Below are 144,179 nucleotides of genomic sequence, written 5' to 3'. Positions count from 1 at the left end.
AAATTCCAGAACTCAAAGAAACGGAGGAACTAATTCACAAGGAGTAGTCACAATAAAGAATACTAGTCAAAATAAGAATAGCTCAAAAAGGAAGGAAATAATATGTAACAACGATCCGCAATGTACAGTTCGACAACGAGGGAGCTAACACAAGGGGAATAATTCCAAATAAGGACAAGTCAACCAAAATATAGGATATCTAACTTATTTTAAGGTTGGAAATTAAGAAAGAGATACAATAAATTCAATTAGGAATAAGCAGCAAAAAGATAATCATAGCCTCAATTAAGGATGAACAATTACAGAAGAGATAATTATAACTTCAAATAAAGATAAGCAGTTAGGGAAAAGATAACATGACAATAGAAGAGATAACAATTTTAGTTAAGGCACAGATGAATCAAATAAACAACAAGAGTGGATCATGAAGCGATTAACTCTAACTAAAGCAGGTAGAGTTGAAACCAGTAATTAAGAAATGTATTCATAACAAAACAACTGCATATTCAGAAAATACAAGAACCTAAAAACCCTAAAAGGCCAACTTTCCACAAATAAGTCCGAGCGCATACTCGTCACCTGGCGTACATGGACTACAATTAGCATAGAGACTCAAATCCTAAGGGGTAGTTCCCTCACACGAAGTTAGGCAAGATAATTACCTCGAACCAAGCTCAATCAATCGGTAACAATGCCTTTTCCTCGATTATCCGACTCCGAATGCCCCAAATCTAGCCAAACAATATTACATATCATGAATAAAATTACGAGAAACTAATTTAAATAATAAATCTACGACTTTAGCAAAGAATCGAAAATCTGGCCCAAAACGTCGACCCGGGCCCACGTCTCGGAATCGGGCAAAAATTACAAAATCTAAAAGCCCATTCACTCACGAGTCCAACAATACCAAACTTATCAAAATCCGACCTCAAATGACCACTCAAAACCCAAAATCAAACTCTTCAAATGCCTAGCCTCAAACTCCCAAATTCCACCTTAAATACACACTACTAGGTGGAAATATAATTGGGGAAGCAAGATTATTGATCAAAAATAAGCACAAGGAACTTACCTCACGAAATCTCTCAAACATGCTCTCAAGAAATCGCCAACCCGAGCTCAAAATGAAGAAAATGGCCAAAAATCCCAAAGCCTCGCTTAAAAGGGTTCTGCCCAGGCATTACCGCATCTGTGGACCACCGGTCGCACCTGCGATGCCGCACCTGCAGAATTACCCTCGCAGGTGCAAAAATGACTTATGGAGGCTGGGTCCTCATCTGCGAGCAAGGGGCCGCACCTGCGCGCCCGCTTCTGCGATCCTCACGCTCCAGGCCTCGTCCGCTTCTGCAGTCCATCTTCTGCAGATGCGGCTCCGCTTTTGCGGGCCAATCTCACACCTGCACCCACAGACCAAGCTTGACCAAACCGCACCTGCGCTCCTCCTTCTGCATGTGTGAGTCTGCACTTGCGGCCACCCCACTGCAGGTGCGATTACACCAGAAGCTTGAAAGCTTCAGCAACTACACAAGTCCAAATCTCAATCCGTTAAGTATCCGAAACACACCCGAGGCCCCCGGGACCTCAACCAAACATACCACTAGTCGTAAATCACCATACGGACTTAGTTGAACCCTCAAATCACATCAAACAATGCTAAAAATATGAATCACCCTCCAATTAAAATTTAATGAACTTGAAACATTAAATTTCTACAACCCATGTCGAAACCTATCAAATCAACTCGGAATGATGTCAAATTTTGCAGGCAAGTCGCAAATAGCATAACGGAGTTGTTCCAACTCTCAGAATAACATTCTGACCCCGATATCAAAAAGTCCACTTCCGGTCAAAATCTCTGAAAATTTAACTTTCGCAATTTTAAGCCTAAATCATCTACAGACCTTAAATTCACCGTCCGGATACGTTCTTAAGTCCAAAATTACCCAACGGAGCTAACGGAACTGAGAAAACTCCATTTCGGGGTCGTTTTCACACAGTTCTGACTACGGTCAAAATCCTAAGGCTTAAGCTTCCGTTTTAGGGACTAAGTGTCACAAATCACTTTGAATCATCCGGTAACTGAATTCAACCACGCACACAAGTCAATACATATAATACGAAGTTGCTCAGGGCCTTAAGCCACTGAACGGGACTTAAATTCTCAAAATGACCAGCCGGGCCATTACAAGCGTACGGCCCGATCCTATAATACTACCACTGAGGCATTCAGCCCGATCCTATAATCGTGTACACTGTCAAGGGTCGACCGGTACGAACCATAGATGCATCTCATAATACTGCCGAGGCAAACGACCCAATCCCATAATGATACTGCTAAGGCGATCTGCCTGATCCCATAGGAATAGTGAAGACTTGATGGGTCATTGGCCCCACTCACGAATGTACGTATGAGTTGTGAAATTCAAGAAAACTTCTGAACAAATACATACAACACGGGAGAAATCCGTAAAAGGATGTGAAATCTCTACTGTTAATCAAATAGCTCTCCATATATCACGAATCGTAAGTCCGATACTTTATGCAAGTCTAGTCTAAGGCAAAAGGTATATTAAAGCAACTAAACAGGCAAGAATAACTCAATTATTATAATTAAAACATGGCGTGAGTCTAAGTCTACCCGAATCTAATCATGAATTCTGGCATACATACGAACACTCGTCACCTCATACGTGCGTAGCCCCCACAACATGTAGCACATAGCAAATGTAACACCTACTAGGTAAATTTTCCCCTCACAAGGTAAGATAGGAGACTTACCTCGCTACAAAGCTCCATAAACAGCTCCAACGCCACTCTAACACATTCAAACTAATGCCCATCGATCCGAAACTAGTCAAATAACATGCAAACCAAAAACAATATACCCCAACACTCATAATTAATCAATTTATAATAATTTCCAACTCTGCTCGAAAAGTTAACAAAGTCAACCCCCGGGCCCACATGCCTGGATTCCAAAAATTATCAAAAATAAATATTACCCATAATTTATGTAGTGTATATCCAGAAAATCATCCAATTTTGTCTATAAAGTGACCCTCAAATCAAGGATTTATCATTTCTTAACTTTGGGGCTCAAAATCCTAATTTGTACAATTTAAACATGGATAAAAATAATAACTAATGGCAATAATCATGGGAAAACATCAAAGTAAATGTTATATATCAACCCCCTTGTTGAGACGAGAAAAATGCCGAGAAAATCACCCTAAACGGAGCTCTAAAACTAAAGATATGCTCAAAATACTAAAATGCTCGGACTGCCATTTAAAACACTGCCCAGGTGATTTTTGTTCTTCACCTTCACGGGACACCGTCGCATTCATGAACAGTAAATTTTTGCGTTGATCGGTCAACCTAGAATTCCTTCTTCGTGTTAGCGGGACCACTCTCGCATTCGCGAAGAACAAAAGTTCTCACCAAAAACTAGCAATCTTTCCCGATACGGAAATGTGCATAACTCTCTCATACAACCTCAAAATTCTATAATTCTTGTTGCTATGGTTCTGTAATTATGATACGGATCTAATGGTCCGATCTAATCACAAATCAAAGGTCATTTTCTCAAATATGGTACCATTTATGCCCAATGAAATGACTCTGAAACATCTAATAAGAGATCTACACAACCCAAACCCATCTGAAACACACCTGAGGCCCCCGGGACCCCGTCCAATCACACCAACCAGTCCCAAAACATAACACGAACTGACTCGAAGCCTAAAATCACACCAAAAAATATCAAAACTATGAATCGCACATCAATTCAAGCCTAATGAACTAATGAACTTTTAAACTTCTAAAACTCATACCGAACCATGCCAAATCAGCCGGAATGGCCTCAAATTTTGTATGCAAGTCCCAAATGATACAAAGGACCTATACCAACTATCGAAACCACAATCCGGACCCGATATAAGCCAAGCCAACTCTCGATCAAACCTATCAATCTTTCAAACCTTCAATCTTCCAACTTTCGCCAAAAAGTATCAAATCAACCTACGGACCTCCAAATCCAATCCGAACATATGCCTAAGTCCAACATAACCATCCGGACCTAATGGAACCATCAAAACTCTGGTCCGAGGTCGTTTACTCAAAAGTCAAACTTTGGTCAACTCTTTCAACTTAAAGCTTCTGAATTGAGAATTATTCGTCCAAATCAACTCTGAACTTCTAAAAAATTGAAACCAACCATGCGTGCAAGTCATAATACATGAAGTGAAGCTACTGAAGGTCTTAAAACTCTAAACGACATGCTAGCACTCAAAACGACATGTCGGGTCGTTACAATATCACTTCTCAAGAGTTACATACTTAGTCCTAGTTCTGAATACGTAACCAATCATGCCGAATAATTAGTGCTCTGTTAGCACATGGATACAACAAAATGAAATAACCAAGTGAATCCTTCCGTTGTATATTATCTCCAAAGAAAAATATCGAACCTGAGTCCTTCCACAATATCCATATATCACTAAGGTGAAATGCAATATGCAACCAGAAATTCCTTGCTCAAATCATCCTCAAAGTCATCCTCCTAAGATCATGTCTAATCCCCAAGCATCCCTTAGTCCAGAATCTATCACAAATTATGACTAGGTGACCCAATCTCCACTGGTAGACTCGCCCACTTGGCTTCAAGCCACAATTACATAATCTAAGAACCAATAATGACTGCCCCTTCTTATCTGCCATGATCTCGAACTTAATGAACTTTTGAACTTTCAACTTCCAAAACTCGTTCTGAACCATATCAAATCAACTCGGAATGACCTCAAATTTTGCATATAAGTCCTAAATGACATAATGAAGCTATTCCAATTCCGAGAACTACAATCTGAACCTAATAACATCAAGGTTAACTCCCGGTCAAACTTATGAACATTCCAAACCTTCAAATTGCCAACTTTCGCCAAATAGTGTTGAAACCTTCTAGAAACATCCAAATGCAAATCCGGGCATATACACAAGTCCAACATTCCGAACCTAATAAAACCATCAAAAACTCCAATCCGAATTCAAATACTCAAAAGTTAAAGTCAACTCTTCCAACTTAAAGCTTTCTAGTTGAGAATCTGTAACGACCTGGCGGGTCATTACGAATATTTTAACCCCGATCCCCTAAATTTTTATTTCCTCAATGCTATATCGTGGTGTTGTAACTTGCCGGGGTGTTTGGATTTTGGATTCGGAGTGAAATGGGACACTTAGTTCCTAAGTTAAAGACTTAAGTTTAAAAGGTTAACCGGATATTGACTTATGTGTAAACGATGCCGGAATAGAATTTTGATGATTTCAATAGCTATCTATGTATGATGATTTTGGACTTAGGAGCGTGTCCGAAAAATTATTTGGAAGCCCGTAGTTAAATTAGGCTTGAAATGGCTAAAATAGAAATTTAAGTTGGAAGTTTGACCGGGGAGTTGACTTTTTGATATCGGGGTCGGAATCTGATTCTGGAAATTTGAATAGGTTTGTTATATCATTTATTACTTGTCTGCAAAATTTGACGTCAATCGGACTTGATTTGATAGGTTTTGGCATCGAATGTTGAAGTTGAAAATTCTTAAGTTTCATTAAGCTTGAATTGGGGTATGATTCGTGGTTTTAGAGTTGTTTGATGTGATTTGAAGTTTTGACTAAGTTCGTATGATGTTTTAGGACTTGTTGGTGTATTTGGTTGAGGTCCCGAGGGCCTCGGGTGAGTTTCGAATGGTTAACGGGTCAAATTTAGACTTAGAACAATTGAAACTTGCTGCGGCCTACTGATGCAGTCGCACCTGCGGAAATTAGCTCGCAGGTGTGAACCCGCAGAAGTGAGCTTGGCGAGCGCAGAAGCGAATAGGGGCTGGTGAGGCAGAGTGCGCAGGTGCGAGCATTTTTCCACACCTGCGAGGTCGCAGGTGCGAAGGGAAGAGCGCAGAAGCGAAAATGGCAAGGAGGCCGGGCAGCGCAGGTGCAAAATTTTGGGCCGCACCTACGAGACCGCAGATGCGGCTAATTCAGTCGCAGGTGCGAAAGGCCCTGGACAGAACATATAATTCGGGGGTTGTCCATTTTTACCGATTTTTGAATTTTAAGAGCTCGGGTGAGGTGATTTTCAGGAGACTTTTCAAGGGAAACATTGGGGTAAGGGTTCTTAACTCAATTTTGGTTAAAGTACCCGAATCTATGGTAGTTTTTAACATTTAATTGGTGGATTAAGTTGGAAAAACTGTGAAGCTCCCTAAGTTTAGATTGAAGATTTGAGGGTCGAGTTGATGTCAGAATTTAGTAATTTTGGTATGGTTGAACTCGTGGTTGAATGAGCGTTCATATTTTATAACTTTTGTCGGGTTCCGAGATGTGGGCCCCACGGGCAATTTTTGAGTTAAATTTTAGATTTTGTTGGTAAATTTGTATTTTCATATGGAATAAATTCTAATAATTTGTATTGATTGAATTGAATTAATTTTGACTAGATAAGAGGCTTTCGGAGGCTAACTCACGAGGCAAAGGCATAGCGGAGTAAAGAATTACCTGGTTCGAGGTAAGTGACTTTTCTAACCTTGTTCGGGGGAAATTCCCCTTAGGATTGGTATTGATATGATAATTGTGATGTGTTGAAAGTCGTGTACGCGAGGTGACGAGTGTGTACACGGGCTAAATGTGGAAAAGTCTGGTTTCATATTGTGTAGATCTCTGTTACATATTGATCAAATTATTTTATCCGGTTATATTCATCATCATTGGTCTATTTTTACATTTTAAATTTGCCTTATTTTTCTTTTCTTGCTAATTTCTTTACCTGTTTAGTTGAAGCTTTATTTCTTTTATTCTGTGTTCATTGTTTGAAAGTTGAATTTCTTACTTGAATTATTATTAATATGAAGTATTTGACATTTAAAATTTGGTATTGAGGCAAAGTGTTAAAATTGCGAAATATTATTTTTGTTAAGTTATTTACTCCCGAATATTTTTTGAGATTTTGTATTCATTGTGATTGAGACATGAGCTCTTTATTATGGAAACATAATGTTGTTGTTGATTTATTTTGGCAAGTTGAATTATTTGGGCACTTGAGGTGTAAATTGGGATATATTGTGATATTGATACGCATGCGGTGGTATAAGGTCTAGGTGTTGAAACGCATGCGGTGAGATAAGGGTGGCTTGATACGCGTGGCTAGTAGTGTGATAAGGGTGGCTAAAACACGGGATGCTATTTCGAAAAAAATATTTTCTTTAAAATCAAATGAGAAGGCTCCCGCGGTGATATAAGGAAATGAGATATTGTGAATTTATTTATGATTTGGGACTACGAGGCAGTACCTTGGGAGTGCCCTTGTTGATATTTCTTTATGGCTGTATTTGCCTTTGGTTATTTTGTGTTTTCCTTAAAGTTGTAAATTTTTGTTTTCCTTCCGCGAGGTATTATTTTTCCTTATTCTGTGTAGTTAAATTGTGACATACTACTGACTTGATTCATTCCCATTGTCATTTTATTATTATTATTATATCGTTAAACTTTCTACCCTGTCTTTTATTATTTCCAGTAGGGCCTGACCTGACCTCGTCACTACTCTACCGAGATTAGGCTTGGCACTTACTGGGTACCGCTGTGGTGTACTCATACTACGCTTTTACACATCTTTTGTGCATATCCAGGTACCTACTATTAGACCAGGCATCGGTGAACTAGCCGTACGTGGAGACTTCAAGGTACATCTGCCAGCGTCCGCAGACCTCGGAGTCCCCTTCTATCATTATTATGTTGCTTTCCTTATTTTCTTTAGAACCTAATGTATAGAGTTTTAGAATAAATTCTTAGAAGATTGTGACTTATTTCTACCGGATTTTGGGAGTTGAAATTATTTGAATTGCAGTTTCATTTATTTCAGATTTCTATTATGTTATTCTGCATTGATAGGCTTACCTAGTCCTAGAGACTAGGTGTCATCATGATATTCTACGGAAGGAAATTGAGGTCGTGACAAGTTGGTATCAGAGCTCTAGGTTCATAGGTATTATGAGTCACAAGCAGGTTTAGTAGAGTCTTGCGGATCGGTACGGAGACGTCTGTACTTATCTTCGGGAGGCTATGGAACTGTTAGGAAATGTTTACTTCTTTGATTCCTTATCATGCACATTTGTTGACTTCGAAATTCTCTCAGAGATGGTGAGGACACGCACAAATGGATTCGTTGATCAGACACTCGCGCCCCCTGTTGGAGCCGCAAGAGGCCGGGGTAGAGGCCGAGGAAGACCACATGGTGCAGCTAAAGCACCTGTACGAGCTGTTGCAGAGGAGCCACCAGTAGCTCCAGTTGGAGAGCAGGCACCTGAGATGCATACTACTACTCCTGCACTTCAAGAGGCTCTTGCCTAGTTTTTGAGCATGTTTGGCACTCTAGCTCAGGCAGGGTTGATTCCACTTGCTCCTGCCACATCTCAGGCCGGGGGAGGAGCACATACTCCCGTCGCTCATACCCCAGATCCACGGGCCCAATTTGACCATGCCCCAGAGGTTATACCAGTGCAGCCAGTTGTCCTAGTTCGACCCGAGGTAAGGACAGCACTTTCGGAGGGAGAGCAGCTCAGGCTCGAGAGGTACAAGAAGTACCACCCTCCTACCTTCAGTGGCTTGGTGTCAGAGGATGCCCAGGGTTTTCTTGAGGAGTGCCACCGTATCCTCCATACTATGGGCATTGCGGAGACTAGTGGGGTTTCTTTCATAGCATTCCATCTTAGAGGAGTGGCCTACCAGTGGTGGGGAGCATACGAGCTGGATAGTCTGGCTAAGGCAGCTTCACTCACTTGGACTCAATTTTCAGATATGTTCTTAAGGGAGTATGTTCCTCAGAGTCTCAAAGATACATGGCGCACAGAGTTTGAGCAGTTGCGCCAGGGTTCTATGACCGTGTCAGAGTATGCGGCCCAATTCAGTGATTTGGCTAGGCATGCACCAGCCTTGGTTGCTACTATTTGAGAGCGGGTTTATCGATTTATTGAGGGGCCCCACCCTAGTATCAGATTTAGTATGGCCCGAGAGCTGGAGATGGACATCGCATACCAACAGGTGGTGTCAATTTCTAGGAGATTAGAGGGTATGCGAACTCGGGAGAGAGAAGAGAGGCTATGTGAGCTATCCTATTCATTCAGCACTTCCAGTTTCCAGCGGTATTTCGACTACTCCCAGACCACAAGTTCCATATTATGCACCGCCAGTGTCTACTGTACCTCCTGTACGGGGTGCTTTCATCGGTCAGTCCGGTCTATCAGGCCCAAGCTAGTCCCAGCAGCCATGTCCTCCGAGGGCTTGTTTTGAGTGTGGTGACACTCGTCATATCATGAGGGATTGCCCCAGACTTAGAAGGGATGCACCTCCACAGATTTCTCAGGCCCCACCCATTCCACAGGGCCCTCAGGCTTCTCAGGCCATTATTATTGCACCAATTGCCACTCCGCCTGCACAGCCAGCTAGAGGTGGAGGTCGGACAGGTAGAGGTCACCCTAGAGGGGGAGGCCAGACCAAATATTATGCCCTTCCTGCTAGGACGGAGGTAGTTGCATCTGATTCTGTTATCACATGTATTATTTCGGTTTATCATAAGGATGCATCAGTCATATTTGATCCAGGCTCCACTTATTCTTATGTGTCATCTTATTTTGCCCCGTATTTGGGCGTATCCCGTGATTCTTTGAGTTCTTCTATTTATGTATTTACACCCGTGGGTGAACCTATTATTGTTGATCACATGTACCGGTCGTGCTTGATTGTTATCAGTGGTTTTGAGACCAGAGCTGAATTATTATTGCTCAGTATGGTGAATTTTGATATTATTTTGGGCATGGACTGGTTGTCTCCCTATCACGCTATCCTTGATTGTTACTCCAAGACAGTGACATTGGCTATACCAGGTCTACCGCGGCTAGAGTGGAGACGTACCTTAGATCATGTTCCTAGCAGGGTTGTCTCATTTCTTAAGGCTAAACGAATGGTTGAGAAGGGGTGTGATGCGTATCTAGCCTATGTGAGAGATGTTAGTGTTGATACTCCTACTGTAGAGTCAGTTCCGGTAGTAAGGGATTTTCTAGATGTATTTCCAGTGGATCTTCGGGTATGCCGCCTGATAGAAATATTGACTTTGGCATTTAGTTGTTACCGGGCACTCAACCCATTTCTATTCCACCATATCGTATGGCCCCAACAGAATTGAAGGAATTAAAAGAGCAGTTACAAGAACTGGTTGATAAGGGTTTTGTTCAGCCCAGTGTATCGCCCTGGGATGCTCCTTTCTTATTTTTGAAGAAGAAGGATGATTCTATGCGGATGTGTATTGATTACCGCCAATTGAACAAGGTTACAGTGAAGAACAAGTATCCATTGCCACGTATTGATGACATATTTGATCAGCTTTAGGGTGCCAGGGTGTACTCTAACATCGACTTGCGTTCAGGCTATCAACAGTTGAAAATTCGGGAGCCAGATATCCCGAAGACTGCTTTCAGGACTCAGTATGGTCATTATGAATTCCTTGTAATGTCATTTGGGCTGACCAACGCCCCAGCAATATTTATGCATTTGATGAACAGTGTATTTCAGCCCTATCTTGACTCATTCATCTTTGTGTTTATTGACGACATTTTGGTGTACTCCCGGAGCTGGGAAGATCATGAGCAGCACCTGAGGACTGTGCTTCAGACTTTGAGAGAAAAGAAGTTGTATGCAAAATTTTCAAAGTGTGAATTCTGGCTTGATTCAGTAGGATTTTTGGGTCATGTAGTAACGAACAAGGGGATCCAGGTAGATCCGAAGAAAATTAAAGCAGTGCAGAGTTGGAGCAGACCGTCATCAGCTACTAAGATCCGGAGTTTTCTTGGCTTGATGGGGTATTATCACCGATTTGTAGAGGGTTTCTCTTCTATTGTTGCACATATGACCAAATTGACCCAGAAGGGTACTCCGTTCAGGTGGACCGAGGAATGTGAGGAGAGATTTCAAAAGCTCAAGACAGCTTTGACTACAACCCCAGTATTGGTGTTGCCTACAGGTTCAGGGTCTTATACTGTGTATTGTGATGCGTCACATATTGATCTCGGCGCAGTGTTGATGCAGGACAGTAGGGTGATCACCTATGCATCCAAACAGCTAAAGGTACATGAGAAGAATTATCCGGTCCACGACCTCGCGTTAGCAGCTATTGTTCATGCCTTGAATATCTGGTGGCACTATTTGTATGGTATCCCTTATAAGGTCTACACCGATCACCAAAATCTACAGCATCTGTTTAAATAGAAGGATCTTAACTTGCGGCAGCGGAGGTGGTTGGAGGTTCTTAAGGATTATGATATCACCATTCTCTATTATCCCGCAAAGGCCAATATAGTGGCTGATGCCTTGAGTCGTAAGGCAGAGAGTTTGTGCAGCTTAGCATATCTACCAGTGGTAGAGAGGCCTTTTGCCTTGGATGTTCACGCCTTGCCAACCAGTTTGTCAGATTGAATATTTTCGAGCCGAGCCGAGTTTTGGCTTGTGTTTTCTCAGTCTTCTCTTTATGATCGTATCAGAGAGCATCAGTATGATGACCCCCATCTACTTATCCTTAAGGACATAGTTCATCACGGTGATGCCAAGGAAGTCACTATTAGAGATGACAGTGTATTACGAATGCAGGGCCAGCTATGTGTGCCCAATGTAGATGATTTGCGTGAGTTGATTCTCAAAGAGGCTCACAGTTCACGGTACTCCATTCATCCAGGTGCCGCAAAGATGTATCAGGACTTGATACAACACTATTGGTGGAGGTGGATGAAGAAAGACATAGTGAAATATGTAGATCGGTGCCTAACTTGTCAGTAGGTGAAGTATGAGCATCAGCGACCGGGTAGATTACTTCAGAAGTTAGAGATTCCAGAATGGAAATGGGAGCGGATCACTATGAATTTTGTTATTGGACTTCCACGAACTCATAGGAAGTTCGATGCAGTTTGGGTGATTATGGATAAATTGACCAAGTCAGCTTATTTCATTCCGGTGGTTACTACTTACTCTTCGGAGCAGCTGGCCCATGTTTATATTCGCAAGATTGTCAGGCTTCGGGGCGTACCGGTATCTATCATCTCTTACCGGTGTACGTAGTTTACATCACAGTTTTGGAGAGTCGTATAGCGAGAGTTGGGTACTCATGTGGAGTTGAGTACAGCATTTCACCCTCAGACGGACGGACAGTCCGAGCGCACTATTCAGATATTGGAGAATATGCTTCGTGCGTGTGTGATGGATTTTGGGGGTGCTTGGGACCAGTTCTTGCCACTTGCAGAGTTTTCTTATAATAACAGTTATCAGTCGAGCATTCAGATGGCACCATATGAAGCTTTGTATGGTAGACGATGCCGGTCTCCGGTGGGTTGGTCCAAGCCGGGCGGGCTAGGCTATTGGGTACAGACCTGGTTCAGAACCCTTTGGAAAAGGTTAAATTGATTCATGATCTACTTCGTACAGCCCAATCTAGACAAAAGAGTTATGCGGGTCGGAAGGTTCATGATGTTGCATTCATGGTTGGTGAGCGGGTCTTGCTCCGGGTTTCGCCCATGAAGGGCGTTATGAGATTCGAGAAGAAGGGCAAGTTGAGCCCTAGGTATATTGGGCCTTTTGAGATTCTTGAGAGGGTTGGAAAGGTGGCTTACAGACTTGCACTACCACCTAGTCTCACTGCAGTTCATCCAGTGTTCTATATTTCCATGCTCCGAAAGTATCACAGCGATCCATCTCATGTGTTAAACTTCAGCTCAGTCCAGTTGGACAAGAATCTATCTTATGTTGACGAATCAGTGGCCATTTGGAACAGACAGGTTAGAAAGTTGAGATCGAAGAGCATTACTTCAGTAAAAGTACAGTGGAGGGGTCATCCGGTCGAGGAGGCGACTTGGGAGACCGAGCATGATATGTGCATATGTTATCCTCATCTTTTCACCACCTCAGGTATGTCTCTATATCCATTCGAGCACGAACGTTTGTTTAAGAGGTAGAGAATGTAACGACCCGACCGGTCATTATGAATACTTTAACCCCGATCCCCTAAATATTTGTTTCATCAATGCTATATTGTGGTATTGTAACTTGCCGGGGTGTTTGGTTTTTGGATTCGGAGTGAAATGGGACACTTAGTTCCTAAGTTAAAGACTTAAGTTGAAAAGGTTGATCGGATATTGACTATGTGGAAACGATACCGGAATAGAATTTTGATGATTTCAATAGCTCCTTATGGTATTTTGGACTTAGGATCGTGTCCGAAAAATTCTTTGAAAGTCCGTAGTTAAATTAGGCTTGAAATGGCTAAAATAGAAATTTAAGTTTAGAAGTTTGACAGAGGAGTTGACTTTTTGATTTCGGGGTCGGCATCAGATTCTGCAAATTTGAATAGGTCTGTTATGTCATTTATGACTTGTGTGCAAAATTTAAGCTCAATCGGACTTGATTTGATAGGTTTCGGCATCGAATGTAAAAGTTGAAAATTCTTAAGTTTCATTAAGCTTGAATTGGGGTATGATTCATGGTTTTAGCGTTGTTTGATGTGATTTGAAGTTTTGAAAAAGTTTGTATGATGTTTTAGGACTAAGATCGTATAACTTTTGTCGGGTTCCGAGACGTGGGCCTCACGGTCGATTTTTGAGTTAAATTTTGGCTTTTGTTAGTAAATTTGTATTTTCATATGGAATAAATTCCAATAATTTGTATTGATTGAATTGAATTAATTGTGACTAGATACGAGGCTTTCGGAGGCTAACTCGCGAGGCAAAGGCATAGCGGAGTAAAGAATTATCTGGTTCGAGGTAAGTGACTTTTCTAACCTTGTGTGGGGGAAATTCCCCTTAGGATTGGTATTGATATGATAATTATGATGTGTTGAAAGTCATGTACGTGAGGTGACGAGTGTGTACACGGGATAAATGTGAAAAAGTCTAGTTTTATATTGTGTAGATCTCTGTTACATATTGATCAAATTATTTTATCCGGTTATATTCATCATCATTAGTCTATTTTTACATTTTAAATTTGCCTTATTTTTCTTTTCCTGCTAATTTCTTTACCTGTTTAGTTGAAGCTTTATTTCTTTTATTCTGTGTTCATTGTTTGAAAGTTGAATTTCTTACTTGAATTATTATTAATATGAAGTATTTGACATTTAAAATTTGGTATTGAGGCAAAGTGTTAAAATTGCGAAATATTATTTTTATTGAGTTATTTACTCCCAAATATTTTGTGAGATTTTGTATTCATTGTGATTGAGCCATGAGCTCCTTATTGTGGAAACATAATGTTGTTGTTGATTTATTTTAGCAAGTTAAATTATTTGGGCAGTTGAGGTGCAAATTGTGATATATTGTGATATTGATACGCATGCGGAGGTATAAGGTCTGTGTGTTGAAACGCATGCGATGAGATAAGGGTGGCTTGATACGCGTGGCTAGTAGGAGAACTACTATAAGTCATGCGATTTGATAAGGATGGCTAAAACGCGAGATGCTATTTAGGGAAAAATATATTCTTTAAAATCAAATGAGAAGGCTCCCGCAGTGATATAAGGAAATGAGATATTGTGAATTTACTTATGATTTGGGACTACGAGGCGGTACCTCGGGAGTGCCCTTGTTCATATTTCTTTATGGCTGCATTTGCTTTTGGTTATTTTGTGTTTTCCTTAAAGTTGTAAATTTCTGTTTTCCTTCCGCGAGGTATTATTTGCCCTTATTCTGTGTAGTTAAATTGTGATATACTACTTACTTGATTCATTCCCATTGTCATTTTATTATTATTATATCGCTAAACTTTTCACCCTGTCTTTTATTATTTCCAGTAGGGCCTGACCTGACCTCGTCACTACTCTATCGAGGTTAGGCTTGGCACTTACTGGGTACCGTTGTAGTGTACTCATACTACGCTTTTGCACATCTTTTGTGCATATCCATGTACTTCCTATCGGACCAGGCAATTAGTGAACTAGCCGTACACGGAGACTTCAAGGTACATCTGCCAGCGTCTGTAGACCTCGGAGTCCCCTTTTACCCTTATTATGTTGCTTTCCTTCTTCTCTTTAGACCCTGATGTATAGAGACATTTAGAATAAATTCTTAGAACTTGTGACTTATTTCTATCGGGTTTTGGGAGTTGAAATTATTTGAATTGCAGTTTCATTTATTTCAGATTTCTATTATGTTATTCTGCATTGATAGGCTTACCTAGTCCTAGAGACTAGGTGCCATCACGATATTCTATGGAGGGAAATTGGGGCCGTGACAGAATCATTCTTCCAAATCAATCATGAATCACCTAAAAACCAAAACCGATGATTCACAAAATTCATAATATATCATATGAAGCTACTCAAGACTTCAAACAGCTGAACGGAATGCAAATGCTCAAAATGACCGGCTAGGTCGTTACATTCTCCCACACTTAAGCATACGTTCATTCTTGAATATGCCAAGAGTGGTTCTAAAGCCGTCAAATCACTGTGTAACCTTACCATGCACATATCTGGGGGTGATCCCACATCACCCATTCTATATAAGTCTGTCAACTTAACATAACCAAAGATTCTTCCTTTAACCTTAGCCATAAACCTTGGAACCCAATTTCCAACATCCGGAATTCCTTACAAGACCCGAATCTTACATCTACATATTGTATAAGTGTGAACAAGCTCTATCGAGCCATAACCATAACCCAAGATGTAATCACATGATATACTACATAACTCGTATACTCGTAGCAATAATTCCCGATCACAATAGTTGCTCAAAAACAAACCCAGTACCGGTAACAAGTCTCATATCAATTAAAACCCTATTCTAAATGTTCATAAAACTGCCAATGATGAAAGAAACACACAAAGACTCATAACCACCTAAAAAATCAACAAGTCGTGGAGCTCTCTCGCCAAACAAGAACCATAGCCCAAATTCTAATCTGACTAGTGACATCATCACATCTCCAAACATACCTTACTCAATCCCGATAGTTCTCATTCCAAGTTCAATAACCTCATCCCACTCAATACAACTTGCTCGACCAACATGCTACACCAATAACACCTAGAGCCACATACCATGCAATTCATGCACCAATAAGCAACAGCTCAAATGCACCCAAACATGGAAAATGATTCAAATGAGAGAACCGCCCCACAAGCTCAATAAGTACCACCACAAATGCAATTATATGAACCCATCACACATAGTAGAACCAAGACACATAAATATATCACAAAGGATCATATCCCATCATAACCCTGCTGCAATGCATGACCTATCCAAACACCGATCCATATGAAATACCTCAAGCCACAATGCTCAAAATCAACAACCACGCGCAATTCGCCATCAAGTACACAAAGTGCATGACCATAACCATGGAGAAGCGAATAACACAATATACCACAGCCCGGAAATACCATAACCAAGGCACAATCAACCATTCAACACCCAATAACCATCTCACTCGAATTTGGCCACAAGGCCCAAACATAAATGCATCTAGTATGCAAATAACCAACAGATCACAGCCCATTGTAGCATGGAAGAGTAACACATAAAACATATCGGAACACGAACATGCTCAAATCCAACTGAATGACACACCCCTCAATAATAACAGTGCTGAGTCAACAAATCTGATCCGGTGTAGAAAACACATCCTCATTGGGTCTACCAATGGGCCCCCAAATCAACTCTGGTTATCCAAAATTAGATAAATAACCCCCCAAAAGTCCACAATAACCTAACCATAACACATACTATTAGCCGTCTAACTTTGGCTATACCTTTACAGTCCGCAACCAAGGAACAATCTCCCTCTGGGAACTCCCCGTCTCCAAATCCCTAGATTACCAGAATCACCATATCTTATCCCAACTCGACCACTCAAGTGACTGACACATCCTTCATATACAATCATTCCATGAGAAATACTTCCATAATTCTTTCATGCCATAAAGCAAAATCTGAACACTAGAAGTCGATCAACCAGGCGAGTACCGCAATACCAATGAAGCATCTGTAAGTTAAAACACAGTGCACATTCTAAAATGCGTGCCCTTCTCAGGTAATACCAAGTAGTACTAGCATTAATCTAAACATTTGCAACCGCCCATTTTGTCCAAGAATTTGTTACCTTCCCTTCAAAGCTGAACTGCGGCCTTGTACATGCAAATCTCAATCTCACACGATGCACCGCATCTATCATGCCATCATATGAAAACACGAGAACCACATTATCAACCGTGAGTCACAAGCAGATTACATATTAAATTAGCTAGAAACCTTCCACCTGATCGTATTCAGGAGAAAATCACAACGCACAACAAACTCCACATGCCTGTAGAAACTATCCATCCCAAGCTGAGGTAGAAATCATCAAGAACTCTATGACGCCCATTTGCACATAACCAAGCCATCAGAACTGAATCCCTCTAACTCAACCAAGTCACGCAGGTCGCCAAACCCAAGGTTATTGCCACAAAACACCTATAGAGACTCACCACATCATAAGAACCCAAAGAACCGATTGTACCCATTACCATGTTGATCCGATCTACCACCAAGTTGTCCTATTTCTCCGAGTTCCTTCCGAACTGCCTTCAAGTTAACACTTCTCCTTGCCCACACACTATGACCCTTAACCCAACGCTCAACATGATAAATCCTAGCATAAAATCACACTGCCCTAAGGCCCATAAGCCGTTATACTCCCTCTTAAGTACCCCAAAAATACCACAACCGAGACACTTACTCTGAAGAGACCTTCTGTGAATTTAAAGTTATTCCTTTTATCTTTCTAATACTGAAATGTAGAATCCATAATGATATAGAAATACCATGAGTCTCCACACCATCCAATTCAAATCTCAGATTCCAGCCATATACAAATCCGGAAAATTCTCAATTGCCACATATAAATCTTAAATTCATTACTACATTCTTGAGAGTCATCCACTCTAATCAAATATCAATTGCACCTCCCAAACGGTCCAAACGACATGTGCCCCATTAGCACAAAAATACCCAAATAAGTAACCTTGCCTTAATGTAACCAAGTAAATTCCTACTACATGTGCACTACATCCGTCACGAATAACAACTCAAATCATTTCATGATTTCCATATACCCATGAAGTGTAATATAACCCATATCCAGAAATTTCCTTACTCAAGTCATCCTCGATCTCAACCTCTGCAAGTCATAACTGATTCACAATTATGCCTTAAACGGAAACCAGTACAACATATAACCATGCAATCAAATCGCCGATAGCAGACTCCCTCACTTGGCTCAAAGCTATAGAAAAAAACATTCGATAACTCACAGTACCCATACTCTATTACTGCCATAATCCCGCACTAAAATTCAACTAAATCCTTCTTAATCTCATGCAACATAAAGCATAAAATACCTCAAATCATTCGCTAAGCTAGCATTCATCCTCGTGAAAGTCAGGTCAACTTTCTCAACTGATCCAAACTCAAATCACAACACATATAACCCAATGGTAGAAAGAAACTCTCCACACAACATCATAAGTATCAAACATCCGTAGATTATCCCATAGGTGATAACCTACCTGCTTAGCCTCAAATTGGCATCTCTCTATACCCTTTCACAGCCACAACTACTACGCAATAACTTAATCTTCCCGAGTCTAAACTCATTAACAAGACATGAGAATCTACTTCATTCCACAAATAAACAACATGAAAGACCCCTCGACACATATATCTCAAGACTATTCAGCACATCAAGAGAGACCTAATAGTCTGTTTCACATCCCAAGCAACTCTTCTCATTACATCAAAACCATCTGAACACATCTTGCAGTCACATGATACACATCATATAGCTATCCAACCACTCACCGAGCCGCTAGTCCCACTCCTAGGAACACCACCGGACATAGAAATCCCAAAACACATACTCACACAACTTAAATCACCATGCTCAAGGTGCGGTCAAAACCCGGCCTCAAGTCCTCCAGACTAGCCCATCACCAAACACAAAAAAAACACATCTCGTACCTCATCCATGGAATCACAAGTCGTCGATGAACAGCTGATACCGAGCGCTCACATAACATACGAGTGAGTGGAAGAAATTCAAAGAGATACGCTTCGAGATGAATCAATGTTGCACGATGAGGAAAGAAAGATGGAAAGTTTATTATAGATACCCTGTAGCCTCTTGAAGATAGGTATGGACGTCATCATACCGATCCGCAAGACTCTACTAGACATTTGCTCGTGACTCGTAGAACCTATGAACCTAGAGCTTTGATACCAACTTGACACGACCCAAAACCCAGCTAGTCATGATGGCACCTAACCCAACCCTCTAAGTAAGCTAAATGATAGACAACACAACTCAAATAGGATAACAAGAATCAATAAATAAAATAATTGATCTTTCTATACAAAATCCCAAGGATTGATGGTATAAGTCATGAGCTTCTTTGTGATGACCCAAAAGGTCATCTTATATTTTAGAGCTTGAATCTGCACTTTTAAGCCTTAAAAATCTCATTTTTACCCTCCTCGATTTATGTGCGCAGTCCGGGTAGGTTTTCAGAAAGCTTTTATGTTGAAAATTGATGAAAATAAGAATTTATAACTTAAGAGTTAATTTTATTTGACTTCAGTCAACCTTTTTGGTAAACGGACCCGGATCCATATTTTGACTATCCTGGTGGGTCCATATCAAATTATGGGACCTAGTCATATGCCCGGAATCGAATTCGGAGGTCCCTAGCTTGAGTTATGAATTTTTGATAAAAATTAAAAAACTAAAAATTATTTATTTTTAAGAATTGATTGATGTTTGGCATTGTTAGTACCGGGTTTGTATTTTGGTTCCGGAGCTTGGTACATATTTATTATGATATTTAAGACTTGTCTGTGAAATTTGGTGAGAAACGGAGTTGATTTGACGTGATTCGGACGTCCAGTTGAGAAGATAGGAGTTTAAAGTGTTCTTGAGAATTTCATTTGATTTGGTGCTAACTTCATAGTTCTAAGTGTTATTTTGGTGATTTGATCGTGCGAGCAAGTTTGTATGATGTTTTTATACTTGTGTATTTTGTTTGGAGCCCCGAGGGCTCGGGTGAGTTTTGGGTAGTCCACGAGATGTTTTGGACTTTGAAAATCTGGTATTTTGCTGCAGCAGGTGTTCTGGCAGGTCCGTCTTCTTCGCGAACGCAAAGAGTAAACTGGGCAGCTGAAGTTTTCTTCTTCGCAAACGCGAAGGCTTAGTCATGAATGCGAAGCGATGGGGGCGTTACCCTTCGCGAACGCGACCAGCTCCTCATGAACGCGTAGTGTTAGTCACACCTGGGGAAGAGTCGATCGTTCCTTCATCGCGAATGCGAGAAATGTCTCGAACGAGAAGGCCAGGGGGTAGCCTACGCGAATGCAAACACAGTCTCGCAAATGCGAAGGCTTGGCAGCCTATACTCTTCACGAACGCGACAGTGCTCTCACAGACGTGATGAACACTGTCGCCCAGATATGAGAGTTAATGCACGAAGGGTGATGTTGTGTCATTTCTATTAATTTTATGGTGAGATTGAGAGTAAAAGCACGAAGGGTGATGCCGTGCATTTTTCCTTTATTGTATTCACTATTCCTGTTGATTCATGGTATATTGACTGCTTCGGTGATCATTCTGTTGTAGTTCTTTATCTTGTATCCCCCTCAGTATGTTCCCCTCCCGACATTTCCTATTTAGTTCCTCATTTCTGTTATTTGTATATACACTATTAAATTGTATAGGTTGATTTGTAGGTGCCTTGCCTTAACCTCGTCACTACTTCGTCGAGGTCAGGCTCGACACTTACCAATACATGGGGTCGATTGTACTGATATTGCACTCTGCACGTTTTGCATAGATTTTGATACCGGCTTAGGTTGATCGAGATTTTGCTATTGGTCCGCTATCCGGAGACTCAAGGTAGATCTGTCGGCATTCACAGACCTTGAAGTCCTCATCTATCTTTTCTGTTCTACTGTTTCTTTCATTCAAATAGTTGTATTTCTTTCAGACTATTAATTGTAGTAAATTCTAGCATGCTCGTAAATTGTGACTCCAGATCCGGTTGGTAGTAATTGATACAGTTTTATAATATTCCGCGCTTATTATATTTCATCTTAGTTAATTATTGTTATTTATTAAATGGAAATAAGGAATTGGTTTAATGATTCTCTAAAGTTGGCTTGCCTAGCAAGTGAAATGTTAGGAGCCATCACGGTCCCGTTGGTGGGAATTCCAGGTTGTGACAGTTGGTATCAGAGCACTAGGTTGCCTAGGTCTCACGATTCACGAGCAAGTTTAGTAGAGTCTGCAGGATCGGTACAGAGACGTCTGTGCTTATCTTCCAGAGGCTATGAAGTTTAGGAACAAGTTTCACTTCTATTCTTCTCTGTCGTGTGATTTTGCTTTCTCAACGCTGATTGAACTCTTTTACTCTTATTCTCTCGCAGATGGCAAGAACACGTACCGCTTCCTCAGCTGAGCAGCAGCCAGAGCCTCCAGTGGCAGCTCTTACGCGGGGCAGAGGTCGAGGCCGAGGCCGTGCCAAAGGCCGAGGTAGGGGCAGAGCTCAGCCTAGAGCCCGAGCAACAGCCCCAGCAGTGGAGCCTCAGATAGAGCTTGACGAGGAGGTTCCAGCCCAGACTGTTCCTGCCGGACCAGCTCAGGTTCCGGAGGGGTTCATTGCTACCCCAATACTTTAGGACGCGTTGGTCCGTTTGGTGGGCCTTATGGAGAGTGTGGCCCAGACTGGCGCATTTCCCATGGCACTATGTCATGGCCTAAACCGATGGACTGCGACAGTCACCCGGTACCTTACTCAACCGAGTACCAACATAACGTATCTTTCTTATTACATCATCATATACACGTGACATACGGACCTAATAGGCCAACATGGTCATTTATAAACTCAAAACATAGGCCGACAAGGTCGTACAATCTTTCACGTACATGACATATGTCTACAAGCCTCTAAGAGTACATAATTGTCATAAAGGTCGGGGCAGAGCCCCGCCATACCAAACCATACACATCTAAATCATACTGATCAAACAAGCAACTCCGAAGCAAATGGAGTGCAGCAATATCTTCTGCTGAGCTGATCGCCTACTTGGAGGACTCTCGACCTGTCTATCGAGACCTGTGGGCATGAAACGCAGCGTCCCCAGGCAAAAGGGACGTCTGTACAAACAATGTGCCGAGTATGTAAGGAATAAAAATCAGTAAATAATAGACATGAGAGAAACATGGAGTAAAAGACTCGACATGTACGTCTGTATAGCTCTGTGAATCATTTCATTTTTATAATGTCATGCATATGCATATAAATGTCATACCATGCATAGGTATATGTGTTCGTAACATCATCAAGCCACTGAGGGAATCCCATCATATCATTTCGGCCATTGTGGGCAAATCATCAACGTATACCAGCTGATCAGGTGGTGGTGCGTATATAACGCCATAACTTTTTTTCGTATCACATATACATATAATATACATATATACGCGTATATAACGCCATCTGATCATGGGTCAATGTATATGTATAAATGCATGAAATGCATAAGAAATACGTTAATAATATTTTCTCGGAATGTCATAAAAATAATATGCCTTAAGAAATATGTTAATAAGATTTTTTCGGAAGGTCATAAAAGTAATATGCCTGTCGGATAAATTTTATCAAATACGTATTTTTTTAGACCCATGAACAGAAGATATAATAATAATTCACATGGGGAATCAAGAATATAGACACCCCTAATATTTTTATGAATAGAGTCATTTATGGAAATTGTGCATTTACTTGTTTCGTTTGTATCGTATTGATCATGCCAAAAAGAAATAAGGGATAGCCTTAACATACCTGAGCCAATTTTCTTGACAATCCCTCTAACATACTTCAATTGTGCCAAAACAGGTAACGGCAGAATCGAAATAGGGAACGACCAAATTTAATCACAACGTTAGCGCAACCCAGATGCCTACCAAGAGCTCCATCGTTTGTAATTTGATACTGTAGTAGGGAGATGTTATGATTTCCCTTCAATAATTTCTAACGTGAGTCTCTAATGGAAAGAACAGTACTTGAATCTTTGGAAAGTCTAAGAGACGAAATGAATCAAAATGGTCTCAAACCTTTAAGTGTGTTTGAATGGGTGTGGGCCCACTAAGTGGTGACTAAGTCACTTTAATCCTCCATAATATGACATATGTGCAAGACTTTGAAAAGTCATTTTAATTATAAGAGGGGGTGCTGCCACGTTTTTTGGCCTTTTAGGCCTTATCCCAAGGTCTTAATTACCTGACTAATGTCCTATTTAACTAATTAATCTCCCATTAACCAATAATCAATCAATTATCCGATTATCCATATAATTAAGAATTATATCAAATTACTTAAAATACTACTCACTTTTAACACACTTCATACACCGTACTATCATGGTCATGTGGTACCTTGTATGGTACTAGTCCATAAATACCAGGTATTTTAGCTCGGGTCGTATTTTATCCCAAAATGCCATCTTTGACGAAACTCATTTTCTTTGATTTGCTTACCCTCGCACCTTCACGAATTTACTCATTAATTGTCTGAAATATCATAATGCTTATAATCTCGACTTACGTCGATTAACTTATGACGAAACTTTAACGTACGAAAATGCGGGATGTAACACACCAGCAGTCTCTCAGGCTGGAGGTGGAGCCCAGACTCCCACCACTCCCGCTCTGGAGTAGATAGCTCCCCAGTATCAGGCTCCAGCAGCTCAGCCAGTCGGATTAGTTCAGTCGGTTATTGCGGCACAGGTCGGAGATGGGCCAGCTATGTCTTCTGAGGTTTTATGGAGATTGGACAGGTTTACCAAGCTCTTTCCTGTTCACTTCAGTGGTGCTCCTTTAGAGGACCCCCAGGAATATCTTGACAGCTGTCATGAGGTCCTACGAAATATGGGTATAGTGGAGACCAATGGGGTCGATTTTGCTGCATTTCAGATGACTGGTTCTGCCAAGAAATGGTGGAGAGATTACTTGTTGACTAGACCAGCTGGGTCACCTGCTCTTACTTGGGACCAGTTCTCTCAGCTCTTCATAGAGAAGTTTCTGCCTATCACATTGAGAGAGGAGCGTCACCGTCAGTTTGAGCGTCTCCAGCAAGGCAGTATGACTGTTACTCAGTATGAGACCCGTTTTGTGGATTTGGCCCGTCATGCTATTCTTCTGCTTCCCACCGAGAGAGAAAGGGTGAGGAGGTTTAGTGATGGACTTGCTCAGCCTATCAGATTGCAGATGGATAAGGAGACTGGGAGTGAGATTTCTTTTCAGGCGGCTGCTAATGTCCCCAGACGAGTCGAAATGGTTCTTACTCAGGGAGGTCAGGGGTCTGACAAGAGACCTCGTCATTCCGGTGAGTTCAACGGTGCCTCATCTAGAGGCAGGAGTACTTTTGGTAGAGGCCATCCTCCCAGGCCGTTTCATTCAGCGCTCCAGGCATCCAACGGTGCCTCAGGTGGTCATGGCCCTCAGATGCATTATTCCGACCAGCTAGCCTACAGTGCACTACCAGCTCCTATTAGTGTACCTCCACTCCAAAGTTATTAGGGTGGTTATTCAGGTCGATAGGGTCAGTAGTCACAGCAGCCAAGGTTATGTTATACTTGTGGTGATCCGAGGCACATTGCTAGATTTTGCCCTCGGGCAACAAGTAGCTCACAGCATCAGAGTTCTCATGCCATGGTTCCGGCACCAGTTGCTGCACCACCTGCTCAGCCAGCCAGAGGTAGGGGTCAGCAGCCAGAGGTAGAGGCCAGAGTGTTAGAGGTGGAGGTCAGGCCGTTAGAGGTGGAGACCAGCCAGTTAGAGGTTGTCCTAAGGACGTAGTTCAGGGTGATGGGGCCCAGCCACAGTGTTATGCTTTCCTAGCCAGGCCTGAGGCTGAGTCATCTGACGTTGTTATCACAGGTACTATTTCAGTTTGCAGTAGAGATGCTTCAGTCTTATTTGATCCGGGATCTACTTACTTCTATGTGTCATCCTATTTTGCTTCCTTTTTGGTTATGCCTCGTGATTCTTTGAGTGCTCCTGTGTATGTGTCCACACCAGTAGGAGATGATATTGTTGTAGATCGTGTTTATCGTTCCTGTGTGGTCACCATTGGGAGTCTTGAGGCTCGTGTAGATCTTCTACTTCTCGACATAGTTGATTTTGATGTCATACTGGGTATGGATTGGCTGCCACCTTATCATGCTATATTAGATTGTCACGCCAAGACAGTGACCTTAGCCTTGCAGAGGTTGCCTCAATTAGAGTGGAGAGGGAATCTTGGCCATTCTGCCAGCAGGGTTATCTCTTATGTGAAGGCTCGGCATATGGTCGAGAAGGGGTGTTTAGCTTATTTGGCTTATGTCCGCGATTCTAGTGTGGAGGTTCCTTCCATGGATTCAGTACCGGTTGTTCGTGAGTTTCCAGAGGTGTTTCCTGCAGACATGTCGGGGATACCACCCGACAGGGATATTGATTTCTGCATTGATTTGGCTCCGGGCACTCAGCCCATTTCCATTCCGCCATACCGCATGGCCCCGCCAGAGTTGAAAGAATTGAAGGTGCAGTTGCAAGATTTGCTTGATAAGGGCTTCATTAGACCTAGTGTCTCGCCCTGGGGTGCACCTGTGTTGTTTGTGAATAAAAAATATAGATCGATGAGGATGTGTATAGATTATCGGCAGTTAAACAAAGTCACTATCAAAAACAAGTATCCATTGCCGAGGATTGATGATTTATTTGATCAGCTTCAGGGTGCCTAGGTATTTTCGAAGATTGATTTGAGATCTGGCTACCATCAGTTGAGGACTAGGGCATCGGATGTCCCTAAGACAGTTTTTCGGACTCGGTACGGGCATTTTGAGTTTCTAGTGATATCATTTGGGCTGACAAATGCCCCAGCAGCATTCATGGATTTGATGAACCGAGTGTTCAAACCCTACTTGGATTCCCTTGTGGTTGTGTTTATTGATGATATCTTGATCTACTCCCACAGTCGAGAGGAGCATGAGCAGCACCTTCGGATCGTTCTTCAGACTCTGAGAGACAGCCAGTTATATGCGAAGTTCTCAAAATGTGAGTTTTGGTTGAGTTCAGTTGCTTTCTTGGGTCATGTTGTGTCAGCAGAGGGTATTCAGGTGGATCTTAAGAAGATTGAGGTATTTCAGAACTGGCCTAGGCCCACCTCACCTACATAGATCCGTAGTTTCCTGGTTTGACGGGCTATTACCATCGATTTGTGGAGGGGTTTTCATCCATAGTAACCCCGTTGACCATATTGACCCAGAAGGGTGTCCCGTTCAGGTGGTCAGACGAGTGTGAAGCGAGCTTTTAGAAGCTCAAGACAGCTTTGACTACGGCACCATTTTTGGTGTTACCCACAGGTTCAGGACCTTATACAGTATATTGTGATGCATCCCGTATTGGTTTGGGTGCGGTATTGATGCAGGGTGGCAAGGTTATTGCATATGCTTTACGGCAGTTGAAGGTTCACGAGAATAATTACCCTGTTCATGATCTAGAGTTGGCAGCCATTGTTCACGCTCTGAAGATTTGGAGGCACTATCTTTACGGCATGCCATGTGAGGTATTCACTAATCATCGGAGCTTGCAGTATTTGTTCAAGCAGAAGGAACTCAATTTGAGGCAGAGGAGGTGGCTGGAGCTATTGAAAAACTATGATATCACCATATTGTATCATCCCGGGAAGGCCAATGTGGTGGCCGATGCCTTGAGTAGAAAGTCAGCCAGTATGGGCAGCCTTGCTTATATTCTAGTTAGTGAGAGACCGCTTGCATTGAATGTTCAGGCCTTGGCCAACCAGTTCGTGAGGTTGGATGTTTCTGAGCCCAGTCGTGTTCTAGCTTGTACAGTTGCTCGGTCTTCTTTGTTTGAGCGCATCAGAGATCGACAGGATGACGATCCTCATTTACTTGTCCTTAGAGACACAGTGCGGCACGGTGGTTCCAAGCAGGTTACTGTTGGAGATGACGGAGTTTTGAAGATGCGGGGTCATATTTGTGTGCCTAATGTGGATGGACTTCGTGAGTTGATCCTTGAGGATTCCCACAGTTCCCGGTATTTTATTCATTCGGGCACCGCCAATATGTATCAGGACTTGAGGCAGCATTATTGGTGGAGGCAAATAAAGAAAGACATAGTTGCATAGGTAGCTCGGTGCCTAAATTGCCAGCAGGTAAAGTGTGAACATCAGAGACCTGGTGGTTTACTTCATAGGTTAGAGATTCCTAAGTGGAAGTGGGAGCGTATCACTATGGATTTTGTTGTTGGACTCCCACGAACTCAGAGGAAGTTCGATGCAGTTTGGGTCATCGTGGACAGGCTGACTAAGTCAGCGCATTTCATTCTTGTGGAAGTTACCTATTCCTCAGAGTGGTTGGCAGAGATTTACATCTGGGAGATCGTCCATCTTCACGGTGTGCCCGTGTCTATTATATCTGACCGAGGTACTCACCTTGCACTTCTGGAGGGTAGTACAGCATGAGTTGGGTACGCGGGTTGAATTGAGCACAGCATTCCATCCTCAGACGGACGGGCTGTCTGAGCGCACTATTCAGATCTTGAAGGATATGCTCTGTGCTTGTGTTATAGACTTTGGAGGTTCTTGGGATCAGTTCTTGTCCCTTGCAGAGTTCGCCTACAACAACAGTTACCAGTCGAGCATTCAGATGGCTCCCTATGAGGCATTATATAGTAGGCGGTGCCGGTCGCCAGTTAGGTGGTTCGAGCCGAGAGAGGCTCGGTTGTTGGGCACAGACTTAGTACAGGATGCCTTGGATAAGGTCAAGATTATTCAGGATTGACTTCGCACAGCTCAGTCCATGCAGAAGAGTTATGCCGACCGTAGAGTTCGTGATGTTGCATTCATGGTCGGAGAGAGAGTATTACTTCGGGTATCACCCATGAAGGGGGTAATGAGGTTCGGAAAGAAGGGCAAGTTGAGCCCTAGGTATATCGGACCTTTTGAGATTTTGGAGAGAGTAAGAGAGGTGGCTTACAGGCTTGCGTTGCCACCAAGTTTAGCAGCTATTCATCTGGTATTCCATGTGTCCATGCTTCGAAAGTATCACGGTGATCCGTCCCATGTGTTAGATTTCAGCTCTGTCCAGTTGGACTAGGATTTGACTTACGAAGAGGAGCCGGTGGCAATTCTAACCCGGCAAGTTTGTCAATTAAGATCAAAGAGTTACCCTTCAGTTCGAGTGCAGTGGAGAGGTCAGCCTATTGAGGCAGCTACTTGGGAGTACGAGTCCGATATGCGGAGAAGATATCCCCACCTTTTCGCCAGCCCAGGTACTTTTCTATGTCCGCTCGAGGACGAATGGTCGTTTAAGAGGTGCAGAATGTGATGACCCAAAAGGTCATCTTACGTTTTAGAACTCAAATTTGCGCTCTTAAGACTTAAAAATCTCATTTTTACCCTTCTTAATTTACGTGCGCAGTCCGGCAGGTTTCCGAAAAGCTTTTATGTTGAAAATTGATGAAAATAAGAATTTATGCCTTAAAAAGTTGATTTTATTTGACTTCGGCAAACATTTTTGGTAAACGGGCCTGGATCCATGTTTTGACGGTCCCGGTGAATCCGTATCGAATTATAGGACCTGGGCGTATGCCCGGAATCGAATTAGGAGGTCCCTAGCTTGAGTTATGAATTTTTTATGAAAATTAAAAGTCTGGAAATTATTTATTTTTAAGAATTGATTGATGTTTGGCATTGTTAGTACCGGGTCCATATTTTGGTTCCTAAGCCCGGTGCATGTTCATTATGATATTTAAGAATTATTTGTGAAATTTGGTGAGAAACGGAGTTGATTTGGCGTGATTCGGACGTCCAGTTGAGAAGGTAGGAATTTTAAAGTGTTATCTAGAATTTCATTTGATTTGGTGCTAAATTCGTAGTTCTAAGTGTTATTTTGGCAATTTGATCACGCGAGCAAGTTCGTATGATGTTTTTAGACTTGTGTGCATGTTTGGTTTAGAGCCCCGAGGGCTCGGGTGAGTTTCGGGTAGGCCACGGGATGTTTTGGACTTTGAAAATCTGGTATTTTGCTGCAGCAGGTGTTCTGGCAGGTCCTTCTTCGTGTTCGCGAAGGTACTCTCGCGAACGCGAAGAGTAAACTGGGCAGCTGAAGTTTTCTTCTTCATGAACACGAAGGCTTAGTCGCGAATGCGAAGCGACGGGGGCGTTACCCTTCGCGAACGCGACCAGCTCCTCACGAACGTGTAGTGTTAGGCACACCTGCGGAAGAGTCGATTATTCCTTCATCGCGAACGCGAGCAATGTCTCGCGAACGCGAAGGCCAGGGGGTAGCCTACGCGAACACGGTCTCGCGAACGCGAAGGCTTGGCAGCCTATACTCTTCACGAATGCGGCAGTGCTCTCGCGAACGCGATGAACACTGTCGCCCAGCCCATAACAGAATCCAAAGGCGGGATTTAGCCAAAAAATTCATTTTTCTCAAAATCCAAACGGTGTAAGGCAATTTTTCAAGAGCCATTTCTTCTCCAAAGTGTTGGTAAGTGATTCTAAATCATTTTTTTCAATTACCCATTACATTTCTTGAATTATCAACCTAAAATCTAGAGTTTTCATAGTAGAATTAGGGGTTAGGGTAGAAAACTAGGGATTTCGGAAATTTGGGAATATAGACCTCAATTTAAGGTCGGATTTCAAAACTAATTACATATTCGGGCTCGCGGGTGAATGGGTAAATGGATTTTGGTCCGAATCTCGGGTTTTGACCAAGCGGGCCCAGGGTTGATTTTTTGACTTTTTGGAGGAAAATTTGGGAAATTTAATTTATGCAATATAATTGATTTCATTAGCAATATTTGATATTATTTAGTCATTTTTGAATAGATACGAGTGGTTTGGAAGTGAATTCCAAAGGAAAAGCTGTGATTGAGAATTAAGTGGCCTTCGGAGCGAGGTAAGTGTTGTGTCTAACCTTGACTTGAGGGAATTAGGAACCTTAGATTATTTTCTAAGTGAAATTCATGTGAGCGGCGTATATGTGAGGTGACGAGTACTTATGTGCCGCCAATTTACCTGTATTCCATGTTTCTTCCATTTTCTTATATTGTCTCTTTCCTATGCCTAATTGCTACATGTTTATACTAGTGTTGTTAAATTGATCGTCATTATCATGGTTACAGATTTTCTAATGGTAATCGAGTATTCATTTAAGAGTTGAGATTTATATTGTGGAACCAAATGTTGAAGTAAGGTTTGTACTTGTTATTCTATCTCCCTGTTGTTATTTATGCATTCCATTATAGTAAGGGAGAGTGTTAATGCACGAAGGGTGATGTCGTGCCATATTGTGAGTGTTAATGCACGAAGAGTGATGCCGTGTCATATTGTGAGTGTTAATGCACGAAGGGTGATGTCGTGCCATATTGTGAGTGTAAAAGCACGAAGGGTGATGTCGTGCCATGATATGAGAGTTAATGCACGAAGGGTGATGTTGTGTCGTTTCTATTAATTTTATGGTGAGATTGAGAGTAAAAGCATGAAGGGTGATGTCGTGCATTTTTCCTTTATTGTATTCACTATTCCTGTTGATTCATGGTATATTGACTACTCTAGTGATCATTCTGTTGTAGTTCTTTATCTTGTATCCCCCTCAGTATGTTCCCCTCCCGACATTTCCTGTTTAGTTCTTCATTTCTATTATTTGTATATACACTGTTAAATTGTACAGGTTGATTTGTAGGTGCCTTGCCTTAGCCTCGTCACTACTTCATCGAGGTTAGGTTCGACACTTACCAGTATATGGGGTCGGTTGTACTGATACTGCACTCTGCACTTTCTGTGCAGATTTTGATACCGGTTCAGGTTGATCAAGATTTTGCTATTGGTCTGCTGTCCGGAGACTCAAGGTAGATCTGTCGGCGTTCATAAACCTTGAAGTCCCCGTCTATCTTTTTTGTTCTACTGTTTCTTTCATTCAGACAGTTGTATTTCTTTCAGACTATTACTTGTAGTAAATTCTAGAATGCTCGTGAATTGTGACTCCAGATCCGGGTGATAGTAATTAATACAGTTTTATAGTATTTTGCACTTATTATATTTTATCTTAGTTAATTATTGTTATTTACTGAATGAAAATAAGGAATTGGTTTAATGATTTTCTAATGTTAGCTTGCCTAGCAAGTGAAATATTAGGCGCCATCACGGTCCCGTTGGTGGGAATTCCGGGTCGTGACATTCTAAGACTTAGAATTTATAAAGCTGGTATGAAATAAATACATCATCTATTCGAAATATACATAAACAGATTTATAAATCTAAAGCTACCAAGAATAAGAGGCAGTTATAACCGGAACACAGGTACATCATCAATGCTAGCTCCCGCCATACACAGCAACATCAGCTCCAAAATATGCACGCGCGGTGCAGAAGTGTAGTATGAGTATAACCGACCTCGTGTACTTAATAAGTAACAAACCTAACCTTAGGTTGAAAGTAGTGACGAGATCGGATGAAGGTCGGTGTCCCACACCAAAAGCCAATATTAACTCATAATAATATTATGGAGGCAGTAAAAGTGATAGCTCAAAAGATATTATGCTCAGCTCGTTCACAGTTACGAAAAAATAGACATGCTTTCTAGGTATAACAGTCAAGTCCAAATATTACAACTAAAAATCAACTAAACATGAGTTTATCAATAGAACTATATTTCCAATTCACAACACCAGAGAAGAATTTCCGTTCACCAATTAGCATGAGGAAAATACGTCTCTATGCCTACATGTCAAAATACATGCCAAGTCATAAATTACCATATACCGTCTAGCATGAAGAATATACATCTCTATGCCTACAAGTCAAATCATGAATGTCACAGTACCGTCTAGCATGAGGAAAAAAGCATCTCTATTCCTACATGCCAAGAATGCATGTCAAATGATTGATTTCACTGTGATATTTCCAGGTACTCTTACCCTCAACATACTCAAGTTGTCTGTTTCAAATGCCCACTTCATCACATAAACACACACACACAAAAAAAATCACTCATTATTGTATGGGTGCCTCGCTCATAAGCCCCTCACCAAAGCACGTGTATATATATATATATCATTGTGCCTCTGCTCACTGCTGGTATGCCAGACTCCAGAGGGGCGGATCCTACTCAAGCGCTAATCAAACGCCTATAAGGCCGATTGCGGCGTGCAGCCCAATCCAAAAAAATAAATAAGATAATAAGGCATGATGCGGCGTGCAGCCCGATCTACAATAACACTCATAATATGGCACTCCTTCCCACTTCAGTCATCAATCTCTAAAGAATCAAGGGCTCACAATCTCGTACCACTCAGCCCAAACAATGATAACGTGTTATGCAACAATGAATGATGAACAGAGACTGAGATATGATATGCAAATGAAGAATCATGATTGAGTATATAATTACAATTAGAGCAGAAAACTCAAAACAACATAAATAGCCTCATTAGGTCTCAACCGAATAAGCACATAACCTAAATATGATTTCTAACATGAATCACATCTCAATCTCTAACATGTAGGAATTACATGGATAGAACAAGATATAATAGCAAAACAAGTCTGGTCATAGTCTAATAGTCAACTTGAATCATGATTATCCCAGTGCACGCCCACACGATCGTCAGCTTGCATGTGCATCACCCCAATACATCTCTTATAACATAGTTCCCAGGGTTAAATACCCTCAAATCCAAGTTTTGATATGTTAATTACCTCGAACAAGACAAATCCAATATCGAGTTAACCAAAAAATACTCTAGAAATGCCATCCCATGCGTATCAACCTATGAACTGTTCAAAACTAGCCAAAAGCAACTCAAAATGCCTAAGGAAACAATCTCAAATGATAAAGATCGAATCTTTATACATTTACTCAAAGTCAACCAAAAAGTCAAATTTGGACCCGCACCTTGAAACCCAACAAAACTCACAAAATCCGACAACTCATTCAATTACGAGTCCAACCATACTAATTTCACTCAAATCCGATTTTGAATCGATGATCAAAACTCAAAAATTCACTTTAGGAAAGTTTAGACAAAAACCCTTAATTTATCTTTAAAATTCATAATCCAAATCCCAAAATCGAAGATAGATTCATGAAATATAATCAAAACCGAGTAGAAAATAATTACCCCAATCCATGTGGTGAAAATCGCCTTCAAAATCTGCTAAATTCGAGCTACATAGCTCAAAATATGATAAAATGACCAAGACCTTCGAAATAGAGTATTCTATACACTGCTTCAGAGGTACCCTTCACGATCGTGGTCACCAACCTCACGATTGCGATTCCAAAATTTTCCAGCACAGATGTTACCCTTCGCAATCACGGCCATTTCCCCATGATCGCGATGAACAAATTTCCATTAACCCTGGGCAAACTCTTCTCAGAAAGCCTGTAATGTATTAGCCATAACGTTTATTACATAACTCCAAATGATAAATTGTTTGACTTTCTAAAAACTAGAAAAAATGGGCTACAAATTTCGTTTTTGGATTGTCTCCAAATTCGTTATAGATTTTAAGATTATAAGCTTCCAAAGTCAGCTCAATAACAGCAGAATTTCTTCTTCGCGAGCGCGAAGCTTCCTCTGCGAATGCAATTCACATGTCCATTTTTTTTTAACTCTCTGTGATCGTGACCGATGATCCACGATCACGATGTACACCCCTGTAGCCAAAAACCAATAGTTAAAAATGGCCTAAAATGGTCTGATATCAATCTGAAACACACCCGAGCCCCACGGGACGCCGTCCAAACATACCAACAAGTCCCATAATATAACACGGACTTACTCGAGGCCTCAAATCACGCATAACAATATCAAAACCATGAATCGCACCTCAAATCGAACTTAATGAACTTCTAAACTTCCAACTTTCAAAACTCGTGCCGAACCATATCAAATCAACTCGGAATGACCTCAAATTTTGCACATAACTCCCAAATGACATAACGAAGCTATTCCAATTCCCGGAACCACAATCGAAACCCGATATTATCAAGGTCAACTCCCGGTCAAACTTATGAACATTCCAAACCTTCAAATTGCCAACTTTCGCCAAATATTGCTGAAACCTTCTAGAAATATCCAAATGCAAATTCGTGCATATGCTCAAGTACAAAATCACATTCTAGACCTAACGGAACCATCAAAACTCCGATCTGAGATCAAATATTCAAAAATCGAACTTGGTCAACTCTTCCAACTTAAAGCTTTCTAGTTAAGAATCATTCTTCCGAATCAATCCCGAATCACTTGAAAACCAAAACCGATGATTCACACAAGTCATAATATATCTTATGAAACTACTCAAGACTTCAAACAGCTGAACGGAATGCAATTGCTCAAAACGGCCTCTAAACATTATCATAAGGATTATGCGACTAATATGCGGTCCACGAAACGGTTATGCCGTCGCACAGTGGACCGTGAAAAGACCCTCAAAATTAAGTTTCTCCTAATCAAATCCGCAATGCTTCTACGATTAGAAAAATTGATCTACGGTCGCATAATGGATCGCAAAATTGCCATTTTTCTGCAAAATCTTTCCACCAACTCCTTGATGCATTGCAAGTCTGACAATTTGTACCACGGGTAGCTTACGAGCTGAGAATATTATCTACAATCTTCCAAAATACATTATCCTACCTTAGCACCATAAACCTCAAATTTTTGGAGAAATTTTACGGCGCCTCACAATATCTGACCCCAAAGTCGTAACACATTGTCCCCACTAAGGACCACCTCCTTAGCACTACCTCGCAATACCGTGTTTGAGGAGGGGCAAACTGAAACCATAATACCAACAATCCTTAATGTGCTCAAACAAGGATGCATGCGCAATAACACAAGCAAGGGTTCCACTCAACTCAGAATACCCAATCTCATGAATCTATCGATAAGGACCTAAACATTCATAGACAAAATGCCTCGCTTCCAATGGTACAAATGGAAAACTCTGAATCGTAAAACAAGTAATCCTTCTCATGGGTTGCTACTACCGCAAGCTTAAGCAATCACCCTACAATTCTGCTCCCATACCACATCAAGGCCAACGCGTGAATCATCACAATACTCAGTATAAGGCCCCGAACTCGTAGGCGACACGCAAAGCGACAATGGTAGTTTAACATCATCACATAGGGACAAACATAACACACCACAATGGTATCATCATCACAACTCGCCAGTACCCAACTGACATCGAGTACTCTACTTCGCATATAGATGAATGGGGACAAACAGAAGACATAGGCTTCAAGCCAAGATAAAATCGCACGACAAGGAATCAAGGAAGGAAAAGTTTCCTAAAGCCATGTAGCCTCTCGAAGATTGGTACAGACATTTCTATACCGATCTACAACACTCTACTAGGCTTGCTCATGACTCGTGATACCTAAGAAACCTAGTGCTCTGATATCAACTTGTCATGACCCAAATTCCCACCGAAGCTGCGATGGTGCCTAACACCGCTTGCTAGGAATAAATATGCAAAAATAAACTTCAATAATGATAAGAAATAGTCTCAAAAGCAGAATAAAAAAATAATCGAAGTTAAAATGTTAATACAAATGAATCCACCCAAAGATCTGGTGTCACCGAGTGCATTAGCTCTATAGAATACTAAATACAAGGTCTAAACAAAATACAATACTGTGTGGAAGGCTGAATAGTAAGAACATAAAATAAAATAGGGCACTTCAAGGCATGCGAATGACACATCAATTTTACCTCGAGAGCTCCAAGCAAATTCGAAAATAGCTCATGGCAAACACCGCTATCAGCAACACGTAGATCTGCACACGAAGTGCAGAGTGTAATATGAGTAAAACCAACCACATGTACTCAATAAGTAGCAAGCCTAACCTCAGGCTGAAAGTAAGTGACGAGCTGGACAAGGTTTGATGCTCATTTTCCACAACCAACAATAACATTAGAATAATAGCATATAAAGAAAAGCAGCTCAAATAATAACAGATTTAGCTTAACACAACATGAGGAAAGCTAGACATGCTTTTTAGATATAACAGTCAAAGGATCAACTTTTACAGAATTCACTTAGACATGTATTTTACAAGATAAAACTATCATATCAAGATCTAAACGTCAAGTAGATACATCAAATACCAATTAGCATGAGGATTAATAAAACTCTATGCCTTCATGTCAGATATACATGTCAAATCAAGAAAGAATCATAGTTTTAATATCAAGAATGCGTAATCTAAGCACATTAAAGTGTCTGGCACACAGTGCCCCTCAATCCTAGTCTCAGCACTCTCACGGTTTCAATCAAGATGCACATGGATCCTCTCATACACACACATACATACACACTCTCAGCATTGTATGGGTGCCTGACATATAGACCCTCATTTAGCACATACAAAGTGCATGCACTCACAGGGCCCAAAGACCATGGGTTATCACCTGACTCTGAAGGGGTAGATCCTAGCCCAAGCATTGATCGGATCAAAAGTCAACAATCATCATAACATAGCTTAAATGGCTTGGTGCACGTGTCACCTCACTATCAATACTACTCAGCCCTATATAGGGCCTGGCGTACCCGTTACCTCAATATTAGTATCAATACGGTTGTATGGCCCCCAACTCAGTCATTAATTCGCCCAGATCTCAATATGCCAACATCTCACAACATCAGAATCAATATACCGCACGGATTATACCACATACCAAAATCTACTCAAAACCATGTCAGACAAGTAAAGACTCTAACAACATGTAAGAAGTGTACAAAGATGGTGATATTACATGCGACTATAATATCATGACTGAAAAGTGTGACTACGGCTAAGGCAAGCAGTTCAACATAGAAAAAATGGCCCTATCATGTCTCAATAGATAATCACATAACCTAGACATAATTTCTAGCATGAATAATAGCCAATGTAGTCATACAAGTGGAAACAATACGATATCAAATAAGCATGATAGCAAAATCAGGCATTTAATTGCCTAATAACTACATATATCATGAATAACTATGGTGCACGCATATACGCTCATCACCTCGCATATACATCACCCCCAACACATAACAAATATCATAGTCGACGGGGACATTACCCTCAAACCAAGCTTAGTCAAGATACTTGCCTCATTCGGCTAGTCTTCAACCTCGAATCGCATCAAAAACCTCGATCTAGCCTTCCAATCACACAAATCCAAGCCAGATAACATCCAAGGAAGTCAACAATGCCATAAGAAGCGATCCCAATCCATAAAGCTTCGATCTTTGGAGAAGTTCCCAAAAGTCAACCCTGGCCCACATGCCCAAAATCTGAAACCAATATCAAAATCCGATGACTCATAACCTGCAGAGTCCAAATGTGTAATTAGGTTCCCAAACCGAGTCCAAATCGGTACTCAAATTCCTATAATACACTCTCTTAAAGTGTAGGCAACCCCTCCCCCCCCCCTCTTCCTTAGATTTACCAATAAAATGCCAAAATTGAAGATAAAATCATGAATAATAATTCGAGTTAAGAACACTTACCCAAATCAAGTGGGTGAAAATCCCCTCAAAAATCTCTCCAATCTGAGCTCCTAGTCTCAAAATATGAAATAATGATCCAAACCTTTGAAGATATAACCCTGTCAGTCGTCCTCGCATTTGCGCTCATTAAGCCGCAGGTGCGACGTCACTTTTGCAACCTCAACCTCGCTTCTGCAAACTCAGTCCATATGCCAAACATTGCTTCTTCGATAAAACCTCCGCAGGTGTGACCCATCTCACACATTTGCGGTCCTCCCCCTGTGCTGATGACAACCTCGCATCTGCGGTCTAGCCTTCGCAAATGTGGCACCGCATACGTGACAAAAATGCCGCATTTGCGACATTCTCCAAGCATGGCCAACATGCGCTTCTGTGTACAAGGCACCACAGATGCGACTCTCCGCATCTACCCAACCACTCTCGAATGTGTGAATGCACCAAAACCAGTTATGCCCTCATCTCCCAAAATAGTCGAAAATCAACCCGAAATGCACCTGAGTCCCTCGTGATCCCGTCCAATAATACCAACGAGACCAACTACAATACTAACTTATCTAAAGTCTCGAAATGCCACAAATAACATCAAAATCATAAATCAAAGATCAAGTTCGTTCTCTTAATTTCAAGAACTTCCAACTTGCAACCAAACGTCGTATTCATGCCTAACCTATCCAGATTCCAATCAAACTATGCACACATATCCCAAATAAAAAAATGAACCTATTTCAACTTTCAGAACCACAATCCGAACTCGATACTAGCAAAGTCAACTCTCGGTCAAACTTGTAAACTCTCCAATTTTTCAAATTGCCAACTTTTGCCAAGTAGAGTCAAAACCTTTTAGGAACATCCAAATTCAAATACAAACATACGCTCAAGTCCAAAATCATCAAATGAACCTATTGAAACCATCAAATTCTGATTCAGAGTTTGTTTACTTAAAAGTCAACTCTTCCAACTTAAAGCTTTCGAATTAAAAATATTCTTCCAAATCAACTCTGAACCTCTCAAAAGTCAATATCAACTATACGCACAAGTCATTACAAAAATGAGATGTTATAGCTCAAAACGAATAGTCGGGTCATTACAAAAATGGCTCAAAGTCGTCAAAAGTTCTATTCAGATGTTCGACGTTGTGAGTTGACCTTTAAGGAGAGTGACTATATTTTCTTGAAGGTTTCACTAATAAAAGGTGTGTGACGTGTATTGAAAAGAAATAAAAATTAAATCCAAGGTTCATTGGCCTTACAAAAGTTTTAAGAAAATAGGAGAGGTAGCATTGGTTAAAGTGTTATGGAGGAGTCAAGATATTGAGGAAGCAACATAGGAATAGGAGGTGGACATGAAGAAAATATATATCTATTTATTTCAAGAGAATAAAGCTTAGGCTTGAATTTTTTACTAATGTATTTTGTATTTCATATTGTGACTTTCCTGAATCACTTGTGATTTGGTAAGGTATATTAAGATTTGTTGGTATATCGAGATGCATTGTGTTGAATGCGAGTTGTGTGGGGTATCCTTTGTGCATATATATATATATATATATATATATATATATATATATATATATATATATATACAAAGGAGACTCTATCAATAATTTTAAAATTTTGAAGAGTTATCCAAAAATTATGACTAATATGAGGTCATTTGGTGTCGAGGTCTAGGAGGGTTATGGTTGGATCTTTGAACTTGATTATGGCTTCAGCTTGATATTCATGGAAAAATATTTCTAAGTGGGGGGATATATCCTAATTCAAGCTTAAGAGAATAATTAGTGATATCTCGAAGTACGTGCAGATCCACAAAAGGGTAATAGCATTATTGTGATACTTGGACGTGAAGGTCATGAGAGTTGAAGATCCCCAAGTTGAATGGATAAAGGAATAACTTGGAATGATAGCTAAAAGAGGGAGGAAGGGATTCCAGCACACTTTGTATAGCCTCCTAGCCTCAGCCTTGTGTTATCAAAAACTGAATGTATGTGAAGGGAAGGCTTAAGCTGTGTAGGCTAAGCAAGACTACATAGTCAAGTTGCGTAGGCTACACAAGTTGAGCAACTCTTGACTCATGTTGGATGATGTTGGGCATACTTCTACATGTTTTAAAATTACTTTACCCATATTTTAACCGCTTTTTGGTGCTATTTAATTTAGTGTTAAAAATGTCCAACATATGTTAATTATTATTTTTTGACTAAATAAGTTGTGTGTGATGATTTAGAATGTTTGGAGTGCAACAGTATAAAGAAAATATGCCCCAGCTATAGGAGAAGAGGGTGGATGCGTCGCATGCAACCTTGGAAAATAGGCTATTTGGAGCACCCTTAGCAGTGAAGTCTTAAGAAGGCATCCACCTTAGCATCCACACTTGGGCGCAGTAAGGTTGAGGGAACAGAGTGTGATGCTGAGAAATTCAAGTTGAGGCGGACGCGAAGCATCCAGCTTAGCATCAATCCCTGAAGCTGATTCGGAAAAGGTAAAGGAAAACTTTGGCCCACGACTTTTTACGCAATATATAAGCCAAAAACGCCTCTTTTAGGTCATCTAACATACTTGGAAGCGAAAAAACGCCATCACGGAGTACGGGAACCGTGGAATTCGTCTTGAGTTCTTCTTTTTCCCTTCTTTTATTGATTTTTATGTATTCTTGGGAATTAGGTGAGATTGCTACCATGACTATGTGTGGCTAAACTCGTTTATTCTAGGGTTATGGTTTTACATGAATGTTGATATTCGAATATTGATTTGTCGAATTAATTTGTCATATTGGGTTGTTTATTCATATCCTGAGTTTAATTATTTTACTGCCTAGCTAGCAGTGAAATACTATATATGAATCTTGAGTTGAATTTGAAAGAGGTAATTCTTGATTGCAATAGGATTGAATAGAGCGCGATCTCGAACCTAGTCATTGGGAATTGATTTGCGAATACGGATAGAAATATACCTATTTGTCGTGCTTAGCCAATTGTGCAAGAGATTATTAATGCGTTCTTTTTATCTCTAATCTCATAGGAATATAGGGTTTATAATAAACTGAATAGGCGAGTAGAAGTTGTCAAATTTCTATGAGTATTATTGTCCTTGCAGGTTAATAACCCAGATAAATTAATAAGTTGAGTCTATTGAAGAATTTGATAGGATTGTTAACCTGCTATAACCCTGGAATATTATTTCTCATTGAATTAAAATCCTTGTGATAAGTGTTCTAGTTAATTAGTTTTTCTATTAATTGCAATTATCATTAGTAGAATTAATCCAACAAAAATCACCATGAAATTGTTCTTGACTCGATAAATTAGAATTTGCTTGATTTAGTTGATAATTGATCACAAGTCCTCGTGGGAATGATACTCTACTCACTCTTTATTATTTGATTGACCGCATACACTTGCGTGTACGATTTAGGGCAACATATTTTTGGCGTCGTTGTCGGGGACTTCGAAATTAATTGTTTCACCAGACCAAGCTTTTACTACCTATCAAGTCAAGTTTTAATTTTTATTTTTGTATTTTCTAGTTTTAGTATAATTTTGTATTTTTCTACTTGTGTTAGATGGCATCTTTTAATAAAATTTGGTTGAATATTGGTTATTCTTATTTTGGTGATCCCTGTCCATATTGTGGAGGACCACACTTGTGGCAAAATTATAAAAATAATTCCGAGAGTGAGTTGGAGGTACCATATCAATCTTTTGAGTGCAATATTTGTAATGTGTGTGGTGGTCAAGCTGGACATTGGGACGGTTATCCTAATTCTTATTATCCTTCTCCGAGCTCTTACTATGATTTTTCTAATAATATTTGCGAGTTTGATAGGAGCAATGAAGTGGGGAATGTGGAGCATGTTTCCCGTATTATGGACATGGTGAGGCAAGTAGCTGAGCAACAAGATGAAAATCAAAAGGCTACAAAAAGAATTAGTGCAACAATAATGATAATGAAGGCCAAGGTGGAGGAATTAGCTGAAAAGAGCGAGTTCCCACAAGAAGATAACTTTGAAGAAGCAGATATAGTGAGCCAATCTTGGCTAGAGGAGCAAGCTCAACTGATGAAATTTCATGAGTTTCTCCGTAATGGTATTTCAAACATGGCAAAATAGCTGATAGAAGGAAGAACTGAGCTTAGGCAAGAGATAGACCAATTAGGCTCAGATATCCATGACCTGCAGGCTCAATTGAATTAAAAGGTTGAGGCGTTTGATGCCCAACAACCAATTGTTATGGATACTGGCCATCTTGTGGAGCAGAAAGAGGAGTTCCAACCATTCCACCAAATTATTATTGATGATGCCAAGGTTGAGGGAGTGTGCAAAAATGAGGATGTCAAAAGTGAAGCAATTTTAGAGTTGGAGCGTATTGGACCTCATTCTAACCAAATTTCAACATTGTGTTGGGATGATGACATGGGAATCGATCCTTTAGATCCTATGGAGGAGTCAAGGAATGAAGAACAAAGTGCATAAACTTTAAAATTTTCTAGGCCAAGAAGACAAAACGACATTCCTCACTTAAAGGCCAAGAAGTACAAAATGCGGCATTATTTGCTTGGTTCTTTTATATTCATAGCACCATCCCGGAACCATAATCGCAAGATTGACTCAAATTTGGGGATACACTTCATATCTTCGAGGTGGAAGAAACAGTAGTGAAGTTGGTATAAACGGGCCACCAGTATAAATAAGGCGCTTGTTGGGAGGCAACCCAACTCTACTATTTTTTTTTATTGTGTTATTTTTGTAGTGTTATTTTTGTATTTTATAGGAGTAACAGCATGGAATCAAGCCAGTAGGCTTGTGCAAAAGCGAACAGGTAGTTGGAACTAAGTGTGGGGTACCCACACAAAGGATCATATCTAGGAGAAGTCTGAGTATCCCGTGAGCTGCTAATGCTTCGGTCTTTGGCCTACCATGGAGTCTCTTTTATCCTCTTGTTATTTATAGTATGCATTGAGGACATTGCATAATTTTAAGTGTGGGATTAGGAGATTATCTAGGTAATATTTTGTGAAATCTTTAGCTTATTTATAGTACTCTTCCGTTGTTTAATTTGTAAAACAAAATCAGAAATATTTTGGACTTTTGCCGACGATAGATTTTGTGGGAAGCTTTCTTGAGGGATTAAAGTCCAATAAAAAAAAAATCTTTTTGATTTTAGTTAGTCTTAGCAGACAATAATCGCTCTTGGGTTTTCTTTGGCACTGGTTCTTTTTCAAAGAGATGAATTATTGAACCGGGTACTTTTAATTTTTAGAGTAGTATAGGATATAGAGACTCACACTGAATTCGGCATACTTAATGACTTGTGTCACGACCCAAAATCAATTAAAGGTCGTGATGGCGTCGGACACCGCTGTCAAGCAAGCCAAAAATAAATAATTAATTTGGTTCTCATTTTAATATTTTTGAAATCATATTTCCTTCAATTAAATAGTAAAAGATAAAATTTACAGAGTAAATAATAATATTTTTAACAATTTCAATACAGGACAATCCAAATCACCCCAAAACCCGGTGTCACAAGTGCATGAGCCTCAACTAGAAATGTAAAACAAAATACAACATCTGTATGGAATACAAATTCGGATAGGAGATATATAAATACTCTGAAGGAGACTTTGCTGGCTGCGGACTCATAAAGTGAAATGCAACTCACCTAAGTCCCCGCAATAACCGCGCCTCTGCGCCCACAAGGCCACTAGACATATATGCACCTGCACAAAAATATACATCAAGTGTAGTATGAGTACGTAAATTAATGCGTACCCAGTAAGTATCCCGCCTAACCTCAAAGAAGTAGTGACGGGGGGTCAACTTCGACACTTACTATGGGCTATAAATAAAATATCAATGATATAATTAGGATTGGATTATGTAGAATGGCTGTAAGCTCAATATCATGAAATAAGTAAACAATTCTTTTGTTCATAAGAAATTTCCAAATTTATTTTCGTCATTTAACATTTTTTTGTATCTCGGGCCAATGAAAGCAATATCAATTATTATCAATTCCAAAAATATATCATGCGCAAATCATGCCGAGGTTGTACAGCCCGATCCAATATAATATTTAAACTGTGCACTGCCGAGGGTCGAACGGCACGAACCATAGATGCATCTACCTGCTACCGAGGCGTTCGGCCCGCTCCACAAAATAGAAAACACATTAAACAACCAATTCAAGATTTATTAAGGGGCAAATATTCCAAAATTTCAAATTCTCATTTAACTATCAAGTAAATGAAGTTTAACCTTTTTTACAATTCCTTTATCGAGTTTCTAAATGTCTTGAATAATTAAATTAACAAGTAGGACGCAAACATCACAAGTACAACATGATATGGGTCCTAGACTACTCAAACATAAGCATAATAGTAGCTATGCATGGACTCTCGTCACCTCGTATGTACGTAGCCCCACAAACAGTAACACATAATGATTTGATTCACCTATGGGGTTAATTCCATCTTACAAGGTTAGAAAGGAGACTTACCTCGCTCTGAAGTCCCATAATCGGCTCCAAAGCCTTTCCAACAACTCAAGCCGATGCCCATCGCTCCAAAACTAGTCAGTAAATGTGCAAATCCATAAATGTATACTCAAATACTCATTATAATTCAATTTACAAAAAAATTCCAACTCCGCTCGAAAAGTCGATAAAAATCACCCTCGGGCCCACGTGCCCGGATTCCAAATATTTTTGAAGACAAACACTACCCATAGCAGTACGAACTCAAATATATAATTTATTCTCAATTTCATTCCCAAATTCATGATCAAAATCCAAGAATACCAATTTTTAGGTTTTTCTTCAAAATCCCAAATTTCTACAAATTTTCATGCTTGCATCCATGTATAAATCTTGTATTTAAGTCACAATACGCGGGAATCACTTACCTTGACATAGATGATGAAAATCCCTCCTTGAAGCTCTCCAAAATCGCCCCAACTAAGTGAAAAGTGAGAGAAGAAGAGCCAAATCCCGCTCTTTAAAACGATTCTGCCCAGCGACTTTTCGCACCTGCGACAAAATCCTCGCAAGTGCGCATTTCCCTTACCTGGCCAAGCTCCGCATCTGCGGACAAAAGGGACCGCTTCTGTGAGCCCATCCACTCCTGTGACTACTGCTCTCGCACCTGCGGTCACGCAGGTGCGCCAAAACTTCCGCACCTGCAGTGGCTGAGCTGCCTCGCACTTTCGCTTCTGCGGCTCGTAGCTCACACCTGCAGATGGCCAAACGCAGGTGCAATTATGACAACAACTAGGAGCTTCAGTTGTTGCTCCCAATTTCCAACTTGGTTTGAGCCTCGTTCGATTGCCACTCGAGGCCTCCGGGGACCCGTTCGAACATACCAACAAGTTTGGAATCATAAAACGGACTCGCTCGAACCCTCAAATCACGCCAAACAACATCGAAATCATGAATCGTACCCCAATTCAAGCTTAATGAAGTTTAGAACTTCAAACTTCTACATTCGATGTCAAAACCTTTCAAATCAGCTCCGATTGACCTCAAATTTCGCACACAAGTCACATTCGATATTACGGACCTACTCCAACTTCCGGAATCGGAATCCGACCCTGATATCACAAAGTCCACTCCCGGTCAAACTTTTCAAAAAAAACCTTCAAATTTCTAACTTTCGCCAAATGACCTACGGGCCTCCAAATCCACTTTTAGACGCGCTCCCAATACTAGAATCACCATAAAGAGCTATTCCCAGACTCAGAATCCCAAACGGACATCGACAACATTGAAATGCACTTCAACCCAAATTTATAAAATTCTTCCAAATGCCAACCCTCCAGAATAGGCGCTGAAACGGTTCCGGGTCATCCAAAAATCGATCCGGACATACGCCCAAGTCCAAAATTATCATACGAACCTATTGGAACCTTCAAATACCAATTCCGAGGTCGTTTACTCAAAACCACACTTTAGTAAATTCTTCCAACTTAAAGCTTCCGAAATGAGAATTTTCTTTCTAAATCAACTCCGGATTTCCCGAAATTCAATTCCGACCACACGTACAAGTCATAATACCTGAAGTGAAGCTACTCAAGGCCTCAAAATGCCGAACGACGTGCTAGGACTCAAAACGACCGGTCAGATCGTTACAACTTATTTGATACCAGCAAAGTTAGACCTAGGCATGTGGATTACCAGCAGAGTTAGACCTAGGCATGTGGATTATAACTTTTCTTATGAGTTTTCTAAAACTACTTGTACCGTGAAAAATAAAATAGCTTGTTTTGTAACGCTTAGGCTCATTTTTTGACTCTTGTGCTAAATGTTGTGCCTTGTGCATTAAAATTGTGGCTTAACTCTGTACTTGCTTTGATTGAGAGTTGGAATATATCCATCTTAATTGAATCATGTGCCATTGTGTGGTAACATTTTTGTATAGTTTCATGTAGTACATTTGTGTCTAGAACTTGCCCTGCATGTGAGTTGAAACGAAATCCTAGATTTTTCTTCGTTTGATATGATTTTAGGCATTCTTTGATCCTTTTTGAACTTTAATACTACCACAAATAAAATTATCCCTAGTTAGCCATGTTGAGCCTGTAAACCTTTTGTTTGGTACCCACATTACAAGCCCATACCTTTTTTTTTATTCTTAATCGATATTATGTTGATCATTTTACCTCTTAAAGCACTTAACTTGTAAAATAAGCGCTAGAAGAAGTAGGGAGGAAACTTGGGTGGATTTCAAGTGAAAGCAATGAAAGGAACAAAGGTGCACTTGTTTTGTAAGAAATACACCACTAGTAGAAATCGTAAAAAAAATAAAAAAGAAAGAAAAATCTGAGAGAAGAGAAAACAAATTAGCAAAAGCAATAATACATCTTGTCCTTGCTAGTGAGTGTGAGTCAAAGTAGTGCTTAATGAAAAATGGAATGTTTTGGGGGTGATGTTTGGAGTTGGGTTGAAGAAAGTTGCGCTTAAAGTGATTACTTGACGTGTTAAAGTGCTTAGGAGGGTTAACCACTATTTTCTATAAATATCCTACCCGTTCCTTAGCCCATGTTACAACCATGATAAAGTCCTAATTAATTTTAGACTGAGCAGGCCTACATTAGCAGAGACTTACATAACGGGCAAGCCTATGGTACCTTTTGTGCACATGTGAACTTCTTTGAGAGAGTGAGCGATTTCTTCCACTGTTTGAAGTCCTTAAATTACGTTCGAATTTTATTTGAGTGTGTCAACTATCTCTCTTTGATTTGTGATGAGGGCACATGTTTCATGATGGATAGGTGACTTTATTAAACTCTTTAGTCAGAGTAAGTAAGTTGGCCTGAAAGTAGTTATGCCAGGGAGTCAGTTTCTGAGGTTGAGATGTCCCGAATTTCCTATTTAATTGTTTTGAACTATTCAATATTGTGCTTGGCATATTTTAAACATGGGGAAGTAAGTTAAAGAATGCATATGCAAAGGTCTAATTGTGGTATCAACCAAAGTCAAGGTATGCTTGTGCTTAAGTAAAAAATTATAGCTTGATAGTGATAAGCTTAATTTTGTTCGGCCTATTACAAGTTGATTTTACTTTGCTCGAGGACGAACAAAGGTTTAAGTGTGGGGTGGTGATGTTGGGTATATTTCTATATGTTTTAATATTACTTTACCCATGTTTTAACCACTTTTTGGTGCTATTTGGTGTTAAAAATGCCCAACATATGTTAAATTTTGGTTTTCGACTAATTAAGTTGTGTGTGATGATTTAGGATGTTTGGAGTGCAAAATTATGAATAAAAGATGCTCCAACTATAGGAGAAGAGGGTGGATGCGTCGCATCCATTGGCATAATGCTACCCATTAAATTTAAAATCACATGATTTTGGTTAAACTGAAATGCTAAAGGAAATGAGTTTGAAATATTTTTTTACATTATTATTTCACTTTCTTGTTCAAACTGTGAATTGATATAAATGCTTCCTTGCTATATCAATATTTTACATGTCGCCTGATCTTTATTTCCTCTCTTGTTCAATTTTTTAGAGAAATGGTTCATGATTCATACTAGGCATGTGGAGCTTAGGCCAGTTGGCCAAATTTCTATTTTTGTGTTCAGGCACCGGTCCTAAGTAGTGCTAGCACTGCGGATAGAAAAACTCCACATCTCCAACTGATACTTTTGGTGAGGCTCCAGTCTTACTATCGTGGAGTAACATTTATTTTATACTTTTGAGTCATCGGGGTCTTTCACGGTTGACTATTTTTATTCTGTATCATCAAGATCCCATAGATAAAAGTAGTTTATTCTTTTGGTTGTAAGCTATGGTTACTCACATGACATGCATGAATGAATAATTACCTTTATGTCTTTTGTTTAATGAAAAAAAAAATATTTTAAAGGTTAAGTTTCATGCATGGATTTTATTGTTTAAAAATGCTTATGTTTCGAAAGGCTTCTGCATGCATATAAGAGAGGGTATATATATATAAGTTTGGTTCGCTCGAGTTGAGTAGTATGTTAATGCTAGTCACATGGATCTTGGGTCGTGACAGTGTCTTTAAAATAAATGTCTGACCAGAGTACACGTCCCCCCTCTATTTGCCCCTGGCTCATGCTTATATGTTTGCGTACAAAGTTTACATTAAATTGTATATGTATTTATTTGATCAAAATAATTCCACATCTTACTTCTTCTTTGGGTCTAGGCACGTAGGAGGACTATCCATTATGTCAATAGATTTTTGAAAGCAATATAAAAGAGAAAGAGGGGGAAGAATTAAAATTGAGAGAGAGTTGTGTGTGAAAAATAAAGAGCGGAGGCTATTTATAGTTTTTCAAAGGGTAAGGATGTAATTTTTTAAATTTTAAGAGGGGCAATTTTTTAAATTTTGGAGGCCAAAATGGCTGATTTTGCAAAAAAATAGTAGTTGGGCATCAGTGAAGCCAAAATTCTGACCGTTGCCGATGGTCAAAAAATTAAAAAAAATTTAGTCATTGAATCGGCTGGTCTTGATCATGAACCCGGTAAGGAACCAGTAAGGATATGGTAATTCTTTATCAGGATTACTGGTTCCGGTGACTCGGTAAGCAGATTCTAACCAGCACGACCCTCGATTTTCAAGATGAATGGTCCAGCTCTACCCCCATTTACCGGGTCGGTCCAGGCCGGTCTTTTACCGGGTCAACCCGAGTCAGCCCGATCCCTTAGATACCTTTAATTCACACAATATGTACCATGTTAGACATTTGTTGGATATTCACTGCAAACACTATGTTCATTGGTCAGCAGAGTCCACTTTTCTTGTCGATCTAGTTTGTGTTACGAATTTAGCAAAACATGCCACCCACCCAGTCTGATACACTTGCTTTCTCTTCTAGTGTGGCCATGATAGCCTTCACATTCCACTTGATGGCTGAGAAGTTACCTTTACTATTTCTTTTTACCTTTTCACCTTTAGGTTGCATCTTTAATGACATGTCTAGTCAAAACAAAATTATAAATAAAAAATGTCGAAACATAGCCCAAGAATTTGATGATACCTTTCTGCATTATAGATCAAAGTTCAACATAAATATTTGTGCCTTCACAGTTAGTGTAGTGGTACAACACATTGAAGGCTTGATATACAACAAAATTGGCATCGTTATAGAGACATTGTTATACCTTTCCATGAGAGGAAAGAGTCTACTGCCTATGGCATTTAGAGAAAACTGTAACCAATTATCCTAGTACACTCGGTGAACGAACAACAAGAGTTGATGAGGCAACAAATTGGTTGATTGTGTAACGCTATGGTTCCTGAACCAAAATGTCATCGTTATACTCAGTGCTCTTTCATCTCCATCCATAGCTCATTTATTTGAGATGTGACTGACAAGATCTTACAGCACCTTGCATTACCAGTGATACGCGAGAAATTCAGGTGGCTAAAAGGATTTCACTGTTAGTATTTTTTATTCCTTGTCAGCTATTATAACAAAAACATCCTTGACTGACCACCTTCTTCTCTCTGTTTTGGCTGGGGGATTGATGATAGCTTTTTCTGCATTAGCAAGACGGTAACCAATCACAATCTCTCTTCTTTGTCGCGCACGTAGGAGCACTTCGTAGAAACTCAACTCCTCACCCTCACAAAGGTAGAGATCTGCCCCTCTTATTTGCATCTCATTTCCCTGCAATGTCAAAAGGTTTTTATTAGTCATGGACAACAATAATAACTACAGCCTTAATATAGGTCGCAGAATACTAGCATGATAGGAAGGGATTTAGAGGTCGGATCGTTCAAGATGTAAATTTTAAGATTCGGGGATACGGATCCTAGTACGGATACGGGTGCGGGAATCCGGCTGAAAACAATTCAAAAAAATAAAAATATTTAAATTATGAGAAATTTTGTGGAATACTTACGTATAGCTTGTAAAGTGTGGATTCTTTTTTTATTCTCAAGTTGTAGATAAGTAAATGATTGATTTCCTAGATAAGGTCATGTTATTTTCTTCAAATTTACCCTAATTTTGGTTTTGATTTCGGGAATCAAATTATATCTCGCCTCAAATTTTTTGGTCCGTCGTGGTCAAAGTACCCAAAATTATTTGACCAGATCCGGTACAGATCCCATACTCACACCCATACTAGTGTCGTGTCGACACGGGTGCGGCACCTAAACTGCCGTGTCGGAGCAACTTAGACTACTGGGGCAAAATGTGGCTCCTCTAATACTTGAGACCGAGAAAATCAAGAAACCCAGTAAGCATGACTCATGCCAGTTGCCTCACCTCTTCAGCGAAAAGTTCTTCCAACACATCATTTATTTGACGGTCCTCTGCCACCATGGCCAATGCCATGCTAACAAGCTCATTTGACAAAACATAGTCACTTATCTTTGACATAGACAAGAGGTTTTTAGTCCTTGGGTCCAAAATTTCACTGATTATAACTGACTTATCTGAAGCCTGCTGCATCTCCTCTCTCCAGGAGCCTTGGGAGGAGCTACCCCTGTGAATTTTGGAAGCCATAGCTTCTCTATATGGAAGGCGTTTTGCCTGCGAAACCAGAAAAAAGATTTCTGAGTGCAAGATCTGATGTCGCAGCTTTAACAAGATAATACAAAAACATAGCCACTTTACGGGAACAGAAATCATGCATCTAAATGAAACTCAATGGGGCAGATGACTTGATTCTTCCTTGAGAAATTTCAGATCTTTGCAGTTAAATTTGGAAAATTTTCTAATTGTTCAATGGGTAAGAGGACTTCTACTTCCATTCCTAGATCCTGTCAATAGTGTCCTTCATTGACTAAAGTAATATCGGGGTCCAAGGTTACTTATCAAGAGCAAACTACCGGTTCTGTAGAGGGAAGACTCCAAAATTTGCACATGAATGTAGTAATACTGCTGAGAAGAACCCATGCCAGAAAGGATAAAAAGCAGGTGGTTGATGACAAAGACTGACAAATCAGTCATGAATCGTGAGGCAATCTGATCGGTTAGACATGAGGGACAAGGAAAAAGAAAACAAAATCTGGTTGAACTTGGAAACTTGAAATATACTACACATAAAATTTTAGAAAGGTGTAATTTTCCACTTGGTTGGCAATGAGAGGAGCTATACTGAGCTGAAAATTTGAGAAAAAAACAGATTATATGTCAGCTGGTTCTTCATGTGCAAATGTCCAGGTGAAGATGTGGACCACCTAACCCAACATTTGTTCGGTGGCAATTCGCTTATGGTGTGAGATTTTGAATTAGGTTTGGGACGCAATGATGACGCCCCGCACAGTGAACGAGGGACTCTCCAGCTGGAAATTCACAAGGAAAAAATTTTGAAGAGCTTGATATGTTGCTCCACTAGCACTCATATGGGTCCTGTGAACGGAAGGAAATAGGAGACCTTTTGGTGGGATAGAGAAAAAGCTTTTGACGGGATAGAGAACGACTACGTACATTTGAGGAATAGCCTCTCATTCCTAGTTTATTTTTGGTGTACTCATGAGGTTACAGGGTGTGGTGTACTCATGAGGTTACAGGGTGTATAGTAGACTGGATGTCATTCGGAGAGAATCATATTATGTCATATACTAAACAACATGAAACAACATGGATCTAATTTTTTTGTGAAAATCATTGTACAGGAGAGTTTCATCTCTTTCTCTTATGTCAGATTAGAAATTCTACAAGGAGTCCTCCTTATTTCCTTTTCTGTGCCTTCTTGTTAGATTAGCACTAGGATCAAATATAAATAGTGAAGACTTCTAGCAAGAAGAAAAGGCTTCTTGTATTTCTATGATGATTGCTACATCCCATGAACAAGGGAATTTATATAAAGTTCCCACTCAACTTTTTCTTTGATGAAGTGCAATTTCAACACGTCATACTGGATTGGATAATGAGTTATACTGATGGCAGCCTTGTTGTCACAGTATAAGGAAAGTTTTCCCTTTTCGGACCGTCTCAATTCCTCTAGTAACTTTTGCAATCAAAGAAGTTCACAAACACCCTGGGTCAGATCTATTCTGCTCTTGCACTTGATATAGCAACTACACTTTGCTTCTTGCTTCTCCAAATAAGTTCCCTCCAACGAGTATACAGTAACCGAATGTAACTCTTCTGTCATCTAGAGATCCAGCTCAATCAGCATCTATATAGGCTTCTACCGGGAGGTGATCATGTTTGGAGAAAAGCATACCTTTGCCTGGAGCAAACTTCAGATATCATAAAATGTGAAAGACAACTTGCATATGAGAATCTCGGGGATCATGCATTAACCGACTTACCAAGCTGACTGAATAGGCTATATCTGGTCTAGTGGGAAAATGAATAAGTCTTCCAACCAACCTCCGATATCTCTCTTAATCAACAGACTCTCCAACTCATGTGTTGTAACTTGTGATTGTTTTCAATAGGCGATTCTGCTAGTTTGCAATCTATAACTTGCCGAGGGTCTATCGGAAACCACCTCTCTACCTTCTCTACCTGCACAAGGTAGGGGTAAAGTACACTACCCTCTCTTGACTCCACTTGTGGGATTTTATTGGGCATGTTGCTGTTGTTGTTGAGAAATAAAGATACCCTTTTTTGGTCTGGCAAGCTCAATTCCTAAGAAGTACTGCAATTTTCCAAGATCCTTCCTGTACAAACAGCTTCTTCAATCGGACACTCCTTGTTGTCATCTCCTGTCATTACTATGTCATCAAGATAAATTATGAGAAGAGTGACTTTATCGCTTTGATGTCTTATGAAGAGAGTACGATCGGCATTGCTTTGTTGGAAACTAAAGGAGGTCATTGCTTTGCAGAACCTATTAACTCAAGCTCTAGGGGATTGCTTCAATTCGTATAGGACTTTATTCAGTCTGCACACCTTTCCTGGACTCTGTTCAATATCAAATCCAGGAGGAATCTCCATATACACCTCTTCTTCTGAGTCTCCATGAAGAAATGCATTATTCACATCAAACCATTGTAAGTCCCAATCAAGATTAGTTGCAAACGAGAATTCTAATAGTGTTCATTTTAGCAACAGTGAAATATGTTTATTGATAGTTCACTTCATAAGTCTGAGTAAATCCCTTAGCCACCAATCTTGCTTTGAATCTTTTAATTGAGCCATCAACTTTGTGTTTCACAGTGAAGACCCATTTGCAACCAACAAACTTATTATCTGGTGATGAAGTGACAAATTCCAAAGTTTTATTTTTCGACAAGGCCTTTATTTCTTCAACCATAGCTTGCTACCATTTAGGATCTGCAAAAGCTTCCCTCCTATTCTAGGGAATATATACAAAAGAAATAAACAAGGCAAAGGCTCTATAGGAGGGAAACAAGGAATTAAAAAAACAAAATTAAACAAATGATGTTTGGTACAAGATCTGACTCTTTTTTGTAAGAAATAGACAAATCTAACTTATTAAGAAATGTAGAACTCACCAGTAAAAGAGGGTTCAGCTTTGGCAGATTGCATGATGGCTTCTTCTGCTCTATTTTTCCTTGAGTAAGTTTTCAAATCGGGTCTATCCAAACGCCCAATAGTCTCCCTAAATTCTTTCTCCAGTTTCACTTTCCTCATATGGTAGTGGTAGTGGTTTCAACAGTAGAACTTGGCAAAATCATCTCTTCCTCCTTATAGTCCCCCCCCCCCCCCCAAACCCCGAAGAGGTGATGGTGTAATTCTGAATAGAGTTCAGATTCTCGAAAGGTAACATCCATGGCGATAAAAGATCTCCTGGAGGGAGGATGATAGCATTTGTACTCTTTTTTGTGTTGGAGAATATCCAATAAAGACATATTTAAGAGCTTTAGGATCAAGTTTTCCAGAGTTCCTAGTGTGAACAAAGCAGACACACCCAAATACCTTCAGAGGAACAATATAATCATTCTTACCCTTTAAGTGGCATTCCATTGATGAGATAGGCAGCTGCTAGAATGCCAACCCCCCATAAAGATTTGGTGGATTCATGGTAAACATAAGATATATCTTGCCACTTCTAATAAATTTCTATTTTTTCTTTCGGCAACCCCATTTTGTGCAACTAGTATGGTTTGATGGATTATCTCATAATACTCCAAATAAGCAGCAAATATTTTATCCGTGTATTCTATGGTATTGTCAGATCACAAGATTTTTATCTTAGCCTCAAATTGAGTACTAATCATCTTATAAAATGATTGAAAGCAGGAGAAAACTTCACTTTTGGTCTTTAACAAATATACCCAAGTCATCCTAGTGCAACAATCAATAAAAGTAACAAATTGTCGACTACCAAACAGAGAAACTATTTGAGTAGGACCCCGTACATCAGATAGAATAGTTGAAAAAGGAATTGTACTTTTATTATCACTCAAAGGATAATAATTTCTAGTATGCTCGGCATACTCACAAGCATCACAAGACAAAGATTCAAACTCGATTTTGAAAAATAAACTTAGGATATAACTTCTTTAAAACAAAAAATAATAGGTTCCCCAACCATCTATGCCACCGTATTATTTTTTGTTTGATATCCTTATTTCCTCCAAAAAGGCTTGACCAAGAGTCTCAAGTTCCATCAGTCAAATTTAAGTTATCATACAATCCACCACTGTCAATCCTCTTCCTTGTTTAAAGATCCTGAAAAACACAATGATAGGAAAGAACTCGACACTATAGTTTAGTTTTTGGTGATGGCACTACCAGATAACAGGTTAACAGGTTAACAGGAAACTCAGGTACAATGAAGAATGGATGATAATGGAATATCGGTGTACAGACAATAGAACTTGTTCTAGAGACAGGAGTTAAGTAGCCATTGGCTATTCTGACATAATCCTTTTTGGGACTAGGAGAGTAGTTTTGAAAGCCTTAAGAGGAGCCGACAGGCAATACCTGACTGCACATAATTGGAAGTGACAACATTAGAAGACTCAATTTTGTTCAAGAGACGGCGAAGATGCCGAACTTCATCTAAAGATAAAGTTTCTCCAAAAGCATTTTACTTGGATGTCTCCACATTTTCTACAATATTAGCCCGACTCTTTGACGGAGCTACACGTTTTCCCTCACGACTTCTAGTGGGTCTACCATGTAGTTTTCAGCATGTTTCCTTTGTATGCCTTGGCTTTCCACAATAATCACAGTGCAGGTGATCTTTTATTAGAGGTGGTTGCCCTTGGTTGCTCAAGAGACACAACTAACCCAAACTTCTCAGTTAGTGTTGAATAAAACATGACCACTCGTCGACTCTCTTCCTGTTGAACATAAGAATATGCATCGTCAAGAGAAGGAGAACAAATTTTACAAGAACTTGAACCCTGATCTGATCATACTCTTGATTCAAACCATCCAGAAAATCATTGACCCTTTCCTTTTCAATCAATTGTTGAAAGAGAACTTCATCATTGATACACTTTGCTTGGAGATCCTGATAGTAGGCAATCTACTGTCATAACCCACTTAACTCGGAAATAGCAATCAGTGATAGTCAACTCACCTTGCTTAGTGGCATGAATTTTATTTTGAATCTCAAAGATCTAGGCATCATTTCCCTTGCGAGAGTAAGTGCGCCTAGTTGAATTCTAGATTCTTTCAGTAGTATCAAGCAATAAATATTTCTTAGAGATTTGGGGGTGCATAGTGCTCAAAAGTTATGTCATAACAAGGGAATTATCATAATCTCAGTGACCATAGTTAAGTCAGCCACAACGGCTACTTTCTTTTCACCAGTAATATACCTTAGCAATTTTTCGGATTTAATAAAAAGCAAACTTGACCAAGCAAGATAAATACCAGCCCCATCTAATTTCACAGCACTGATTTGTGAAAGGGAGTTAGTGTACACTGCCTTTATATCCCCCATAGCGTGAAGAATAATACTCCAAATACCAAAAAATTACAGAATCTTAAGACCCAAAGAACCAGTTTTTCAGAGAAGAAAAACTGGAGATTTCTCGTCGGGAAAAGGAACTCATACACCGGAAAATTACCTCGGGTGCTCTGAAAATTGTGAGACTGGGATGGCTAGCCTCGAAATTGACCAACGAACCCTAATCAAGGAAGACTCATGAAAAATTTCGCCGAAGGTCACTTCACGCGTCAGCGCGTGGTAGTGAGTGTCGCCTAAGCTGGGTGTTCTGGTGGCGCGTGATGGCGCATCTGGCAGTGTTTCTTGCAGCGGCTGACTAGGATTTGGTCGCCGTTATCAGCTGGACACTGGTGGTATTATGTTTTTGACAACACTCACAAAAAGGGTGTTTAATTTCGCCCAACTTCAATAGAGGGAGAAAGCTCGACCTCTTTCTGAGATTAAGCTAGCTCAAGAGGTGAGGATTGCCCAAGCCAGAGACCACCCCATCCCCTTTACCACGGATAAAGCTCTTCTCACCCCCCCCCGTAATGCCAAGGACTGGACATCTGGAGCGCGGGCAATATAACGGCCCAACATCAGGCTGGGATGGGTCCTGCAGTGATATCATGAAGATCTCTAGCAAGAAGAGACTTCTGTGATGATTGCTACATCCCATGAACAAGGAAATTTATACAAAGTTCCTATTACTAATTAAGGAAACTAAATAAATCAGCACAATTAATATACAATCAATACACCTATCAAATCCCTAAAATCAAACTACAAAATAAAATAAAATCTTCCTAAAAGTAAAACCAATCAACAAATAGTTGAGACATGTATTGTTACACTAGATCAGGATTCTTTTGTAAGCTTCATCGATGAAAAGTGTTGGGCCTGCCTAACACTCGCTTAGGATTTGAGGAGGTAAGGTTCCATATTCCCCTCCTTTATGTATTTATTTTTGGATTTTAATATACAAGGTAGGGGCCAATGCCAAATCCCCAGCACATAAGACAAAACAACAAAACATGAGACATTAATAGAAGTAAAGGGGCACATTTTAACATAAATGTGGCACTGGATAAGATATAAAATAACTCTTCCACAAAGCACCTGAATGTCTCGTATTAACAGTAATGTGGCAAGTGATCTGGAATCAGCCTGAATTGCGGAATCTTCCACTGACTCATCAGCCAAAATTAAGATCTACACATAACCAAAAAATAAATAACAGTGGAAACTTAGAAGGGATGACAAAATATTCACAGAAGAGATAAGATAAGAACAGCAATACAAGTTATAAAAAACACAATATGAGCAGGAGCACCAGCAAACCCCACCCAACTTCCCACCCATTCTAGCAGAAGAGAGTAAAGGATCCAATCCTTCTGAGTGTCGTTAACATCAGCACACAATCACTTCATTTTAAACTGCATCTTTATGCATAGTTAGTGAATCTTACTCACCGAGCCAAATGATTCTAAGGGAAGACTTTCTAGATGTCGTCGTATAACAGCATTACCCTCGCGGTTTACCAGTATTATGTTCACCAGCCGGCTAATATCTAGGCCACCATCTGTTAGCTTCTTTTCTCTTTCCTTCTCGCAAACTTCATTGAACATCCACAACTCTGACCCATGCGCTAAGAAGGCATCCAATACCTAGAATGAACAGCTGAGGTTGTTGGAGTTACAGAGCATCATTTTAAAGATCTTAAATACTTCGTTTTTTTTTCTTGGCTTCTCTCATCAGTCTCTGGAACTCAGAGATGGAATGAGAAAATATTCAGAAATTAGAAAACATGGAAGCAAATATACAGTCTGAAAGGAGGTAGGAAGGTATGGAAAACAAGCGAGGGATCTCTACCGCCATAATCTATAGACAAATGCTTGCATGAGTAAGGAAAGTATACAGTTAGCTCCTCACAAGATTACCAGTATCATATCCTCCATATCTCGTCGCCAACCACAAAACAGAATCCGCTCTGTAGTCTTTGGAATAATTATGTTCTTTGGCAAGTTTCCTCCCTGAACCTGCAGCATTCAGGTGAAATGAAAAGGAATTAGGAGCTTTGATTCAAACTCACCACAATCATATCATCAATGTCTCGTCTCCATCCAGTAAGTAGGATCTTCTGTGGCTTTCTTGTTGGTCGGACAATGTGCATCAAAGATGCTTCTATGACCTGAATAACCAAATTAATTAAACCTTAAAAAGTCTATTCATGCCACGTTCTGCTTGCTTGAATTCCATGCTTGGAATACCCGCTCAATTGCAAAGCAGAAGAGGATTTCCTTCAAGTGATCCACTGAAACAATAAAGTTGTCGAGTTTTTCCTCTCAACTTTTAAGTAAGCTTTTTCATGATTATCATGAACCTAAATAAAAGCTTTTTCTTGTATTCTGAGGTTGGCATTACTAATTTTTTATCCAAGCTCAATTTTCTCAATTTTCCAATCTAATTTAAAGCGGTCCAAAGTCATAACCTAGATTTTGTTGTGTTGATTAGCATGATTCAAAGAGATTTGATTTAGGAGCGTTGATTAGCATGATTTCAGGAGATTTGATTATATTTAGGAGATCCGATTTTATTTGATTTGATTTGATTTGATAGCTGGATTGATTGTACAGATTTATTTCCTTAATTAGCGTTAGGAGCTTTGTATAAATTCTCTTGCTCATGGGATGTAAACACACAGAAATATAAGAAACATTTTCTTCTTCTCAAGATCTACATGGTATCAGAGCCATTCCTGCCTTTTTGAGGTGATTTATCTCCCTCGCATCACTAGGGTTCCGTTTTTATCAAAGAGCTCGAGATCTGGTCAGTTTTATTTTTGGGATTTTCTTTTCTATTAAGGTCGCTGGAACATTCCGAGCCTATCCCTACCAGTTTTGATTTTTCCGTTCACCGGAGCTAAGGTTCGCTCGAGACAGATTTGGTTTCCAGCGAGGCTAATCTAGCGGCTGCCTATCTTACCAACAGAATGCCACTTAAACCCCTCAATTTTCAAAGTCCTCTGGAAGCTTTAAAGGGTAAGAATGAATATATTGTTCCTCCAATGGTGTTTGGATGTGTTTGTTTTGTCCGTGTTAGATAGTTATGTATAAATAATCCTAGCTCCATATCTGGTAGGAGTAGAACATGTATTATATATAGGGCACATTGTATCATTGTTAATAAATCAATAGAATATTTTTCTCCCGTGCGTTCTCACATGGTATCAGAGTTGTGGTGGTGAGACACATTCGGGAACCAGAATACAGCAAAAAGTCACCGTGCCTCAATTTTCCAACGACTTTTCACGGTTGTCTTGCGTCATCTCTCTCCGTCAGTGTTGTGCAAAATCCAACACTACCACAAGATCTGTCATCGTCTGGCGACAAAACCCCAGTCGGCCTCTCCGGCAGCAGCAGCCACACGCACCGTCAGAAGCTAGGCTTCTAGAGTACGACCCTTTCCGACCATTTTTTGAAAAATTTCCTTCAGGATAATTGCTTCTTCTACTAATTCTGACTCTACCCATTCAAGTTTCATCACATTCCGACAACGTTTTTATTTTCCAGCGACTTTGCAGATTCCGGCGACTGTTCCAGTTTCCGGCAGCTACAGTGTATTGTTCTGCTGCTTCTTAACTGTTTCTGTGACCTAACACAATTTTGGACCAACTCTGCCACCAATTTTGTGATTTCATAATTATTTGATCCAATCATGTCTCTCGGAATTGATGCTTTTGGTTTCAAAAACAATGGAGTTGGAAATTCAGCCTTTATGATTACTTTTGAACCCCTACTTGGAAGTTCAAATTATTTATCTTGGGCTTCGTCTGTGGAGTTGTGGTGTAAAGGTCAAGGTGTTCAAGGTCACTTAACCAAAAAGGCTAGTGAGGGAGATGAAAAGGCCAAAGCACAATGGGAAAAGATCGATGCTCAGTTATGTAGTATCTTGTAGCGATCTATTAATTCCAAGTTGATGTCTTTGTTTCGTTCGTTCCAAGCATGTCATTTAGTTTGGGAAAAGGCTCGTACTTTATACACTAATTGACATATCTCGTTTCTATGATGTGATATCGCGGATGACAAATTTGAAGAAACGGGAATTGGATATGTCGACTTACTTGGAACAAGTACAGGCAGTCATGGAGTAATTTGAGAAGTTGATGCCAGTTTCTGCCAGTATTGAAAAGCATTAAGAGCAACGACAAAAGATGTTTCTAGTTCTTACACTCGTTGGACTTCCTAATGACCTTGATTCAGCGCGTGACCAAATTTTGGCTAGTCCGTCTGTCCTTACAGTTGATGAACTATTCTCTCGATTACTTAGTCATGCTGCAGCGCCCAGTCACATAGTGATTTCATCACAGACAGCTGACTCCTTTGTTCTCGCATCCCAGACACTGAAAAATCGGGTATCTCATACTATGGAGAATAGACGAGGAAGAGGTCATTTTGGAAGGTCTCGACCCAAGTATTCTTATTGTAATAGACGTGGACACACCCGTGAAGTGTGTTACTCCTTGCATGGTCAACCACATAAAATGCTCATGTTGCTCAAACAAAGACTACAGGTAACCAGAGGTTTTCTTTATCCGAAGGGGAATATAATGAGTTCCTTCAGTATCGAGCAAGTAAGCAAATACCTCCACAAGTAGCCTCTATTGCTCAGACTGATACTTCTGTTGCTGGTAATTCCTTTGCTTGTGTTTCCCGGTCTACTACTCTTGGACCGTGGGTCATGGACTTAGGCGCCTCTGATCATATTTCTGGTAATAGGACACTTTTGTCAAATATTATTTATTCAAAGTCTCTTCCCAGTGTTACTTTAGCCAATGGAGTCCAAACAAAAGCAAAAGGAGTTGGACAAGCTAATCCCTTATCCTCTGTCCTCTGTCTGTTAACTCGTGCCCTCCATTGTCGTATATACTTTATTGATGACTCTTTTGTTATGCAAGACCGCAGTACGAGACAGGCGATTGGCACAGGGCGTGAATCACAAGGCCTTTACTACCTTGACTCACTCAATCCTTCCACAGCATGTCCAGTTATAGATTCTCCAGACCTAATTCACAGACGTTTAGGACATCCAAGTTTATCCAAGCTTCAAAAGATGGTGCCTAGTTTATCTAGTTTGTCTACATTAGATTGTGAGTTGTGTCAATTTGGGAACATACCCGAGCCACTTTTTCGCGAAATGTGGAGTCATGCAGAGTCTGTTTTTTCTTTAGTTCATTATGATATATGGGTCCTAGTACAGTCAGTTCAAGCTTAGGATTTCGTTATTTTGTTAGTTTCATTGATGATTACTCAAGATGTACTTGGATTTTCCTAATGAAAGATCGTTCTGAGTTATTTTCTATATTCCAGAGTTTTTATGCTGAAATAAAAAATCAGTTTGGCGTTTCTATTCGTATCTTTCGTAGTGATAATACCTTAGAATATTTATCCTTTTAATTTCAGCAGTTTATGACTTCACAAGGAATTATTCATCAGACATCTTGTCCGTATACCCCTCAGTAGAATAAGGTAGCAGAGAGAGAATAGACACCTTATTGAGACTGCTCGCACACTTCTAATTGAGTCTCATGTTCCGCTGCATTTTTGGGGAGATGCAGTTCTCACGACTTGTTATCTGATTAATAGGATGCCTTCATCTTCCATCCATAGTCAGACTCTGTATTCGGCATTATTTCCTCAGTCACCCTTTTACTCTATTCCCCCTCGTGTGTTTGGGAGCACATGTTTCGTTCATAACTTAGCTCCCGAAAAAAAATAAGTTAGCTCTATGTGCTCTCAAATGTGTCTTCCTTGATTATTCTCGAGTTCAAAAAGGATATCGTTGCTACTTACCTGATCTTCGTAGGTACCGTATGTCAGCCGATGTCACATTTTTTGAGTCTCGACCTTACTTTACCTCTTCTGATCACCTTGATATATCAGAGGCCTTACCTATACCGACTCTTGAGAAGTTTATTATAACTCATCCTACATCTTCCGCCACAGAAGTCTTACCCATACCGACCATTGAGGAATCTAGAATTGCTCCTCAAGGTCCCCAAACACAGGAACACCTCTTTTGACTTATCATTGGTGTCTGCGTCCAGCATCAGACCCAACTGATTCACGTCCTGCACCTGACCCTGCTCCTACCGCGGGCTTGTCTCCTCTTAGTCAACCAATTGTACTTCGAAAAGGTATACGGACCACACTTAATCCTAATCCCCATTACGTCGGTTTAAGTTATCATCGTTTGTCATCACCCCATTATGCGTTTGTATCTTCTTTGTCCTCTATTTCCATCCCTAATTCTACAGGTGAAGCAATGTCTCATCCAGGATGGCGACAGGCTATGATTGACGAGATGTCTGCTTTACATACGAGTGGTACTTGGGAGTTTGTTCCTCTTCCTTCAGGTGAATCTACTATTGGTTGTCGTTGGGTTTATGCAATCAAAGTTGGTCCGGATGGCCCGGTTGATCGACTTAAGGCCTGTCATGTTGCTAAAGGATATACTCCGATATTTGGGCTAGATTACAGTAATACTTTCTCTCCCGTTGCTAAAATAGCATTAGTCCGCCTTTTTCTATCCACGGTTGTTGTTCGCCATGGGCCTCTCTATCAGTTAGACATTAAGAATACTTTTCTTCACGGTGATCCGTGATCTTGAGGATGAAGTTTATATGGAGCAACCATCTGGTTTTGTTGCTCAGGGGGAGTCTAGTGGTCTTGTATGTCGCTTGCGCTGGTCACTTTATGGTCTAAAGCAGTCTCCTCGAGCCTGGTTTGGTAAGTTCAGCACAGTTATTCAGGAGTTTGGCATGACTCATAGTGAAGCTGATCACTCTGTGTTTTATCAACATTCTGCTTCAAATCTCTGTATTTATCTGGTGGTTTATGTTGACGATATTGTTATTACCGGCAATGATCAGGATGGTATTACTAAGTTGAAGCAACATCTCTTTCAACACTTTCAGACTATGGATTTGGGCAGATTAAAGTATTTTCTGGGTATAAAGGTTGCTCAATCTAGCTCCGGTATTGTGATCTCATAACGAAAGTATGCCTTAGACATTGTTGAGGAGACAGGAATGACAGGTTGTAGACCTGTTGACACTCCGATGGATCCGAATTCTAAATTAAATGATAGGTTATAGGCGGCTGGTTGGTAAATTAAACTACCTCACAGTGACTAGACCTGACATTTCCTTTCTTATGAGTGTTGTAAGTCAGTTTATGGATTCTCCCCGTGATAGTCATTGGGATGCGATCGTCCGCATTCTTCGGTATGTAAAGTCAGCTCCAGGCCAAGGGTTATTGTTTGAGGATCGAGGCCATGAGTAGACCGTTGGGTATTCAGATGTTGATTGGACAGGATCACCTTCTGATAGACGTAGAACGTCTGGATATTGTGTTTTGGTTGGAGATAATTTGGTGTCTTGGAAGAGCAAGAAACTGAATGTAGTTGCTCGGTCTAGTGCAGAAGAAGAATATAGAACAATGGCTATGGCAACATGTGAACTAGTTTGGATCGAACAGTTGCTCAAGGAGTGAAAATTTGGTGAAATCAGTCAGATGGAACTTGTGTGTGGTAATCAAGCTGCCCTTCATATTTCGTCAAATCTAGTGTTCCATGAGAGAACTAAACACATTGAGATTGATTGTCACTTCGTCAGAGAAAAGATACTCTCAGGAGACATTGTTACAAAGTTTGTGAAGTCAAATGATCAGCTTGCAGATATTTTCACCAAGTCTCTCACTGGTCCTCGTATTAGTTACATATGTAACAAGCTTTGTGTGTATGATTTGTATGCATCGGCTTGAGGGGGAGTGTTAGATAGTTATGTATAAATAATCCTAGTCCCATATGTAGTAGGAGTAGAACATATAATATATAGGGCTCATTGTATCATTGTTAATCAATAGAATTGCGTTCTCACAGTCCGCACTAGAAATTCTGGGAAACTTGATCCTAGAGTTATAAAGTGTCTTTCATTGGGTATTCTCCGACACATAAAGGTTACAAATATTATCATCCTCCCTCTAGGAGAGCTTTTGTTAGCATGGATATTACCTTTCGAGAATCTGAGCGTTATTTTAGTATTACATCATCACCTCTTTAGGGAGAGAGCAGTAAGGAGGAAGAGGTAATTCCACCTAGTTCCATTACTGGACTTCTTGATGACATTGTCACAGGGGAAAGTAAAATTGGAGAAAGAATTCAAAGGGAGACTATTGGGCATTTGGATAGGCATGATTTGAAAACTTACTCAAGGAGAAATAGAGCAGAAGAAGCCATCATACAATCTACCGAAACTGAACCTTCTTCTACAGGAGAGTTATCTACATTTCCTAATGAGTTAGATGTGCCTATTGCTCACAGAAAAGGAGTCAGATCTTGCACCATCAAACACCCTTTATCTAATTTTGTCTCCCTCCTATAAAGCCTTTGCCTAGTCTATTTCTTTTGTGTCTATTCCCCAGAATTGGAGGGAAGCTTTTGCAGATCCTAAATGGAAGCAAGCTATGATTGAAGAAATGAAGGACTTGTCAAAAAATGAGACTTGAGAACTTGTCACTTCACCACCAGACAAGAAATTGGTTGGCTGTAAATGGGTCTTCACTGTGGAGCACAAAGTTGATGGCTCAATTGAAAGATTCAAAGCAAGATTGGTTGCTAAGGGATTCACTCAGACTTATTAGTGGATTATGATGAGACATTTGCCCCCGTTGCTAAGATGAACACTATTAGAAATCTTTTGTCTTGTGCAGCTAATATTGATTGGGACTTGCAACAGTTTGATGTGAAGAATGCATTTTTTCATGGAGACTTAGAAGAAGAGGTGTATATGGAGATTCCTCCTGGATTTGATACTGCACAGAGGCAAGGAAAAGTATGCAGATTGAAGAAAGCCTTGTACGGACTGAAGCAATCCCCCAGAGCTTGGTTTGATAGATTCAGCAAAGCAATAAACTCCTTCGGTTACCAACAAATCCCTCTTCATAAGATATCAAACAGATAAACTCACTCTATTCATAGTTTATGTCGATGACATAGTAATGACTGGAAATGACAAAGAGGAGATGGCCCGATTGAATAAGTTGTTGGCACATGAATTTGAGATCAAGGATCTAGGAAAATTGCAGTACTTTTTGGGAATTGAGGTTGCTAGACCCAAAAGAGGAATCTTTATTTCTCAAAGGAAGTATATTCTAGATCTCTTGAAAGAAACTGGTATGATAGGTTGCAAACCAGCAGAATCGCCCATTGAAAGCAATCATAAGTTACAAAGCGGAGTTGGAGTTATCAGAGGTTGGTTAGAAGACTCATTTATCTCTCCCACACTAGACCAGACATAGCCTATTCAGTTAGCCTGCCTCATATGCAAGTTGTCTTTCACATTTTGCGGTATCTGAAGTCTGCTCCAAGGAAAGGGCTACTTTTTCTCCAAATAGAAGCCTTTACAGACGCGGATTGGGCTGGATCTCTAGATGACAGAAGATCAACATCCGGTTATTGTACGTTCATAGGAGGAAACTTGGTTACTTGGAGAAGCAAGAAGTAAAGTGTAGCTGCTACATCAAGTGCGGAGGCAGAATATAGAGCTATGGCCCAGGGTGTTTGCGAAATGCTTTGGTTACAAAAGCTACTACAGGAATTGAGACTGTCTGAAAAAGGAAAACTTTCCTTGTACTGTGACCTATGTTGCTCGGACTCTCCGAAAATGTCGTCGGGTGCGGCAGCATTTTAGAGAATCCGCGCGACATAGACTGTGACAACAAGGTTGCCATTAGTATAGCTCATAATCCCGTCCAGCATGACCAAACAAAGCATGTGGAAATTGATCACACTTCATCAAAGAAAAAGTTACAACTGGTGTCTTGAGTTTGTTTCATGTGCCATCGGAAAAACAGCTAGCTGATGTGTTTACCAAAGGTCTCAACAAGCGAACTTTCCATACTTTGAGTTGCAAGTTGGGCATGTGCGACATCTTTGCACCAACTTGAGGGGGAGTGTTGATTAGCATAATTCAAGGAGATTTGATTTAAGAGTGTTGATTAGCATGATTTTAGGAGATTTGATTATATTTAGGAGATCTAATTTTATTTTATTTTATTTTGTTTGATAGCTGGATTGATTGTATGGATTTATTTTCTTAATTAGCATTAGGAGCATTGTATAAATTCCCCTGCTCATGGGATGTAAACGCACACAGAAATATAAGAAGCCTTTTCTTCTTCTCAAAATCTACATGTTGACTATAATAAGCATAGAATGCAATTCATCTCATCTAAATAGAAGTCAAGCAAAAGGTTCTCGACAGTCAACATATATCTAAATCTGAAGTTGCACCAAAAGACCACCCTTTTTATTGATGAATACGCTATTCATTCACTTTTTCATCATCATTATAATTTGCAATTTGGGTTGACTACGTTTTCAAGCAGAGAAACAAGTGAAGATAGTTATATTAAGAACAGGGTAAGCACCATAGGCAGTGGTGCTGGAGCATATGAGTCATCATCCTCAGCAATAACAAGGACCTCATCTCCTTCTTGCAACAGATAGGAATCATCGGGATTCAGTATTATTTTTCCACCTGATGATGCCACCTTGATGCCACAAGGAATAGCATCAGGAAAACTGATTAGGACTTCTTCAAATTGCATGCCATGAAACTGTGGCCATTTCTTGATGTAGAACTCGCAATTCTCAAATCCAAGGATGTCTTCCCATATCTGCCATTGCCAAGTCCATAGAGAAAAAAATTTGATTCATTGACACAGATAGTATTTCCTCTCCTACTCAATTTAGTAGCTAGGATTAAATTACACATTAGTCACAAAGCAAAGTTGATCATAGCTAAGAAGCTGACCTGTGCAAGGCCTGGCTGTCGAGCACATTGGATCATTAATCGCCCAATTACGTCATGAGCCACCACAGTTTCAACAAGATCTCCACCAACAAGTTTCACAAGAACCTCATTATCAAGATCACTGAGTTCAACCACTATGTGCCCCCGAAGACCTTCCTTTACTCCTGTGAGGCTTAAAACTGTCCTCAGAGCACGGGCATCACTCTACATTATAAAAATTTTATTATTAGCTACTACAATTTTCAATCCTGAAAATGAGTTACTAAAAATAGTTATTGCTCTGACCTGGTCAGCATTCCCATCTTCAGCAAGGACAACTACTGCACGAGCCTTAGAGACCGACACCTACTAAAGATTTATCTAGTGAGTTCAAAAAATTATTTTAACTTACAAATTCTGGAAAACTACAGGAGCATTTTCTAAACAATCAAACCATGAGAAAAGAAGTAGGCTCTTGATGAGAAGCTGTTTAAACTCAGAAGAGTGAAACACTAGCAAAATTTCAGGATAAAGCATTGAGAATCAGATCTCTGAAATAAAAATTACATTCTATACCAATGTAAAACAGGGAACGAAAGGTCTTTTAAGACATAATTTATGTTTGGAAACAAAACTTAATGCATACCTTTTTCAGGTCAGCCAGAATCAAGGGGCTTCCACTTCTACATATGACAGAAGTTCCTCTAAAATCAAACTCCATTTTAGCAATATCAAGTTCCATCTCTTCTTTGTCTCGCTCAGCCATGACTACAACTGTTCCACCCCCCAAACTCTCATTAGCTATTGCGAGTTGATTCAGTAATGATCCCTGGGTATACAGATGTACTCTTAGTGAACAAGGCCGGTACTTCTCTGAGGCACTTTATATTGTCCAAAATATACAGAGCAATTAAGAAATCTCCAGCAAATATCAGTAATACTCAGCTGCACTATGTAAATAATTTTTTGCAAGGCCAACTAATCAAAGTTAGATGATAGTTTTCAATTGTGTTCCAATTCCTTACATAATAATGACGACTGTTTTCCTGGTAATCTCGTTATTGTCATGGAGCATGGTCAATAATAGGGAAAGGACAATCAATAAAATTAATGTGGTTGTCTCCAATTGAAAGAAAAACAAGATTGACCAGGACAATAATTGGAGCAATAAAATTAATGTGGTTCTTCTGATTCTACTAAATTCACTAGAAAATTAATATAGAAAGAAAAGGAAAATTCAAACCTTTGGAGCTTCATCTCATTTTCTTGGAGTAATGATAGGGGATATCTTAAGCAATTTAGAGAGGGCTTCTGAACAATGCAAAATAAGTAAACCCCTACTAGGTAGATTGTGATGCAGATCAGGTGCTAAAAACAGTTTGAGGGCAGTTATCTAGGGAAAGGAAAAACATATGAGCTTGTCAAAAAACAGACTAGTAAATTAACAAAACCCACCAGCTTATCACTCCAACCAAGTATAAGTGTGTGATTCTGCTCAACTACTTCACTTCTTCCCTTCCTGAGCGAGTCAAATTTCTCTGAGATTGCATCAGAAACTAGTCCAAGCATCATGGCAAATATCAGCATTCCACCGAAACTAACAGAAACTGACACTAGTCGTGGACCAATGCCCTCAGAATTAGCATGATTTCCTGAATTTGCAACATATGTCCATGATAACCAAAGGCAGTCTGCTATGCTATCATCTGTCACGCCAAAAAGTGCTAAGCCACCAAGAGAAATCAGGAGCAAAGTGGCAATTAACAAGGTTAGTGGTTTAGCATAAGGATGAAACGATAAGAATACATCCACCCGGTAAGCTAGCCGCTTGTTCAGAGATAATTCCTCAGTGGTATTGTCCAACAGTCTTCTAACATTAGAGACATACTCCATATATTTAATAAAAACAAGAGGAAGGGACAACATCATGAGTGAGAGAATCAATGCCGTATTTTTCAAACTTGCACTGGAAATATTATGTTCTGGCGTTGAGTCAATAATGTCAATAGAATCTGAAATGTTGCAGTGTCTCAATCTGGCATTGAGCGTTGAAAACTCATCCTGAATAACAGGAAGGAAAAGAGAAACAGGTAGACAGTTAGGGGACTGATCCAGTAATATATTCCATGTACGTCAGCCAAATTATACTTCTCAAATGCCCAGATTTATAGCATCAATATAATTGCACATGTGAAAAGTTACGAGAAAGTAAATTAAGCAACTTAAGTCAATTAATAACTGAAAAGGGTGAATGCTATATATTCGTACAGTTTCTTTTCATGGATACTACTTGAGTTGGCCTTCGAGGATGATCTGGAAAATAAGAGCTCCACCTAAAGTAGCTATTTCAAGAGTCTTGTTTGACACAAAGTAACTCACAATGAAGAGGCTACAGTGCGTGCAGCAGATGTAGCAAATGCAAGGAAGCAACTGAATAAGACAGTCATTTTTTTTACTTCACTGCCTAGTTATTTGGCCGATATGGAATTCCTAAACTTATATGGACTCCAACCAGTAATGCCTGTAAATTTGAGACAAATACTAAGCTGCTGGAAAGGGCAGAAGATAGAGAAAAGGCGCAAAGAAGCATGGAAAACAATCCAATGGTGTATACTGTGGACATTTGAGTAAAAAGAACTAGCAGGATATTTTAGGGGAAAAAAAGATTGTATCTCTTATGTAAAGTTGAAATGCAGTTAAAATTTGCATATCTAGAGTAAAAGGAATATATAGCAAATGACATTGAAGATATCTTGGAATTTAATGGAGTCCTTGCATAGGAGGAGGGCACCAGGAACTTTTGAACATATTTAGTCCCTTCTTAGCACTATTTGTCTAATAAATTTACCATTTATTTATTATCAAAAAATTGAATGCCAACTTAGATTCAAGTAGAATCATATCTAGTCTAGAGAATGGAAAATGGAAAATTGCATGATTAGAGCTGAACTTTTGAACATGTTCAATTCCCTTTTTTTTTTTAAATGGTAACAGATTTCATTAAAAATTGAACTTAGCACAAAGATAGTGCTAATGGAAACAGACCCTAGTTACAAGACTTCCAGAAAGACAAAAACAAGGCAAGACTTGTGTCAGTTACAAGGACCCAATGAGATCAACTAGGACTCTACATCTTGTACTAAAGCTTCTTTACACCAAAAGTGAAACAAAAATATGCAGTTCATTTTGATCTTCTGTTCAGAGTTGGCTAAATCTTCAAAACATCTGGAGTTCCTTTCCAACCAAACTGTCCACCAAATACATGCAGGAATGATGCTCCACCACTTCTTCTGACTTGTTCCAGCTGCTAAGTTGTCCCAAACAAACAAAAGCTCCATGGTATCTCTTGGCATTGCCCAACTTAGACCTTTCATACTCATGAACAACTGCCATAATCTACTGGTGACCTGACAATGAAGGAAGAGATGAATGTTTGTTTCATTGGCCTTACCACATAGGAAACATTTGGAACACAGGAGCATTCCACTCTTCATTAAACTCTCGTGAGTCAAGACGGCCTGTTTGACCACTAGCCAACAAAATACTGCAACTTTAAAAGGAACCTTCAATCTCCAGATTTGCTTCCATAACCAAGGCCCTTGCTGCTGGACTGATCTGTTTAGGCCCTCATATGCAGATTTAACAGTGAAAGCTCCTCTGCAATTGCTATCCCATGTCAGTCTATCCACTTGCTCAACTGGTCCCTTGAAAGTTTCCAGGACCTTAAGGAACTCAATCACTCTGGTTACCTCCCAATCATTGAGAAATCTTCTGAAACTGAAATTCCAACCCTGCTGGCTCCAGGTTTCAGCAATAGTAGCATCAGGTTGATGTGCTAAGCAGTACAAATCAGGGAAATTTTCTTTAAATGGACAATTTCCTATCCAAAATTCTTCCAGAAGGAAGTTTTTGCTCCATTCCCCACCTTTATGCTGGTGTTGCTCATAAAAGTTGGCCATAGAGCTCTAATAGATCTCCACACACTCACTCCATAGGGACTGGCCACTGCACCTGAGCTCCACTGACCTTCAATCCCATATTTTGTGCATATCACCTTCCTCCATGTTCCTCTAGTGAAAATCTCCAAAGCCATTCCATGAGTAGGCTTTTATTGTGTTGCCTCAAATTTCTGATTCCCAAACCACCTTCTCTTCTGCTAGTTGTAAGGGTTTTCCATTTAACTAAATGATAACCCCGTTTCTCTCTATTGCCTTGCCATATGAAATTCCTCCTCAGAGCATCAATCTTCTTCTCAATGCTTGCTGGTAATGGGAACAGTGACATCATGTAGGTGGGAAGAGAGTCTAACACAATGTTGACCAGTACAACCCTCCCTCCCATAGACAGATAATTATTCTTCCATCTAGAAAACTTCTTTTCACACCTTTCAAGGACACCGTTCCATATCTGTCGAGACTTGCTCTTGCACCCGGTGGTAACCCCAAATAAGTGGTAGGCAAGGATAGGGCTGTGCATAATTTGGTAAATACCGAATTACCGTACCGAAACCGAAAATTTTGGTATATGGTATTCGATATTTTGGTATTCGGTATGGTATTTGGTTTAAGTTTTAAAAAAAAATTGGTATTAGGTATGGTATTTGGTATTTTAAAATGAAATACCGATACCGTACCGAAATATTTATTATATTACACAATACACATTTTATTAATTATAACATAAATATAAGAAATCTAAAATTTTACTTTCCTTTATTCTCTAAGTTCATCAATCAACTCTAAGCAAGTAACAAGATATTTCTTTAAGTTTTCTCTCTCTAGGTTGGTATTTGCTGGTTTTGGACAAAACTTTTGTCAACAAACATTTTTAGTTTTGTACTTTTGAGTACTTTAATTAAGAATATTATCGTCTATGACTCTATGCACTAGTTAGTATTCAAACCGAATAAACCGAAGTTATCGAACCGAATAAACCGAAACCGAAAGGAGAAAAACCGAACCATACCGAATTTAATTAGGTACGGTATTGGTATAGCATTTAACGAAACCGAATACCGAAAATACCGAACCGAAATGTCTAAATACCGTACCGTACCGACCGACGAACACCCCTAGGCAAGGATCCTACCTCAAATCCCAAGGAGCCAGCTAATCTTTGAGTATCTGTGACATCATTAACAGTGTAGACCAGGAATTTCCTCCGGTTCACATGAAGGCCAGAGACGGCCTCAAAAACAGTCAAAATCAACCTCAGATGTGTCACTTGCTCCACTTTAGCATCACAAAAAATTAATGAATCGTCAGCATACAATGGGTTGATTTCCATGCTGCTACTAGCATTGTTGGGCACCTTGAACCCCCTTATCCACCCCTCCATATTAGCCTTCTTGATCATGCAATTCAGACCTTCTATAGCAATAATAAAAAGGAAGGGTGAGAGAGGATCACCCTGCCTTAACCCCTCTGAGATGGGAAAAATCCTTCGGGAGATCCATTGATAAGGATGGAGAATCTGACATTTGTAATACAAAATTGGATCCACTTGATTCCGAAGCCCAAATCTTTGAGCAGCTTCAGAAGAAAACTCCAATTGATGTGATCAAAAGCCTTTTCAATGTCTAGTTTGCACAATATGCCAGGGATCTTCTCTTTGATTGTGGAGTCCACACATTCATTAGCTATTAGAGATGCATCCATAATTTGTCTGCCTTTAATAAAAGCCATTTGTTGCTCATCCACCAGCTTATAAATCACTTTCTTCAATCTCTCTGTCAGGACCTTAGAGATAATCTTATAAAGACTCCCTATTAAGCTTATTGGCATGTAATCCTTCAAGTCTCCTGCCCCCACTAACTTGGGGATAAAGCTAAATAAGTAGCATTGAAGCTCTTTTCAAAATATTCTTGAGAGTGAAAATTATGAAAAATGTTCAAGAGATCCACCTTGATCACCTCCCAACAATGGAGGAAGAAACCCATAGTGTATCCATCTGGACCAGGGGCCTTATCTGCTGCACATGCTCTAAGGCCCTCCAAAATTTCCTGTTCGTCGAACTCTCTTTGTAACCACTGCACCTCAGATTCATTGATCTTAGAGGCATGTGGATAGTTGAAATCTGGCCTCCATTCCTCTGGCTCTTTGTATAGCTGCTGATAAAAGGATAGGATCTCGGCCTTGATTGTATTCAAATCCTCCATCTGTGTACCATTGATGTTGAGTCTGTCAACGGTGTTAAACCTCATGTTTGCATTGGCCACCCTACGGAAGAATTTGGTGTTTCTGTCCCCTTGTTTCAGCCACTGTACCCTGGATTTCTGTCTCCATGAAATCTCTTCATTTTTTGCAATCTCTTCCAGATCCATGGCCAAACTTGCCTTTTGTATAAGTTCATCTTCTGTGAGGTCCCTAATCTCCCGTGCAGCATCAAGATCAAGTAGTTTATTTAGACAATCTGTTTTCCTGGCTTCCAAATTCCCACCTTATGATGATCCCCATTCTTTGTGTTTGCCTTTTAAGAGTTCTAATTTCTGTGCCAAGATAAAATCGGGTCTGCCCTGAATGGTAAAAGAGGACCACCATTGAGCCACCTTGTCTCTAAACCCTTCAACACCCGGCCACCAGTTTTCAAATTTAAAATGTGACTTAGCATTCTCCCAATCTCCACAACCAAGAACAATAGGGGTGTGATCACATGAGACTTTAGAAAGTACTGATTGTCTCATGCTTCTGAAGCTTTCATCCCATTCTAAAGCGAACAAAATTCTATCAATTCTAGATGCTAAATGAGAGTTGTTGCCCTTTGTCCAACTATAATTCCCTCCAAGTAGTGGAGGATCAATAAGTTCCATATCTTCAATAAAGCTAGTAAAATCAATCATGGCTCGATGGAATTGCCATTTCTCCTTTCATCCATGAATATTGTTATGTTGAAATCGCCACAAACAACCCAAGGGCCTGCATAGAGTCCCATGGAAGCAGCAGCTTCCCACCAAACATTCCTTCTTTCCAATATTTTATGCGACCCATATACTCCAGTCAAGTGCCACGAGAAGTTATTCATTTGTGACTCAAATGTGCAAGTGATAGTGTAACTCCCAATATTAATCACCTCTCCTTTCCAAACCCTATTGTCCCATAATACAACGATGCCACCCCTACTTCCACTGGCTTCTAAACACCAAACTTGACCCACATATTCCCCCAATTTTGTTTCACATACCACTTAATATCCCCCACCAATTTGGTTTCCTGTAAATGTAACGACCCGGCCAGTCGTTTTGAGAGTTGTAGCTCCGTTCCCCCATTTACTGCTCATTGTGAACTTATAGCTATTATGTTTGGGTCCGGAGGGATTTCGGAATGAAATGAAACACTTAGACTCAAGGTTGAAGCTTTAAGTTGAAATGGTTGACCGGATGTTGACTTATGTGTAAACAACTCCGGAATAGAGTTTTGATGGTTCTGATATCTCCGTTGGGTGATTTTGGGCTGGGTAGCGTATCCGAATTGTGATTTGGAGGTCTGTAGTGGAATTAAGTTTGAAATGGCGAAAATTGAATTTTTGGAAAGTTTGACCAAAAGTGGACTTTGTGGATACCGGGCTCGGATTGAAGTTCCAAGGGTTGGAGTAGGTCCGTGGGGTCATTTATGACTTGTGTGCAAAATTTGGGGGCAATCGGAAGTGATTTGATAGGTTTCGGCGTCGTTTGTAGAAGTTGAAATTCCTTAGCTTCAATAGGCTTGAATTGGGGTACGATTCGTGTTTTTGATGTTGTTTAAGGTGATTTGAGGGCTTGACTAAGTTCGTATCGTATTTTAAGACTTGTTGGTATGTTTGGTTGAGGTCCAGGGGGCCTCGGGTCGATTTCGGATGGTTTTCGGATCAAAGTTTGACTTTGAAAGACAGCTGAAGCTGGGACTCTGCTGGTGTAACCGCACCTGCGGAGCTTTAATCGCAGGTGCGAGCTGTGTTGCGCAGATGCGACTTTTGGAGGAGTGTGCAGTGGTCGCAGGTGCGTGGGAATTACCGCATCGGTGTGACCGCAAATTTGGCAGTGGGATCGCAGAAGCGGAAATCGAAATGGGAGTTGGTCCGCAGAAGCGGCTTGGTGGCTCGCAGAAGCGAGTCCGCAGGAGCGGAGTCAAGGGCCGCAGGAGCGGAGGAAGCCGCAGAAGCGGGAGTGTGGTCACTTCTGCGACACCGCAGAAGCGGGTAAGTGGCCGTAGAAGCGAGAATGCTGGGCATATTATTTAAAAACGAGGGTTCGCGATTTTGCTTCATTTTAAACATTTCAAGCTCGGGTTTGGGCGATTCTTGAGAGGATTTTCGAGGGATTTCTTGAGGTAAGTCCCTTGTGCTCATTTTTTATCAATAATCTTGTTTCCCCATTGAATTTCGCACCTAGTTTGTGTGTATTTAAGGTGGAATTTAGGGCTACGAATTTGGAGAGTTTGATTTGGGGATTTGAGTGACGATTTGGAGTCGGATTTTGGTAATTTTGGTATGGTTAGACTCGTGGATGAATGGGCTTTCGAGTTTTGTAACTTTTATCAAATTTCGAGACGTGGGCCGGGGGCCGTCTTTTGAGCCGATTTTTGACTTTTGATTAATAACTTAGTATTTTTCTTCTGGAATTGATTCCTTTAGCCCGTGTTGATTATATCGAATTGTTTATGGCTAGATTCGAGGCATTCGGAGGCCGTTTCGCGAGGCAAAGGTGTGTTGGAGTAGAGATTTGCTCGGATTAAGGTAAGTAACAGTTCTAAATTTGGTTCCGAGGGTATGAAACCCCGTATTATGTGTCATGTGTTTGGTTTTAAGGTGACGCACATGCTAGGTGACGGGCGTGTGGGCGTGCACCGTAGAAATTGTGACTGGGTCAATTCCATGGAACTGTGTAGTTAAATAATCTGTTGTTATCCGTACCTTCTCCACGTATTAGAGAAATTGAACTGCAAATCATGTTAGAAATCATGTTTAGACCATGTGTTGACACTATAAGGACCCACAGAGGTCGTGTACATGTTGAATTATCTGCTAAATTGTTGTTTTGTACTCACTCACAGCTTTACTTGCATATTACATCTCAGTCTCTATTGTTAATTATTGATGCATTATATCATTGCTGTTTGGGCTGATTATCATGATTTCTGAGAGCCCGAGAGACTGGAGAGGTTGATGACTGAGTGAGGCCGAGGGCCTGATTGTGAGGATATTTATGGGGATCGAGTTGCACGCCGCAGCATGTTTCATTGATTTATGCCATGATTGGCTTGTTATAGCGTTTGGGCTGAAGGAGCCCCTCCAGAGTCTGTACACACCCCTAGTGAGCGCAGGTACCTACTGAGTGCGAGTGCCGAGTGCCGAGCGATTGAGAGGAATGAGTGACTGTGAGAAATGAGTGATTGTGAGGTTGGAGTGAATATGCATTTGACTTTCATTTTTGTTGCACTTCAGTTGTCATATATCACCGTCTTGCAAATTTCTGAAAGATATTATACTCTATTTCACTTGAACTTGACATGGATTAATTGTTATGGCCTAAATTATCGAACTTGAAAGCATGCCTACTTTCCTATGTTGAAATTACTGTAATTGAACTATAACTGTGAAGTTCGTCACTACTTTCAGTCCTTTATTTAGTCTTGTTACTTACTGAGTTGGTTTTACTCATGCTAAACCCTGCACTTCGTGTGCAGATCCAGGAGTTTCTGGACACAGTGGGTGTTGATTCCTTCGTGCAGTTGATCTTTTGGGAGGGTTCAAGGTGACTGCCCGGAGCTTCGCAGACCTTGTCTCTCCTTCCCTATCTTTTCGTTTTATGTATTTAGTTTCAAGACTATTATAGACAGTACTCTCAGATTTGTGATGTTTAGACGCTCATATTTATGGGATTGAGCTGCACGCGCAGCATGTTTCATTGATTTATGCCATGATTGGCTTGTGCTTGGGCTGAAGGAGCCCCTCCAGAGTCTGTACACACCCCTAGTGAGCGCAGGTACCTACTGAGTGCGAGTGCCGAGTGCTGAGCGATTGAGAGGAATGAGTGATTGTGAGGAATGAGTGATTGTGAGGTTGGAGTGAATGGGAGGACTGAGCGACTGTTGCTCTGAGAGGATGCATTTGACTTTCATTTCTGTTGCACTTCAGCTGTCATATATCACCGTCTTGCAAATTTCTGAAAGATATTATACTCTATTTCACTTGAACTTGACATGGATTAATTGTTATGGCCTAAATTATCGAACTTGAAAGCATGCCTACTTTCCTATGTTGAAATTACTGTAATTGAACTATAACTGTGAAGTTCGTCACTACTTTCAGTCCTTTATTTAGTCTTGTTACTTACTGAGTTGGTTTTACTCATGCTACACCCTGCACTTCGTGTGCAGATCCAGGAGTTTCTGGACACAGTGGGTGTTGATTCCTTCGTGCAGTTGATCTTTTGGGAGGGTTCAAGGTGACTGCCCGGAGCTTCGCAGACCTTGTCTCTCCTTCCCTATCTTTTCGTTTTATGTATTTAGTTTCAAGACTATTATAGACAGTACTCTCAGATTTGTGATGTTTAGACGCTCATATTTATGGGATTGAGCTGCACGCGCAGCATGTTTCATTGATTTATGCCATGATTGGCTTGTGCTTGGGCTGAAGGAGCCCCTCCAGAGTCTGTACACACCCCTAGTGAGCGCAGGTACCTACTGAGTGCGAGTGCCGAGTGCTGAGCGATTGAGAGGAATGAGTGATTGTGAGGAATGAGTGATTGTGAGGTTGGAGTGAATGGGAGGACTGAGCGACTGTTGCTCTGAGAGGATGCATTTGACTTTCATTTCTGTTGCACTTCAGCTGTCATATATCACCGTCTTGCAAATTTCTGAAAGATATTATACTCTGTTTCACTTGAACTTGACATGGATTAACTGTTATGGCCTAAATTGTCGAACTTGAAAGCATGCCTACTTTCCTATGTTGAAATTACTGTAATTAAACTATAACTGTGAACCTCGTCACTACTTTCAGTCCTTTATTTAGTCTTGTTACTTATTGAGTTGGTTGTACTCACGCTACACCCTGCACTTCGTGTGCAGATCCAGGTGTTTCCGGACACGGTGGGTGTTAATTCCTTCGTGCAATTGATCTTTTGGGAGGGTTCAAGGTAGCTGCCCGGCACTTCGCAGACCTTGTCTCTACTTCCCTATCTTACCGTTTTATGTATTTAGTTTCAGACTATTATAGACAGTACTCCTAGATTTGTGATGTTTAGACGCTCATGTACTCAGTGACATCCCGATGATGGGAATTTCTGTATTGGTTTTGACTTTCTATCCATTTTTAGAGTTTTGTTGATTAAAACATGTGTTATTCTTATTTTCTATTTAAAAAATGTGGAAGTATTTTGAAGTGCCGGCTTGCCTAGTACCACGTTAGGCGCCATCACGACAGGCTGAGTTTGGGGTCGTGACAAGTTGGTATCAGAGCCTAGGTTACATAGGTCTCACGAGTCATGAGCAGGTTTAGTAGAGTCTTGCGGATCGGTACGGAGACGTCAGTACTTATCTTCAAGAGGCTGCTGAACCCTTAGGAAACTTCACATTCTTGTATTCTTGTCGTGCGGATTTGTGGATTCCGGTAACTAAACTTCTGTATTCTATTCTCTCACAGATGGTGAGGACAGGTGCTACCGGTCAGGACGACCAGCCACCAGTACCACCAGCTAGGGCCACGAGAGGCCGAGGTCGCGGTAGGGGCAGAGGTGCAGCTCTTACAGCAGCTAGAGCAGCACCTGCAAATCCACCAGTTGCTCCAGCTCAGGAGCAGGTACCAGATACGGTTGAGCCAGTGGGGCCAGCTCAGGCACCAGTTGTGCCCATTGTGATTCCAGGCTTTCAGGAGGGCCTTGGCTCAGATTTTGACGATGTGCACCAGCCCAGCTCAGGCGGTCTCTGTTCCGGCCGCAGCAGTCACATCTCAGGCCGGGGAGATACTCAGACACTCACCGCCCGTACTCCAGAGCAAGTGATGCAGGGACTTCAGACGCCGAGGGTACTACCAGCCCAGCCGGTTGCAGCTGCTCAGGCCCAGGTGGTCCCCGTTATGACTGACGATGAGCAGAGGAGACTAGAGAGAATTTTGAGAGGCTCCAGCCTCCATCATTTAGCGGGGCTGAGTTAGAGGATGCTCAGACTTCTTGGATAAGTACCCGCGGATTCTTCGCACGGCTGGTATTCTAGAGACCAGTGGGGTCTCGTTCACTACTTTTCAGTTCACTGGGGCTGCCTTCAGATGATGGGAGGCTTATGAGAGGCGCAGGCCAGTCGGTGCAGCACCACTTTCATGGTAGGAGTTCTCCGTTCTCTTCTTGGAGAAGTTCGTGCCGAAGTCTCGCAAGGAGGAGCTGCGCAAACAGTGTGAGCAGCTACGTCAGGAGGGCATGTCGAGATGAGGTTTTCTGAGTTGGCTCGTCACACAGTTTGGTTGATTCCTACTGATAGGGAGAGGATTAGGAGGTTCATTGATGGCCTCACATATCAGGTGTGGTTGCTTATGACTCGGGAGAGGGTATCTGGTGCTACTTTCGACAAGGTGGTTGATATTGCTCGGCAGATAGAGATGGTCCGTAGTCAGGAGCGTGGGGAAAGGGAGGCTAAGAGGCCTCGTGGATCAGGTAGTTTCAGCGGTGTTCCTTCTGGGGTCAGTTCTACCACGGCAGGGGTCGTCCTTATAGGCACGCTCAGACGGCTCGTCCAGCTCACCGTGGTGCATCATCCAGCCATGGTTCATACAGTGTTCATCAGGGTCAGTCATCTCTCAGTGCCCTTCCTGCTCAGAGTTCGTCCCGTGCTCCGTCGATTCAGGGTTCATCTATGCCAGGTCCTTCTAGCAGTTATCCCGGTACTCGGGGCTCCCTTCAGTCCCCACCACCAGCACCGGGGAGTTGCTTCGAGTGCGGGGAGTTTGGGCATATGTGGAGGCAGTGTCCTCGTCCGGGAGGTCCAGTGTAGCAGAGGAGTCAGGCTGCGACTTCAGCACCAGTTACTTCACCACTCGCCCAGCCAGCTCGGGGTGGGGCTCAGTCAGCTAGGGGTCGCCCAAGAGGGGGAGGCCGATCAAGTGGCGGCCAGGCTCGATTCTATTCTATTACTGCCAGACCAGATGTTGTTGCTTCAGATGCAGTGATCACGGGTATTTGTCTCAGTATACCACAGGGATGCCTCTATATTATTTGACCCTGGTTCCACTTATTCGTATGCATCATCGTATTTTGCTCATTATCTGGATATGCTCTGTGAGTCCCTAGTTTCATCTGTTCATGTATCTACGACAGTGGGCGATAATATTATTGTGGACCGTGTATATCGGTCGTGTGTAGTGACTATTGGGGGAATGGAGACTAGAGTTGATCTCTTATTGCTTAGAATGGTTGATTTCGACGTGATCTTGGGTATGGATTGGTTGTCTCCATGTTATGCTGTTCTGGATTGTCACGCTAAGACCGTGACGTTGGCGATGCCGGGGTTGCCAAGGATTGAGTGGAAAGGTTCTCTAGACTATGTTCCCAGCAGAGTGATTTCATATTTGAAGGCCCAGCGGATGGTTGGGAAGGGTTGTTTATCTTATTTGGCCTCTGTGAGGGATGTTGGTGTTGATACTCCTACTATTGATTCTATTCCGGTGGTGCGAGATTTTCCGGATGTGTTTCCTGCAGACCTGTCGGGCATGCCGCCCGACAGGGATATTGACTTTGGTATTGACTTGGTGCCGGGCACTCAGCCCATTTCTATTCCATCGTATCGTATGGCACCAGCTGAGTTGAAGGAATTGAAAGAGCAGTTTCAGGAACTTCTTAATGAGGGATTTATTAGGCTCAGTGTGTCGCCTTGGGGTGCACCGATTCTGTTTGTGAAGAAGAAGGATGGTACTATGCGGATGTGCATCGACTATAGGCAGCTGAACAAAGTAACAATCAAGAACAAGTATCCTTTGCCGCATATTGATGATCTATTTGACCAGCTTCAGGGAGCGAGGGTGTTCTCCAAGATTGATTTGAGGTTTGGGTATCACCAGTTGAAGATTCAGGACTCAGACATTCTAAAGACAGCATTCAGGACCCGTTATGGTCATTATGAGTTTCTTGTGATGTCTTTTGGGCTGACCAACGCCTGTACTCTCGTAGCCAGGAGGAGCATGCCCAGCATTTGAGGATTGTGTTGCAGCAGTTGAGGGAGGAGAAGCTTTATGCCAAGTTCTCCAAATGTGAGTTTTGGCTTAGTTCAGTGGCGTTCTTGGGGCACGTGGTGTCCAGTGAAGGGATTCAAGTGGATCCAAAGAAGATAGAAGCGGTTCAGAATTGGCCCAGACCGCCCTCAACTACGGAGATTCGGAGCTTTCTTGGCTTGGCCGGTTATTATCGTCGCTTCGTGGAGGGTTTTTCGTCTATTGCATCGCCCTTGACTAAATTGGCCTAGAAGGGTGCCCCTTTCAGGTGGTCGTATGAGTGTGAGAAGAGCTTTCAGAAGCTCAAGACTGCCTTGACCACAGCTCCAGTTCTAGTTTTGCCTTCAGCTTCAGGTTCTTATACAGTGTATTGTGATGCTTCTCGAATCGGTATGGGGTGTGTCTTGATGCAGGAGGGTAGAGTGATCGCTTATGCTTCGCGTCAGTTGAAGCCCCATGAGAAGAACTACCATGTTCATGATTTGGAGATGGCTGCCATCGTTCATGCATTAAAGATTTGGAGGCATTATCTCTACGGTGTGTCTTGTGAGGTATTTACGGATCATCAGAGCCTCCAGCACTTATTCAAATAAAAGGATCTAAATTTGAGGCAGCGGAGATGGTTGGAGCTGCTAAAGGACTATGATATCACTATTTTGTATCATCCCGGGAAGGCCAATGTGGTGGCCGATGCCTTGAGTAGAAAGGCGGTGAGTATAGGTAGCCTTGCATTCATTCATGTTGGTGAGAGACCTCTTGCAGTTGATGTTCAGGCCTTGGCCAACTAGTTCGTGAGATTAGATGCCTCGGAGCCCAGTCGGGTTCTAGCTTATGTGATTTCTCGGTCTTCCTTATATGATCGCATCAGAGAGTGCCAGTATGATGATCCCAATTTGCTTGTCCTTAAGGACACGGTTCAGCACGGTGATGCCAGAGATGTTACTATTGGGGATGATGGGGTATTGAGGATGCATGGTCGAATTTGTGTGCCTAATGTTGATGGGCTACGTGAGTTGATTCTTGAGGAGGCCCACAGTTCGCGGTATTCCATTCATCCGGGTGCCGCGAAGATGTACCAGGATTTGAGGCAGCACTATTGGTGAAGGAGAATGAAGAAGGATATAGTGGGGTTTGTGGCTCGGTGCCTCAACTGTCAGCAGGTAAAGTATAAGCATCAGAGACCGGGAGGATTGCTTCAGAGGTTAGAGATTCCAGAGTGGAAATGGGAGCGGATCACCATGTATTTTGTAGTTGGGCTCCCACGGACTTCGAGGAAGTTCGATGCTATTTGGGTGATTGTGGATCGGCTGACCAAGTCCGCGCACTTCATTCCAATTGGGACTACTTATTATTCAAAGCGGTTGGCTGGGATTTACATCTGCGAGATCGTTCGCCTTCACGGTGTGCCAGTGTCCATCATTTCAGATCGTAGCACGCAGTTTACATCACAGTTTTGGATAGCCGTGCAGCAAGAGTTGGGCACCCAGGTTGAGTTGAGTACAGCATTTCACCCTCAGACGGACGGGCAGTCCGAGCGCACTATTCAGATATTGGAGGACATGCTATGCGTTTGTGTCATTGATTTTGGGGGTTCTTGGGATCAGTTTTTGCCGCTCGCGGATTTTGCCTACAACAACAGCTACCAGTCGAGCATTCAGATGGCTCCGTATGAGGCTTTGTATAGAGACGGTGTAGATCTCCGGTGGGTTGATTTGAGCCGGGTGAGGCTAGGCTATTGGGTACTAATTAGGTTCAAGATGCTTTAGACAAGGTTAAATTGATTCAGGATCGGCTTCGCACGGCGCAGTCTAGACAGAAGAGTTACACCGACTAGAAGGTTCGTGATATTGCTTTCATGGTTGGGGAAAAGGTATTGCTCAAGGTTTCACCCATGAAGGGTGTTATGAGATTCGGGAAGAAGGGCAAGTTGAACCCTCAGTATATTGGGCCGTTTGAGGTACTTCAGAGGATTGGAGAGGTGGCTTACAAGCTTGCCTTGCCACCTAGTTTGTCGAGTGTGCATCCAGTAATTCATGTTTCTATGCTCCGGAAGTATGTCGGCGATCCGTCTCATGTTTCAGATTTCAGCACGGTTCAGTTGGATGGTGATTTGACTTATGATGTGGAGCCGGTGGCCATTTTGGATCGGCAGGTTCGGAAGTTGAGGTCAAAGGACATAGCTTCGGTGAAGGTGCAGTGGAGAGGTCAACCAGTTGAGGAAGCTACTTGGGAAACCGAGCGGGAGATGCGGAGCAGATATCCACAACTATTTGAGACTCCAGGTACCTTTCTAGACCAGTTCGAGCACGAACATTTGTTTAAGAGGGGAGGATGTAACGACCCGGCCGGTCGTTTTGAGAGTTGCAGCCCCGTTCCCCCATTTACTGCTCATTGTGTACTTTATAGCTGTTATGTGACTTGCCGGGGTAGTCGGTTCGGGTCCAGAGGGATTTCGGAATGAAATGAGACACTTAGTCTCAAGGTTGAAGCTTAGGTTGAAATGGTTGACCAGATGTTGACTTATGTGTAAACAATTCCGGAATGGAATTTTGATGGTTCCGTTAGCTCCGTTGGGTGATTTTGGGCTTAGGAGCGTGTCCGGATTGTGATTTGGAGGTCCGTAGTGGAATTAGGTTTGAAATGGCGAAAATTGGATTTTTGGAAAGTTTGACCGAAAGTGGATGTTAGTTTACAGCATGTATATAGTGTAGTATTGTCCCACATTGGTAGAGGAGTAGTATGTCCTTGTATAGTATAGCTATAAATAAGGACCTCTTGTATTGTATTGTTTATCCAATATCAATAACATATTTTCTCCCGTGCCTTCTCACATGGTATCAGAGCAATTGTGAGATACTTATCGCTGTGCATAAATTTCAGCGATTCCGGGAAAGAGAAATCAGTACTTTTGTAAAGCTGTTTTCTATCTGCTTCATTTCTGTCAGTGTTGTGCAAAATCCAACACTACCACAAGAGTCGTCACAGTCCGGCGACCAAACCCCAGTGAAAAGCTCCGGCAGCAGCCTCCTTACGCGCCTCCACGCGCCACCAGAAGCTCACGCGCGTGAGCTCACGCGCCGGCGCGTACGACCACTTCCGGCCATTTTTTGAAAATCTTCCTTCAGAACAATTGGGTCGCCTGGTAATTCCGATCCTACCCCTACTGTTTTCATTTCATTCCGACAACTTTGAGTTTTTTCCGGCAGCTACAGTACTATTCCGACAGCTACAGTAGATTCCGGCAGCTACAATATTTCAGTATTTTGTTTCTGTGTTTCCGTACACTGTTTCAGTGGATTACAGTTGATTCTTTCTCTTATTTGGTAATAATTTGCAACAATGTCTTTGGGATTTTATGCTTTTGGGTCTAGAAACATGAGTTCTGGAAGCTCTAGTGCTATTATTACCTCGGAACCTTTAATGGGAGGTTCAAACTACTTAGCTTGGGCTTCATCTGTCGAGTTATGGTGTAGAGGTCAAGGTGTTCAAGATCATCTAATCAAACAGTCTAGCGATGGAGATGAAAAGGCAATAGCACTTTGGGCAAAAATCGATGCTCAGTTATGTAGCATCTTGTGGCGATCTATTGATTCCAAGTTGATGCCCTTGTTTCGTCCATTCCAGACATGTTATTTGGTTTGGGCAAAGGCACGCACCTTATACACTAATGACATATCTCGCTTCTATGATGTGATATCGCGGATGACAAACTTAAAGAAGCAGGAATTGGATATGTCTACTTACTTGGGTCAAGTTCAGGCAGTCACGGAGGAATTTGAGAAGTTGATGCCAGTTTCTGCTAGTGTGGAAAAACAAAAAGAGCAGCGACAGAAGATGTTTCTCGTTCTTACCCTCGCTGGACTTCCTAATGATCTTGATTCAGTACGCGACCAGATTTTGGCTAGTCCGTCTGTCCCGACAGTTGATGAATTATTCTCTCGATTACTCCGCCTTGCTGCAGCACCAAGTCCACCAGTGATCTTATCACAGATACTTGATTCCTCTGTTCTTGCATCCTTGCATCCCAGACAATGGATGTTCGGGCATCTCAAACTATGGAGCATAGACGAGGAGGAGGTCGTTTTGGAAGATCTAGACCCAAGTGTTCTTATTGTCACAAACTTGGACACACTCGTGAAATGTGTTATTCCTTACATGGTCGTCCACCCAAAAATGCTTACATTGCTCAGACCGAGACTCCAGGTAACCAAGGATTTTCTTTATCTAAAGAAGAATATAATGAGCTCCTTCAGTATCGAGCAAGTAAGCAGACATCTCCACAAGTAGCCTCAGTTGCTCAGACTGATACTTCTGTTACTGGTAATTCTTTTGCTTGTGTTTCCCAGTCTAGCACTCTTGGCCCATGGGTCATGGACTCCGGCGCTTCTGATCACATCTCTGGTAATATATCACTTTTGTCAAATATTGTATATTCACAGTCTCTTCCCACTGTTACTTTAGCCAATGGATGTCAAACTAAGGCAAAAGGAGTTGGACAAGCTAATCCCTTGTCTTCTATCACCCTAGATTCCGTTCTTTATGTCCCTGGCTGTCCTTTTAGTCTTGCATCTGTTAGTCGTTTGACTCGTGCCCTCCATTGTGGTATATATTTTATTGACGATTCTTTTATTATGCAGGACCGCAGTACGGGACAGACAATTGGTACAGGACGTGAATCAGAAGGCCTTTACTACCTTAACTCACTCAGTCCTTCCACAACATGTCTAGTTACAGATCCTCCAGATCTAATCCACAGACGTTTAGGACATCCGAGTTTATCCAAACTTCAGAAGATGGTGCCTAACTTATCTAGTTTGTCTACATTAGATTGTGAGTCGTGTCAACTTGGGAAACATACCCGAGCCTCCTTTTCGCGTAGTGTTGAGAGTCATGCAGCGTCTGTCTTCTCCTTAGTTCATTCTGATATATGGGGTCCTAGTAGAGTCAGTTCATCCTTGGGATTTCGTTATTTTGTCAGTTTCATTGATGATTATTCAAGATGTACTTGGCTTTTCTTAATGAAAGATCGTTCTGAGTTATTTTCTCTATTCCAGAGTTTCTGTGCTGAAATCAAAAACCAATTTGGTGTTTCTATTCGCATTTTTCGCAGTGATATGCCTTAGAATATTTATCTTCTCAATTTCAGCAGTTTATGACTTCTCAAGGAATTATGCATCAGACATCTTGTCCTTATACCCCTCAGCAAAATGGGGTTGCTGAGAGAAAGAATAGGCACCTTATTGAGACTGCTCGCACACTTCTAATTGAATCTCGTGTTCCGTTGCGTTTTTGGGGCGATGCAATTCTCACAGCTTGTTATTTGATTAATCGGATGCCTTTATCTCCCATCAAGAATCAGATTCCGCATTCAGTATTGTTTCCCCAGTCACCTTATACTCTCTTCCACCTCGTATTTTTGGGAGCACGTGTTTTGTTCATAACTTAGCCCCTGGGAAAGATAAGTTAGCTCCCCGTGCTCTCAAGTGTGTCTTTCTTGGTTATTCTCGTGTTCAGAAGGGATATCGTTGTTATTCTCCAGATCTTCGTAGGTACCTTATGTCAGCTGACGTCAAATTTTTGAGTCTAAACCTTTCTTTACCTCTGCTGACCACCATGATATATCTGAGGTCTTACCTATACCGACCTTTGAGGAGTTTACTATAGCTCCTCCTCCACCTTCGACCACAGAGGTTTCATCCATACTAACCGTTGAGGAGTCTAGTGTTGTTCCCCCTAGTTCCCAGCCACATGAACACCACTCTTGACTTATCGTCGTCGTTTGCGTCCTCCATCAGGCCCAACTGGTTCTCGTCCTGCACCTGACCCTGCTCCTGCTGCGGACCCTGCTCCTAGTACACCGATTGCACTTCGCAAAGGTATACGGACCACACTTAACCCTAATCCTCATTATGTCGGTTTGAGCTATCATCGTCTGTCATCTCCCCATTATACTTTTATATCTTCTTTGTCCTCGGTTTCCATCCCTAAATCTACAGGTGAAGCGTTGTCTCATCCAGGATGGCGACAGGCTATGAGTGACGAGATGTCTGCTTTACATACAAGTGATACTTGGGAGCTTGTTCCTCTTTCCTCAGGTAAATCTACTGTTGGTTGTCGTTGGGTTTATGCAGTCAAAGTTGGTCCCGATGGACAAATTGATCGACTTAAGGCCCGTCTTGTTGCCAAAGGATATACTCAGATATTTGGGCTCGATTACAGTGATACCTTCTCTTCCGTGGCTAAAGTGGCTTCAGTCCGCCTTTTTCTATCCATGGCTGCGGTTCGTCATTGGCCCCTCTATCAGTTGGACATTAAAAATGCCTTTCTTCGCGGTGATCTTGAGGGTGAGGTTTATATGGAGCAACCACCTGATTTTGTTACTCAGGGGGAGTCTCGTGGCCTTGTATGTCGCTTGCGTCGGTCACTTTATGGTCTAAAGCAGTCTCCTCGAGCCTGGTTTGGTAAGTTCAGCACGGTTATCCAGGAGTTTGGCATGACTCGTAGTGAAGCTGATCACTCTGTGTTTTATCGGCACTCTGCTTCAAGTCTCTGTATTTATCTGGTAGTCTATGTTGATGATATTGTTATTACTGGCAATGATCAGGATGGTATTACCAATCTGAAGCAGCATCTCTTCCAGCACTTCCAAACTAAGGATCTAGGCAGATTGAAGTACTTTCTAGGTATTGAGGTTGCCCAGTCTAGCTCAGGTATTGTTATTTCTCAAAGAAAATATGCTTTAGACATTCTTGAGGAGACGGGGATGATAGGTTGCAGACCTGTTGACACTCCGATGGATCCGAATTCTAAACTTATGCCAGGACAGAGCCACATAGCGATCCTGCAAGCTATAGGCGGCTGGTTGGAAAATTAAATTATCTCACAGTGACTAGACCCAACATTTCTTATCCTGTGAGTGTTGTAAGTCAGTTTATGAATTCTCCATGTGATAGTCATTGGGATGCAGTTGTCCGCATTATTCGATATATAAAATCGGCTCCAGGCAAAGGGTTACTCTTTGAGGATCGAGGTCATGAGCAGATCATTGGATACTCAGATGCTGATTGGGCAGGATCACCTTCTGATAGACGTTCTACGTCTGGATATTGTGTTTTAGTAGGAGGAAATTTGGTGTCCTGGAAGAGCAAGAAACAGAATGTAGTTGCTCGGTCTAGTGCAGAAGCAGAATATCGAGCAATGGCTATGGCAACATGTGAGCTAGTCTGGACCAAACAATTGCTCAAGGAGTTGAAATTTGGTGAAATCAGTCGGATGGAACTTGTGTGCGATAATCAAGCTGCCCTTCATATTGCATCAAATCCGGTGTTCCATGAGAGAACTAAACACATTGAGATTGATTGTCACTTCGTCAGAGAAAAGATACTTTCAGGAGAGATTGCTACAAAGTTTGTGAGGTCGAATGATCAACTTGCAGATATTTTCACCAAGTCTCTCACTGGTCCTCGTATTGGTTATATATGTAACAAGCTCGGTACATATGATTTGTATGCACCGGCTTGAGGGGGAGTGTTAGTTTACAGCATGTATATAGTGTAGTATTGTCCCACATTGGTAGAGGAGTAGTATGTCCTTGTATAGTATAGCTATAAATAAGGACCTTTTGTATTGTATTGTTTATCCAATATCAATAACATATTTTCTCTCGTGCCTTCTCACAGTGGACTTTGTGGATAACGGGTTCGGATTGGAGTTTCGGGGGCTGGAGTAGGTCTGTGGTGTCATTTGTGACTTGTGTGCAAAATTTAGGGTCAATCGGACGTGATTTGATAGGTTTCAGCGTCGTTTGTAGAAGTTGGAATTCCTTAGCTTCAATAGGCTTGAATTGGGGTGCAATTCGTGTTTTTGATGTCGCTTAAGGTGATTTGAGGGCTCGACTAAGTTCGTATCGTGTTTTAGGACTTGTTGGTATATTTGGTTGAGGTCCCGGGGGCCTCGGGTTGATTTCGGATGGTTTTCGGATCAAAGTTTGAGTTTGAAAGACTGCTGAAGCTGGGACTCTGCTGGTGTAACCGCACCTGCGAAGCTTTGATCGCAGGTGCGGGCTGTGTTGCGCAATTGCGACTTTTGGAGGGGAGTGTGCAGTGGTCGCAGGACCGCACCTGCGTAACCGCAGATGCGGCTGTGGGATCGCAGAAGCGGAAATGGAAATGGGAGTTGGGTCCGCAGAAGCGACTTGGTGGCTCGTAGAAGCGAGTCCGCAGGAGCGGAGTCGGGGGCCGCAGGAGCGGAGGAAGCCGCAGAAGCGGGAGTGTGGTCGCTTCTGCGACACCGCAGAAGCGGGTAAAAGGCCGCAGAAGCGAGAATGCTGGGCAGATTATTTAAAAACGAAGGTTAGCGATTTTGCTTCATTTTAAACATTTCAAGCTCGGGTTTGGGCGATTCTTGAGAGGATTTTCGAGGGATTTCTTGAGGTAAGTCCCTTGTGCTCATTTTTTATCAATAATCTTGTTTCCCCATTGAATTTCGCACCTAGTTTGTGTGTATTTAAGGTGGAATTTAGGGCTAGGGATTTGGAGAGTTTGATTTGGGGATTTGAGTGACGATTTGGAGTCGGATTTTGGTAATTTTGGTATGGTTGGACTCGTGGATGAATGACCTTTCGGGTTTTGTGACTTTTATCAAATTTTTAGACGTGGGCCCGGGGGCCTGCTTTTGAGCCAATTTTTGACTTTTGATTAATAACTTAGTATTTTTCTTCTGGAATTGATTCCTTTAGCCCGTGTTGATTATATCGAATTGTTTATGGCTAGATTCGAGGCATTCGGAGGCCGTTTCGCGAGGCAAAGGTGTGTTGGAGTAGAGATTTGCTCGGATTGAGGTAAGTAACAGTTCTAAATTTGGTTCTGAGGGTATGAAACCCCGTATTATGTGTCGTGTGTTTGGTTTTAAGGTGACGCACATGCTAGGTGACGGGCGTGTGGGCGTGCACCGTAGAAATTTTGACTGGGTCAATTCCATGAAACTGTGTAGTTAAATAATTTGTTGTTATCCATACATTCTCCACGTATTAGAGAAATTGAACTGCAAATCATGTTTAGACCATGTGTTGACACTATAGGGACCCACAGAGGTCGTGTACATGTTGAATTATCTGCTAAATTGTTGTTTTGTACTCAGTCACAGCTTTGCTTGCATATTACATCTCAATCTCTATTGTTTATTATTGATGCATTATATCATTATTGTTTGGGCTGATTATAATGATTTCTGAGAGCCCGAGAGACTGGAGAGGTTGATGACCTTTATACAACTCTACCTTGGTAATTAAGTTCCGCTTTAGTTGGTGTGAAATGAGCTACTGAGTAAGCCGAGGGCCTGATTGTGAGGATATTTATGGGATCGAGTTGCACGCCGCAGCATGTTTCATTGATTTATGCCATGATTGGCTTGTTATAGCGCTTGGGCTGAAGGAGCCCCTCCAGAGTCTGTACACACCCCTAGTGAGCGCAGGTACCTACTGAGTGCGAGTGCCGAGTCCCGAATGCCGAGCGATTGAGAGGAATGAGTGATTGTGAGAAATGAGTGATTCTGAGGTTGGAGTGAATGGGAGGACTGAGCGACTGTTGCTCTGAGAGGATGCATTTGACTTTCATTTTTGTTGCACTTCAGCTGTCATATATCACCGTCTTGCAAATTTCTGAAAGATAATATACTCTGTTTCACTTGAACTTGACATGGATTAACTGTTATGGCCTAAATTGTCGAACTTGAAAGCATGCCTACTTTCCTATGTTGAAATTACTGTAATTGAACTATAACTGTGAAGCTCGTCACTATTTTCAGTCCTTTATTTAGTCTTGTTACTTACTGAGTTGGTTGTACTCATGCTACACCCTGCACTTCGTGTGCAGATCCAGGTGTTTCAGTGTTGATTACTTCGTGCAGTTGATCTTTTGGGAGGGTTCAAGGTAGCGGCGCTTCGCAGACCTTGTATCTCCTTCCCTATCTTTTCGTTTTATGTATTTACTTTCAGACTATTATAGACAATACTCCCAAATTTGTGATGTTTAGACGCTCATGTACTCAGTGAGACCCCGATGATGGGAATTTCTGTATTGGTTTTGACTTTCTATCCATTTTTAGAGTTTTGTTGATTAAAACCTGTGTTATTCTTATTTTTCATTTAAAACATGTGAAAGTATTTTGAAGTGTCGGTTTGCCTAGTACCACGTTAGGCGCCATCACGACAGGCTGAGTTTTGGGTCGTGACAGTAAACAATAAATATCCGCCTTCCATTTCTCTATTAACATTTTGACTACAGATCTCGTCTCTTCGATTCAATCCCCTAACATTCCAGGATAAGATTTTTAATTTCATTGAAAACCATTACTGATGGATTTCCCCTCTTCCTTTGAGCTTGATTCTGAAAAGTTCATGTTGAAAACTAGATTTTGGACCTCCACACCCCCCTTCTTCCTAATTGGAGTAGATACTGTTTTCATAGCAGTCTCCAATCTTTTCTCTTGCCTACGCCTATCAATTTTCATGAAGAGTGATAGTGCTTCTTCTTCACACCCCTGAAAATTTACCCCATAAGACTTGCTCATCTTTAAAATATTTTTATGAACCCATAGTGAAGCATCGGAATCCAAAGATGAAGAGAGAAACAAAAAATATCACTACTGTGTAAACGAAGAGTTTGAGAGTAAGCATTACACAATCTCCAAGATGATTTTTTTGAAAAAAAAAAGAGAATAGATCATCCATTTTTCTACCGCATATCCTAGTTTGACACCAAGCAATGAAGCTCTTTCTCTAAAAGAATTTTCATAAATTCTTTTCTACTAAGAGTTTGTCATTAACCAAAATTTCTTTATATACACAATTAGGTATTGTGAGGAGCCTAATAAGGATCAGCTTCGTCCACCAACCAATTTTCCTGATCATTAAAATCAAATATCTGCAGGGGATTCATGGCACTAAAAGAGAAAGGAGTGAAATCCCCCATCATAATTGTTTCCCTGTCATCTTTTATAAGAAGAGAGAGAGAGAGTTAGAGTCCGCAGGTGCGGATGATTTTACGCAGAAGCTGATGCGCACCTACGGTGAAGGAGCGCAGAAGCGAAGGAGCTGGCCTTGGGGGAGAGCCGCACCTGCGAGTAATCCTCCGCAGAAACGGAGGAGCAGAAGCGGCAAAAGGACCGCAGGTGATTTCTTCGCTTCTGCGGAAGCGCACCTGCGTGCCTTGTCCGCAGGTGCGGTTACACCAGGATTCAGCATGCCAATTCTGGGCAGCTACTGCTTTGGTTTGTTCCAAAGTTCAGAATCCCTTAGCACCTGGTTTGAAGTAATCTCATCCATCAATGGATCTCCACTTATATCTGTATCGAGAATATCAAATTTGTTTGAAAGCTAGACCTTATTCCCCATTTCTGGGCTTTTTGAAAGACCCAGATTGAACTTTGTAAGTTGAACTCCTTGGCCCAGTTCAGTAGGGCCCCCTTTAATTACAGGCCCCATGATAGTATCTTCCCTTATTTTCAAATTTGAGTCTGAACCAGCTGTCCCTTGAACCTTGTGCACCAACCCCTCATCTGTAGACCCAGCTATAAGTCTACTCCCCACGAACCCTCCTTCTAACTTTTCATCTTTGCTAGTAAAATTCTAGCTCGCCGAAGCCTCACACCACACCGGAATAGTGTAGACTACACCATTTTTTTCAAGCTCGATAGATTTAGGGATCTGCTCTAAAGGACCCTTGACTTTTAATGCGGACCCACTTTAGATGATTTCTCAAGGTGGTTTCTTCTTCAGTTTCGATCCAACCCCCACATTTGTCCCCAATTTGTATGAAGATGTCTTGATACCAGAGATGAAGAGGAACTCCAGAAGTCTCACCCATACCCAATCGAGAGTAGCGCCGGCAGGGAGACATCCAGTCGTTGGCGTCCACCAGTCAAAATTCATCAGCAGATTTCTCCATTTCCATTCTCCTACTCTGATGTGTTCTGCCAATTTCCCTGAGGGAAATTCGAAAAGGAATTTGGAGCCATGCATTCCATACATTTGTACCCCTGGGATTGAGCTTCATTTACTGTTAGCCCATCTTCGAATGTCAGATAGAGTTGGAAGTTCTTTAGAAGCTTTGAAGCTTCCAACCAGGCATCTGGAGAACACGTCGTAATCCGAGATTTCAAGCCCTACTACCGTGATGCGATTAGTGCTGGGAGCAATAGCAGATGTTGAGGATCCTTTCGCTTTCCATTTGTCAGTTCTGAAAGCCTCCAAATAAGCATGATTTTCATCTGACTTGGGAGGAATTTGCTTCACTGGGATTCTCAACCTTTGAATGACTGGGACCTCCCTATTTATGAACCTTTCAATCTTAAGAGCAAAATCTCTCCACCCTCCATTAAATGTTATTTCTGGCAAAATGATTACGGCCCTGCGCTCCCCCTGAACTGCTACAATACTAATGAATTTGCCATAATCGCTGTATTTTTTAGCGCAGAAAAAGGTGTACATGTGATCTTCCATCTCCTAAGGTCATTTCCCCTTCCTTCAAATGCAATGTGCAGTAATCCACAAATCCACAGCATGACTTTCCTGCTTAAAGTCATTTTCCTCATGTAGTTTGACTTACGCTCCACCCACTCAAACCAAACCTCATCTAGACCTTTGATTTCTATGATATCAAAGGATTTCCCACCACTATTGAAATAAATTCTATTAACCATGAATTAAAATATGATATAAAAACGAACAAAGTTTCTAAAGCAATTACTGATTAATGATTGACGAAAACTAAGCTGAAAACAACAAGAAGAGCCATCGGAAAAAGGAAATTCACCGGAAAGATTTTTTAGGCTCTTTCCTTGAAATTCATGCCTGGGAGCATTTTTTACTTTATTTTTATTTATTTTGAACATGTTCAATTCCTACCTGGTGTTTCCTTCCCCTTTCCTTCCTGGGGTTATTCTGGCAGTCCAATAAATAATAGATCACCCCTTCCGCCTCAAAAAATAATGATGGGGCTTGAAGTGTAAGGTAAAAATATCTATTTATGGTTGACCTTGGCCAGTATTGCCTTTGATTTTTGGAAAATAAGATTTACATATATAGAAATCTTATAGTAGTACAGACCAAATTTAGAAAAAGAAAAACTAAAATGCATAAAAGACGTTTAAGAAAACCGGAGTCGAGGAAAAACGTTTGAACTTTTCAAATAATAACAGTGAGGTACAAATGGAATCAACATGGTCATTGTAACTTTTTAGCCTTTGGAAGAAGTAGTAATTTTATCATTGTATCAACGTCGTATAACTTCCACACGAACTTGCTAACGTACTTACATACACAATTATATGCATGTCAGAAATCTTGATATTGGAAGTTACCTGCAAATCACTAACTTGATATTGCAGAGAAAAGTTTTTGTGTAGAAGAGATGTAAAGCAAACCACCACCATCTGCACCCAAAATATATACCAAAATCGTAATTTACATACTCAACCCCAATTAAGGAAGCATTTATTTTGCAAAAATGTTGAATTGTTTTCCATATTTTACAAAATGTAAAAAAGAACAGGCAACATATTTTGTTTTATCAAAAAGAATTGGGAAAAATTTCTCAACCAATAAACATTAGAGAAAAGGTTTACAGTTTCTTAATGGGTTTGGTTGAAAAAATAAAACAGGGAAAAAAAATTCAAAACGGAAATATCTCAACCTTTTTCTAAAACTAACGCCACAGAACTATTTTCTTTCTAGTACATGCAGTTCAAACAAAACTACTCAAACGAAGAAGAAAAAATGGCAATGTTCTCAATAAACAATAATCTTGTAAAAATTAGCCAATGTGGAGAGAGAGAGAGGTTACTGCAATAACGCACGCCATTCGCCAACGAACAAAGTCGGTATATTTCTTATGAGCCGACGTTGTCGTTTTGTTCCCGGAGCTTGGACATTCCTCTGACTGGATGAGAACGGCATCGTTAGACTTTCCGCCGATTTCATCTGTGGTAGCACCAGCAGAGTTCTGAATCCGGTGCCGGTGACTAATACGGCGTCGTAGAGTTCGGGGTACAGCCAGAGGAGAAGTAAAATTCTGAAAGGATGTCGTTGTTCGAGGGTAAGGAGAAGAGAATCTCCGGGCCGGACTTCGGGGAACGTTGAACGATTGTGAAGGGAAAAACCAATCTCGGTTGCTCGTCGACGGCGACTCCGTGTTCAAGGTCATTTTAGTAATTGGAATCAAAAGTAACCGGGTTTTCAGTAGCCTATTATATTAGTAGTCCTTTTGGTTTTCTCGACAATCGTGTTGTTGGGTTTTATTAGTAAATGAAAATATTAGATTGTGAATGTCCAATTCAAAATATTATCCATTTAATACTCTGTTGAAGTTTATCTACAAACAGGTGATGCAGGCAGATTACAAGTAGCTCATGCAGACAGCTTACAAGCAGCTGATGCAGGCAGGTTGTAAGGAACTTAATGAAATAATTTGCAACAGCTTCTTATTAAACATGCACTTTACAAGCAGTTCATGCAGACAGCTTACGAACAACTAAAGAAAAGCATTGCAGCTGCTTCCTTTCTTCTATAAATATAGGAGTTTTCAGTTCATTATGAACATAACTTTGAAAGTTGAATAAAATATCAATCTCTCCCTATACTTATCTTCAATTTATTTTTTTTATAGTCTTTATTTTATAACACGTTATCAGCACGAGACTCTGTCATTTTGAGCACTTACATTGAATTTAATTTCTATTTCAGTATTCATCTCCGATGTAAGGCGACACTCTTATGTCCGTGGTCAGATCTTGTTCATTCTGAGCATCATAAGGCAGATTTTATCCTTGAGGTGTGTTCATCTCCAATGTAAGGCGACACTCTTATGTCCGTGGTCAGATCTTGTTCATTCCGAGCATCATAAGGCAGATTATATCCTTAAGGTGGTGAGTTTTTCTTCTTGGCAGTAGTGATGTAGATATTACTTACATATGGAGTGGCCAAATTTGCGTAATTTAATTTGAGCCTTTTGCTTATATTTTTAAAAAAAAAAATCATCGCTTGCTTGGTTATATGTTACGTATACGGTACCTATTTTGGTATTTGTTTTCATCCTTATTATCTTAATAAAAGATTACAAAGTGGATAACATTGTTAGATCCACTTAAACTCTAGCAGAGTTTGCAAGAAATATACAATCACCAGAAGTGGTTATATTTCGTATATCTCATTGTAACTAAATTTTGTTAACCAGAAGTGGTATATGCCTATGACCACCAGAAGTGATAATTTAAACTTTCTATGGTTACAATTAAAGATAAGCTAGAGAACTATTCTCTATAGTACATGCACGCCTCGATTTGCTCATGAAGTAGTAAATATTTTAAAAAAGGTTGAAGCATCACAATTTGATGTGATTAATGCGCGTTCAGATAATTATGTTCGATTTCCTGAAGGATAAGAATTTTTGATAAATATTAATCTATTCCCTGAAGTGAATGTGATAGTATTAATAAAGTCGTAAATATGAACGCGCTCTTGTTGTAAATATATTACAATTCACCTCCAGAAGAGTTAATATGATTGAGAGAATATATACTCAATATTTTGTATTTTAAATTTGCTCCTGAAGAAGTAACACAATTGAAATTTCCTCCTGAATTAGGAAAATATTTTGAAGCAGCATTTTTATGTGCTTAAACAAAATAATGAGCTATTCAAAGTTATTTTTGAAGCACATTTTCATTCCCTGGAATGAATGAAGAAATACCACAACTCACCTCCTGAAGAGGTAGAATAGTAGAGGATATAAATATTATTTTTGTAGCATAAAGACCATTGCCACATGCACTTGTTGCACATAAAATATCTTGGATAATTTTATTAAGTATCATTCTAAGGCAAAAGCATTCTTGTAGAATCTTTCTACTACAACCGCATTAATATATTATGGTTAGTTATTGAGTTTCCCGAAAGAAATAACAACTCGTGTATCTTTTCTTAAAAGATGCAATGACTATGTGGTTGCCGTATTGATACAAAATATTCATATGTTAATGATATTTCTCCTTGAGGGAGATATTTGTCACAAAGTTAGTGGTAGAAATATTAAAATTCTTAATTTTCGTCATTTATAAATTTAGAATTAACTTTATATTGTTCATTTGATTATGATTTTCTCCCATGACACCAGAAGTGTCTGAGCAATATTTGGTAGTACAATAAAAGCTCTTAAAGAGCTAACTGTTTGTCTAGAAGACACATGACATAAGTAGTGTCTGAATAATATTTGATTGTGGAGAATAAATGGAAGGCTCCCGAAGAGCTTATTTGTCATTATTGTGGTCAAAACATATGTTATGATAAATCGAAGTTTACTAATACATATGACTATCATACCGAGACTACAAATGATTGAAAGATTGAAAATCTTCATGTTTCCACAATCATATGGGGTAAATATGTATGTGAGAAGATACATGCCTTATTCTTCAAATTTGTACTACATCATGTATCACAATATACCAGAAGTTTACTAATGCAAAAGTAGTTACAATAAATCAGAAATTTACTGATACAAAAATAGCCACAGTAAATCAGAAGTTTACTTATGCAAAAGTTTATGTCATAGTAAACCAGAAGTTTACTTAGAGATAGCACGTGCCATGATAAACTTGAAGTTTTCATTTGCCATTTTTAAATGAGCTATTTGAGAATTCATATTGGCATATACGGAAGAACTAGAAGATTCTTCAAGAATTCTCTTGTGTTGCTTGTTCTCATAATAACTTGATTATACCAGCTAAAGTTGGGACTAAAATTCCGAATTCTGGAATATATAAAAGGTGAAAATGGGCCTATTCACCTATCATATGAACCACTTATAGATGCATATATAAGATGGTTATATGTATGTTTATTGTCAACCTGCAGTTTGGCATTTGAAATTGTCTTTCTCAATTAAGAGCATGATTTTCAGATTATGAAATCAAGATAGTTCATCTTGATGATGCTGGTTTATATCCAATTTAGTTTAGCATTGAATACCTCATATTAATGGCTAAACTATTGCTTATGAGAACAAAGCCTTATGTCTTGGTCTAAGATTTTCTAAATTGCATACAGCAGCACTTGTATGCATCAGACCAACAAAATATGATAAGCCCTCCCCTCACAATTGGTTTAGGATCAAAAACCAAATATTTTTACTATCAAATAACTTTTGATGTATGGTATATGATTAATTTCTCTACTACAATGCACAAAGATATGTTTCCCAAAGAAGATTGGGGATATGAGTTAGTTTTTCTAACATTTGGGGGATGGAATAAAATAACTGAAAAATATGCTATATGAATCGAATTATCATTAATATGATCCTCGCTTAGAAGATAATTCAAGTCAATGCCAGAAACATTTGCTGATCCAAAGTTAAATATCATATTTCAGCTGCAAATGCTCTTATTAAAATTAAAATCTCTGAAGGATAGAGTTTACTGTACGCATGAAGTGTGGTAGACCAATCGGTTCCAAAGGTAACAATCCTTGAAAAGAATAGGAGCAAATGATCAAAATGATCATAATAAGGAGGAAATAAGCTCTGGAAGAGCCCACGACATAACATTTCATGAAACTCCAGAAGAAGTTCAAGTACCTGAAAATAAAGAAAGTGATGAGATCTCAACAAGTTATATAGCTTGCGAACTGATACGAAGTGATCATCGACGATATATTTGATATAATATAGTGCACAATATTATAAAAGATTGTGAGGATCGGAACTGTAGTCCATACACCTGAAGATGTCGTGCCATTTAAATATAAGTCATAACTTATATGACTCATTTGATTAATTCTATATGAAGATCCCTGAAGGATTTAAAATGCCTGAAGCAAATTCAAAATCTCGAAAAATGTATTCAATCAGATTACAAAGATCTTTGTACGGTTTAAAACAATCTGGCGCATGTGGTATAGTCGCCTTAGTAAATATTTGTGGAAAGAAAGTTACATAAATGATGTTATTTGTCCGTGTATTTTTATAAAGAAAATGGCATTAGAATTTGTTATACTTGCTGTTTATGTTGATGACATAAATCTTGTTGGAACTCCAGAAGAGCTCCAAAAGGCAATTGAATATCTTAAGAAAGAATTTGAGATGAAAGATCTTGGAAAGACAAAACTTTGTCTTGGTCTGCAAATTCAACATTTAGCAGACGAGATCTTTATCCATCAATCTACCTATACATAAAGGGTCTTAAAACGTTTTTACATGGACAAAGCGCACCCATTGAGTACACCAATGATTGTTCGATCACTTGAAGTGAATAAGGACCCATTCCGACCTCCAGAAGAGGATGAAGAACTCCTTGGTCCTGAAATACCCTATCTCAGTGCAATTGGTGCACTTATGTATCTTGCTAATGCTACAAGGCCTAACATAACATTTTCTGTTAATTTACTAGCAATATATAGCTCTTCTCCTATACGGAGACATTGGAATGGGATTAAGTATATATTGCGATATTTAAAGGGAACTCTTGATATGGTTTTGTTTTATGCTAACAAAGGTAGTGCAGATCTTGTTGGTTATGCAGATGCAGGTTATTTATCTGATCCCATAAAGCTCGATCTCAAAATCGGGTACGTGTTTACATGTGGAGGTACTATCATATCACGACGCTCCACAAAGTAATCTATTGTTGCTACTTCTTCAAATCATGCTGAGATAATAGCTATTCATTTATCAAGTAGGGAATGTGTATGGTTGAGATCAGTGATTCATTTCATTCGAGAAAAATGTGGCTTGGAATGTAATAAAAGATCCACAATTTTATACGAAGACAATGCTGCATGCATAGCCCAATGAAAGGGAGGATTTATAAAAGGAGATAGAAAGAAGCACATTTCACTAAAATTATTCTACACACATGATCTTCAGAAAAATGGTGACATTGATGTGCAACAAATCCGTTCAAGTGACAATCTGGCAGATTTGTTCACTAAGTCTTTGCCAACTTCAACTTTTGAGAAGATGGTATACAAGATTGGAATGCGGAGACTCAAATATTTGAAACAAAGTTTTCATCAGGGGGAGTGAAATATGCATTGTACTCTTTTTTCCTTACTAAGGTTTTTTTCAATGGGATTTTTCTTGTAAGGTTTTTAATGAGGCAGCTAGAACTGCGTATTATTAAATATGTGTATTCTTTTTCCTTCACTAGGTTTTTTTTCATTTGATTTTTCCTAGTAAGGTTTTAACGAGACACATTATCTTTTAATAAACATCCAAGGGGGAGTGTTATGAAAATATTATATTGTGGATGTCCATTCATTACTCCGCTATAGATAATCTTTCTGAAGAAGATTATCCATTTAGTACTTTGTTGAAGTTTATCTACAAGCAGCAGATGCAGGCAGGTTGCAAGCAATTCAATAAAATGATTTGCAGCAGCTTCTTATTAAACAGGCAGGTTGCAAGCAGCTCATGCAGACAGCTTACAAGCAGCTGATGCAGGCAGGTTGCAAGCAACTCAACGAAATGATTTGCAGCAGTTTCTTATTAAACAGGCAGGTTGCAAGCAGCTCATGCAGACAACTTACAAGTAGCTAAAGAAAAGCCTTGCAGTTGCTTCCTGAAAAGCCTCGCAGTTGCTTCATTTCTTCTATAAATATAGGAGTTTTCAGTTCATTATGAACATAACTTTGAAAGTTGAATAAAATATCAATCTCCCTCTATACTTGTCTTCAATTTATTTCTTTTATAGTCTTTATTTTATAACAGTCAAAACTTTTTGGAAAATTTTGTGGATTAAAATGGACATTGTAAAATTACCCTCAGTCGTCTCATAACATTTGTTATTATTAGTTTAGTCTTATACCTCGCACCAATAAATATAAATTTTTATAGAAATTATATAGTAGATATTTTTACAAAAATTGTCTGAATTATTTTTAAAAGCAAGTTTCTGAAAATGATAAACGTCAATCTTATATATCTAACTCAATAAAGGAAGATCTCTGCTTTATAAAAGTTCTCATATACCATGTTATTTAAATTTTATTAGCAACAGATTTAGGTTCTTACGCCTTCCTTTATAGGCAGATATGATCATTATCATGATAAAGAGATTATACATGTTGATAAATACTTTTACTTCCTTTAACTCAATAATGATGGATAATATTAGTCAGGTACTTTCCTAGTTTGATATTTATTTTCGATTACGTGTAATAGTTATCCCCCAAATAGATTTATCGGCAGCAAAACTACAAAGCTTTTGATAAAATATCCATATCTTTTATATATTTATCTATATTATTATAAAAGTGGGAACTCCAAAATGAAAAAGTTAAAAGACTTAAATACCCCTTTAAAAAACTTAAATATTCCTACCTTTTTTGATAATTAAATTTCCTACTTATTATGCCGAGAAAGCAAGATGTTGTTTGGTAAAATGCAAATGGCACCATTACGAGAAGGTGGTTGTGTAAATGTGTGACACCGATACGCAAAAGATCGATTATTCACAACCGACCGTGACTACAAAAGGTGGCAATACAATTTATATATGCCTGTTACAATTTGTCGGAGCAATCTCCCATGAAATTTGCAATGAGTCTAGACTTAATGGTGTCAATATTTTCTCTCAACTCAATGAAGTAACCGTCTTCCCCTCCAATATGGATTTGACTGTCAAACAAACTAATTTGTGGGAACATTGAGATGATTTTACCAAGCATATGACAATTTTAATTGTGGCAGTGCATGAAAGCAACAAATACGCCTACGAATTTTTCAAAATTGGAATAAATGGTCCCCTGTTTTAAATTTTTGTCGCAGTTTATTCCATGACTTCTTACAGATTTTTCAGAAATGAAGACGGAACCATTTGTTGAGGTAGACATAAAAGCTTTCTTTGTAGCACGCATAGTATAATGTGTTTTGTCATCAAATAATTTTGTAGGAAGATCTCAATCCCAGGGTGATGATAGAATAAGAAAACAGCAAAATCTACTTTCTTTACTTTCCTCATTATTAATTAATATGTCACTTGTGATTTTTGGAATCTTGTTTCTACAAATGTTGGAATAAATGTTGGTTATGTGCTGATCGATCTCAAATATTTAAAGATTGAAATACCTTTTATATGTACTTCATTCATGTCTTCTAAAGAGAAAAATAAAATATTAATATTTTAGGCATTATACTTAGCAACAATATGATTATTCAGATGGCAAGCACTCTGATTATTACGTTGCAAAGTCTTGTGAGAAAGGAAAAAGAAAAATAAGTCTATGATAAGTATCTTTGGAATTTGATATCAAAACCAACAAAAAAAAATGTATTGCCGTATCTCGACATAGTAATGGTGTACATTTACCGACTCCTACTTTAATCAAAAATCATATTGTCAAATTTGGAAAACTAGGATGAATGATGCAGAAATAACACGTATAGCAAGAACATTGTTGTAGTCATTGAATGCATGTTTTCTTTAGGTACAACCTTATCTCCACTTCCCTCCTACTCCCACCTCAAAAGAAAATCGGTAATAGTTTTATATATACCCAAAGAGCACAAACACAACACTGTCTAAAAGTCCATCAGCGAACTCCATCTCCTTTCTTTCCATTTCAGGGCTTGGACGATGTCAAGCATACTAAGCTTATCGAGCTTTTTAAACATAAGTTAATTTTAAATATATGGATTGTTTATCTACATTATCTTCAATATTGCTTAAAGCTTGAAGTTTGTGATGGAGAACAATGTCCGTGTTATACATTTTAATTTGATGCTGCAAAATATTTATTAGCTAGGTTGCAATGTCATCTCTGAGAAGGTCAGAACTTACTCAAAGTTTTGTTTTATTAATTGATATTATTTTTATAAAATGGTGTACGATCCTATGATAAGGTCATAACATCATTCATTTACTCAAAGTTATTTTAATAATATTAATATTATTCTACATAACTGGATATACACGTGCAACGCACGTGAAGAAACTAGTATTATTAAAAAGGACAGGAAAAAACCTCCACATTAAGCCAAGTGACAATCTCACAATAGGCAACTTGGCATGTAGGGCAAAGTTATTAAGGTCAGGTAATAATTAGTCTCTTTATGAGTTTAAATTTTAAAAAAATTAAATTATGCATTATGTGTTGTTAATAATTAGTTGCTCTTTTTGAATTTGAATTTAAACATTCTTAACTATTTTTTTTACGGAAACAATAATTGTTATATAGTTTAAAATTTATTTATTCTGAAATTTATTCTATTTTAAACTAAAAAGTTACCACCACATAATATAACTTCGTATATTATATTAAAAGAATAATAGTGAAGCATGAGTTCATCCCAAGTGTCATATGGAGAAAATGATACTTCACACTTTAAAGATAAAATTTAACTAGATTTTATGATAAAATCTAATCTATATCTATATTACAAATTTGTATACACAACTTGTAATACTAAGAGTGTATTTGTAATTGAAAGCTAAAATGCACAATCGTTAATATTCTTATTAGATTATATCATTTCGAAATTTTGTATATATTTGAATTACTATACAAAAATATTTGAATTGAGACAAAGCTTATAAATTTGAATCGAGAGATAAAAATAATTGAATTAATTTAAAAAATAAAAAAACATTCTTCTCTCTTCCCCTATTTATACTTGTCTCGCAGGTTATTATCAATTTAAACAAAATAAAATATATGTAATAAGAAAATAATTACAACCAACATAGTAAAAAAAATATAAAAGTTAAAAGTTTATATTGAAAATAAAATAGAAGAAAATTATAATTTCTTGTTCCATATAATGTAGAAACAAATATTTAAAATATTAATATATTTTATATAAAATAATAAAAGAACATTTATTTTGGACGAAGTAAAAAATAAAAATTATATTAACTATAAAATATAGATAAAATGCTAAATTTAAAAAATAAAATAAAGTAAGTAAATAATACTCAATATATTATTGATAAATTTAGACCATTGAAGAATTAAGCAAGCTTGAAAGTGAAGCCAAGTGGTAGTTAAGCTTAATATAAAGATATTATATTAAAAATTGTCTAAATTATATTAAAGGGATGGTTCCCAAGCTTGATATGAAGCTAGTTGGCGTATTGAGAAAAAGTAAAAAATATAGAATGACGAGACTTATTTAAAATTCAGATGAGAAAGTGATATTTTAATTATGATAAAAAATACAATAGATAATTCCACATAATTAAAATCTTAATAAAAAAACAATTAATATTGATCAATGAAATAATTTTAACTAATGAATAAAATAAATAAACTTACTCACATGAAAAACAAAAATTTTATTATAAAAATAAAATTTATTTGAATTTGAGATGAAAAGTAACTTTTAAATTATGATGAGAAAATTCATAAAAATAATAAAACATAACTAAAATCATAATAGATAAAGTCAAAAATAAAAAGATATAGAACAAATGAATGAATTTCAAGTAAAAGAGTAATAAATTACTAATCAACTTTCTCAAGAGTAAAAAATCTATATTATTTATGTTATATTAAAGGAGGTAATAAGCAAGGACACTAAATTTAAATGCAAACTAATAAAGATCAAATGATAGTGCAATCGTATTGAGCAACAAATAAAGCAATAACGTTAATCGGGAAACAAAAAGAGATAAAATAATATAAAATATAAAATAGTAATATGTATTAGAAATTCAAATTAGAAAGCATTTTTCAGTTATAATGATAAAAATCATACATATGTTAAATATCACGTAACTTAAATCTTAATAGATAAAGTCAAAAACCAAAAATATTAGGCAATGGAAGAATACCCATCAATAAAGCATAATCTTAAAAGATAGTTAACGTTAATAATTAAATCTTAAAAATTAACATTTTAATAAAAAGTCAAAGGGGAAATTTCTAGGCATGTAATACAAAAATACCAATTATTAAAAAAAAATGGTAGATTTATAACTAATAAAAAAATTAATTTATATATTTGACGAATTCAAATGAAGATGTACAATGGATAAAAATTTCAAGAAAAAGTATTAGGAGTAAAAAAAATATATCTATATCTATATTATATTAAAAAGAGAGAATTAACAAAAATATTAAGTCAAGTAGCAAGCTAATAAAACGTCATAATAGCAAATAAAATAATATTAAATATAGTAAATTATGTAATGAAGAAAAGTGAGAAACTGAAAAGTTATTTGATATGCAGGTACAACATGCATGTTGGATAGTAAGGAATATTATGGAAGCAAAGAATATACTGAATCAAGTCCAATGTCAACACAATGTTGGGAAGAGTATTACAAGATATATATATGTTCAGCTACTCGGAGATCGACCTAGAGTTCCATGGAAATGCATGATCTTCCGAAACCCTGCTAGGCCAAAAGCCAGGTTCACTCTATGGCTGCAAATGCAAGGTAAATTACTGACTGCTGACAGACTAACTAGATGGGGAGTTGTGGTTGATACAAAATGTGCTCTCTGCCAGAACTTGGATGAGACAAATGAGCACTTGTTTATGGAGTGTGAGTTTGCTAAAAGCTTGTTGAATAGAGTAATGCTATGAATACAAGATCAAGCTTTCAATGTGACTGCCAGGGAACAACATGTGCAAGAAGTGATCAATAGAGCCAAGGGAAAATTACAAAAGGCCCAGATTTTAAAATGATTTATACAGAAGTTGTACACAATATCTGGATTGAAAGAAATATGAGAATTTTTGAGAAAAAAAGCAGAGAATGGGATGCGATAGCGAGAGAAATTGCATGTGTCTGCGGTGTCCGTGCTCCGGATGGCCTTAAAAATCTGATTCATAGTTTCATCTTATGGAAAATTAGAGCTTGTGTATAGATAGAGTTTTTTATTTTCTCTATGATAGCTAACCGAGTTTAGTTAGCTATTGCTTTGTAAAGATATACCACTTTGTTATTAATAAAATGTTAGTTACCAAAAAGAAAAGTTATTCGATGACCATATGAATTTTTTTCTAATTTCATAAGATTATCACATTGGACATATTTCACTGGATAAAAAAAAGAAATTAAAATTTAACTCAAGCAATATAATATAATATGATCAAACAAATTAGATCACACAATATGATTTATATTTTTCGCGTATCGTGCGGGTACTATACTAGTATTTTAAAAAAGGAATTGCTTGAGTTGACAATAGCTATTAACATTTTTAGCATTAACTAGCAACCTAAATAACAAACACGCTCTGACATGTCTTTAACACCATATCTTATCATCGAGACACATGATTCCTAGTTAATGTTAGATAAAAGAATATAATTTTTCATGATTAGTCCACTACTAAAAAATTTAATTTACACATTGCCTCCTCTTTGTGATCTTGAAATGTAAAACTTAAATAAAACATCACCACTGAAATTTTGAAGAAAAAAAAAGAAGAGCATATTGAAGCCAATTGTCTCTCTTGAAACTTTTCCCTTTCTCGTTGAATTGTCTCTCCAAATGGCGGTTACGTTTGGTGGGAACGGCGGTTGTCAATAGCGAATGGCAAAGGCAATGGACCTGGAGGGCCGAGGAAGACTCCGATACTTGTTCTCGGATGTTCGTTGACTACAACCAAATCTCCTACAGCACATTTGATTTCTCAGAAAATGCCTGTAGTACCATTGGTGGCTCCAGAGGTTGAATAACAAAGGTTGAGAAATGATAATGGTAATTTTCCCTAAATTACCAATCCTCCTCCTCGTCGTTGAATTGGATTGTGGTTCGACCAAGTCTGGTAATGGAATGAAAAGTTTGATGATTGATTGTGCTGCATCAACATCGATCGTATCGACCGTTGACCAAATTCAACCAAACGCACCTGCCGAGGCTAATTTCTGAGGCTAATTTGCAGAAATTGACAGCTAATAAGGATCCAGTAGCTCCAGCGTGGGTTAATTTGTTTGCTAAAAACTGTATGGCTTCAAACGGGCTTGCTCTATCTTACATTCCACCGACGATCGTGGGCGGTAATGTGGTTATTCAATTGGATCCCCTGGAGACTGTGAAAGAGGTTGATAAATGGAAACACTCATTGATAGTAGCTGTGATTGGTGAAATCCCGGGCTATAATCAAATGAATAGGTATATTTCTCAGAATTGGTCGAAAGCCCCATATTCTGAACTGTTCTGGCATGACAAGGGTTATTTTATAGCAAAATTCAAAGATCAAGATGATCTCAAAGAAATATTATACGGAGGACCATATACAATTAATAATAGGCCTATAATTTTGAAGAAGTGGTCTCTAGACCTAGAATTTGATACAACTTTCCTTAAAGAGATACCTCTATGGGTCCCCTTTCCTAATTTGCCTATGGTGTTTTGGGGAAGATACTCATTGAGCAGATTGGGTAGTGCTATTGGAGTGCCCCTATTTGCCAATGAATGTACAGCTAACCAATCAAGAATCTCCTTTGCCTGGATGCTGATTGAAGTGAAAATAACTAAGCCTCTACCAACTGAAGTTACAAGATCCTTCAGTCAAGATATATCACCAAGCTGTTAGGTTTGAATGGAAACCTGAGTTTTGTTTAGCCTGTCAACAACTTGGGCATGTGTGTAAAGTCACGGAGGAAGCCCAAGGTAAACCTCAGAAAATACAACGGATGAATGACAGATTTCATCAGCCAGCTAAGGAATGGAGATGTAAGGGAAGTGTGCAACAGACTATGAATAAGCCTCAAGAACCAAATGCTCAACCGACTGATGTTTCTAAAGCATCATGTTATGTTCACAATCCAATAGTCTCTAAAGAGCAAGTTGAAGTCCCTGTCAAGTCCGCTGAAAAATCCCATGATCAACCAAATATTCAAACCACTGCTAGTATACAGACTGGGGATCATAGTAATAGTGTTTCCAAAGGAAACAAATGGTGTATCAGCTCCTAGGAGGTCTGCAGATGGTATGGCTTTCTCTATTGCTATGAAAAATGTATTTGGAGCGTTATAATCTGGAGGTCAAGAGGTTATAATGCATCCATCGGATAGAGGTGGTACCTCAGACCCTTCTAAATGACACTGCTCAAGTGGAATGTGAGATGGGCAAACTAGAGATATAAGCAGAAGGAATTGGCTAAATACTTAAAAGACAATCATATTGCCTTAGCAGGTTTGGTGGAGACTAGAATTAAACAATATAATGCTTCTGCTATTGCCCCTAAAATTGTACAAAACTGGGAGTTAGTCCATAATTATGATCATGGTGTTAATGGAAGAATTTGGGTGCTATTCAATAGAAACGTGTGGCATATGGATGTGGTACAGATTAGTAGTTGTAATTTCAATTGTGCTCTAACTGTGGTGTATGGATATAATAGTTTAGAAATGGGGAAGGATATGAGGCAAAAGCTCAGAAATCTTGCTCAAACTATAAATCAGCCTTGGCTATTATGGGGTGACTTTAATGCTATTATTACCGCTCAGGACAGACTATAAAGCATACAGTGACTCAAGCAGAAGTTCAAGATTTTGCCAATTTCTGTTCTGATGCAATGATCTCTAAACTTCCTTAGAGATGAGAGTTCTTTACATGGACAAATGGGCAAATGGGGGAGGACAGAGTAATTAGCAAGATTAATAGAGCATTGGGGAATGATATATGGATGCTGAATTTTGGTCATCTGATTGTTGAAGTTGGGGATCCATTCATCTTTGATCATACACCACTACTATTGAAGTTTCAAAGAAGAAATAGCAATATCAAAGTGCCTTGCAGATTTCTTAATGTTTGGGCTGAACATGAAGAGTTTTAAGAATTGTTACTGAAGGATGGCATGGTGCTCATCATTCTTGCAAGTTAGCTACTATCTGGTACAGGCTAAAAGCTATGAAATCAGATTTTAAGCTGTTAAATACCAAAGAATTCAAAAATGTGACAGAAAGCTAGCCAAGCGAGGAGTGGCCTGATGGCTAGAGGCTACTCTGACCACTTGAGAATTATGGAGAAAGATGCTATGTTAAGATTAGAGAAATGGTCACTTATTGAAGAAAAGATACTTCAGCAAAAATCCAGAGCTCATTCGATTGATGTAGGAGATGGAAATAACAAATACTTCTTTGCTATGATGAAAGATAGAGCCTGCAGGAAAAATATTACAACCTTAACAACTCTAAATGGTGAACTACTAGCTGAGCCTAAGAATATCAAGAAAGAAATTGTTAATTTTTATAAGTCCCTTATGGGTACTGCAGCTGAATCTTTACCTGCTGTGAACATTCAAATCCTAAAAAATGGTCCTCAACTTACTCATCAACAATCAATGGATTTGGTTAAGGCAGTATCTGCGCAGGAAATTGATGAGTGTTTACATGTTATTGGTAATGATAAAGCTCCAGGCATTGACGGGTACAATGTTGTCTTTTTGAAGAAAGCATGGGGAGTTATTAAAGAAGATGTCTATGGAGCAGTGTCTGAGTTTTTTTCTACTGGTGTGATGCCACAAGCCATTAACTGTACTACAGTTACATTATTGACTAAGATCACCAATCCTAATACCATCAAAGACTACAGACCTATTTCATGTTGCTCTATGCTGTATAAGATCATCTCCAAAATCTTAGCTTCAAGGTTGTAGAAGGTTATAGGATCTCTGATAAATGGTGCTCAAGCAGGTTTCATTCCAGGAATGAAAGGGGCTGACAATATCATCTTAGCCCATGAGTTGATTAAGGCTTATTCAAGGAAGCACATATCACATAGATGCATGATTAAGGTAGATCTACCAAAGGCATATGACAGTGTAGAATGGAGTTTTTTGTTACAAGTCAAGGATGATCTAGGATTCCCCTATAAATTTACCCAATGGATATTATCGCGCCCTGTTTTCTCGCAAAAGCAGGTTTCGACATATGACAACTCTTTTAAACGGGTATTAAAAGAGAAGAGTCGCCACCTGACGGTTTTGAGTTGAGTTAGGGCACCTATTTAACTCTATTTTATCTAGTCTATGTCACCAAATAACGGGTAAGGACTCAAATTACCTCAAAGAGAAGGTGTTAGGCACTCTTCGAGGTCTACAACTGTGGTTCCCGGCCGAATTTTACACTATGTGCGGATTGTTGGATTATAACTAAGTTACGTGAGCATGTCAATTAAAAGAGAGTAGAGAGTTCAAATAACTAATTAATTGTTCAAAGCGAAAATATGACGAAATAATTGATTAAGAGGAATTATACACAAGTGAAATAAATAACTTGTCCCCTAATAAGTAATTGGTACAACTCTTTGAGAATTACAAGATACATCTTAGTCCAATCTAGGCTTCAATAAGCAAATGTACAAGAAATAATCGTATACAGGGGGATCCTAAATTTTTTAGCCTAAGGGATCACCCCATGCAACATAAATAATACTTCGAAACTTTCCTAAGTATAAGGGTTGCTCATATTATTCAGCGAGCACAAACTATCATCTCCTGCTACCCGATTACTATCTTGAAGTTGTTTACCTAAAGCGCACTAGTTCAATTTTAAGTCGCGTCCTATGTGTGCTTTACCATCCCATGCCTATGGCCCAAGAGATTTTGGACCTACTATGTGGGTGGTTCTACACTCACCTAGGCTGCTTAAAAATGAGAAAACTAAGCGTCACACAATCGAAACAAGTAGGACTTCACACAAACTGCAAGTAGCACAAAAGCTCAAGCTTACCTCCTCATATAGACACATATGCACACGATCAAGTAAACGAACAATTGTTACTCAAGTTAACTATGCTTAAGATTAGGTGGACGGGTAGTTATAAGTAGGCAGATCTGGAAATAGAGCATGTTGTGCCGTTTAAAACCTATAGGCATGATGTCTAGACAATTAAACTTGGACGAAACAGTTGAGTAATCGTTAATTCTTATTGTTTTTAATCCTATATCCATGGTTTCTAAGCGAGCAGATACAATTAAACAGTTTCAACAGTCAACATAGAGTCCTATCACTACTACAAAAAAGACCTTTGGCGGCAATACAAAACGGCTTTAGCGGCAATAACAAAAGCCGCTATATCTTTTACCGGCCATTAGTGTTTTGCCACTGATGCCGGGGTCGGCAAAGCCTTTAGCGGCGTTTCTAGTAAAAGTTGGTAAAAAGTGTGGTTTATTGCCGCTAAAAATTATTATCTTTAACGGTAATTATTGGCGGCAATTATAATGGCTACTAAATTCAATCCAAACTAAAAGTCACAAACGATAATAGCAATAATTTAGCCACAATTAATAATAGTTACTACATTTGTATAGAATATGACCCAAAAAAAAATATTAATATTAATTCAAAATTAACATAATATATCTTATTAAATCTTAACAAACAAAAGAAAGTACTAATCAAAAATATTAATATCACAGTAAATTAAAACATAAAAACATATTGTTTGGACTAAATAGCTAATGTCATCATATTACTAATCCAGACGAATGATGGTCTTCAAATGATTTCCGCAACTTTTCATCATTTTGAAATCTTCCAACCGCTAAATTATCGAACATCAGACTGTATGACCTGAAATTATAAAATAATTGTGTTAAAGGACAAAGTATAATATGAAAAACATCTTGAAGATTCCATAACCTTAGATTCCATTATACAAAAAAAAAAAAAAGAAGGAAAAAAAGTAAAAAAAAACAAAGAAAGCTCTGTAGACATCAGCCATTGTTCTTGTCTGATCAATAACCTTAGCACAAATGTTTGTATTTCTGATTCAAGAATATATAGAAGAATACCAATCACTGAAGAAAACAAATCATTTTTTTTTTTTGGTTGTTGAGCACTTCATTTGTTTGGTAGTGGTACAGTGGCAGTGTTATGTAGAACTGCCCAGCCTTATCTTTGCTCCTAGTTGATATGTATGAACCATGCAACTTTACTAGGTCAACACTAGGGTTAAGTATCACTTATACATAGGTTGTCATGGGGTTGTGATGGCAGCTACTTCTTTCTGTTATACTGGATGAGGAGTTCCATGCCTTCTTAACCTTCTGAACCTAGAAACAATATACTTTTTAGTTTCTCTCCAGTTCCGTTTGGAAGTTGCTATTACGTTTCAGATTCTGCACTTAATCTCTATATTTCAGTTGCTATTAAAGCAGATTTTCGAACCTTGAAATCCAGCCACTCCATTCAAGCACATTATAAATAGATACTTGAAACTTATGTGGCTAACAAGCATGCCATTTTACCTCAAATGCCATCTAGATATAGCACAATTGAATGATTGGATACAGTATACTGACAGGAGGAAACAAAGGAATGGAGAGGCCACATTGTAATTGTCTGTTGTTAAAAGAGTGGAGAAAGTTTCATTCATCAATCTCTCATCATCCATGACAGTTGTTCTCTTTATACTTGAAGGTCCATTATTTTAGATTTGATCTTTTGCATTGTATTATTTGATCTAAGTACCAAAATCCAGATATTGAAGCAACAGATGTTGTAGGCAAGACTTCAATGTAGAAAGGATCTGAATTACATGCTCAACCTGCTACTGCATCTGTTGAGCCAGCTGAAAAATCAGTTATGGTGGAGAAGCACGAATAGGAGTTACGAGGGGAAAATCCCAAGTGCAATGAGCAGACTGCTAAGCTAGGCACGAACACTTCTCATATTGTAGCTACATGTGATGGTGAGGTGAATTTAGGTGAGGTCGTTGCTACAACAGCTGGGCAGTATACTAAGGAGGTAAAAATAACTACTGTAATAGGTACACCAAATGCAGCTGCTACTATCGAAGCTGGTGCACAAACAACTTGTTTGGAAGCTGCATCTGTTTACTAAGGCTTGTCGGGAAATGCATCCCGCTACAACATATGATGTGCCCACTTTGTCTCTCTATTACCAGAACAGATATCATCCACAGGTTCTTTGTCAATCTTCATCTTTCCTTACCAAAAAAACCCCCAAAAGAAGCTCAAAAAGGACAACTGGAACAGTCAGGAAAGTGTATTAGCTTCCCTTCAAAATGTTTATACAGAGGTAACCAATCCCAAAAGCAACCTGTCAGGATGCTACTAGAAAGGAAGCTGCCTTCACACTCTAAGGTGCCAACTCTGCCCAAACACGTTCTAAAGCCGAGATCAGAATACACATCATTAAGCTAACAGAGACTTTGTCTGGGGAAAATATGATGCTGAGAAGATTCTATGTATCGATCCAGATGATACTTCAGCCTATATCGTATTGTCTAATATCTATGCGGAGTTACAAATGTGGGATGAAACGGCCAAGATGAGAAAGCTGATAAAGGAGAAGGCATTAAAGAAGCAGCTGCCCTGTTTGTAATATATCGTAGCATTATACTCGCTAGCAAGTCATCTGCCATGTGTGTTACCTTACAGATCTTATTGGTGCTTCAAATGGCCTATGAAGACCTCACTTTCATGACTGCTATTTCATTATCTATTGCTCTCTTATTTGATTGTTGCCTTTGTCATTTTGCATTAGGCCTAGCAGGTCATCTGTGCATTATAACATATTGTAGCATTATACTTGCCAATGGACTTTTATTTCTTATGTAAATGGTACTAATACTGATAAAGTTACAATCGAATTATGGAAGCATGTAAGTCGAAACTATATCTTGTTTCCATTTCTTGCAAGTTTACATGAAATCAGATTCTAATGATAAAAAAATTGGAGGAAAATTCAAACAATAGAAAACTCAAATAGTAGCACCGAAGGATAAAGATGAGTAGTACCGTGAGACAGTGAAGTATTTTCAGCAACACTAGGTATCCTTGATAGATAACAATACTTTTATAGGATTGAAACTTCATTAAGAATGTCTATAACTTCTGAAATCGAGTTACCTGTTCACTTGAGGTGCCATTGATATTTTGAGGCATAGATTCATTAGAAACATATTTGCGCATCAATTGTCTCATTTGGATTAATTCTGATTGCATCTTCTCCTGATTTTATTTCATCAGATTCATTTCTTCATTGTGTTTATCCTTTAACTCAGTTATCTCCTGTGTTAACCTTTGTACGGCCTCATTAGACGAATTAACCTTTGTACGGCCTCATTAGACGAATCCTCTGCAACAATATTTCCTAAGGAAGATCTACTACCCCATAGCACAGAAGGAGTTGGACCAAGTCCTAAATCACGAACATACCCACTTTTGTCATTTCCGAACACCTGGGAATACACATCGCCTTCCCAAGCAACACTGCGAGGAGGTTGATCAGTAGAGCTGTCACTATTATTCATCCTTTCATTTATAATTTCCTGACCATAGAATACATAAATCCAAGTTGGAATTCATTTATTTGATTTTATGTTTTTTTCTAAACTATTTCCCAATTCATAAATTTAAATAAAAAAAGAAATCTTACGATTGCCTTCGCAGAATCATCATCCAGTGGTCTACCATCCTTACATTTTGTATGAGTTAATAAGAAAACTTGTGCTCGTGTAGGCCCTACTCCATTTACAGCCTAATACAATAAAATTGATGTCAGATAAAAAGAATTTTAAAATATTATAATTAGTAATTTTTACAAGTTTACTTGCTCATCCATCAAGGTAGCAATACTTTTGGATCCTCCTATGTGAGGCATCTTTTGATTGGCCCTATTGTTTCTATTTGCTTGGGCACGCCTCAGTCATTGAAATATATATCTTATAAATTATAAATAAAAATTGAGCATAACTAAAATCAAAACACTAAAATATAATCAAGTAGAGGTGTTTTAAGGATTTGTTAATACCTTAGCTTTATCTAAAAGCCAATAGGAGACAAGACCACTCCATTGATCCCTCGGTATGCGACTTGGTCTATTTTTCAGCAAAGCGTCTTTAGTCTTATATTTTGGCAGATATTCACCTTTTAAATCGCACTTGTAATCTTTCCATTTCTTTCCTAGTGACTTTAGGACATAAGCTTCTCCCCGTCTTGGGATAGAGAACTTCTTCTAAAAAAAATAAAGCCAACATTCAGAAGAAAATATCATGTATAAAAGATTGAACTCGTTCATATAATAATAATAATAATAATAATAACAACAACAACAACAACAACAATAATAATAATAATAATAACAACAACAACAACAAAAAATAAATTATCAAGTGATAATACCACCTTAGCATATCACATTTAAATGGATATAATAAGCAAAATATAAGTAAAAGAAAGCACAACTTCACTCAAACATCCAATATCAAATTTCTGAAGTAAAAAAATAACACCCTTGGGAGTTCTTAAATAACACTTGCAAAAAAATTATTCTATAAGTTCCACCTATTTTATTCAGAATCACATTCATTTTCTATGTCATTTCCTCCCTCAACATTAGCTTCACCATCATTTAGAGAAGCTTGAGAATGTACGTTTGTATCAATTACTATTCCATGGACACCACTTCTTACCCAATCATTATAATCATCTTCTAGAACACGAACATTTTCTAAAATAGCTAAGTCAGTGGCATCACTCTGCGTTGATGACTCAAGCTGCACATTATTTTCTTCCCCCATATTAAAAATGTCTCGAGGTTTAATTAACCTAGGGACAAACCATTCATGATCTTGAGGATCTTGCACAAATATTACTTGTTGAGCTTGTTCTGCAAAAATAAAGGGCTCATGACATTCTCGATCGCCAGAGTCTGTCAGGTGTGAGAAATTCACAAGTGTGAAACCCAAGTCGTCTTCCTTAATTCCTCTACCTTTGGTTATATCAACCCAATCACACTTAAATAAGGTAACCTTAAATTTTTCATAGTAGTTTAACTCCACAATATCATTCAATCTGCCATAATATGTGATATTTGCAGATTTTGGAGCATTGTCACTTGTGCTTGCATAACTTTCAGTCTTTGAAACGACCATAACACTACTATTTTGTGTCACCTTGAACTCTTCACTTTGTTTTGTTCGGAATCGATAGCCATTATTTACATCAAACGCACTAAATCTTTTTGTAATGTAACTCGGCCCTCGTGCAAGGACTTTAACATCCTTTAAGATGTTAGATGTAGCTTCCAACTCCTTTACCTAACCAAATAAAAGATACAATTGTAAATATGGATATCTGTACAAGGACAATAATTTAATGTAACCAATGACTTAGTCCTACTACTTACTTGCTCTTTGAACCACTCGTGGAATGTATCGAAATGCATACGGTCAAGTTGATGTTGTGTCAAACGACGCTTATGATGTGCTCTTTTGATTTCAGCAATATGTTCCCTATTCATGTAACTCGCATATATCAATTTTGTTATCAAATAAGTAATATGCATAAATTAAATAATAGATATAATACTTACTTTTTATAATTCTCAACCACTTCTGACTCACAATTGAAAAGCACATGCCGATGTGCTTGCAACCATGTTTTCTCATCGAACTCAAATACATCTACTCCACCGTACGACTCCCCAACAATAGGAAAAAGACATTATTCTTTACTAGTCTCATGCTTAATCTCATCACTGCATGTTCATGAACAATAAGACCTTGAATCTTGTAACGACCCGACTTGTCGTTTTAAGAATTTACGACCCGTTCAGTGACTTAAGGTCTCGAGCAGCTTCGTAATATGTATTATGACTCGCAGGTGCGGTCGAGTTTGGTTTTCGAAAGATTCGAGATTAAATTGAAAGAACAATTCTCATTTTTGAAGCTTAAATGAAAAGAATTGACCAGAGTTGGACTTTTGAGTAAACGACCCCAGAATAGAGTTTTGATTATTCCAATAGTTTCGTATGGTGATTTTGGACTTAGGAGTATGTCCGAAAAATTATTTGGAAGCCCGTAGTTAAATTAGGCTTGAAATGGCGAAAATATGAAGTTTAAGTTGGAAGTTTGACTGGGGAGTTGACTTTTTGATATCGGGGTCGGAATCCAGTTCTGAAAATTTTCATAGGTCCGTTATGTCAGAAAAGGCATGGTTTATAAAATCATCTACTCCATCCAAATATTCTTTACTAACTCTATCACAATGCATCCATCTTTTATTTCTAGGATTGTCCATGATGTTCAAGATATTCTTTTCTTTTCTACACTTTACTGCAAGAGCTAAAAATTCGTTAGTAAAAAGAGGGAATTAATCAAAATGTAGTAAAATAACCATCCTATTAGTATGTAATTCCATAGCTCAAAGATTATTGTACAACAAAGAACAAAGTTCTGGATATACTCGTTTATCTCATTCTTCTCTTCTATCTCTTCTCAGTTATTCGACAATAGCTGTTTTGTTCAGTTTTTCTTTTCTCGATTCAGTTTTCCAGTTTGGGACCCAACAAATCTTGTTTAAAATTATAAAAAAAATTTAATACATAAAGTCATTCTCTTATGGTAAAGAGAATCCAGTCTTTCCTGGTCTCATAGACCTCAATGATATACTTCAATTTGTGTGAAAAAATTAGAATTTGATCATTGTGCTCTCCCAAAATTGGGAATAGTACACAAATGTTGTTCTCAAACAAGGGAATCATTCCTCTATAAATTTTTTTATCTTTCTCATGTATATGAAATTGAAACCAACAATTATGCAAGAAATCAGAAAGATGGCATCATTAGCTGAGCCTGAGCATATTGTCGGCTGCGTGAAGCAAATGATCAGACACCAAGAAAGCGCTCTAAAAACGACGACAAGATAGTTGAATTACTCAATATCAGATATGTAAATGTTTGTGCAGAGAAAGGCAAAAAATAGGCAGTTGGCTGATGCTAGTGATAAAGGGAGTAAGGGACTAACTCTATGGATGATTATTACACTACTGGAATCACTTATTTTGTACCTTGAGCTGCAAATTAAGAGAGGAAAAATCATCTATGTTGTTGTACAACAAAAAACAGTCTTGTTCATCTTCAATCTCAAACTAGTTAGGGTCAGCTACATGAATCCTAAGTCTATGTTTTCGCTCCATTTTGACATGTTTCATTCGGATACTCCATTAGATCAGAGTTCTCCAAAACTAGAAACTCCATGTACAAATCTCTAAATACACGAAACTCCCTGTACAAATCTCTAAATACACTACAAAGATTATTAACATAACATGTAAGTGACGGACACGACTAAGCTTTAATCCTGTATGTGGATTTTTTGTTTCCATTGCATTCTTTTTGTTTGCTTAGTATGAACTCCCAGAGATTGCAAGTATTTGAGGAGACTTCCTTTCACGAGATTTTAGGTCTATCCTATCCCCTTTAAACACCTTCAGTCATGAGAGTTCAATTATGTAACCAATGCCATAAAGTTTTTACGTGCATCTCACACACTATGCTAGTAAAATGAGACAAGCAATTTAAGCTGTTGGTTGCTATGCTCTCTGATTGTTTGCTAACTCAAAAAGTAATAATCTAGATTTATCTGTCCATCAGATGTAGCTTCGACAATTTAGCTATTAGTGATTGTAGTTACACTTTGGAGCACCCACGAAGCTGGAGTTTACCTGTTGGTCATATGAAGTTTTAGGACAGATATAGCCTCATAATCTGACTAGTGATTATTTATTAACTAGAACTAGACCTGATGTAGATCTTGTATGCAAGTTGAAAGTTAAAGTAGACACAATATACCCTAATTCGGCAACAACCAAGATTGTGCATAATATGATATGTTGGTCGTTTCAGCCCATAACGTGATCGACGTGAAATCTAGTTCAATCCATCTCAACTTGGCTTAAAGCATAGTACCAAATTCAACGTTTTGAAAACACTATGTAGACCATCAATTTCTGAAGAACAGAACCCCCAACTCGAGAAAGGGCAAGAAGGAGGACTAAAAGATGTAAAATAGTTTTCAGAACCTTTTAGCCACAAAAACTCACTTTGTAATAAGTAAAAAACCAGCAATAAGCCTAACGACGCACTAAACCATCAACTAACAAAACAATAGAAGACAATATATATGTCATACTCGGGCAAATATTTTGAACATGGTGGAATTCATATGTCGACTAGTGGTAGATTCAATGAAAACATCAATATGCATCGACTGACACTTAGAAAATTTCTGAACAATCCCAAGTATAACAGAAAATATAAAGAGGAATTCATCTCGACTAGTGGTAGATTCAATGAAAACATCAATCACAAGTATAACAGAAAATATACAGAGGAATTCATCTCGACTAGTGGTAGATTCAATGAAAACATCAATATGCATCGATGACACTTAAAATTTCTGAACAATGAAAAGAATAACAGAAAACATATAGAGGAATTCATATCTCGACTAGTGGTAGATTCAATGAAAACATCAATATGCATCGACGACACTTATAAAATTTCTGAATAATCACAAGAATAGCAGAAAACAGAGGAACAAAATCATAAAACAGTCAAGGAACAGAGGAGGAATAAACCCAATCATCGCACGTCAATTTAACAGCAGTCGGATATCACAAATGACTCGCATATGCAGAAAAAACTGTACTTTCGCAAATCTCAAATCGCAACAGTTGAAGGCACAAATTTGTACCTGGTAAGCAGATTGTTTTGCCGATAAAGACAAGAAATTGAAGGAGAAGAATGAGTTCTGCAACAATCTTGAAACCTACACGAAAAGAGAAGTGGGAAACGGATAAAACAGAGAATACTAACAACGGCGATAGAGCATAATCGAGCAGCACAATCCAAACTCAACTGTTAATCGCATCTGCTGAGTAAAAAGCGAAGATACCTGGGGAAGAAGAGCAGTTATCTGGGGAAAAAGCTGGCCGGAGACCTATATGTGCGATTTTGTTAATCGCTCGTCTCTTCCGTATCCGTTCAATGAAGGAATAGGTTTTCCTATTATTTTCTCATTGGAGGGAATCGTTCATTCTTGTACAAAAAATTTGGAGGGAAAGATTTATTTTTTGGGCAGGGAGGGAAAGTTAAAATAAAAGAAAAACCTTAGTAATTTTTAATGGCAATTTATTTTTATTGTCGGTAAAAGGATATTTTTTACTGGCTAATGGTCATTTGCCGCTAATATTTCAGCTTATAGAATCTATTAGCGGCAATTGACTTATTGCAGCTAAATAATTGCCGACAAATGCCCTTTTGTAGTAGTGTATAGGCATGATTTCTAGATGGTCGGATCTGGGCAATGAAGCTCTTGAAAAAGCAGGTTTGTTTGTTTAATCCTATAGCCATGCTTTCTAGGTGAGCCATGTAATTGAGAAAGAGGTATCAACGTGAGCAGTTTCAATTACTTGAACGACACCATATAGGCATGATGTCTATATGCAGAAGTAAGGCGGGCTAAGCAAATTAGTACACAAATTCAGTTTGAGTCTTATAGGCATGTTTTCTAAGCACATTATCGGTCCAGAATTTAAAATTAGTTAGGGTCCTAGATCATGTTCTCTAAGTCGACGTGCAAATTGATGTTCTATAAACATGTGATTTATACACAAATAGTTCACATGGATGAAGTATGGCAAGCAAGATAACGAAATAAACGTTTGGACCCTATAAGCATGTTTTCTACCCGTTCATGTGATAATTAAAGTACTCCAACTCCCCCCCCCCCCCAACTTTTTAACTATTTTCCCCATCAGTCCTTATAAATTATTACAGGCCATAGGTAGCTACAGTCCCAATAGGGCTGAAATACAGTGACCACATGCCCAGAGACATAACAACAAACTGCAATGTAAAATCCCAGTACATATGAGTTGACATACAGTGGCCACATGCCCAACAGACTACAATGTAAACCCAAGTGTATTTGGGCATTCCAAATCTCGCAAAACACGATTAGATCCCATAACTAGCACCACAAGCCAACAACAGAAGAAGTACTACACGACTAATTTCAGAGGCAAGCCTTACCAAGCAACATGCTTGATGAACTAAGGTGAACTAGTCATAATTTCCTAGAGGCAGACCTCCTAAGTGCTTTGAGCAAATGTACGTTGTGACAAAAATTAATTGATACAATGCAAAGAAGGAGAATTTTATACCACACAATACAAACTAATAGATAAAAACATATATTTTATTTCCCATTACTCCTGGTATTAGCTTAAATGAACATTGAGTGAATTCAGCTTGTTTTAAAAGTCAATACCAGGTTATTGTCAGCACACAAGAAGAAGACAGAATTCAGAAGGCCTAAATACACACCAATACCTCTAACTCCCAGTTCCACTAATGATTCAATGATAGTAGGAGCAAACAGTCAATACATCATAGCATAGAACACAAGCATGATTCTATAGTTTATTGTAACCATCCGGCCGGTCGTTTTGAGAGTAATAGCCCCAATCCCCTATTAAATACTTTCCCCATATCTATTTTCTGCTATTGTGACTTGCTGGGAAGTTTCATTTTGGTTTTTTGAATGTTTTGGTACACTTAGTCCCTAAATGGGAGCTTAAGTTTAAAATTTTAGATTGTACTCGAAACAGTGTGAAGACGGTTCCGGAATGGAATTCCGTCAACTCCGTTACCTCCTTTGGGTGATTTTAAATTTAGGAGCGTGTCCGAATTATGTTTTGGAGGTCAGTAGTTCAATTAGGCTTGAAATGGCGAAAGTCGAATTTTTGGAGTTTTGGACTGGTAGTGGATTTTTTTATATCAGATTCCCATTTTGAAAGTTGGAGTAGGTCCGTAATGGCGATTTTAACATGTGTGCAAAATTTGGGGTCAATCAGATGTGGTTTAGTTGGTTTCGGCATCGGTTGTCGAATTTGGAAGTTTCAAGTTCTTTAAGTTTGAATTGGAGGATGATTCGTGATTTTAGCGTTGTTTGATGTGATTTGAGGGTTCGACTAAATTCGTATGATATTTTAGGATTGGTTGGTATATTTGATTGGGTTCTCGGGAGCCTCGGATGAGTTTTGAGTGAGTACGGGCTTTTCCGCACTCTAATGTTGTTCTGGGGGTCTTTGGAAGTGCGGACCGCACATTTTGGGAGTGCTGAGGCAAAAGGGAAGTGCGGACCTTAGGGGAATTGTGCGTACCACACAATTTTGTGTGCGGCCGCACTTCAGTCTGCAAAGGAGTGTGTGTGCCGCACAATTTTGTGTGCGGCCACACTCAAGAACTCTCAAATTCGATGGTCAGATATCGGAAGCTTATATCTTTTGATCCACAAGGAATTTGGAGATGATTTAAAAACGAAAGTTGTAGCCCTTCGTGTCTAGTTTCCAGAAAGTTATGGCCAAAATACTAAATTCTGACAGTGTAGTCACCAAGAGAGTGCGGCCGCATGAGCTGGGATGTGTGGCCGCACTTGGAATTGTGCGGACCGCACATGGTAAGTTCAAAGAATGTACTATATAACCAAGGCTTAGGTTATTATTTTATTTTTGGACCTTGGGAGCTCGGTTTGAGACGATTCTTTGTGGGTTTTTCAAGAAATTCATCGGGGTAAGTGATTCTAACTCGGATTTGGTTAATATACATGAATATATCACTGATTTTATCATTTAATTAGTACTTTGAGATGGAAATTTGGAAAAGAATTGTAGAAACTTCATAAACCACAAATTGAGGATTTGAAGGTCGAGTTATGATCGGAATTGGCTAATTTTGGTATGGTTGGACTCGTGAGTAATGGGTGTTCATATTTAGTGACTTTTACCCAATTCCGAGACGTGGGCCCGGTGAGACTTTTTGGGGTAATTTTTTAATTTCTTGCTTTAGCTTTGATTTCATTAGCTAGATTAGTTTCTTGTAGCTATATTTACGTTATGTAATTGATTTGGCTAGATTTGGGCCACTCGGAGCCGGATATTTGTGGGAAAGGCATTGTGATTGATTGATTGATTGAGCTTGGTTCGAGGTAAGTGGCTTGCCTAACCTTGTGTGGGAAAACTCCCCTTTGGATTTGGTACTGCTTTTGATATATGAGGGCCGTGTACATGAGGTGACGAGTGCGTACACGGGCTATTATTGCAAAACTCCGTTTTCATTAAGTAAAATACCAGTTTTCCTTTAACTGAGCTACACTAGCATATGAATTTATCCTATTTAGTCTAGAACAACATGTCTACATATCTTAATTGCTTATGTGAACTCTGTGCAATATGCTTAGTGAATTTCCTGCTTCTTCCTTGACTGATACTTAGTCTAAATCGTAAGATTTCGTGATGTAGTTGTATTTCTATTGTTTGCGTTGCATATTTACTTTGGGACTACGGAATGGTATTTCGGTAGACCCCCCTACTCTGCATATTTAATTTGGGGCTACGGAACGGTATTTCGGTAGATCCCCATGTTCTGTATATTTACTTTGGGACTACGGAACGGTATTCTAGTAGATCCCCCTACTCTGCATATTTACTTTGGGACTACGGTTGACCCAGAAGGGTGATCCGTTCAGGTGGACAGAGGAATGTGAGAAGAGCTTTCAGAATCTCAAGACAGCTTTGACTACATCCCCAGTATTGGTATTGTCTACATGTTCGGGGTCTTATACTGTATATTATAATGCATAGCGGATTGGTCTAGGCACAGTGTTGATGTAGGACGGTAGGATGATTGCCTACGCGTCCAGATAACTGAAGGTGCACGAAAAGAACTATCCTGTCCACGACCTTGAGTTAGCAACTATTGTTCATGCCTTGAAGATTTGGAGGCATTATTTATACGGTGTTCCTTGTGAAATTTACACCGGTCACCGAAGTTTGCAGCATCTGTTCAAGCAGAAGGATCTTAATTTGCGTCAGAGAAGGTGGTTGGAGCTGCTTAAGGATTATGATATCACCATTTTGTACAACCCTAGGAAGGCCAATATGATGGCCGATGCTTTGAGTCGCCGGGCAGAGAGTTTGGTAGCTTAGCATATCTACCAGCAGCAGAGTGACCAAGTCAGCTCATTTCATTCCTGTGATGACTACTTATTCCTCCGAGCAGCTGGTTCGAGTTTATATCTGCGAGATTGTCACGCTTCATGGCATGCCTGTATCTATCATCTTTGATCGGGTACGCAGTTTACATCACGGTTCTGGAGGGACGTACAACATGAGTTGGGTACTCGAGTGGAGTTGAGCATAACATTTCACCCTCAGACGGACGGATAGTCCGAGCGCACTATTCAGATTCTTGAGGATATTCTCTATGCGTGTGTGATGGAGTTTGGAGGTTCTTGGGATCAGTTCCTGCCCCTTGCGGAGTTTGCCTACGACAACAGTTATCAGTCCAGCATTCAGATGTCACCGTATGAGGCTCTGTATGGTAGGCGGTGTCAGTCCCCAGTGGGTTGGTTCGAGCTGAGCGAGGCTAGGTTATTGGGCACAGACTTGGCACATGACACTTTGGAGAAGGTTAAGGTGATTCAGGATAGACTTCGCACAACCCAGTCCAGACAGAAGAGTTATGCGAATCGGAAGGTTCGCGATGTGGCATTCATGGTTGGAGAGAGAGTCTTGCTCTGGGTTTTGCCTATGAAGGGCGTTATGAGGTTGGAAAGAAGGGAAAGCTAAGCCCAAGGTTCATTGGTCCATTTGAGGTGTTGCGGCGTGTTGGGGAGGTTGCTTATGAGCTTGCCTTACCTCCCAGCCTAGCAGGAGTTCATCCGGTATTTCATGTTTGGATGCTCCGGAGGTATCACGGCGATCTGTCTCATGTGTTGGATTTCAGTTCAGTCCAATTGGACAAGGATCTATCTTATGTTGAGGAGCCAATGGTAATTTTAAACAGGCGGGTCAGAAAGTTAAGGTCAAAGAACATTGCTTCCGTGAAGGTTCAGGGGAGGGGACAACCGGTCGAGGAGGCGACTTGTGAGACTGAGCAGGATATGCGCAGCCGTTATCCTCATCTTTTCACCACTTCAGGTATGTCTCTATACTCGTTCGAGGATGAACGATTATTTTAAGGGGGGGATGTAACGACTCGGCCGGTCGTTTTGAGAGTAATATCCCCGATCCCCTATTACTACTTTTCCCATATCTATTTTATACTATTGTGACTTGCTGGGAGGTTTCGTTTTGGTTTTTATAGTGTTTTGGGACACTTAGTCCCTAAATGGGGATTAAGTCTTAAAATTTGGACCGTACTCGGAACAGTGTGAAGACGGCTCCGAAATGGAATTTCGTCGACTCCGTTAGCGCTGTTGGGTGATTTTGGGCTTAGGGACGTGTCCGGATTGTGTTTTGGAGGTCCGTAGCTCAATTAGGCTTGAAATGGCGAAAGTCGAATTTTTGGAGTTTTGGACCGGTAGTGGAATTTTTGATATCGGGGTCGGATTCCCATTCAGAAAATTGAAGTAGGTCCATAATATTGATTTGACTTGTGTGTAAAATTTGGGGTCAATCAGATGTGTTTTGGTTGGTTTCAGCATCGGTTGTCGAATTTGGAAGTTTCAAGTTCTTTAAGTTTGAATCGGAGGATGATTCGTGATTTTAGCGTTGTTTGATGTGATTTGAGGGCACGAATAAGTCCGTATGGTGTTTTAGGATTGGCTGGCATGTTTGGTTGAGATCTCGGGGGGCCTCGAGTGAGTTTCGAGGTGAGTTTTGAGCGAGTACGAGCTTTTCGGCACTCTAATGTCGTTCTGAGGGTCTTTGGAAGTGCGGACCGCACATTTTGGGAGTGCTGAGGCAAAAGGGAAGTGCGAACCTCAGGGGAATTATGCAGACCGCACAATTTTGTGTGCGGCCGCACTTCAGTCCACAGAGGAGTGTGCGGGGCCGCACAATTGTGTACGGCCGCACTCAGGAACTCTCAAATTCGATGGTCCGACTTCGGAAGCTTATATCTTTTGATCCACAAGAAATTTTGAGATGATTTAAAAACGAAAGTTGTAGCCCTTCGTGTCTAGTTTCCAAAAAGGTAAAAAAGTCATCATTGAGACACTGGTAGAGAAAGTTATGGCCAAAATACTAAATCTTGGCAGTGTAGTCACCAAGAGAGTGCGGCCGCACAATTTTTGTGCGACCGCAGGAGCTGGGATATGCGGCCACACATGGAATTGTGTGGACCCGCACATGGTGAGTTCAAAGAATGTACTATATAACCGAGGCTTAGGTTATTATTTCATTTTTGGACCTTGGGAGCTCGGTTTGAGATGATATTTTGTGGGGTTTTCAAGAAATTCATCGGGGTAAGTGATTCTAACTCGGATTTGGTTAATATACATGAATATATCACTTATTTTATCATTTAATTAGTACTTTGAGATGGAAATTTGGAAAAGAATTGTAGAAAATTCATAAACCACAAATTGAGGATTTGAAGGTCGAGTTGTGATCGGAATCGGCTAATTTTGGTATGGTTGGACTCGTGAGTAAATTGGTATTCATATTTAGTGACTTTTACCCAATTCCGAGACGTGGGCCCGGTGAGACGTTTTGGGGTGATTTTCTAATTTCTTGCTTTAGCTTTGATTTCATTAGCTAGATTAGTTTCTTGTAGCTGTATTTACGTTATGTAATTGATTTGGCTAGATTTGGGCCATTGGGAGCCGGATATTTGTGGGAAAGGCATTGTGACTGATTGATTGAGCTTGGTTCGAGGTAAGTGGCTTTCCTAACCTTATGTGGGGGAACTCCCCTTAGGATTTGGTACTGCTTTTGATATATGAGGGCCGTGTACGTGAAGTGACGAGTGTGTACACGGGCTATTGTTGCAAAACTCCATTTTCATTAAGTAAAATACCAGTTTTCCTTTAACTGAGCTACACTAGCATATGAATTTATCATATTTATTCTAGAACAACATGTCTACATATCTTAATTGCTTATGTGAACTCTGTGCAACATGCTTAGTTAATTTCCGTTAGGTATTTTAGGATTGGTTGGTATGTTTGGTTGAGTTCTCAGGGGGCCTTGAGTGAGTTTCGAGGTGAGTTTTGAGCGAGTACGGGCTTTTCGGCACTCTAATGTTGTTTTGGGGGTCTTTGGAAGTGCGGACCGCATATTTTGGGAGTGCTGAGGCAAAAGGGAAGTGCGGACCTTAGGGGAATTATACAGACCGCATAATTTTATGTGCGACCGCACTTCGGTCCGCAGAGGAGTGTGCGGGCTGCACAATTGTGTGCGGCCGCACTCAGGAACTCTCAGATTCGATGGTCCGATTTCAGAAGTTTATATCTATTGATCCACAAGGAATTTTGAGATGATTCAAAATCGAAAGTTGTAGCCCTTCGTGTCTAGTTTCCAGAAAGGTAAAAAAGTCATCATTGGGACATTGGTAGGAAAGTTATGGCCAAAATACTAAATCTTGGCAGTGTAGTCACCAAGAGAGTGCGGCCGCACAATTTTTGTGCGACCGCAGGAGCTGGGATATGCGGCCACACATGGAATTGTGTGGACCGCACATGGTGAGTTCAAAGAATGTACTATATAACCGAGGCTTAGGTTATTATTTCATTTTTGGACCTTGGGAGCTCGGTTGGAGATGAGTTTTTGTGGGTTTTTCAAGAAATTCATCGGGGTAAGTAATTCTAACTCGGATTTGGTTAATATACATGAATATATCACTGATTTTATCATTTAATTAGTGTTTTGAGATTGAAATTTGGAAAAGAATTGTAGAAACTTTGTAAACCACAAATTGAGGTTTTGAAGGTCGAGTTGTTATCGGAATTAGCTAATTTTGGTATAGTTGGACGCATGAGTAAATGGGTGTTCATATTTAGTGACTTTTACCCAATTCCGAGACGTGGGCCCGGTGAGACTTTTTGGGGTGATTTTCTAATTTCTTGCTTTAGCTTTGATTTCATTAGCTAGATTAGTTTCTTGTAGCTATATTTACGTTATGTAATTGATTTGGCTAGATTTGGGCCATTGGGAGCCGGATATTTGTGGGAAAGACATTGTGACTGATTGATTGAGCTTGGTTCGAGGTAAGTGGCTTGCCTAACCTTATGTGGGGGAACTCCCCTTAGGATTTGGTACTACTTTTGATATATGAGGGCCGTGTACGTGAAGTGATGAGTGTGTACACGGGCTATTGTTGCAAAACTCCATTTTCATTAAGTAAAATACCAGTTTTCATTTAACTGAGCTACACTAGCATATGAATTTATCATATTTATTCTAGAACAACATGTCTACATATCTTAATTGCTTATGTGAACTCTGTGCAACATGCTTAGTTAATTTCCGTTAGGTATTTTAGGATTGGTTGGTATGTTTGGTTGAGTTCTCAGGGGGCCTTGAGTGAGTTTCGAGGTGAGTTTTGAGCGAGTACGGGCTTTTCGGCACTCTAATGTTGTTTTGGGGGTCTTTGGAAGTGCGGACCGCATATTTTGGGAGTGCTAAGGCAAAAGGGAAGTGCGGACCTTAGGGGAATTATGCAGACCGCATAATTTTGTGTGCGACCGCACTTCGGTCCGCAGAGGAGTGTGCGGGCCGCACAATTGTGTGCGGCCGCACTCAGGAACTCTCAGATTCGATGGTCCGATTTCAGAAGTTTATATCGATTGATCCACAAGGAATTTTGAGATGATTCAAAATCGAAAGTTGTAGCCCTTCGTGTCTAGTTTCCAGAAAGGTAAAAAAGTCATCATTGGGACATTGGTAGAAAAGTTATGGCCAAAATACTAAATCTTGGCAGTGTAGTCACCAAGAGAGTGCGGCCGCACAATTTTTGTGCGACCGCAGGAGCTGGGATATGCGGCCACACATGGAATTGTGTGGACCGCACATGGTGAGTTCAAAGAATGTACTATATAAATGAGGCTTAGGTTATTATTTCATTTTTGGACCTTGGGAGCTCGGTTGGAGATGAGTTTTTGTGGGTTTTTCAAGAAATTCATCGGGGTAAGTAATTCTAACTCGGATTTGGTTAATATACATGAATATATCAATGATTTTATCATTTAATTAGTATTTTGAGATTGAAATTTGGAAAAGAATTGTAGAAACTTCGTAAACCACAAATTGAGGTTTTGAAGGTCGAGTTGTTATCGGAATTGGCTAATTTTGGTATAGTTGGACGCGTGAATAAATGGGTGTTCATATTTAGTGACTTTTACCCAATTCCGAGACGTGGGCCCGGTGAGACTTTTTGGGGTGATTTTCTAATTTCTTGCTTTAGCTTTTATTTCATTAGCTAGATTAGTTTCTTGTAGCTATATTTATGTTATGTAATTGATTTGGCTAGATTTGGGCCATTGGGAGCCGGATATTTGTGGGAAAGGCATTGTGATTGATTGATTGAGCTTGGTTCGAGGTAAGTGGATTGCCTAACCTTGTGTGGGGGAACTCCCCTTAGGATTTGGTACTGTTTTTGATATATGAGGGCCGTGTACGTGAGGTACGAGTGCGTACACGAGCTATTGTTGCAAAACTACGTTTTCATTAAGGAAAATACCAGTTTTCCTTTAACTGAGCTACACTAGCACATGAATTTATCCTATTTAGTCTAGAACAACTTGATGTCTACATATCTTAATTGCTTATGTGAACTCTGTGCAACATGCTTAGTGAATTTCCGTTAGGTATTTTAGGATTGGTTGGTATGTTTGGTTGAGTTCTCAGGGGGCCTTGAGTGAGTTTCGAGGTGAGTTTTGAGCGAGTACGGGCTTTTCGGCACTCTAATGTTGTTCTGGGGGTCTTTGGAAGTGCGGACCGCACATTTTGGGAGTGCTGAGGCAAAAGGGAAGTGCGGACCTTAGGGGAATTATGCAGACCGCATAATTTTGTGTGCGACCGCACTTCGGTCCGCAGAGGAGTGTGCGGGCCGCACAATTGTGTGCGGCCGCACTCAAGAACTCTCATATTCGATGGTCCGATTTCGGAAGTTTATATCTATTGATCCACAAGGAATTTTGAGATGATTCAAAATCGAAAGTTGTAGCCCTTCGTGTCTAGTTTCCAGAAAGGTAAAAAAGTCATCATTGGGACATTGGTAGGAAAGTTATGGCCAAAATACTAAATCTTGGCAGTGTAGTCACCAAGAGAGTGCGGCCGCAAAATTTTTGTGCGACCGCAGGAGCTGGGATATGCGGCCGCACTTGGAATTGTGTGGACCGCACATGGTGAGTTCAAAGAATGTACTATATAACCGAGGCTTAGGTTATTATTTCATTTTTGGACCTTGGGAGCTCGGTTGGAGATGATATTTTGTGGGTTTTTCAAGAAATTCATCGGGGTAAGTGATTCTAACTCAGATTTGATTAATATACATGAATATATCAATGATTTTATCATTTAATTAGTGTTTTGAGATGGAAATTTTGAAAAGAATTGTAGAAACTTCGTAAACCACAGATTGAGGATTTGAAGGTCGAGTTGTGATCGGAATTGGCTAATTTTGGTATGGTTGTACGCGTGAGTAAATACGTGTTCATATTTAGTGACTTTTACCCAATTCCGAGACGTGGGCCCGGCGAGACTTTTTGGGGTGATTTTCTAATTTCTTGCTTTAACTTTGATTTCATTAGCTAGATTAGTTTCTTGTAGCTATATTTACGTTATGTAATTGATTTGGCTAGATTTGGGCCATTGGGAGCCGGATATTTGTGGGAAAAGCATTGTGACTGATTGATTGAGCTTGGTTCGAGGTAAGTGGCTTGCCTAACCTTGTGTGGGGGAACTCCCCTTAGGATTTGGTACTGCTTTTGATATATGAGGGCCGTGTACGTGAGGTGACGTGTGCGTACACGGGCTATTGTTGCAAAACTACGTTTTCATTAAGGAAAATACCAGTTTTCCTTAACTGAGCTACACTAGCACATGAATTTATCCTATTTAGTCTAGAACAACATGTCTACATATCTTAATTGCTTATGTGAACTCTTTGCAACATGCTTAGTGAATTTCCGTTAGGTATTTTAGGATTGGTTGGTATGTTTGGTTGAGTTCTCATGGGGCCTTGAGTGAGTTTCGAGGTGAGTTTTGAGCGAGTACGGGCTTTTCGGCACTCTAATGTAGTTCTGGGGGTCTTTGGGAGTGCGGACCGCATATTTTGGGAGTTCTGAGGCAAAAGGGAAGTGCGGACCTTAGGGGAATTATGCAGACTGCATAATTTATCCTATTTATTCTAGAACAACATGTCTACATATCTTAATTGCATATGTGAACTCTGTGCAACATGCTTAGTGAATTTTCGTTAGGTATTTTAGGATTGGTTGGTATGTTTGGTTGAGTTCTCAGGGGGCCTTGAGTGAGTTTTGAGGTGAGTTTTGAGCGAGTACGGGCTTTTCGGCACTCTAATGTTGTTCTAGGTGTCTTTGGAAGTGCGGACCGCACATTTTGGGAGTGCTGAGGCAAAAGGGAAGTGCAGACCTTAGGGGAATTATGCAGACCGCATAATTTTGTGTGCAGCCGCACTTCGGTCCGCAGAGGAGTGTGCGGGCCACACAATTGTGTGCGGCCGCACTCAGGAACTCTCATATTCGATGGTCCGATTTCGGAAGTTTATATCTTTTGATCCACAAGGAATTTTGAGATGATTCAAAATCGAAAGTTGTAGCCCTTCGTGTGTAGTTTCCAGAAAGGTAAAAAAGTCATCATTGGGACATTGGTAGGAAAGTTATGGCCAAAATACTAAATCTTGGCAGTGTAGTCACCAAGAGAGTGCGGCCGCACAATTTTTGTGCGACCGCAGGAGCTGGGATATGCGGCCGCACTTGGAATTGTGTGGACCGCACATGGTGAGTTCAAAGAATGTACTATATAACCGAGGCTTAGGTTATTATTTTATTTTTGGACCTTGGGAGCTCGGTTAAAGATGATTTTTTGTGGGTTTTTCAAGAAATTCATCGGGGTAAGTGATTCTAACTCGGATTTGGTTAATATACCTGAATATATCACTGATTTTATCATTTAATTAGTGTTTTGAGATGGAAATTTGGAAAAGAATTGTAGAAACTTCATAAACCACAGATTGAGGATTTGAAGGTCGAGTTGTGATCGGAATTGGCTAATTTTGGTATGGTTGGACGCGTGAGTAAATGGGTGTTCATATTTAGTGACTTTTACCCAATTCCGAGACGTGGGCCCGGCGAGACTTTTTGGGGGTGATTTTCTAATTTCTTGCTTTATCTTTGATTTCATTAGCTAGATTAGTTTCTTGTAGCTATATTTACGTTATGTAATTGATTTGGCTAGATTTGGGCCATTGGGAGCCGGATATTTGTGGGAAAGGCATTGTGACTGATTGATTGAGCTTGGTTCGAGGTAAGTGGCTTGCCTAACCTTGTGTGGGGGAACTCCCCTTAGGATTTGGTACTACTTTTGATATATGAGGGCCGTGTACGTGAGGTGACGAGTGCGTACACGGGCTTTTGTTTCAAAATTCCATTTTCATTAAGTAAAATACTAGTTTTCCTTTAACTGAGCTACACTAGCATATGAATTTATCCTATTTAGTCTAGAATAACATGTCTACATATCTTAATTGCTTATGTGAACTCTGTGCAACATGCTTAGTGAATTTCCGTTAGGTATTTTAGGATTGGTTGGTATGTTTGGTTGAGTTCTCGGGGGGCCTCGAGCGAGTTTCGAGGTGAGTTTAGAGCGAGAACGGGCTTTTCGGCACTCTAATGTTGTTCTGGGGGTCTTCGGAAGTGCGGACCGCACATTTTGGGAGTGCTGAGGCAAAAGGGAAGTGCGGACCTTAGGGGAATTATGCAGACCGCATAATTTTGTGTGCGGTCGCACTTCGATCCGCAGAGGAGTGTGCGGGCCGCACAATTGTGTGCGGCCGCATTCAGGAACTCTCAGATTCGATGGTCCGATTTCGAAAGTTTATATCTATTGATCCACAAGGAATTTTGAGATGATTCAAAATCGAAAGTTGTAGCCCTTCGTGTCTAGTTTCCAGAAAGTAAAAAAGTCATCAATGGGACATTGGTAGGAAAGTTATGGCCAAAATACTAAATCTTGGCAGTGTAGTCACCAAGGGATTGCGGCCGCACAATTTTTGTGCGACCGCAGGAGCTGGGATATGTGGCCGCACTTGGAATTGTGTGGACCGCACATGGTGAGTTCAAAGAATGAACTATATAACTGAGGCTTAGGTTATTATTTCATTTTTGGACCTTGGGAGCTCGGTTGGAGATGATTCTTTGTGGATTTTTCAAGAAATTCATCGGGGTAAGTGATTCTAACTCGAATTTGGTTAATATACATGAATATATCACTGATTTTATTATTTAATTAGTGTTTTGAGATGGAAATTTGGAAAAGAATTGTAGAAACTTCGTAAACCACAAATTGAGGTTTTGAAGGTCTATTTGTGATCAGAATTGGCTAATTTTGGTATGGTTGGACGCATGAGTAAATGTGTGTTCATATTTAGTGACTTTTACCCAATTCCGAGACGTGGGCCCAGTGAGACTTTTTGGGGTGATTTTCTAATTTCTTGCTTTAGCTTTGATTTCATTAGCTAGATTAGTTTCCTGTAGCTATATTTACGTTATGTAATTGATTTGGCTAGATTTGGGCCATTGGGAGCCGGATATTTGTGGGAAAGGCATTGTGACTGATTGATTGAGCTTGGTTCGATGTAAGTGGCTTGCCTAACCTTATGTGGGGGAACTCCCCTTAGGATTTGGTACTGCTTTTGATATATGATGGCCGTGTATGTGAGGTGACGAGTGCGTACACGGGCTATTATTGCAAAACTCCGTTTTCATTAAGTAAAATACCAATTTTCCTTTAACTGAGCTACACTAGCATATGAATTTATCTTATTTAGTCTACAACAACATGTCTACATATCTTAATTGCTTAAGTGAACTCTGTGCAACATGCTTAGTGAATTTTCGTGAGGTATTTTAGGATTGGTTGGTATGTTTGGTTGAGTTCTCAGGGGGCCTCGAGTGAGTTTCTAGGTGAGTTTTGAGCGAGTACGGGCTTTTCGGCACTCTAATGTTGTTTTAGGGGGTCTTTGGAAGTGCGAACCGCACATTTTGGGAGTGCTGAGGCAAAAGGGAAGTGCAGACCTCAGGGGAATTATGCAGGCCGCACAATTTTGTGTGCGACCGCACTTCAGTCCGCAGAGGAGTGAGCGGGCCGCACAATTGTGTGCGGCCGCACTCAAGAACTCTCAGATTCGATGGTCCGATTTCGGAAGTTTATATCTTTTGATCCACAAGGAATTTTGAGATGATTCAAAATCGAAAGTTGTAGCCCTTCGTGTCTAGTTTCCAGAAAGGTAAAAAAGTCATCATTGGGACATTGGTAGGAAAGTTATGGCCAAAATACTAAATCTTGGCAGTGTAGTCACCAAGAGAGTGCCGCCGCACAATTCTTGTGCGACCGCAGGAGCTGGGATATGCGGCCGCACTTGGAATTGTGTGGACCGCATATGGTGAGTTCAAGGAATGTACTATATAACCAAGGCTTAGGTTATTATTTCATTTTTGGACCTTGGGAGCTCGGTTGGAGATGATTTTTTGTGGGTTTTTCAAGAAATTCATCGGGGTAAGTGATTCTAACTCGAATTTGGTTAATATACATGAATATATCACTGATTTTATCATTTAATTAGTGTTTTGAGATGGAAATTTGGAAAAGAATTGTAGAAACTTCATAAACCATAAATTGAGGATTTGAAGGTTGAGTTGTGATCGGAATTGGCTAATTTTGGTATGGTTGGACGCGTGAGTAAATGGGTGTTCATATTTAGTGACTTTTACCCAATTCCGAGATGTGGGCCCGGTGAGACTTTTTGGGGTGATTTTCTAATTTCTTGCTTTAGCTTTGATTTCATTAGCTAGATTAGTTTCTTGTCGCTATATTTACGTTATGTAATTGATTTGGCTAGATTTGGGCCATTGGGAGCCAGATATTTGTGGGAAAGGCATTGTGACTGATTGATTGAGCTTGGTTCGATGTAAGTGGCTTGCTTAACCTTGTGTGGGGGAACTCCCCTTAGGATTTGGTACGGCTTTTGATATATGAGGGCCGTGTACGTGAGGTGACGAGTGCGTACACAGGCTATTGTTTCAAAATTCCATTTTCATTAAGTAAAATACCAGTTTTCCTTTAACTGAGCTACACTAGTATATGGATTTATCCTATTTAGTCTAGAACAAGATGTCTACATCTCTTAATTGCTTATGTGAACTCTTTGCAACATGCTTATTGAATTTCCGTTAGGTATTTTAGGATTGGTTGATATGTTTGGTTGAGTTCTCGTGGGGCCTCGAGTGAGTTTCGAAGTGAGTTTTGAGCGAGTACGGGCTTTTCGGCACTCTAATGTTGTTCTGCGGGTCTTTGGAAGTGCGGACCGCACATTTTGGGAGTGCAGAGGCAAAAGGGAAGTGCGGACCTCAGGGGAATTATGCAGACCGCATAATTTTGTGTGCGGTCGCACTTCGGTCCACAGAGGAGTGTGCGGGCCGCACAATTGTGTGCGGCCGCACTCAGGAACTCTCAGATTCGATGGTCCGATTTCGGAAGTTTATATCTTTTGATCCACAAGGAATTTTGAGATGATTCAAAATCGAAAGTTGTAGCCCTTCATGTTAGTTTCCAGAAAGGTAAAAAAGTCATCATTGGGACATTGGTAGGAAAGTTATGGCCAAAATACTAAATCTTGGCAGTGTAGTCACCAAGAAAGTGCGGCCGCACAATTTTTGTGCGACTGCAGGAGCTGGGATATGCGGCCGCACTTGGAATTGTGTGGACCGCACATGGTGAGTTCAAGGAATGTACTATATAACCGAGGCTTAGGTTATTATTTCATTCTTGGACCTTGGGAGCTCGGTTGGAGATGATATTTTGTGGGTTTTTCAAGAAATTCATCGGGGTAAGTGATTCTAACTAGGATTTGGTTAATATACATGAATATATCACTGATTTTATCATTTAATTAGTGTTTTGAGATGGAAATTTGGAAAAGAATTGTAGAAACTTCATAAACCACAAATTGAGGATTTGAAGGTCGAGTTGTGATCGGAATTGGCTAATTTTGGAATGGTTGGACGCGTGAGTAAATACGTGTTTATATTTAGTGACTTTTACCCAATTCCGAGACGTGGGCCCGGTGAGACTTTTGGGGTGATTTTCTAATTTCTTGCTTTAGCTTTGATTTCATTAGCTAGATTAGTTTCTTGTAGCTATATTTACGTTATGTAATTGATTTGGCTAGATTTGGGAAATCGGGAGCCGGATATTTGTGGGAAAGGCATTGTGACTGATTGATTGAGCTTGGTTCGATGTAAGTGGCTTGCCTAACCTTGTGTGGGGGAACTCCCCTTAGGATTTGGTACTGCTTTTGATATATGAGGGCCGTGTACGTGAGGTGACGAGTGCGTACACAGGCTATTGTTTCAAAATTCCATTTTCATTAAGTAAAATACCAATTTTCCTTTAACTGAGCTACACTAGCATATTGATTTATCCTATTTAGTCTAGAACAACATGTCTACATCTCTTAATTGCTTATGTGAACTCTGTGCAACATGCTTAGTTAATTTCCGTTAGGTATTTTAGGATTGGTTGATATGTTTGGTTGAGTTCTCGGGGGGCCTCGAGTGAGTTTCGAGGTGAGTTTTGAGCGAGTACGGGCTTTTCAGCACTCTAATGTTGTTCTGGGGGTCTTTGGAAATGCGGACCGCACATTTTGGGAGTGCTGAGGCAAAAGGGAAGTGCGGACCTCAGGGGAATTATGCAGATCGCATAATTTTGTGTGCGGTCGCACTTCGGTCCGCAGAGGAGTGAACGGGCCGCACAATTATGTGCGGCCGCACTCAGGAACTCTCAGATTCGATGGTCCGATTTCGGAAGTTTTTATCTTTTGATCCACAAGGAATTTTGAGATGATTCAAAATCGAAAGTTGTAGCCCTTCGTGTCTAGTTTCCAGAAAGGTAAAAAAGTCATCATTGGGACATTGGTAGGAAAGTTATGGCCAAAATACTAAATCTTGGCAGTGTAGTCACCAAGACAGTGCTGCCGCACAATTTTTGTGCGACCGCAGGAGCTGGGATATGCGGCCGCACTTGGAATTGTGTGGACCGCACATGGTGAGTTCAAGGAATGTACTATATAACCGAGGCTTAGGTTATTATTTCATTTTTGGACCTTGGGAGCTCGGTTGGAGATGATATTTTGTGGGTTTTTCAAGAAATTCATCGGGGTAAGTGATTCTAACTCGGATTTGGTTAATATACATGTATATATCACTGATTTTATCATTTAATTAGTGTTTTGAGATGGAATTTTTGAAAAGAATTGTAGAAACTTCATAAACCACAAATTGAGGATTTGAAGGTCGAGTTGTGATCGGAATTGGCTAATTTTGGTATGGTTGGACGCGTGAGTAAATGGGTGTTCATATTTAGTGACTTTTACCCAATTCCGAGACGTGGGCCCGGTGAGAATTTTTGGCGTGATTTTCTAATTTCTTGCTTTAGCTTTGATTTCATTAGCTAGATTAGTTTCTTGTAGCTATATTTACGTTATGTAATTGATTTGGCTAGATTTGGGCCATTGGGAGCCGGATATTTGTGGGAAAGGCATTGTGACTGATTGATTGAGCTTGGTTCGATGTAAGTGGTTTGCCTAACCTTGTGTGGGGGAACTCCTTTAGGATTTTGTACTGCTTTTGATATATGAGGGCCGTGTACGTGAGGTGACATGTGCGTACACGGGCTATTGTTGCAAAACTACGTTTTCATTAAGTAAAATACCAGTTTTCCTTTAACTGAGCTACACTAGCATATGAATTTATCCTATTTAGTCTACAACAACATGTCTACATATCTTAATTGCTTATGTGAACTCTGTGCAACATGCTTAGTGTATTTTCGTTAGGTATTTTAGGATTGGTTGGTATGTTTGGTTGAGTTCTCGGGGGGCCTCGAGTGAGTTTCGAGGTGAGTTTTGAGCGAGTACGGGCTTTTCGGCGCTCTAATGTTGTTCTGGGGGTCTTTGGAAGTGCGGACCGCACATTTTGGGAGTGCTGAGGCAAAAGGGAAGTGCGGACCTCAGGGGAATTGTGCAGACCACACAATTTTGTGTGCGGCCGCACTTCAGTCCGCAGAGGAGTGTGCAGGGCCGCACAATTTTGTGTGCAGCCGCACTCAAGAACTCTCAGATTCGATGGTCCGATTTTGGAAACTTATATCTTTTGATCCACAAGAAATTTTGCGATGATTCAAAATCGAAAGTTGTAGCCCTTCCTGTCTAGTTTCCAGAAAGGTGAAAAAGTCATCATTGGGACATTGGTAGGAGAGTTATGGCCAAAATACTAAATCTTGGCAGTGTAGTCACCAAGAGAGTGCGGCCGCACAATTTTTGTGCGACCGCAGGAGCTGGGATATGCGGCCGCACTTGGAATTGTGTGGACCGCACATGGTGAGTTCAAGGAATGTACTATATAACCGAGGCTTAGGTTATTATTTCATTTTTGGACCTTATGAGCTCGGTTGGAGATGATTTTTTGTGGGTTTTTCAAGAAATTCATCGGGGTAAGTGATTCTAACTCGGATTTGGTTAATATACATGTATATATCACTGATTTTATCATTTAATTAGTGTTTTGAGATGGAATTTTTGAAAAGAATTGTAGAAACTTCATAAACCACAAATTGAGGATTTGAAGGTCGAGTTGTGATCGGAATTGGCTAATTTTGGTATGGTTGGACGCGTGAGTAAATGGGTGTTCATATTTAGTGACTTTTACCCAATTCCGAGACGTGGGCCCGGTGAGAATTTTTGGCGTGATTTTCTAATTTCTTGCTTTAGCTTTGATTTCATTAGCTAGATTAGTTTCTTGTAGCTATATTTACGTTATGTAATTGATTTGGCTAGATTTGGGCCATTGGGAGCCGGATATTTGTGGGAAAGGCATTGTGACTGATTGATTGAGCTTGGTTCGATGTAAGTGGTTTGCCTAACCTTGTGTGGGGGAACTCCTTTAGGATTTTGTACTGCTTTTGATATATGAGGGCCGTGTACGTGAGGTGACATGTGCGTACACGGGCTATTGTTGCAAAACTACGTTTTCATTAAGTAAAATACCAGTTTTCCTTTAACTGAGCTACACTAGCATATGAATTTATCCTATTTAGTCTACAACAACATGTCTACATATCTTAATTGCTTATGTGAACTCTGTGCAACATGCTTAGTGTATTTTCGTTAGGTATTTTAGGATTGGTTGGTATGTTTGGTTGAGTTCTCGGGGGGCCTCGAGTGAGTTTCGAGGTGAGTTTTGAGCGAGTACGGGCTTTTCGGCACTCTAATGTTGTTCTGGGGGTCTTTGGAAGTACGGACCGCACATTTTGGGAGTGCTGAGGCAAAAGGGAAGTGCAGACCTCAGGGGAATTATGCAGGCCGCACAATTTTGTGTGCGACCGCACTTCAGTCCGCAGAGGAGTGAGCGGGCCGCACAATTGTGTGCGGCCGCACTCAAGAACTCTCAGATTCGATGGTCCGATTTTGGAAACTTATATCTTTTGATCCACAAGAAATTTTGCGATGATTCAAAATCGAAAGTTGTAGCCCTTCCTGTCTAGTTTCCAGAAAGGTGAAAAAGTCATCATTGGGACATTGGTAGGAGAGTTATGGCCAAAATACTAAATCTTGGCAGTGTAGTCACCAAGAGAGTGCGGCCGCACAATTTTTGTGCGACCGCAGGAGCTGGGATATGCGGCCGCACTTGGAATTGTGTGGACCGCACATGGTGAGTTCAAGGAATGTACTATATAACCGAGGCTTAGGTTATTATTTCATTTTTGGACCTTATGAGCTCGGTTGGAGATGATTTTTTGTGGGTTTTTCAAGAAATTCATCGGGGTAAGTGATTCTAACTCGGATTTGGTTAATATACATGTATATATCACTGATTTTATCATTTAATTAGTGTTTTGAGATGGAATTTTTGAAAAGAATTGTAGAAACTTCATAAACCACAAATTGAGGATTTGAAGGTCGAGTTGTGATCGGAATTGGCTAATTTTGGTATGGTTGGACGCGTGAGTAAATGGGTGTTCATATTTAGTGACTTTTACCCAATTCCGAGACGTGGGCCCGGTGAGAATTTTTGGCGTGATTTTCTAATTTCTTGCTTTAGCTTTGATTTCATTAGCTAGATTAGTTTCTTGTAGCTATATTTACGTTATGTAATTGATTTGGCTAGATTTGGGCCATTGGGAGCCGGATATTTGTGGGAAAGGCATTGTGACTGATTGATTGAGCTTGGTTCGATGTAAGTGGTTTGCCTAACCTTGTGTGGGGGAACTCCTTTAGGATTTTGTACTGCTTTTGATATATGAGGGCCGTGTACGTGAGGTGACATGTGCGTACACGGGCTATTGTTGCAAAACTACGTTTTCATTAAGTAAAATACCAGTTTTCCTTTAACTGAGCTACACTAGCATATGAATTTATCCTATTTAGTCTACAACAACATGTCTACATATCTTAATTGCTTATGTGAACTCTGTGCAACATGCTTAGTGTATTTTCGTTAGGTATTTTAGGATTGGTTGGTATGTTTGGTTGAGTTCTCGGGGGGCCTCGAGTGAGTTTCGAGGTGAGTTTTGAGCGAGTACGGGCTTTTCGGCACTCTAATGTTGTTCTGGGGGTCTTTGGAAGTGCGGACCGCACATTTTGGGAGTGCTGAGGCAAAAGGGAAGTGCGGACCTCAGGGGAATTGTGCAGACCACACAATTTTGTGTGCGGCCGCACTTCAGTCCGCAGAGGAGTGTGCAGGGCCGCACAATTTTGTGTGCGGCCGCACTCAAGAACTCTCAGATTCGATGGTCCGATTTTGGAAACTTATATCTTTTGATCCACAAGAAATTTTGCGATGATTCAAAATCGAAAGTTGTAGCCCTTCCTGTCTAGTTTCCAGAAAGGTGAAAAAGTCATCATTGGGACATTGGTAGGAGAGTTATGGCCAAAATACTAAATCTTGGCAGTGTAGTCACCAAGAGAGTGCGGCCGCACAATTTTTGTGCGACCGCAGGAGCTGGGATATGCGTCCGCACTTGGAATTGTGTGGACCGCACATGGTGAGTTCAAAGAATGTACTATATAACCGAGGCTTAGGTTATTATTTCATTTTTGGACCTTGGGAGCTCGGTTGGAGATGAGTTATTGTGGGTTTTTCAAGAAATTCATCGGGGTAAGTGATTCTAACTCGGATTTGGTTAATATACATGAATATATCACTGATTTTATCATTTAATTAGTGTTTTGAGATGGAAATTTGGAAAAGAATTGTAGAAACTTCATAAACCACAAATTGAGGATTTGAAGGTTGAGTTGTGATCAGAATTGGCTAATTTTGGAATGGTTGGACGCGTGAGTAAATGAGTGTTCATATTTAGGGACTTTTACCCAATTCCGAGACGTGGGCCCGGTGAAAATTTTTGGGGTGATTTTCTAATTTCTTGCTTTAGCTTTGATTTCATTAGCTAGATTAGTTTCTTGTAGCTATATTTACGTTATGTAATTGATTTGGCTAGATTTGGGACATTGGGAGCCGGATATTTGTGGGAAAGGCATTGTGACTGATTGATTGAGCTTGGTTCGATGTAACTGGCTTGCCTAACCTTGTGTGGGGGAACTCCCCTTAGGATTTGGTACTGCTTTTGATATATGAGGGCCGTGTACGTGAGGTGACGAGTGCGTACACGGGCTATTATTGCAAAACTCCATTTTCATTAAGTAAAATACTAGTTTTCCTTTAACTAAGCTACACTAGCATATGGATTTATCCTATTTAGTCTAGAACAACATGTCTACATCTCTTAATTGTTTATGTGAACTCTGTGTAACATGCTTAGTGAATTTCCGTTAGGTATTTTATGATTGGTTGGTATGTTTGGTTCAGTTCTCGGGGGGCCTCGAGTGAGTTTCGAGGTGAGTTTTGAGCGAGTACGGGCTTTTCGGCACTCTAATGTTGTTCTGGGGGTCTTTGGAAGTGCAGACCGCACATTTTGGGAGTGCTGAGGCAAAAGGGAAGTGCGGACCTCAGGGGAATTGTGCAGACCACACAATTTTGTGTGCGGCCGCACTTCAATCCGCAGAGGAGTGTGCGGAGCCGCACAATTTTGTGTGCGGCCGCACTCAAGAACTCTCAGATTCGATTGTCCGATTTTGGAAACTTATATCTTTTGATCCACAAGAAATTTTGAGATGATTCAAAATCGAAAGTTGTAGCCCTTCCTGTCTAGTTTCCAGAAAGGTGAAAAAGTCATCATTGGGACATTGGTAGGAAAGTTATGGCCAAAATACTAAATCTTGGCAGTGTAGTCACCAAGAAAGTGCGGCCGCACAATTTTTGAGCGACCGTAGGAATTGGGATATGCGTCCGCACTTGGAATTGTGTGGACCGCACATGGTGAGTTCAAAGAATGTACTATATAACCGAGGCTTAGGTTATTATTTCATTTTTGGACCTTGGGAGCTCGGTTGGAGATGAGTTATTGTGGGTTTTTCAAGAAATTCATCGGGGTAAGTGATTCTAACTCGGATTTGGTTAATATACATGAATATATCACTGACTTTATCATTTAATTAGTGTTTTGAGATGGAAATTTGGAAAAGAATTGTAGAAACTTCATAAACCACAAATTTAGGATTTGAAGGTTGAGTTGTGATCGGAATTGGCTAATTTTGGTATGGTTGGACGCGTGAGTAAATGAGTGTTCATATTTAGTGACTTTTACCCAATTCCGAGACGTGGGCCCGGTGAGACTTTTTTGGGTGATTTTCTAATTTCTTGCTTTAGCTTTGATTTCATTAGCTAGATTAGTTTCTTTTAGCTATATTTTCGTTATGTAATTGATTTGGCTAGATTTGGGACATTGGGAGCCGGATATTTGTGGGAAAGGCATTGTGACTGATTGATTGAGCTTGGTTCGATGTAAGTGGCTTGCCTAACCTTGTGTGCGGGAACACCCCTTAGGATTTGGTACTGCTTTTGATATATGAGGGCCGTGTACGTGAGGTGACGAGTGCGTACACGGGCTATTATTGCAAAACTCCATTTTCATTAAGTAATATACCAGTTTTCCTTTAACTGAGCTACACTAGCATATGAATTTATCCTATTTAGTCTACAACAACATGTCTACATATCTTAATTGCTTATGTGAACTCTGTGCAACATGCTTAGTGTATTTTCGTTAGGTATTTTATGATTGGTTGGTATGTTTGGTTGAGTTCTCGGGGGGCCTCGAGTGAGTTTCGAGGTGAGTTTTGAGCGAGTACAGGCTTTTCGGCACTCTAATGTTTTTCTGGGGGTCTTTGGAAGTGCGGACCGCACATTTTGGGAGTGCTGAGGCAAAAGGGAAGTGCGAACATCAGGGGAATTGTGCAGACCACACAATTTTGTGTGCGGCCGCACTTCAATACGCAGAGGAGTGTGCGGGTCCGCACAATTTTGTGTGCGTCCGCACTCAAGAACTCTCAGATTCGATGGTCCGATTTTGGAAACTTATATCTTTTGATCCACAAGAAATTTTGAGATGATTCAAAATCGAAAGTTGTAGCCCTTCCTGTCTAGTTTCCAGAAAGGTGAAAAAGTCATCATTGGGACATTGGTAGGAAAGTTATGGCCAAATTACTAAATCTTGGCAGTGTAGTCACCAAGAGAGTGCGGCCGCATAATTTTTGTGCGACCGCAGGAGCTGGGATATGCGTCCGCACTTGGAATTGTGTGGACCGCACATGGTGAGTTCAAAGAATGTACTATATAACCGAGGCTTAGGTTATTGTTTCATTTTTGGACCTTGGGAGCTCGGTTTGAGAGGATATTTTGTGGGATTTTCAAGAAATATATCGGGGTAAGTGATTCTAACTCAGATTTGGTTAATATACATGAATATATCACTTATTTTATCATTTAATTAGTACTTTGAGATGGAAACTTGGAAAAGAATTGTAGAAACTTCATAAACCACAAATTGAGGATTTGAAGGTCGAGTTGTGATCGGAATCGTCTAATTTTGGTATGGTTGGACTCGTGAGTAAATGGGTGTTCATATTTAGTGACTTTTACCCAATTCCGAGACGTGGGCCCGGTGAGACGTTTTGGGGTGATTTTCTAATTTCTTGCTTTAGCTTTGATTTCATTAGCTAGATTAATTTCTTGTAGCTATATTTACGTTATGTAATTGATTTGGCTAGATTTGGGCCATTGGGAGTCGGATATTTGTGGGAAAGGCATTGTGACTGCTTGATTGAGCTTGGTTCGAGGTAAGTGGCTTGCCTAACCTTTTGTGGGGGAACTCCCCTTAGGATTTGGTACTGCTTTTGATATATGAGGGCCGTGTACGTGAGGTGACGAGTGCGTACACGGGCTATTGTTGTAAAACTCCATTTTCATTAAGTAAAATACCAGTT

At 39.8% G+C, this 144,179-nt stretch overlaps 3 protein-coding genes across 12 annotated transcripts; 1 reads left to right on the top strand and 2 right to left on the bottom strand.

Moving 5' to 3' along the window:
* Positions 1-49,189: 49,189 nt before the first annotated feature.
* LOC104086611 (ion channel CASTOR-like) lies at positions 49,190-95,273 on the bottom strand. Of its 7 annotated transcripts, none has more exons than XM_070177332.1 (12): positions 94,844-95,272; positions 94,362-94,433; positions 68,286-68,891; positions 67,477-67,659; positions 67,137-67,196; positions 66,852-67,055; positions 66,466-66,714; positions 57,916-58,014; positions 57,448-57,642; positions 57,095-57,187; positions 50,437-50,703; positions 49,190-49,833 (listed from the first exon to the last, which is right to left on the bottom strand). In XM_070177332.1, the coding sequence occupies exons 1-12, from the start codon at positions 95,201-95,203 to the stop codon at positions 49,615-49,617; spliced, it is 2,607 nt and encodes an 868-aa protein (XP_070033433.1). In that variant the 5' UTR covers positions 95,204-95,272; the 3' UTR covers positions 49,190-49,614. The 7 variants fall into 7 exon arrangements, with proteins under 7 accessions (XP_070033433.1, XP_070033438.1, XP_070033436.1 ...); XM_070177337.1 differs by having other exon boundaries at positions 94,857-94,996; XM_070177335.1 differs by lacking the exon at positions 50,437-50,703.
* Positions 95,274-106,953: 11,680 nt separating this feature from the next.
* LOC138893952 (uncharacterized) lies at positions 106,954-107,544 on the top strand. Its single transcript, XM_070178623.1, has one exon. It carries the CDS (start codon positions 106,954-106,956, stop codon positions 107,542-107,544), a length of 591 nt encoding a protein of 196 aa, XP_070034724.1.
* A 3,727-nt stretch (positions 107,545-111,271) lies between these two features.
* Positions 111,272-119,872, bottom strand: LOC104096812 (uncharacterized). Of its 4 annotated transcripts, none has more exons than XM_070177331.1 (9): positions 119,665-119,872; positions 119,464-119,538; positions 116,300-117,041; positions 116,114-116,219; positions 115,881-116,024; positions 114,737-114,937; positions 114,362-114,463; positions 113,833-114,254; positions 111,272-111,529 (listed from the first exon to the last, which is right to left on the bottom strand). In XM_070177331.1, exons 4-8 carry the CDS (start codon positions 116,150-116,152, stop codon positions 114,000-114,002), a joined length of 741 nt encoding a protein of 246 aa, XP_070033432.1. In that variant the 5' UTR covers positions 116,153-116,219; positions 116,300-117,041; positions 119,464-119,538; positions 119,665-119,872; the 3' UTR covers positions 111,272-111,529; positions 113,833-113,999. The 4 variants fall into 4 exon arrangements, with proteins under 4 accessions (XP_070033432.1, XP_018626546.1, XP_070033430.1 ...); XM_018771030.3 differs by having other exon boundaries at positions 114,737-114,940; positions 115,398-116,024; positions 119,665-119,866; XM_070177329.1 differs by lacking the exon at positions 113,833-114,254 and having other exon boundaries at positions 114,737-114,940; positions 115,398-116,024; positions 119,665-119,868.
* Positions 119,873-144,179: the final 24,307 nt, after the last annotated feature.

Source organism: Nicotiana tomentosiformis, chromosome 6 (genome assembly GCF_000390325.3).
Source record: "Nicotiana tomentosiformis chromosome 6, ASM39032v3, whole genome shotgun sequence".
Lineage (NCBI taxonomy): Eukaryota > Viridiplantae > Streptophyta > Magnoliopsida > Solanales > Solanaceae > Nicotiana > Nicotiana tomentosiformis.
This window is presented reverse-complemented; position numbering and strand designations above follow the sequence as displayed.

What these genes read in the sequence shown, in the direction of transcription:
- LOC104086611 (XM_070177332.1), bottom strand. Translation starts at nt 95,203, where the DNA reads ATGACCTTGAACACGGAGTCGCCGTCGACGAGCAACCGAGATTGGTTT. An exon ending in AAGATGGGAATGCTGACCAG is followed by an intron (nt 67,056 to 67,136) that starts GTCAGAGCAATA and finishes TTTATAATGTAG; the next exon opens with AGTGATGCCCGTGCTCTGAG. An exon ending in AAGAACTTTTCGCTGAAGAG is followed by an intron (nt 49,834 to 50,436) that starts GTGAGGCAACTG and finishes TTGACATTGCAG; the next exon opens with GGAAATGAGATGCAAATAAG.
- LOC138893952 (XM_070178623.1), top strand. Translation starts at nt 106,954, where the DNA reads ATGGCTTCAAACGGGCTTGCTCTATCTTACATTCCACCGACGATCGTG.
- LOC104096812 (XM_018771030.3), bottom strand. Translation starts at nt 116,152, where the DNA reads ATGCATTTCGATACATTCCACGAGTGGTTCAAAGAGCAA. An exon ending in ACGAGTGGTTCAAAGAGCAA is followed by an intron (nt 116,025 to 116,113) that starts GTAAGTAGTAGG and finishes TTATTTGGTTAG; the next exon opens with GTAAAGGAGTTGGAAGCTAC. An exon ending in ATGATTCTGCGAAGGCAATC is followed by an intron (nt 114,255 to 114,361) that starts GTAAGATTTCTT and finishes TTCTATGGTCAG; the next exon opens with GAAATTATAAATGAAAGGAT.